The sequence below is a fragment of the Eschrichtius robustus genome, chromosome 4 (assembly GCF_028021215.1).
Source record: "Eschrichtius robustus isolate mEscRob2 chromosome 4, mEscRob2.pri, whole genome shotgun sequence".
Classification (NCBI taxonomy): Eukaryota; Metazoa; Chordata; class Mammalia; order Artiodactyla; family Eschrichtiidae; genus Eschrichtius; species Eschrichtius robustus.
In genome coordinates this window covers 146754482-146898660 of record NC_090827.1, presented here as the reverse complement: position 1 = coordinate 146898660, position 144179 = coordinate 146754482, and the positions used below count along the sequence as shown (strand labels likewise).

Genomic DNA, 144179 nt, shown 5'->3' with positions numbered 1-144179 from the left:
ATTTTATACAGGACAATGGAACCAGTGTTAAGGTATGGGGATTGTAGGAATAAGACTACTTTTTAAGGCTCAGTTCAGTTCAACAAATATTTATTGAGCACCATATCATGTAAGGTCCTGGGGATATAACCAAGGTATTGTTCCTTCCTAATGGGTGCTTACAGTACACTGGGAGAATAAATAAATACATAGTTTTAAGATGATGTGATAAACACAATAATAGAGATACAAATGAATCTCTATGTACCCGCTGACTCATGGATTTATTTATATGAAAAAATTTTACAGGGATGTACATTTAAATTTTGTTATTCTTTTGCAAGTTGCCCTCTTTGAAGAGGATAAAACTACCCGTAAAGTTTTGAAAAGGATGCAGACATATATAGATCAGTCCTTATAACATTTCTCTTGACATTTCAACATTCATTTATTATTGAAGTTGATAGTTATTGCTCTTCTTACACTTGATTGAAGAAATGTCTTTTCAGATCTCTCTTGGCAAGTCTCAGAATAATTCATGTTTTAGATTATCAATAGTTATTTACAGTTTCAATTGTAAATGATTAGGTTTCCTATTCCTAGGAGTTGGTTAAACAGTGAAATGACCCCTCAGTTTTAGCATTCACACCTTATAATGGGAAGATAATTCTACACATTTGCTTTGTGTTTGGAATACTGATGTTTTCTTCTTAACATCACTAAATATTTTCAGCTACTTAAGATTATATATACTTTCTTCAAGTCTCATTAAAGTATGATTTAAGGTCAGATCTCATCACAAAGTTTTTTGTACAACAGTGATTCCATGTCAAGCAAGCGATCAAGATTTGCTCAGTCAACTTAATCAGATAATTTAACACAGACATCTCTTGTTACCTGCTGCCTTAGATCCAAACCAGAATGAATATTGTGGCTAGCAAGTTCCTTCTGCATATCTTACTTAGTATATAGGAGAAATTCATGATTCTAAAAAAGTAAAGATATTCACATGCAGCTTTCAGTACTGATATATTCTATCTGACCATTTGGGAATCAGAAAAATGGAAAATAGAGGAAAAATTGTATAAGTGTCACCACAAAGTTCTTTTTTTGAAGTAAGGTGCATTAAACTTCTGTCTTTTTCCTTTCATCATGGAAGTCCTAAATTATAGAAACTATGAAAAAGACAGAGAATTGAGATGATCTATAGTCTTACATATAGTTTCATATTTAAAATATAAATCTTAAAATGTAATGATTAATTTAAGAGCCATATTCAAATAAGAAATTTCTTTTACTTTTTGGAATTAATATATTCTCTATAATAAGTGTATAATAATGATCATTTTTGCTTTATTTATTTTTAAAATATATTTATTTATTTATTTTTGGCTGCGTTGGGTCTTCGTTGCTGTGCACAGGCTTTCTCTAGTTTCGGCGAGCAGGGGCTACTCTTTGTTGCAGTGCATGGGCTTCTCATTGCGGTGGCTTCTCTTGTTGCGGAGCATAGGCTCTAGGCTCATGGGCTTCAGTAGTTGTGGCACACAGGCTCAGTTGCTCTGCGGCATGTGGGATCTTCCTGGAACAGGGCTTGAACCTGTGTCCCCTGCCTTGGCAGGCAGATTCTTAACCACTGCACCACCAGGGAAGCCCTTTCCTTTATTTTGAAGTTTTTATATGAAGTGTGTCAAAAATATACAAAATAAAAAATATATATAGGAATTATTACAACATGAGTATGCTTGGGTAAAGCACAAAAATCAAGAAATAGAACAGTGTCGGCACTCAGAAGCCTGCCTGGTGACCCTCCAATCAGTATTCCCTTCTTCAGTACAAAAGATAGCTGCTATTCTGACTTCTGACATTTTAATAAATTTTATCTGTTTTCAAACTTTCTATTACACATATAAGTCATTACCATGTACTCTTTTGTGTTTGGCTTCCTTACCTCAATATTATGGGTATAAGATTAATCCAACCTGTTTTGGAGCAACTGGAATTCATTCACTGTATTTTTAATTTTTTTTAAAGATTTTTTTTTGATGTGGACCTTTTTTTTTAAAGTCTATTGCATTTGTTACAGTATTGCTTCTCTTTTATGCTTTGGGTTTTTTTGGCTGTGAAGCATGTGGGATCAAGATAGCTCCCCCACCAGGGATCAAACCCGCACCCCCTGCATTGGAAGGGGGAGTCTTAACCACTGGACCACCAGGGAAGTCCCTGGAATTCATTCATTGTTATTTCTTTATAGTATCTCAATGTATGATTGTAGCATTTGTAGGCTGTAGAGTACAGAATTGGAAATATATGACTGTAGCAATTCTCAGCTATTATCTCTTCAAATATTCCTTTTGTCCCATTACTTCTATGCCCTCCAATCACACATATAATAGACCATTTCACTTTTTTACCATATCTCTTATGTCGTCCATACACTCTTCTGTATATTCCATTCATTTGTCTTTCCATGCTTTAGGGTGCTTATTTTCTTTTTGCTTATCTTGTTGTTTGCTAATTCTTTATTCAATCATGTCTAATTTTCTGTTAAATCTACCCACTGACTTTTACTTTTTTGTACTCTTCAGTTAGAATTTTTATTGGTTTTCTTTTAAATAGTTTCTAGTTTTCTGCCAAAATTCTTACTTACATCCTTTAGTTTCTTGAATTTAAGCAGAATATTTATTTTGAAGTCTCTTTTGCTTATCTGGATCTCTGAAGGTCAGTTTCTGCTGTTTGTTGCTTATCTTGTTTTTGATCAAATTAACCCATCTCTTCCTGTGCTTATTTATTTGTGATTGAGTACTGGATATTAGTGTGAAAATTTGTAGCAATAATTTGAGGCTTAAGATACAATTATCTTTGTTCAGAAGATTTGTCTTGGCTTCTCTCAGGTGGATAAGAACTCTTTCTATCCTAGACTATTTTACCACATTTATCCCATTTAAGGATAAGCTTCAGCCCCTGTGAGGGCTGGTGCATTTCCTGTTTACTCTAAGTTGTAGTCTCTAGGTTTCCAGTCTAAAGCATAAGAGATTTACCAGGACCTTAGACTCTAAAACTTTTCCCCTTTGCCTCACAAGGATGTCAAAAGGTCTCAGCTTCTAGGCCTGATAGATGCTAATTCAGAAATCAGGGGATTCCCCTAGGAGAAAAGAGGGTCTAAATGCCAGGTTCACTTTTCACGTTCTACTCAACTGAATAGAATACAATGGTGTAATGATGACTAATGGCTTTTCAGAATGAGGGCAGTTCCAAATCTGTCATATAATGGTGTTCAGACTTATAAATAACTTTCTTAGCCAGTGAAGGTTTCATCCTCTCTCCAACCCCAGATATTGGTCTTGAAATTCATGACTGCTTATTTAAGATCTTTGAGATCTTTGAACAGATTTTTTTAAATGTTTACCCTAAATTTTCTAGTTGTTCTTAGCAGGAGGGTTGCCAAATTACCTGATCTGCTTTTACTAAAATCAGAACATATAAACACATTTTTGTAACAATAGTATCTTTAAATGAAATAGAATCTTTTTATTATAAACTTAGCTAACACAAAGAAGTTTTAATTCCAAGAAAAATACTCTAGTAGATTAATATTACAAGCTATTAAACATTGAACATATTTTGGGAAAGAATAATTTTCTTCTGTCTGTATGCTTATATAAGGCACTGTGGCATAATAGTGAAGAGTATAGGCTCTAGCTCTATATCTTCTGGATTTAAATCTCACTTCTGCAACTTATTGATTTTGTGACCTAAGCATGTTATCTAACCTATTTAGACCTCACTTTCTTCATCTGTAGAATGAGGATAACAAATGTCATTACTTCAAGGTTGTTGTGAGAAATAAATTAATTCATCCAAAGCACTCAGAATGGTTCCTGCTACATAATACACACAAAATATTGGCTATTATCATTTTGACAATTAAGTGATCATTTTATGATCCATTGTTTTCTTATTGATTCCTTTGTATAATTATTTTCCATTAAGGAACAAATAGTGGTTGTCAAATAGAGAAAAACTGGTCACTCAGTGGTAATTTTCAATTGAATGGAATAGAATGGTGTAATCATTTTTGAAGTTATGGTATTTTTAAAATCTTTCATATAATGCCATTCAGATTTGCAAATAACTCTCTTAGCCACTTGATTTAGTCAGGGTAGTTGGCAACTGGGTGGTTTCTATACCTGCCACATGCCAGAATTAATGTGATAATCCTGAGGAACCGGCCATCAACTTGCTTGTAAATTTATCTCCTTGCTAATAAAGAGGGTCTTCTTTGTGAGATTTAGACTTACTTTGGATTTTTGTGGGAGAAAAAAGTTCACTTTAGTTACTCATGCCTTCATACTACCATAAAAAGGGGAAACAGGTTTAGGAAGATTCAGCTAAGAGAGAATGTGACAAAAATTTTACCCAAAACTAAATATTTTTCCCATATCAAGTTGCAGATGGTATTATCCCTGCCTGTTAGTTTACCTGTCTCCCAAACTAGTAATCTATGTCTACAGTTCTTTATTTGTTTACAGGCAAACACATGGGTGCATTTGTTTGTTTCTTTTCAGGCACAACATTTCATACTGATAACAACAGAATATTCATAATATTTTAGGGAGCAATTTAGTCAGTGACACCACTGTTGCCTCAGCAAATGTCAACTCTCAAGTAAATCTCAATAATCAAATAAAAATCTATTCTCTAAATTCAAATTCTACAGAAGCATGCAATTTTAGAAATTATTTAGGAATTTTAAAGCAGAACTGTTGTGTTTTGAAAATAATTTTCAGTAAAATAGAATGTTAGACAATTTGGTACTTAAGTCAGTTTCAGGATATTTTAAGTATTGAATCAATAAATGGGAAACTAGAAGGACCATTGCAATGTACTTAATCAGTACTTTCCTTGCATTAAAAATTATTATGGTACCACAGAAGTAGAAAATGACAAATTTGAGTATATAGAAATTAAAATTTTCTACATAGCAAAAGATGCTTGCAAAACATCGAAATAAAAAGAAAAAATAAAATAAAATAAAAACAAAAGAAAACAAAAAAAAACATTGAAATATAAAAAATCATTTCTGAGAAAATATTTGCAACACATATGGTAGAATAAGTGTGAATATCCCTAAATATAAAAAGCTCTTACCAGTTAAGAAGGAAATGAAAGGTAAGACTGCTCGGTACAAAAACTGAACAAAAGACAAAAACAGGTCATCCACAGAAACAGAAAGGCAAATAGAAAAGAAATGTATGTAAAGATGCTTCATCTGAGAGACTTCCAGGTGAAAGGTCAGCAATATTCCATTTTCACCTATAAGATTGTTGAAAATTAGAAGACTGAACATGCACTTATTTAGATGATAGGAAAATGGATGTTTTCCTGCGTTCCTCTTGTGAGTTACATTGCACAACTTTTGGAATGTAATCTGATAATATCTACTAATATTACTTGTACATTCCATTTAACATAGCAGTATGATTTGGGGCATCTGTCTTAAGGATATAAACCATAAATATGTAAGGATACAGTTAAAAAGATGTGTGAATCGGCACTGTGTCCTGTGGAAGCAATCTAAAATATTCATTAATAGAGAAATGTTGAAGAAATTATGGTGTAGTTACTCTCCAAACTATAGAATATTATGTGGCCAGTGAAAATATTGACATCCATGAAATATTACTGAGAGGAAAATGAATGCGAGAAAAATACTACTTTGCATAACAAAAGATCACACTTTTGTAAAAACAACACATTCTAATACTTAGAAATACATTTCTGGTAGTTTGTATTAGCATAGAGAAAATCTAAGGAAAACATTTGTCAGGCTTTTAATATTGGTATCTTAATTGAGAAAGTGATAGAAGACAAGATTTGTCATGTTTTTCTTTACTATATTTATGTTACTCTGTGTGTTAAACAAACATTTGTTGCTTTTGTAGTTTCAAAGTAAATTCTAATAAAGCATACCAGTAATAAATTCAATATATGTGAAGGCAAAAATTCCCAAGTAATCAGAGATTTTGTAATATGTAATGAGTAATGATGGTTTTATCTTATGAGTAACACTATTCAAATTGTGAGCAGTAATAAATGTCAATCATTTATTAATAATGATTGACATTTATTATTATATAAAACAAATATAAATCAAACTATTTTTCTAAAAAGTAAGCACTTACATTTGTATCATGTGCCTAAAAGCACTGTTACTATCTTTTCAGTTTTTGAAAGTTTGCAAATATGTCAGACTAATTTAATCCTATTGCTTAAAGTCTTGAATATAAACATCATTTTAATAACGTTCCCATGAATATTTGTTAGAGTATTCTCAAATCACTCCATATGATTTATTTGTACAATTCCTACTTTTATTGTACCACTCTTTTTATGTTTAAAAAAAAAACCAAACGAGCCTCTTAATATGGATTATAAATTCTATGAGAACAGCTGGGCAGAGAAAGCTCAATAAATATTGAGTGACTGATGTGAATACTTAAATAACTAAAATGGTACAGATTAATTTTATTTTTAAATTTATAATAGGCAGTGCAGAAGTTTAAAAGAAGTAATTGTTCTGAAGAATAGAGAATGTGGTTAGTGTAAAATAACATTAAACAAGTTGTATATTCTGTGCCTACAATACTGCTTCTTTCATGCTCTTTTAGAAGCTAAATTTATTGATTTCTCTTTGGGAAAGTGTGGCATGAAATTGTTGAGAAGTTAATTTCCAAATTCAGTTATCTTTCTTAACTCGGCTTATTTAATATTGTTCGTAAACCTGAATCGTTTTATATGTACTCCTTTGTCATGCATATTAGTTTTCTGTGACTGCTGTAACAAATTACCATACTTGGTAGTTTAAAACAATACGAATTTATCATCTTACAGTCCAATTGTTTGGACTTCTGGAGGTCAGAAGTCCAAAATGGATCTCACTGGGCTAAAATCAAGATGAGGGCAGAGCTGCATTCCTCTCTGGAGGCTTTAGAAGAAAATGTGTTTTCTTGCCTTTTCCAGCTTGCCCACATTACTTGACTCTAGCCCCCTTCCATCTTTAAAGCCAGCAATGGCCATTCAAGTCCTTCTCGCATTGTGTAATTGTTGTGTAATTGTGACATTGAATATTCTGTCCCCCTCTTTCATATTTAAGGACCCTTGTGATTAATTGGGCCCATGTGGATATTCCAGGCTAATCTCACTGTTTAAATGTCAGCTGCTTAACAACTTAATCCCATCTGTACAGTAAATTCCCCTTTGCCATGTAAACTAACATTCAGGGGGCCACATTCTCTCTACAACATCATTTTGTTGCAAAAGGAACTACAGATTGAAATGGATTAGGCAGATTCAGAGAGGTGATAAACTTTTTACTAGGATCGCATTATCTAAATCAGCAGTTTGTATATATTTTCAACAACTTCACCCTCAAGGGAGAAAAATGTGTTCCTGATTGTGGAACAAAAACAATTGAAATACGAGAGCTGAGTATTTATAAAGATATTCAATATACTTTGAGATATAGGATTTTAAAAATGTGCTTGGAAATTTTGACATCCCCAAATTTTCATAATCCCAAACTCTAGAATTATTCATTTTAGTATTTATTCCTGAATTGCTGCCCCTCTTTAAACAATTTATAGTATAAAAATGTATCTGTTACGATTTATACTAAAAATGTAGACATGTTTGTCCTTGAAATAAAAGGGTCATTCAAGACTAGTATTCACTTTTTCTGAATTACATTTTGCTGGCCAAGAATTGTTATAGACCTTGGTCTCTGAGTCTCTTACTGAGTCTAAATTAGCAGTCATTGAACCTGTTATAGCTATATGTAAATCACTTGCCTTATGTTTGTTTCACTTTCCTAATTTGCGACATAGATTGATTGATGACTTGTACTTCAAGTTATCTTCCAGTTTCAAAATTTTATGATTTAAAGATCTATTTTCATGACTTAATTCTACTTAGTCTCAAGGAAGCTGACAGTTACGGTCATAGTTATCTAGATAATTCTTCTCGCTATTGACTATATGACACTTACTAATTGTCAATGGCAATGACTACCATCGTCTCAAAAACCAGTCATCCAGGAGCTGTTCTTTGCCAGTTAAGGAAATCCTGAGCATACAGTCTATCTGTTAACACCTGTTGTGAATGATGGTCTTCTTGCAGTTTCGTGGAAAGAAACAAGGGAGCTTTTGTTTGCACTGATGCTTTCCAAATGCAGGGCTTCTGGGGTGGGAAATCCCTCCTCATCAGCCTTCTTGGAGCAAGGGGAGAAGGGTGTCTCTCTACCATGGAACCAGTATCTACTTTTTACATTCATGCTGTCTTTCCCCAAGACTTTAAATTCTTTTCTGTCTGTAGATTCTAGGGATTCATTTTACTTTTCTTCCCTGTATAAAACAGCCACGACTCATTTTGTGCCTAGAGCATCCTTTCTTCACAAATCTGACTGACAGGTGAAAGGCAAACATCCTTCATAGTAATCACACATTTATTCACTTATTTCTTCACTTTCTTATTCAACTTCTAGCATGCCTCCCTAACTCCTTGGTGCCATTTGCTCTCTCACTGTGCTCCAGCCAAATGGATTTCTATTCAGTACCTCAAACATGCAAAGCTGCTTTTCACTTTGAAGCCATACCACGTGCTGTTCAGTCTGAGTTGCTCTTCCCTTTTGCTGTTTGCAGGGCTGACTCCTCATCTTAAATGCTGCTTTTTCAGAAAGGGATTCTCCAACAGTTTTATGCAGGCTAATTTATCTCTATCCCTACGAGGTAGGCCTTCTATATTATTTTTCACCTTGGAGGAGTAGTCCATTAGTTCAAGAGAAGAAGATCTACTACTTTGAGCATTCAGTCTAGAAAGCAGGGTTGGCCTGTCTGACTTACTGAGTCTCAGGCCTTTAAAGTTATCACTGAACAATGTTCCAAGGAATCATCTGTTCCACTTAAAGCCCTGCCAGGGATCTTCATGACTGATAACAATTTCTCATCTTTTCTCTCTTTCTGTCTTCAATGACTTTGACCTCCCTCTCCTCCTTTTCCCAAATTAGCTTCATTAACTTCAGGAGAACCGTAGCTTGCATCTCAATCATTTTTAACTAGGGCTCCAAAGTTTCTTCCCCCAGGACGGGTCCAGAATTCCCTGTATTTTTGTGCCTTCCTGGTTTCCCTAAAAGGCTTGAGAGCACACTTTTCTGTCCATTCTATTACATGAACCTGCTTCTCTGATGGCGTGCCCAAGCACTTTAGGGAGGGATGTCAGGTCATAAGATGTGGGCCATTCTTACACAGTATTTTTTTTCTTTCTTTAAGAAGAGGTTCAGTATAAAATAAGAATTAAATTTTTTTTTAATTAATTTATTTTATTTTTGGCTGTGTTGGGTCTTCGTTTCTGTGAGAGGGCTTTCTCTAGTTGCGGCGAGTGGGGGCCACTCTTCATCGTGGTGCGCAGGCCTCTCACTATCGCGGCCTCTCTTGTTGCGGAGCACAGGCTCCAGACGCGCAGGCTCAGTAATTGTGGCTCACGGGCCCAGTCGCTCCGCGGCATGTGGGATCTTCCCAGACCAAGCCTCGAACCCGTGTCACCTGCACTGGCAAGCAGATTCTCAACCACTGCGCCACCAGGGAAGCCCCAAGAATTAAATGTAAAAATAAATAAAAAAAGAAGAGATTCAGTCTTTTGAAAAAACTGAGTATCTGAGGTGGTGTTTAAGTATCATTTTCTAGACATCCCTTTTTCATGAGGGGTCCCCAGAGGTGGCAGAGGAATCAGCTTCCTCAGCAAGCTCTATCAAGGCTGCATCCATGCTGTTCCCATTTGAGCTTCTACCGGGGCACTTTATGTCTGCACAGGGGCTTTGCCTAAGAGGGCGGAAAGTCCTCATTTTCATCCCCATCCCAATTTACTGGTATTTCTCAAGCCTGAACTGATCTCTGAGAATCCTCATCAAAATTCTTGCATCTGTCCTCAAAGAAAGGCATGGCCACTATTCCAAAAACTCATTGCATCTATTTCTAGGGATGGTAGTTATCTGTGTGTGGATAGATATGCTCCACATTAGAATTAGTGACAATCCAGGGTTGCATTTGGATATTTTATCAAATTCTGGACATTTAATTTTCTTATTGTAGTCTTATTGAACAAATCTGAAATTGGTGGGGCACAAGAATGTGAACTTGTCTTCCTTTTTCTCCTTGTCACCTTTAATGGGACTTATGACAGACTCTAGAACTTTCCTGTTCCTTTTTCATGGAAAACAGTCCAGTCTGGTCTAGAATACTTTAGAATTCAATCTCATTTCTGATCTAAAACACTCTCTTCTCCTCCCCTTTAATGATCAGCCTTAAACTGTGTGTGTGGCGGTCCAGGTGGGGAAAATTCTAACCCTGAGACACTGTCTCCTTCCTCTTATGTTAGGTTGTCATATTTAGAAAACAAAAAATAAAGAACAAAAACAACAACAAAAAGCAAAGTCCGAGTTAAATTGGAATTTCAGATAAACAAATTATTTTTATTTTGTAAAAAATTTTTTTTAAGTTTTTTTTTTTGATGTGGACCATTTTTAAAGTCTTTATTGAATTTGTTACAATATTGCTTCTGTTTTATGTTTCTGGGTTATTTTAGCTGCGAGGTATGTGGGATCTTAGCTCCCTGACCAGGGATCAAGACCACACCCCCTGCAGTGGAAGCACGGAGTCTTAACCACTGGACCGCCAGGGAAGTCCTCCCAACAAATTATTTTTAGTATGATATATTCCAAATATTCCGTGGTGCATACTTACACTAATGTTTTTTGTTGCTGCTGTTGATCTGAAATTCAAATTTCTCTGGGCATCCTGTATTTTATCTGGTAACCCTACTCTTACATCCTTTGGATCCTCCAGGGCATTGGAGCTTGGAAAAGGGGAAAAGAAAGAGAAAAATGTTTTTTGTGTAACTGAGCACATGATACTAAGCCATTTCCTCTTGACTGATTCCAGCGTTCTGCTCTGCTGCCCTGAGTTGCAGGAGCTCCAATGGGGGGCCATCTCATGGGGCACATGCATACTCTTAGGAGGCTCTGCAGGTGACCTCCCTGTGCTCAAGTCCCTGACCTGGGAGACTGTGTTCCTGTTTGACCTCTTCTGGGTCCCCTCAGCTCCTGCCTCTAGCAGGTAGACCCCAGAGCATAGAGGGAAGATCAGCAAGTCCTCTGAATAAGCAGAAGTCTAAAGGTATTTGAAAGGCTGTTTCCCCTTTGCGTTGATATCTAACCTCTTTGAGTGGTTTTCTTGAGAACTCCCTTACATAGTTTGTGTAGATATATTTGGTTTGAGTGACAGTAAGAAATAGATACCACATTTGAAATGGGTCAAAATAAGGAGAGTTTTAAAAAAAAATTTTAAAGGGACAAAGAGACTATTTACTTCCTAGTTAAGGCTGAGTGATGTTCCAGTGTGTGTATGTACTACATTCTGTTTATCCATTCATCTGTCGATGGACATGGGTTGCTGCTATGTTTTAGCTTTGTGAACAGTGCTGTTATAAACATGGATGTCCAAAATATCTCTTTGAGTCCCTTTTTTCAATTCTTTTGCATACATATTTAGAAGTAGAATTGGTAGAGCATATAATTGCATTTTTTTTTTTTTTTAGGAACTACCATACTGTTTTCCACAGCAGTTGCACCATTTTACATTCCTACCAATAGTGCACTAGAGTTCCAATTTCTCCACATCTTCACCTGTATTGTTATCTTCTGTGTGTGTGTGTGTTTCTCCTAGTGGGTTATGATGTGGTATCTCATTGTGGTTTTGATTTGCATTGTGTTAATGATTAGTGATGTTGAGCATCTTTTCATGTGCTTATTGGCCATCTGTATATCTTATTTGGAGAAATGTCTATTCAAGGCTTTTGCCATTTAAAAAAAATCAGATTGTGTTTTTGTTGGTGAGTTTTAGTAGTTCTCCATATATTGTGGATATTAATCCCTTATCAGATATATGATTTATAAATACTTTCTCCCATTCTGTGGGTTGTCTTTTTAGAGGCAGAAAGTGGAATAGTGTTTGCCAGGGACTGGGGGGAGAGAAGAATAGGGAGTTACTGTTTAATGGGTACAGAGTTTTAAGTTTGCAAGATAGACAGTTCTGGAGATGGACGGTGGTGACTGTTGTGCAACAGGATGAATATACTTCATACCACTGAACTGTACACTTAGAAGTAGTTCATATAGTCAATGTCAGTACATTTTCCCAGAAAAAAATTGGGAGGAAAAACTCACCTGGAAAAGCTTATGGGTGAGAAATTGAAAATCTAACTTGTGATAAAGTGATCAAAGTAAAACAATAAATTTTTTTATGCATTAAAAAATGACTATTTTAAAAGGTGTGGGAGAGATATAGGAATGACAAAAGGAGCATTCAATACACTTGACCTCTTGCAGCCACTACCCCTAAGACTGAAATACTAGGAAGAGGATGGTTACTGAAGCTGGAGACAGAGCTGTGTGGAGAGAAGGTCACTCAGCAGGAGTTGTGTTCTTCACCCAGTAGGTACAGCCAACTCTTGTTAACGCTACAGCTCTCCTTTCTCGCCACCATCTCCTACCCATTCTCCCCAAGAGTGGCACCCAAGAACAGCCAGAGAGCATGAGAATCCATTGATGCAGCCCCGACAGGCTGCCTTTCAGGGCAGGGGTATATGGAGAAGGCTTGGAAGGCAGACCTGCAGGGGAGGAGAAGGGCATGTAACTTTCTCTCCCTAGACTAATGACTCTCGATTCTTATGCATTCTCTTTGAATATTGTAGTCTGCTTTTATGTAAGGCTAGAAGGCTGGGGTAGGGTGTGTGATGTTTAGGGTAGCAGCTAGAACCCTTGGTAGGTCCTGTGGAGATGTGTCGGTTGGCCTTCAAGAGTGTGTGTGATATTTAGCACCGATAGTCCTCAGCTTTGGGATTTTATAGCAATCTCAAACTATTGGTAGAGTCCTTTTAGCATCCTGATTCAGATATAATAAATGAGGGAAAATTATTATTAATGCCCCACTTAGGGAAAGATATAGGTCTCGTTGAGCCTGGTACTTACACGATTTTGTAGAAACTCTTTAAGAAAAGGATACAATAGTATGAGTACAAATTTAGGTATGAAAGAGACTATTGATACAGAATTAGAAAACCACAACACATTTTAAAAAGTTGACTAATGCTGAGGACATCAAAAAATCCCCACACCACTAAAATACTTTCCTCCTCCACTTTTGGGCTAAATACTCTTTGAACACCTTTTCATAGAAGAAAGATTTTATAACATTTTCTATAAAGTATAGAATGATAATTCCACCCTTCCTCTGAGATGGTTGATTAAAATTTGTTTTTATTGATGTTTTCACCACTTCCTATTAATGCCATCATGTCCATTTTGGGGGATTGTAAAATTTAAGAAAATCGTTATAGTGTGTTTGTAATTGTATACATTTATTTATCAGGTGTATTTTTGACAGGAGTCAATTCCTTTTGAGTAGATGTCAATGTGAATCAAATTCTCTGCTTACAATTTTAACTTATCTAATAATTGGAACACTTTTCCACAGTCTAGCTTCTGGCTCTCTACATCTCACATCTCATGTTCCTCCCCACATGCTCTGGTCCCAGGTGCTATAGGATTTGCTCCCATTGTGATATAATCTCTGGATCTGCCTGTTTGTGTCATGAAACTGGGTGTGTTTATGAGGTAGCATGTTCATGGAAGCCTCACCTAGCTGGCAGTAACCTAACCACACACATACATGACTGAGAACCACAGGAATATATCTCATTAAACTCAATATAAATGTATCCCCAACTCACCTTCTACTTTACTGGATCCCAAACATGCTTTTGCAACCATTCCAACTGGAGCAGAGGTTGGGATGGAGAGAGTTAGTACTCTTTAGTGGTTGAGGTTAAGACATCTTATGTTTGCTGAATTTCCAAAACTTCATGACCATTTGAACACTTCTTTAAACTCTCTTAAGCACACTGAGAGTCTTCGAAACTTAAACTTCATTTGCTGCCTGGAGCACACAAAGGGCTTTCCCGTGTCATTGAATGTGGATGGGTTCTCCTCTGATGCTCAGGTTCTCCTATGAAATCCATCATCCTGTGCCGTCTCCTTGAGCCTTTGTAAGATATGCTCTCTCAGGGTATAAGCATCTGTGAATATGGATCCTTTTGCTTGCCCTCTCCCAGTCCCAGAGGCTTTAGTAGATACTTAGAAAGACAAAGTTGTAAGTTTCATTTTTTTCCTCTGGGAGATATTTCAGCTCTCAGGCAAACCAACAGGTACAGCTTGATAGTTGGGGTAAGGTCACCTATATATTACAAATTTTGAGTCCCTACTTTCTGTTGGCTAGGAAACCCAGACACATGATTAAGTGTGAGAAACCTGAGGATGATGGGGACCAGGATGCCTGGGACAGTCTCTTCGTTCACTTGACAACCAACCATCAGTAATACCCTTAGAATAATATTGGCCAATATTGTTTATATACTGAACATCTTTACATTCATTTCGTTTTTAGTCATCCAGGTGAAGAATTAAATCTTGAAATCACTTTTGCACTGTTGATGATTTTTTTGTCTAGTTATTTAAAACAGCTGATAATGCTTATAATTTTAAATAAGGCCAGCATCTGAGGAATCTCAGATGAAAATTCTTTTTTCGTCTCTCTGCCAAGTTATGGGTAGAATACCAAAGTCAAGAAGTCATCTTTCCAAGCCTGGGAATAAAATATTCTTCATCACATTGAATTCTGCTACTGCCCATTTTGCACTTTTGTTACCAAGTGCAAGTTCATGTGCCTGATGAACTTGGCCTCAGTGAGGCCAAACTAAAAGGTCAGAATTTGGAGCAGAGAAAAGTTTATTGTAGGGCCATGCAAGGAGACAGGGGCTCATGCCCCCCAAATCTCGAACTCCCCAAAGGGTTTCAGCAAAGCACTTTTAAAGGCAAGGTGAGGGAGAGGCGTGGTTAGTTGTTGCAAACTTCTTGGTGTCAGAATCCTTCGTTCTTAAAGCTGTCTGCCTAAGTCAAGTCACAATGTTCCTACAAACCTCCAACAAAACAAATGTTATTCTCTGTTCTGGAACTTTTTATCTCTATGTGAATGGATGCTTAAAGGTCAGAGTCTTGAGAATAAGCTATCCTGTATATTTCAGGCTATAGGCAACATTCTTTTACAAAAGGTGTAGAGCCAGCATGACTAAGCACAGGCAACAAAGCACAAAGATTAAAGCAGAAGGAACAGATCTAATATGGAGTCAGATTTGTTCTTCCCTATTACACTTTTGAATTTGTAACTTAAATAGTGATCGTATATATATATAGTATATTGTGTAAATATATATATAAATACAGATGTTTGTGGCACATATAATATGTACATAAAGTAGTCTCACTTTTTAAAGCATTTTAACAAAAACAATAGGTCCCTACCAACAGTGAATAGTCTTCCCCTACAACTGAAGATACCAGTGTTCAGATATTTACATAGGGACCAAAGTTAGATAGCTAATATTTCGATTAGGATTTAGGAAACAGATGCATAGAAAATGAATTATGACTTCCCTACCAGGTTAAGCTCATGTTCTTTCTTTTGTTGTCATGGAAAAGAATAAAAGAGGCTGCTGGTTGAAAGCAGGGAGAGAAATTGGTACAGCAAATGCTCAGGGTGTATAAAAATGACTGATTGACCTATGATATAGGGGTGTGACAACTAAATAAGGTGAAGTACATTAAAACATTTTGGAAAATGTAAAATGCTGTAGCCAAGCATAATTATGTTTGTGTCTTACAAATATATTTCTTTTTAAAAATAAATATTGACCCAATGGTCTGTGCATAACAGGAGTTCTTATTTTAAAAATTCACAGAGGTTTAACTAGTTTTCTAAAATTCTCTTGGAAGCCTTGTGGTTCTAATTGTTCCCATTAAACTGAATGTAGTTTTCTAAAAATAGTTTGCTTTGGAGCAATGCAGATTTTAGCAAATCATATGTTGGGAGTTTTTACTGGGAAAAAATTAAGAAGGCCAATAAAGACATAATCCTGGGTAGCCTTGAGTGAATCCAGTGGAATGTGATACAAGATAAAGATTTATCTCAACACAGCGTTAGTTTATGTTTTACCTTTCTTCTCCTTATTCTTACCTGCCTGTTTGTTATATCGACAATGATATTTTCCCACAAATATCTATTAAAACATTTTTCCCCATGCAGTGGAGAAAATGATCACAGATGTACTTCCTGGTTCCTTTTTCTCTCCAAACATTACTCTGATATTCTAAAGGGATTCCACAGAATTCATACCAGAAAAAAGGAGAAAAAGTTTCTCCATTTCTGATTATTGTAAATGTCTGTTTGTGGTTTTCAAGTCTGCAGGTTGTCAAACTTTGTGTTTAGTTTACAGACTTTGAATAAAAATTAAAAATTACATTCAATGTATTAATTTTTGGTTGTGTGACTTACAATTAATGTACATTATGTGGGTGAATATATACATAAACAATAAATATATACATACATATTTTTAAACATTGGACCATAAAAGACCAGACTTCTCTTTTACTATTTTATGATGTTATATCCCAGTGAAAACAATACTTTGTCTATAAACAAAGTATTTTTTTTATTAGATTATGTGAGTTGTGAAAAACTAACATTTTGCTTAAAAGAATTGTTGTCTCACACCTGTAAATACTTTTTAAACCATAAAAAACATAACACCCAAAGTTGCTCTGGCAGCTGAAGATCAAGGGTACATATCAAACTAAAAAACAGACCTAACATCTGAATTTTCATTCTAGCAAGACATAGCCCATATTTCAGTTTACACTTCTTCTAATTTATTCAGCAGGCCTGACACTGAACAGCAAGTAATACCATCAGTTTGATGAGGTGTGACCTATCCCGAGGTCACTGGGAAACTATTAAAAGATTTGCACTGAGTCCTAAGTCCAGGGCTTTAAAGTTGGACAGTATTACTCGCAAATATATTCAAAAATAAAGTTTCCAGTTGCTATGCACTTTTAAGGTTTACTTTGTTGAAAAGAATGTTCTTTGGAATAAATAGCAACGTTAGGGACAGAATCAAGGAGCATTCATAATAGGAAATATTGAATTATTATGGTGCAGAAATAATTTTTGCATTTCATTAATAAAAGTTACTTGAGAATGGGGAGGTGAGTTAGATAATTGTATTGTTTTTTCCTAGCTCTGAACATCTAAATAAACAATAAAGATCAATACCTTAAAAAGAAAAGCAGTAGAGCCAAATGGAGGTTTTCTTTTGATACTCTGTAACTTGGATCTTTTTTTCTGGCTTTCCCTTTCAAATGATGTTTTTGTTTTTGCTTTTCAATATAATAAGTATTCTAAAAAGGAATCATCCGTCTTACATCCAGCAAAAACTTAGTGATGAGATAAACCAGGACAAATCCAGAAAGGTAGCTGATGTGTTTATAGTCATACCATCCCTGTTCATTTTATTTTGAAAATGGAGTTGTGTGATGCTAGCAAATTCCTTAGTAAAACAACCTCTGAATCCGTTTTAAAGTGGTTAGAAGGGAAGAGCAAAAAGTAATTTGATTTCCACTCTCCCTGATGTTTTCCCTTCCATTACAAAAGTCCACTTGAAAAAAACAATATGTTTCAAAGCTCTTGTTTCTGACAGCCACTGCAGAGGCATATACCATGTTTGCATTCTTGCACAGTTATCAGACATCAGAACCCAGGAACCCAGGAACATCTAGTTGAATACATCTCTGGTATTATCCAAAATGAGTTATTTGTAATAAGTCATTATCCCCTGCCTCCGCCACCTTCCCCCCCCCCCCACCACCCCCCGGCATCCTGGTCTTCGGTGTTGAATGTGTCTCCTGTCTGAATATATTTTCAAAGGTCATGGACAAGCAGAGCTGATGTGGGCAGAGATCATTAGAAAGACACATACCCTTCATAAAAACTGCACCAATGTCCATGCTTGGAAAATGGGTGTGATTTACAGTGATACATTTGTGTTTGCTTTCTGATGTGTTTGCTAGCTCACACAGCATTTTTAACTTGAGAGTAAAAAAGGAGGCCCAGAGGCAAAGGGGAGAGAGAGAGAATTTAGGAGGAAAATTTGCATCCTAATAATAGAAAGAAACATTCCTGCCCCTCTGAAATATATTTAAATTTTGTAATTACTTTAAAAAGACAGTGAATTTTTCAAAAGCACCCAATTGAAAAGTTACGTGCAACATTTGTATATTATCAATGTTCTCCCTAAAACTTTCTTAATATAGATATTATTTTTCTATAAAGATCAAGGAAACATTTATTACAGAGACATTCTAAGTAGGATAAATTACAAAACTGCTTAAAGTAGCCTAGAATATGATTTAATTTTGTCAGAAGTGTGGCACTGTAGCATTAATGTTCAATTATGAAGTAGGAACACCATACATATTAAATGTAGACATGGTGACTAAATTAAATCATTCTTATGAATAATATGTTATCAATTTTTTGAAAATTATACGGCATATTTAGAGATTTTTTGATAGAATTTAGAAACAAGTCTGTGTTAACCCACCCATTTTGTAAATGAAAAAATTGCAATGGGAGATAAGGCGAATCATTTGCCTGGCATCCCGTTAGTACTCTGTGTAGAATGGGCTACAAGGGCTATTGTTGATCTATCACACTCACTCTGCAGTATAGAGATCCTTCTAGGTTGCAAGGCTGTCATAGTAATGTGTATCAGTTGTGAATCTAGTATCAGGAAAATTTTACATAACTTCATATTGAAAATCTGTGTAATATTTCACAGTCACTCTGATGTACCATAAATAAAACACCTTACGATTCTAATAAAGGTTTTGATTCATGGCACAATATTTTCTAAATACCAAGGTGATTTATTATTTGAGCACTGTGCACTCCTTGTGTAATTGCACACTCTACTTCATTTATTAGACAAAGCATACAATTTATTAATGATAGAGGTTGTGCTGTTGATTTTACATTTCAGACCCGTTAAATGGAGGAAAAAGAAGTAGATTGAATCTTGGACTATGCTTCACAATTGGGCCATATTTGGTATACTTAGGAATTTGAATATTGTAATCAACATTTTAAAATAATTTTGATAAGTATCATTTTTTTGGAGCGTGTCAGCCAAAGGTGCAGCTTCTTGATACAGGCACCCTTAGAAGCTTACAATTTTAATAAATTGGGCTTTTGTAGAAAACAACCAAGCCTTCAGACAACGTTGCTACTTCCTAAGAATCCAATAGGGGGAATGAAAAATGTGTTTCTAAGCATACCCCTCAATATAAAGAAAAAAATGAAGAATATTGAGAGGTCAGGGATTATGAGGTGGGTTAGAGATTGAAAAGAGATGGAGTAAACCCTAGAATGCTTCAGAAAATAGAGACCTTGAAACAAACAATTAGACATAAGATACAATATTCTTTCCTGGAATTTGTTTCAGAAATAAGACATTGCCTGTTTAGGGGCTCAAAGTTCACTCTGTAACAACATACTGCCAGAGAGGGCATGAAATGGAGGTTAGTGAGAAATGAGATCAAGGGAGTAGAATCGTATGGCAAGAGAATCTGACTCCAAAGACAGGTGTGTCCTTTCTTCTGCATATGATTTCTAATTTCATGCATTTCATACTGAACACAGAATTGTGGACAAGGGCATGGCTACAAACTTAAGGGTTCTCTCTAATTGTAAAATGTAGATAATAATTTTATTTACTAAATGGTTAGCACTTTTGGAATTCTTATAGGAACCAGGAACTAAACACTTTGCATATATCAACTCATTAGACCTTAGGATAACCCATTGAAACAAATTCTCATGCTCTTGTTATGAGGACTAAATGGACAAATAAATGCCCAGCACTTAAATGAACATAGCAAAATCTCTAAAAAGTTAGCAATTAGGATCACCTTAATGCGATGGTCCTTAAATTAGAATGAATGTAAGTTTATTTATTTATTTTTATTAAAGTATAGTTGATTTACAATGTTGTGTTCATTTCTGCTGTACAGCAAAGTGATTCAGTTATACATATATATATACATACGTGTGTGTGTATATATGTGTGTATATATATATATATATATGTATATATATATATATATACACATTCTTTTTAAATAGTCTTTTCCGGTATGGTTTATCACAGGATATTGAATATATTTCCCTGTGCTATACAGTAGGATCTTGTTGTTTATCCATTCTCTGTTTAATAGTTTGCAGCTGCTAATCCCAAACTCCCACTCCATCCCTCTGCCCTTGGCAACCACAAGTCTGTTCTCTATGTCTGTGAGTCTGTTTCTGTTTCATAGGTAAGTTCATTTGTGTCATATTTTAGATTCCACATATAAGTGATATCATATGGTATTTGTCTTTCCCCTTCTGAATTATTTCTCTTAATATGATAATCTCTAATTCCACCCACGTTGCTGCAAATGGCATTACTTCTTTCTTTTTTTGTGGCTGAGTAGTATTCCATAGCATATATGTGCCACATCTTCTTTATCCATTCATCTGTCGATGGACATTTAGGTTGTTTCCATGTCTTGGCTATTGTGATTAGTGCTGCTGTGAGCATAGCGGTATGTGTAATTCTTTTTGAATTATAGTTTTGTCTGGGTATATGTCCAGGAGTGGGATTGCTGGATCATATGGCAAGTCTAGTTTTAGTTTTCTGAGGAACCTCCATGCTGTTCTCCATAGTGTCTGCACCAACTTACATTCCCACCAACAGTGTAGGAGGGTTCCCTTTTCTCCACACCCTCTCCAGCATTTGTTACTTGTAGACCTTTTATGATGGCCATTCTGACCAGTGTGAGGTGGCACCTCACTGTAGTTTTGATTAGCATTTCTCTGATAATTAGTGATTTTGAGCATCTTTTCATGTGCCTGTTGGCCATCAGTATGTCTTTTTTGGAGAAATGTCTATTTAGGTCTTCTGCCCACTTTTCTATTGGGTTTGTTTGTTGTTGAGTTGTATGAGCTGTTTGTATATTTTGGAAATTAAGCCCTTGTTGGTTGTATCATTTGCAAATATTTTCTCCCATTCTGTAGGTTGTCTTTTTGTTTTGTTTATGGATTCCTTTGCTGTGCAAAAGCTTGTAAGTTTGATTAGGTCCCATTTGTTTATTTTTGCTTTTATTTCTGTTGCCTTGAGAGACTGACCTAAGAAAACATTGGTACAATTTATGTCAGAGCATATTTTGCCTATGAAAATGAAGGTAAGTTTAATCAAGATCTAGTTAAGTCATTGTTGGTAGTGACATCACCAATGTCAAGAGAGTAAATGAACAGTTGCAGCTGGAAGTATTTGTGAATCTGAGACACATTATAGTATCTGAAGATCAGAATAAATCATCCTGCCAATGTTGTGATGCTTTACATTTGTAGGTCAACTATTTTTATTTGTTCCTTGTCTTTCGGGAGGTGCCTATGTTTACTGCACACAGATATGCCTTGAGAATGGGGTCCTAATAAAGACATTTTTTGTGTTTGGCCACCCAATTCTGCTCAAAATATAAGAATATCCATTGGGTGTAGTAAAATTTCAGATTCTGGTTGAATTTAATTGATCCTTTAAGAATTTTCGTCCCTCGTCCACTGTAGTTTTGAATGTCGTTTCTCACTGTGCCAAGGGCCACCAAAAATCTTATCTTTTACGACAGAGCTTTGCAGAAATAGTTGGAAGCAAGGTTCTCTAACAAGCTGGAACAAGCACTGTTTCTAAGGGTCTAGAAGTTAATGACTTTTGCTAAAGCTAAAACTTGCTTTCCCATCTCCCTGATCTGTGACATGGAGCAATGTGAGTTAAGTAAGATTGGGATACTGATTCTCTATAACAAGCATAAACTGGTGCCTGTATCAATCATACATGAAGAAAAGAGCAAAAAGTCAATGCCTTTGAATATTAACCCTAGATAATGAGGAAATAGAAGCGTCTTTCATAGTAGATTTTGGGGTTTTGAATAAAGTGACCTTAAAATATCTAGCTTTTCCTAGTTTTCAAATATTATATTTGTACATTGCAATTTAGTCAATTAAAACAGTTATTAATCAACAAGTGCAGTAATGAAATACACAATAAAGTGATTTGCCAGTTAGGCACAAGATTACTTTCATCAAGCAAATGATAATTGGACAAATATTAGGGGTATATTTTAGATGTAATTTTTTTAAATAGGAGAATGATTCAACTCTCCAGCTAAAAATTATCCTCGGAGATTGTTGGAAGTAATTTATGCAAGACATTCAACTCAAAACGATAGTATTTTTCTGTTATGATTAGGCTGCAACATTTTAGACATAATTGTTAAAGGTAATATGCTAAACTGAAGAGTGTATCGTAAAAGTGAAGAAGCTGAGCTCTGATACTTTTCAGAAAGCCAAAAGAGAAAGAGGTGGGAATAGATTTTGAAAAATATTTGTGAGGCTAAAATAACAGTCTCAATAAAATGCAGGAATAAAATACAGGCTGTGCTCCAATAAACTGGTAATCTCCCTGGTAGGGCTCCAAGTAATCCTTTTTCAGATTGAGCATTTTTTCTTTAGGAAGATGCAATATGCACATTGATTTGTCGGGAAAATGAGCCCCTCTAGAATCCATTGACGGCAATTCAACGTTAACTCTGTGAGCATTATATGCTACCTGATATTACTCATGCAGAAGAATTTTTTACACATGTGGGATGTTTTCTCCCCCTTTATTTTAATTTCTTTCATAGTACAGAGAATCTTTGTTGACCCAAGTGGTTTTTTTTCCCTTCCTTTTTTTGTTTTTAGTTTTGTCTAGATTCTTTTGAAAGTGGGTCGCTTCCAGTGGTTTGCTCTATTGCTTAGTCAACTTTATAAATGAGTTTCTACTTGGATCCAACTTAAATCTTAAATGGATATCCTGATTATTCTTATGCCATCCCTTTATCAGCAGAAGTGATGACTGCCTTCCACAAGGATACAGAGGAGGTTTTGCTGAAAAGCTATATTTGGCATTTCACATATTATCAGAAACATAAAAGGAAAGCATTTATCTTTATTGGAAATTGTACAGAGTAGAAATACTTGCGCATGAACTTTAAATACTAATTTGTCTCTAAGGGTACAAGAAAAGAATGTGGTTTTAGACTTCAAGACTCTTTGAAAATGATGTCAGATCTTCCACAGTTGAAGAGGCAGTATAGCAAAGTGCCAAGAACAGAGACTTTGGAGAAAGACGTCTCTAAGTTGAAATCACTCCTCATGAGACCTACTAACCTTGTGTCAGGTTTCTTAAGCTCTCTGAGGCTCTGTTCCCTCATCTCTAAAATAGGGATTGTAGTATATACCCCATAGAGTTATTGTGAGCATTAAGTGGGATAATATATGATTAGCAGGGTAAAGCATCAGTAGGAGGAGATGGCTGTTACAAGGGAGAGAAACATTTCATTAAATTATAATAGGAAGTTTGGAGCTTTTCCCATTATAGAAGATACTTCAGTCCTATTTGGTTTTGCTCTGTGAGAATTAAGAGGTAAAATATATAAGCTAGGTATGCGTAAAAATTATTGTAAGGGAAGCCCCATAAACTGTGTCTGACAATTGAGAATAATAGAGCGGAACATGCTGTTCAGATGATGTTAGAAGTGTGCAATGAATGACAGAACCCTGGTCTGGCTCTCCCTTGATGGAAAAAAAAAGTGAAGGCATCAATTTAAGTAAGGGCACCAGAATACCTTACACCTCTGTGGCATTGTTCTAGGCAAAGGGAATGGAGCAATGAAAAAATGACACAAAATTTCCTGATGTCTTAGAGTCTATAGGTGGAAAGGAAAGACAAATAATAGGTAAGATAAATAGGTAATTTATGACATATAACAGAAAGGGAGTAAGTGCTTTGGAGAAATATCAAGCAGAAAATGATTGGGAGCGCTGTGTGGGAAAAAGAGCTATTACATCCAGCGTGGTCAGGAATGGCCTCCCTGCTCAAGACTGGAAAGAAGGAGGGAGCTGGCAGATTCATGGGGCTCAAATGTTCCAGACAGAGTAGAGAGCAAGGGTAAATGCCCGGAGGCAGGGAGGAGCTGGCATTCCCCAAGACTGGCAGGAAAGGCGATACAGGAATGGACTGAGGGGAGGAGAAATAAATGCTGTCAGAGAGGACTGAGGGAACTTCCAGGCCGTCATAAGGACGACTGCTTTCACAGACCATCAGTTAAAAACCAAGGGAGCGGGCTTCCCTGGTGGCACAGTGGTTGAGAGTCTGCCTGCCAATGCAGGGCACACGGGTTCGAGCCCTGGTCTGGGAAGATCCCACACGCCGCGGAGCGACTAGGCCCGTGAGCCACAACTACTGAGCCTGCGCGTCTGGAGCCTGTGCTCCGCAACAAGAGAGGCCACGATAGTGAGAGGCCCGTGCACCGCAATGAAGAGTGGCCCCCGCTTGCCACAACTAGAGAAAGCCCTCGCACGAAACGAAGACCCAACACTGCCAAAAATAAATAAATAAATAAAAAAAAAAAAAAAAAAAAAAAGATGCTCAATATCACTAATCATCAGAGGATGTGAAGAAAAGAGAACGCTTGCCCACTGTTGGTGAGAGTGTAAACTGGTGTGGCCACTATGGAAAAGAGTGGAGGGTCTTCAAAAAAAAAAAAAACAAACCAAGGGAGCGACCGGATGGGACTCAACATTTTAGAACAACAATCACTCTGTGGTTCACGTTCTCAGTGATCTGTGAGGTAGAGAACATGATTTTCTTTAAAATCTTAAAATGTGAAATGGAAAAGTAAATGAAAAGAGGAGTAGCATGTATTTACTGAAAGCTTTGCCCAATGGATAAGCCCTGGATAGAGTTAACATTACATAACCTCATCTAATCCGCACAACTAATCTAAGAGGTAGTCCATCACTTATCCCCATTTTATAGGTAGGAAAATGCGTTTACAGAGTTTAAGCAACTTTAAGCTCATAGGGCTAGTGAGTCTCATTGAGAAGAGCTGATTCCAGAGTCCAGATTCTAATATGTCTTCCTTCCTAGGATATTAGGTGAGATTTAAACATTTTATATGTGTGTATGTGTTTAAAATTTTTTTCTTTCTTTTCTTTATACTATGAAGGCTAATTATTAGTTTTTAATAAAATGCATTGCCTTTTGTATTAATGACCATGAGTGAATGAAAATTTCTTCACATTTCCACCTACTGTACTTTGTAGCAGGGCCAAAGGGCAGCAAACAGTTTTCTGTAAATCATACCAGAAATTACTTAAATTAACATATCAATGCTCAGCATTGGCAGGCCATTTAAAACATTGATTCATAAATGTGTTCTCTTCACATCTTGACTCATTCTATGAGGCCACCATCACCCTGATACCAAAACCAGACAAAGATACCACAGAAAAAGAAAACTACAGGCCAGTATCACTGATGAACATAGACGCAAAAATCCTCAACAAAATACTAGCAAACTGAATCCAACAACACCATTAAAAGGATCATACACCACGATCAAGTGGGATTTATCCCAGGGATGCAAGAACTTTTCAGTATCCTCAGATCAATCAGTGCGATACACCACATTAACAAACTGAAGAATAAAAACCATATGTTCATCTCAGTAGATGCAGAAAAAGCTTTTGATAAAATTCAACATCCATGTATGATAAAAAGTCTCCAGAAAGTGGGCACAGAGGGAACCTACCTCAACATAATAAAGGCTGTATATGACAAACACACAGCTAACATCATACTTCACAGTGAAAAGTTGATGTACAGTATATATCTTCCTTTTTTTTTTTTCATTTTGATGTACAATTTGGCATCCTCCTAAGTCTCTCTAGTGAAATAGCAGATTTTGAAACAGATTGAAATGAATAGATATTTGCCTTAAATCTAAACCTTCTTTCTCATCTTTGAAACGTTTTCTGTTCAGGTTCCAGGGACACAGTTAAAACCCAGAGGGCAGTGATTGTTTTAAAACAATTGACAGGCCCGAGGAACTTGTTTAAAGTGCCAGTAGAATTGCAAAAATAATGACCCATCACAGCTTTACCTAAGTGAAGGTGTTTCTCACTTTGCATTTCATAAGAAAGGCTAGTCTTGCTAGGTTTGCTTCCTGACTAATATCCCCTCAAAGACATCCATATCCTAATCTCTGAAACTTGTGATGGCGTCATCTTATATTGCAAAAAAAATTTTGAAGATGTGTTTAGGGATCTTAAAATGGGAAGATTATACTGGATTATCTAGGTGAGCCCAGTGTAATCACAAGGGTCTTCTGATAGGGGCAGGAGATCAGAGAGAAGAATAGGAGAAAAGAACTCGGACTGAGGAGGAGCCACGAATCATGGAAAGCAGGGAGCCTCTAGAAGCGGAATAAGGCAAGGAAAGGGGTTGTCCGCTAGAGCCTCCGGGAGGAACCAGCCCTGCTGCCACCTTGACTTTAGCCCAGTGAGGCTGATCTTGAACTTCTCACCTCTAGAAGTGTAAGATGATAAATTTCCGCTGCTTTGAGCCGCTAAGTCTGTGGTAATTTACTACGGCGGCAATAGGAAACTAACACACTCTGTATTTCCCTCCGATTTCTGCTCCAATGTCATGTTACAGGTGGGTCTGTCCCTGAACTCCTGATGTAAAACCACAATGCTCTTCCTCCCAACCTGCCCCCTCTATTCTAGTCCCTTCATTTTACATTCTGCTCTCAAGAGGCTCTCCATCCCGGAAGGCAGCTTCATTTGGTTAATTTCAGGAGTCCAGTGGGTCCGAATCCTCCAGCACAGACACATCTTTCTGTGGTCCCTTGGCGCTCACCTATGAACTGGAGCAGCAAAGCCCACCTCCTGCAGTTCTTTTTTTTTTTTTTTTGGCTACGCCACATGGCATGCAGAACTTCCCCGACCAGGGATTGAACCCGTGCCCTCTGCAGTGGAAGTGCGGAGTGTAAACCACTGGACCACCAGGGAAGTCCCCACCTGCAGTTTCCATGCTGCTTACAGCCGGCCCTACTCAGCTTTTCAGTGAGTACCTCTTGGCAATATTTGGCTTCTCCAGCTGTCAGGGCCCTTTACCTTTCCATTACTTTCTCCTTAACAGTTGCTGATACTCTGCTTCTTTCTGCTTTGGATGGCTTGTGGCCACTGACATATTTGGGGGTTGTAAGGAGATTCTGTCACTTAATTTTGTTGTAGATATTATCTGTGGGTTTTGGGTCTTTGATTGCTGCTTATATGGGGGATTCAGGGAGATCCCAAAGTATGCCTTCACTGTCATATCTTCCCAGAATCTTTTAATATCAATGTAAATATTCACAACGCTCAGAATGGAGCTTTTTCTTCTTTGTTTTTGTTTTCTTCAAGAAATTTTGGAGGAGCCCCAAAAAGACAAAAATACCTTATTCAGGGATTTAAAATCAAAATTTTTAATTGACACTTACTAAATAAACCATGGGCCCGGTACAAATGTATACTTAGTGTTTTCCTATGACTTCTTGTCTTTAGAAAGGAAATCAAAGGCATTTTACATAATCTGTTAGACACTGTTCTGAGTCATTTGTGTCCATAAGGTCACTTGTTCCTCATGGCCTTATGAGGATATGTTAGCTCCATATGGCAGGTAACAACTCGGGCTGAGTGTGTTGGTTTGCTGGAGGTGGTAGGTGGGATGTTTACCGAGCTCTGGCTCCCGAGAGGGATGGAAAGTCAAAGGCTCACAGAGAGATGCAGTCAGGGTAGGGGTCTAGTTACAGCTGAAGAGCATATGTGGAGAAACTGAGGCAGAAAATCATTCACATGATCTGGGCTCGCATGTTGTGGGTTTGGAACAGTAGGAGCAGTCTGGGCTGGTGGATGACCGGGGTGATCTCATTCTTGACTGTGGGGGAAATGGTGACAAGACTTGCTCGTCATAACTCCCAGTGACGGAGGCTGAAATTTCACTACTGATGCCGAAAGCTCAGCTTCTCTGTACACCCGTGCCAAATCGAATCTCGGAGACAGAGTTTTGGGTGAAGTAGAAAACGAGAGCTTTATTACTTTGCCAGGCAAAAGGGGACACAGCGGGCTCCTGCCTCGAAAAACTATGTGTCCCAACTTGGAGGAGATAGTAAGAAGTTTTATAGTAATGGTTCAAAGAGGGCGTGATCAGCTCACGGACATTATTCTGATGGGTTGGCGGTGAGGTAAGCAGAAGTCGGCATCATCAACCTTCAGGTTCCGACTGGTCTGGGGTCTACGTGCTTGTGGGCAGCGTACCATCGTTATTAACTTCTCCCACCTGGAGGGGGTTTCAGTACCTGCAGAACAGCTCAAAGATATTGTTGTGTGTATCTGTTGATGGGGAACCAGGACCTTGCCCCAAGGCTGCACTATTGTTTCTCTTGACTGTTTGTTTCTCCCTGGTCTGGCGTCCCCTCCCTTCCCTAATTAACAACTGCTTGAATCTGCCAGTTGGAACTCAGGGAAGGTCATGAAGGCTGAATGAAGGCTATTTCCTGTAATCAAAGAAACGGGGGACACAGAAAGGTTTTGCACCCTGGAGCCCCATAGGGCCCTGCTCGGTATCAATACCTGTCTTCAGTAGCACCTGGGTTGAGTAATAGGGGAGGAGTACCGTGAAATCAGGAAGATGCCACTATGCTACAAACAGAAGGGTAGGTTGTCAGTTTTTTGCAAGGGCCAGCAACCAATAGAAAAATCTATTGAATTATTGTGTAATTATTTTGAAAACACATGGAATAAAAGTCTACTCTGTCAGAGTGAGTGCTTTGAATGCTTCCATGCCAAGCAAATAAAGAAAAACACCGAAACAAACAAACAAACCTTCCTATCTGTACCATCGATTGATTTTAATTAGAAAATTCCCCTTTGAGGATTGGGCTTATATCAGCCGTTCCCACTTAATATGAATTTCTCCAATAGAATTGCTTTTTTATTGTTATATGTATAAGAAAAGGCATTTTCATTGAAGAAAGGATTATTTTGTGTTATGGGGCACTTTAGTGAAAAGTGGATTTAGTTGGAGGATTTCAATAGACCAAAAACACAACAAATATATTCAGCTGAAAGGAGGGAAAAGGATGATTGAAGGAGAGCAGCAATAAATTTATCCTGATTTACCATTTTCCTAAGTGTGCCACCAAACATGTTCTCCTTGAAAGACTTTGCACGCCATAGATTGCCTGACCTTCATCTTTTAAAACAGCAAAAATATTTTGATTCTCTCAAACCCATAAAAATGGCTGACTTCAATTTCTTTCTCTCATATTTAAAATGTGTCAGAGAAACATGAGCTATTGTAATTGGATGCTTTTCTCATATGGCATTCTCAATTAAGATGACCATAAAACACCTAGCCACGTACATATATTTAAAAGATGACTTCCTCTCTCCCTCATCCCTCCCTCCTTCCTTCCTTTCCTTCCTTTTCTTAAAATGCAAACCAGTGTTGACTCAGTTTGCTAGGAAATGATACCTGACACTAATAGGTACAGTTCGAACCCTTACTTCATTGGCATATTGAATACCCAAACTTCAAAGCTATAATTGGTCCAATTTCCTACCATTCCTGTCAAGAAATCGAAGCCACAATAATGTGGTCAAATACCTAGTTATGACAAGGGCACTGAATGTTGCAGCTGGCTATTTAACTGAAATGGCTGCATTCTGACTTGACGTTCACGGAAGGAAAAGCCTGCTTTGTCAAATTAAAACTCACTTCCAACTTAGAGCTTTGCAAAGTTAAGTTATTGTCAATCATGCTGTATTGGAGTCTGTCATCCCCAAGCAAAGCATAACTACCTGCATTACTTCAAAATATTCAGCACACTCTCTCTGCATCAGTTTCACTTACCATCTTCCGCATCGTTTTCAGCTTTGTCATGAACACCTGTCAAGTCTTGATACTTTCTTCCTTTACTTTTTTTTTTTTTTTTGACGTGTTCGTTCCAGATTCATTGACACTTTCCCAGGATGTGATATGTGTTTTTGGTTAGCTCTAGCCTGGCTTTCCTCTTTGGTTCTTTCACAAGTGTGGTGTTTGATCATCACAGGCTTGGATGGGACAGACTGCTAAGCTGCAGTTTGCTCATTAACTTGGCAGATTGATCAACTCAGAGTTTCATGGGAAGGCAGAACAAATGGACCATCTGGATATGTGGTGTATGGTTGTCATTTGAGTGGCTGCTTTAGCAGTTCTCACGTTTCCCAACCCACCTTTTCAACCAACACCATACACACACACACATACACACACTGATTTGCACAACCTATTTGACTTTCGGAGTCATAATGTAATAGGAAAGAACAAATCTTGACACCGTATTGAATCTGTTTCTTTCACTTTAACCTTTGTATTCTATTGCTTTGGCTACAAGTTAATCGCTAAAGGGTTGCTGCTTATAGTTTAAAGTATACATAATGGCCCATCTCCGGGAACCCTGCCCCCCATGCCTGAGTGCTAAGCTAAAATACCTTTTGTTTAGCTCACAGGAAACACCCTGACCAAGCCAACTTGTGAATGGCTGTAGGAAAGAAGATATTAACAGATTCCCTCTGCACTCTCGCTGGAATGAGGAAATATTTACAATAACTTATCACCTTTTTACTTTACTTCCTCACCCCCTCTTCTTTGTTCTATAAAAGAAACTAGCATCCAAATCCTGGCAAGATGGTTCTTTGGAACGCTCGTCCACCATCTTCTCAGTCTGCTGGCTTTCTGAATAAATTCGCTATTTCTTGCCCCAAAAACTCATCTCTCAATTGATTGGCCTGTCTTGCAGCAAATAGTGCAAGCTTGGACTCGGTAACAATATCTGTGCCTATATTCCTGAGGTTTCTGCTACTGCTTGACTGTTCACCGAAGTCTTAATTCTTTTCTTCTTTGTCCTCACAGTGTGGTATGCCACATAGTAGACTGTTTCTTACTATCTTAGAGACTTTTGGATACATAGACACACACACACATATGTATACAAACTGAACAAAACTTGTATTTGTTGGAGAGAATTCTATTATAATTGCTTCCGTGAAGTACTGTTTCTATAAGGTACTAGCCAGAATTTTTAGACATACTTACGACAGCTTATTTTACCTTTCAATATTATTCCTTTGAGACTGATTTGTTCTGTTTGCTTTTGCTTTATTTTTTATTTTAATTCACAATTATGCTTTCAAAATTATAGGCAGGAAGAAAAAAGAACCTGTTAGTTTAAAAAATAGGAAAGAATTCCTCTTTGGTGAAGCAAACACCTTCTTGAGACAAGTGTTATGATGGGCCATTTGGTTTGTGGAATGATGTCTCTTGGTGTAAGAACAAGCTGGGCTAGGAGTGAGGCAAAGGCAAACCAATTGCTCTGGTGGCAAAATAAGAAGTTTGAGGTTCTCCAGGCAGCCTGAGAATGAGAGAGAAGATGAAAGTAGCTAAGGGATAACTAGCTACTAGATAACTTTCCAATGGTTGGCATTCTCTCTGGAAGGAAGATGACCAAGCAAAACTCTCCAATGTCAGAAAGGTGACCTCAATACTATGCAGCCCTCATATCCAGGGACTGACTTTTGCATTGCAATGTCATCTGCATGTAGGAAGGAACTGTGGCTATATTAATCGCATGATGTAGGTTATGTAATTTGTGCATTTGTGTGTATTGCTGGCCAAAGGAGATAAAAAGGAACATAAGGAGAAAGGTGAAAGAAAGAAGAGGAAGAAGGAAAAAGGGAGGGAGGAAAAAGGCATGTCAGAGTTCTCCTATGCTTTCAAAATTGATCATGAACTTTCTGCTGCTGCCCTTCTCTCCTCCTCCTTTCCTTCTTCTCTTCCAGTTTTTCTTTCTGTTATTTTTTTCTCTTCTTTTATTCCTTCCTCCTTCCTGCCCTCTTGCTCTCATTTTCTTCCTTGCAAGGAAAGAGAATGGATTGCGAATTAGGAGTGATGTAAGAACTTGGGGAAAAGGTAGCTTTGAATCAGCAATTCCTGAATTCTCTTTGGGTTTGCTTATTTGATGCAGGGAAATAACTGCACATGTGTGCTCATGTGAGTCTTTGCATATTCAGTGGGATGAAGGATATTTGCCTAAATATGGAGATGGAGGCCAAGTATGAGCTTATTATCAAGGGCAAGTCAGGACATGGGGAAGAGAAAGGGGAAGCGGTAGGAAGAGGCTGAGTGAGGTCCATGGGGTGCAGCATTGGTGTTCAGAGAAAAGCAGTATTGGACAAGTGGGGCAAGACAAGGAGGTGTGGTGTGCTTTCTGTTCCTGTGCTTTCTCACAAATATCATCCTTGACTTTCAGACCATCTCCCTGTCATTTAGATTCCCGTAGGATTCCTTCTAATTGTTTATTATAATTGAAAGAGATTCACTAGCTGCTTCTTCCCTACTAGACTGTAAACTTCATGAAGGAAGGGATTGTAAAGTGGTTATTCAGTTCCAAGTACATAACACACATTATTATTACTATTATTATTATTAACCACTAAATATTCCCACCTTGTATAATGTAATGCCTGTCCCCTAGTAAATATTCATTAAATGTTTGCTAAAGGAAGGAGTAAATGGACAGATGCACAGGGGAGAAGCATAGATTAAAGAGGTCAATGAATTGGGTTGGTTCTTCCAAAGTGGATGTTCTCGTCTAAGGGCTACATACAGTCAGGTATATGACTTCATATCTCATTTTTATGCTTTCACAGGACGTTCAAGTGGAAAGAGAATTTGCTTAGCAAAATTAATTCAAATAATAAACAGATTTGAAAAGAATCCAATTTCAGCAAAATAATTTTATATTATTATTTTTTGATTTTACAATTTATTTATCATTCTTTATGACACCTGTGAGAGTGAGTTAGCCATTTTATAGAAATTATTTTGGTGAATTCTGGCCCTGAATTTCACAGTGAGATTTTCATATAACTCATGACTAAATTAACTAGGGTTCAATTCACAGTTTTTAACTTACTTTGTTTAATAGATAAAATGTGTGAATTGGTTTATGTTAGAGACAAAGATTCCACCCTCCCTTCCATTCAGCAATTATTTCGTTTGTAACTATCTTTTGGAAAATTCCTTTAATAAGCTCATTCCTGGTACAAGGTATGAAGTACAGAACCTCTAACAAATTATACTACTGAATGTTGACATAAATCGTATTGTAGGTGTGCTGTCAGTAGTGGTGATGGGTGTATCCTTTTCAGAGTTTATAAGATTTCCTGCTTCTTAAAAACACGAAGAGTAGAAATCCAAGTTGAGACTTGCCTGTACTTATATTGTGATGACTCTATGCTACGATTGAAATTAAAGCACATGATTCATTTATAGCTTGAGTTTTTGAAATGGAAATACCATAAGAATCATGATATTTCAGTTGTACATATTTATATTTATAACTTATACTTATAATTTTCCTTCATTGCTTCTGAATATTTCCTCTGGAGTTCACACCTTTTCCAAAAAAATCACAGTACAAAAAATTAAAGCTCTTAATTACTCTAGGTGTTTTGAAATTGCTCATTTACGAATGATTTTAGTTTGTTTAGGTTTAATATAACCTCAATCATCTGTTACAAAAGAGTACTTTCAGGCATTCCCTGATGGCTGATAAAAATGTATGTTACAGAAGGCTAAGTACTCTTCCCCAAATCTCTTTCAAGTCACAATTTAGGCTTAGTTAAGTAAAATAATTACAAGCAAGAGTAGACACATCCTACCATTCCAAAGATTCCAGTGATTCCCTTACTGGTGTGTACTATGAATCCTTCCTGGAGGTGACGGTGCTCACCGGGACTTCAGGTAAAGTTTGAAATGTCAGATTATTTTGTCATATACTTCAATCAAACTTTATTGATGAAATCATTCAAACATACAGAAAAATTAGAAAATAATATAACAAACGCAGCGTGCACAATTTGGACTTAACAGACGTTATTTAACAGATGTGGTGTTTCCTGGAGATCACAGTTTATTTCAAAAAAATACAACATTAAAGATCCCAACAAAGCTTCATTCCTGTAACCCTTCCCTCTCTTTCCTCTTCAAGGGTAACCACTCTTCTGGAGTTGGTTATATCCCTTTGTGTTTTTTGTTCTTTTATTACATATGGAATGGATTCATAAACGCTATGCAAAAGCGTACTGTGTGCTTTTAAACTTTACGTAAGTGGAATCATACGGTGTGTATCCTGCTGCAACTTGCTTTTTTTCACTGAGATGTTGATACATGCAAATTTGGTTCATACATTTTACCAGTTGTATCGCATTTTATAGGAATAAGCCAGTTTATCCATTCCTCTATGACGAATAGTTAGGTCGTTTCCACATTTTTGATGTTATAAACATTGCTGCAATGAGAGATCTTGTGCATGTCTCCTTTGAACACTTGTATGGGAATTTCTTTACGGTAGATTTCTGGAAGTGAAATTCATAACTCATAGGGCAAGTGCAACTTTACATTTTCTAGATATTTCTAAATTGCTCTCTAAAGTTGTTGTGTAAATTTACACTCTCAGATCAATATTTAGGTTTCTTTTTCCCCATATCCTCACCAAATGTGGATGTTACCCATCTTAAATATTTGTCAACCTGAGAGGGGTAAAATGTTAGTTTTTCTTTCATTTCCCTGTGTAAATTAGCTGGTTAAGGTTTGTTACTAGGAGACCAGAAGGTACAACTACTTCTTTTATTTCCTTTAGGATCTCAAGCATTACGTTCATTATATTCCTAGGTTCAAGATGCAAAACCATGTTAGACCATGCATGGCCATATTGTTATTTACCTGTTTGTTTGTTTATAAATAATGTCATGGACACATACGAACTCTCAAATCCTCTCCCTTTGCATCCCATAACCCTGAATTTTAAAGTGTTTATCATTTCCTTGCCATTTAGGAATTGTGTGTGTGTGTGTGTGTGTGTGTGTTTGCTTTTGTTTGTTTTTAAACTTCATGAAAAGAGTATCCTATTGAAGGGTTTGGAGACTTTATTTTACTTAACATTATGTAAGATTCAGCTGTGTTGTTATATGCAGCTATGTCGTTTTTTTTTTCACACTCCATTGTGTGGATAAAACATAATTTAAAAATTCTGCAGTCGAAGGGAATTTGGGTTGTTTGTAATTTTTGCTTTCTAGTTGTTCTTGTGGACCTCTCACAGTGTACGTGTCAGCCTTTCTCTTAGTTAAATTGCTATGGGGAGAATCGGTGGGTTGTAGGGTGAGTAAGTTTCCAACTGTACTAATCTTGGAAGTTTTGGTAAGATTCACCTGTAAAACCATCTGTGTTGATCTGTTAACATATTACAGCTCTTCAATTTCTTTAATAAAAATTATATTGCCGTTCAGGTGTTCTCTGTCTTCACAGGTTAGTTTTGTTAGGTTACCTTTCTATTAAAGATTTTTCCATTTCACCTAGGTTTTCAATTAAACTTGAATAAAGTTGCTGATAATGTTTACTTACTATCTTTTTAAAGTTCACTTGCATCATTAGCATTATGTCTCCATTATGACTCATAAAATTATGTGTGCATTCTCCCTTTTCATCCATCTGGGTTACCAGAGGCTAGCTTTTATTTTGTCACTTGTCAAAGATCCAACTTAGAGTTTATTGACTTCTTTATTTCATCTTCATCTTCCATTTCATACTTTTAATTATTTCCTTTCTTTACTTTCTTTGGGCTTATTGTTTGTTTCTAATTTCTTATGTTGGACATTTACTCTTTAATTTTTAATCTTTCTTCTCTTCTAATGTGAGTAGTTAAGGCTATACATTCCCCTCTTCGAAAGGCCTTAACTATTCTCCACAAATCTAGGTAGAGTACTCTCATTTTTATTAATCTCTAAGGATTTTTAAATTGCTTACCATTTATTTTTTGACCAATAATTTTTTTTTTCATGTGGATTTTAATTTTCTTATTTCCACCTTCTAACTTGATTGTGTTGTGGTCAGAAAACATAATCTGTATGATATCTTTTCTCAGAAAAGTTGTGAGATTTGTATTATGACCTAGTGTATGGTCAACTGTGATAACTGTTCCATGTGTATTTGAGAAGAATGTGTTTTTTTCTTCTGATTCTGTCTTGGATTAGACTATGTTGACCCCAGGAAGGCTTATGAGGCTGGGTGAGAAGGTTTGTTCATGTCTAGGAATAAAACGTAGGGTAAGTTGTAATCAAACTGTAGATTGTACACTTCTGAGATTCATGAGGTAAACCTGGCCCAGATAAGGTGATCCTGGCACTTACTCAGATTGGTTTACATGCAGAATTGCTCCAGGATTATGTCAGGCTAGATCTGGAGAGTAGATATCATGCTAACAGAAAGCCAGGGGGACCTCACTCATCTCATTCATATCTTATGGTCTACAACTGGTGAACTTGAACTTCTGTCTGTGCTGAAGAATGTAGCTGAGAACTTTGAGGTATATCTTGAGTGCATTTGCTTCCTTCTCTGTGCTTTAGGTATATAAACCTCATTTGATTTTCCTAAGTGGTGCTGGTCTTCCAGTCAAATTTATTACCACCATTTGTCAATAAAGTGATTGTGTACCTAGGGAGGTACACATTTTTATGTTTTCTGCCAAATGGGTTTTCTTCTCTGGAATAGTTTGATTAAATCCTTTCTGTGTTGGATTATCTTTTCTCATAGATTTGCAAATTTATATATTCTAGACTTTAAGTATTTCTCTTATTGGAAATATTAATATTAACTTTCAGATATGGCCTATTTCTATGTTTATGGTGATTTTTAATGTACAGAAAAATGTCAACTTAATGTGATAAATTTATAAATACTTAAATTCTTTTGGTATTTTTATAATTCTACATATGTTATCAAGGGAATTCTATGTGCTATGTACTAGGTCTTGGGAAACTCCCTATCTCAGCAGTGACGAAAAATAAATTGTTATGATGCAAAATAAAACAGGGTAACTACTGTATATTACTGAGATAGCCTGATGATAATTATGAATTATTAAATACATTGGGAGTATAGTTAAAGAGTTGGGAGTTTTTTCTCTTTTACTACTTTGGGTGACAGTTTGCTTAAGACATGAATTATGTGTTCTTTGAATATTTACAGATCTTTCCTATAATACTACCAGTATGCTTTTTGTCCATTTGTTACACATGATTTTTAAAATGCTGATTAATTTCTAACTATTGAAGCATTCAAAATTTCTGTTTATCCGTGAATCATTTTACATGCATTAGTGGTGATTCTTTACAGAACTTTCCCTTTCTTCTCCTTTTCCTTCTCCCTGCCTTTCCTAAGTAAACCATACACACCCTTACGAAAGTATGCTATAATCCATTGCAATCATTATCTTTCCTGATGCTCAAATTACCAAATTTGGACTATAAGAGCTGCTTCAAGAAAGAGTCTCTTTCAACCAGCTCTATTCATTATTGAGCACACTCTTGATTTATGGAATTGCATTTCTCTCAACATGAGTAAGGTTGAAAATCTGGTCATATTTATGGAAGTCATTTGTATTTCCTTTTCTGTGAAGAATTTATTCATATGCTTTGCTCATTTTCTGTTGGATTGTCTTTTTTCTTATTTACTTGTATAAAACTATTAAATTTAAAGAGGCTAGATCTTTGATTGTAATATTAAATATATCATTCCCATTTTATTTTTTGAGTTTTGGGGGGGTTTTATTGCTACATGGATTTTAAAATTTGTATCCTCTTAACATTATCATTTTGTTTAATGACTTCTGGAATTTGTGTCAGTTAGATAAACCTTCTGCACTCCTAGATTCTAAAGGAATTCTATAACATGTTTTGTTATAGGACTTTCATGATTCTATTTTTACATTTATACCTCTGACCTATTAGGATTTTATTCCTCTTATATGGTGTGTAGAACTGGTGTGTAAAACATAAAATTTTATGTTTTTCTAAATGGTTATCCAGCTTCCCCCACATCATTATTGAATAGTCCATATTTTCCTCTGTAGTTTGAGATGACACTTTTATCATAAAGTCCTGAATGTATTTAGGTCAATACTGGGCTTTGTATTTTCTTCTGTTACTCGGTTTTTAATGTACTGATGCCACAAATTTTAACTAATGAATAACTGTAGAATATTTTGATAACCTAGTATTCCCTTAATGCTCTTATTTTTCAGAATTAAAAACAGTATTCTTGTATAAGTGCAGAATCACTTAAAAACCAACAAACAAACTCTTGGCATTTTCCTCTGGATCATGTTCTATTTATAAATTAATTTAAGAAATTGACAGCTTTATGATATTAGTCTTCCTATCCAAGAACATGACATAGCTTTCCATGTGGTGAAGCTGATCTTTTTAAAATATAGGTTTTACAAATCTCTTATTAAGTTCATTCTTTGATTTTAAATTTATCATTGTTATTATAAATGGCATAACTGATTTCATTATTTCATTTAACTTGTTTGTAGATATATATATTTATTATCTACTGATTTTCTGTATTTATTTGTTTTTATTAATTACCTTATAAATTCTTTGATTCTGGTAGGAATTTTTTATTGTTATTGTTGAATGTTCTGTTTTTTACAGGTAATTAATCATAAAATAGTCAGCATTTTTGCCTCTTCTTTTTTATTTTTAAATACTTAAGTTCTTTTTCTTGTCTAATTGCAGTGGCTAGTACCTCATAGATAATATTAAATAATGGTAACAAAAATTTTCTTTGAGTTATTCTTGACATTAAGAGGAATGCTTCTCGTGTTCTCAGATACCAAAGAAGTTGCACAAGGCAGTGCATCCCTTTCCAGCTGTGTTTTTTTCCAGTTCACCTCAGGTGAAAGTCTTAGTAATTGCAATACAACAGCCTGAAAGGGGCTATGACTGCTCTACTTGCTGTTAGTTATGGGGTCCTTACTGCCATTTGACAGATGAGTGAGTAAACTACACTATCACTTTCTTAGAGTTTACATTCTAGACTATATTCAGTATCAGCCATCTTAGTTCAGATTCTCTAGAAAAAGATCATGAGATGAGGAATCATATGCAAGTGATTTTCTAAAGAAATGCTTTCATGAAAACTTGTAAGGGAATACAGAAAGCAGGGCAAGGAGGGGGAAGAAGACAAGCAAACATACAACTTTCGTTATACAACTTTTCAGGTAACATTCCAGCCTGATTCTGCAGTAAGAACTTCTTGAGGGTAAACTATACCTTAGAGTTTTCCTCAACTCAAGGCAAGGATATTGGACTTTCATATAATCAGATCAGTGGGTCATTGGCTGACATCTCGTAAGGGATGTAAACTCCCAGGTACTTCCTGTTCTATGAACCTGGGAAATGACTCCATTAGTCCGTGGGCAGTCCTCTGAGAAGAGTCACAGCTATGGCTTTATAAAGTAAAATCACAAGCCAGGAAATGGGTACACAGAAACAAAAATAGTGACATGAGGAAATTTGGATAGAACATCAATAATTGGCTACAATGGATAAAACTGTCTTATTCATTCAACAAATGTTAAAATAAGAGTGTTGGGCTTCCCTGGTGGTGCAGTGGTTGAGAATCCACCTCTCAATGCAGAGGACATGGGTTCAAGCCCTGGTCTGGGAAGATCTCACATGCCGTGGAGCAGCTAAGCCCGTGCACTACAACTACTGAGGCTGTGCTCTAGAGCCCGCGAGCCACAGCTACTGAGCCTGCGTGCCACAGCTGCTGAAGCCCGCGTGCCTGGAGCCTGTGCTCCACAGCGGGAGAGGCCGCTGCAGTGGGAGGCCCGCATGCTGCAGTGGGGAGTGGCCCCCGCCCGCTGTAACTGGAGAGGGCCTGCGCGCAGCAATGAAGACCCAATGCAGCCATAAATAAATAAATAAAAAAAATTAAAATAAAATAAGAGTGTTGATGTTGCCAACAATTGTGTATCGAATTTTCCTTGTAATTCTATCAAATTTGCTTCACTTATTTTGTGTCTATATTTCAGGTGCATAAATATGTTTTATTTGCACAGTGGCTTCCTCCATAATAATTTTTTATCTTAAAGTTGTTTTGTTTTAACTTCATGTGCTCTTTGTAAATAGAACCTAACTGAATGTTTATTTTTTTATAATTCAATCTAAATCTTTGTCTTTTAACTGGTGCTTTTACTCCATTTAAATTTATAGATATTATTCATATATTTGGATATATTTTATCATCTAATTTTGTGTGTTTTGTTTAGCTTGCCCTTACTTCGCCCTTTTTTCCCTCTTTCCTGATTGCAATCTGGAATAACTGAGGTTTTTCTATTTTCTTTTTCCTTTCTTTGGATTTGGGAGTCATGAATCACTTCTTTTTTTCTTTTCTCTTTTTTTTCCTTCCCTCATTTATTCCTTCCTTTCTTTCTTCCCTTTTTATAATTACTCTTAAATTATTCACATGAATACACAACTTTATATAATCTAATTGATTAATACCTCTACCTTCCTATGCTCAAATGAAAAGGCCTTAGTAATCTTACTTTAACCACTTCCCATTTTTATGTTATCTTATCCAAATCTAGCTATATTTTGTTAAATTTTATTTTATTTTTTGGTTTTATTTTTATCAAAGATAAGAAGACAGTTTGAAAATTCAAGTTATTCTATAAGGCTTATAACACGATCAGTGCTCCTGTTTTTATATCCCTTTCCATCCTTCCCTTACCCTTCTTGGTGCTCCCCAGACACAACACATTCCCCCAGAACCTGATTTTTCTCCTATTCTTTGTGTCCATATCTCTAAATAATATGTGTGTCCTGTTAGGTTACAGTTATTGTTTTGTATGTTATATATCAACTTTCTGCTATGAAAGATGATGATTTGGCTCTTTGGCTATTCCTCTCTCCCCTTAATCCACCCCTTTTTTTCCCCAGTAGAGCTATAGAATAATATTGTTTATGTTTCTGGGAGTTAATAATTATCAAATACATATCCAGTACTTACTAGTCTGTAACACATTACAGGGTAGGCATTTCAAGATGCAGAAGTAAAAATTCAGTCCAAGATGAGAGCACTCACAATCTAACGAGGTAGAGAGAAAATTAATAAAACTAACTGAAAAAGAAATGATTATTTGTGATAGAAGTTAGTACAGCAGGTGAGAATGAAACATGTAGATATTAAGGAAATCAAATTTCAGGCAGAGGGAATAGCAATTGCAAGTACCCTAAGGCTGTAGCATGTCTATCTTGTAGGACTAGCAAGCTCTGAATGTTCAAGAAGAGTTACTAGCAAGAGACAAAAAAAAAAAAAAAAAAAAAATGGGTTGGCAGTTCCTGTGTGTTCTCTTAGGCCAGGGTCAGCACACTTTCTGTAAAGAGCTGATGGTAAGCATTTTCCAATGTGTGGTCCATTCAGTCTCTGTTGCAATTACTCATGTCTGCTGTTGTAGTGTGAAAGTAGCCAAACACAATATACAAATAAGTGGGCATGTCTGTGCTTTAATAAAAAATTATTTACAAAGTCATCTGTCAAAGCTAGTGCAGTGATTTTGCATGACCTTATCCTATTTGCAGTCAAGGTATTACTAGACCAAGGGTTGGCAAACTACACAAGAGCTAGGAATAATTTTTACATTTTTAAAGTGTTGTAAAACACAAATGCATACACATGCACTCACTCACACACACACACACACACACACACACACACACACAAAGAACACTGGACAGAGACTATGTGTGGCCTTGAAGCCTAAATATGTACTACCTGGCTTTTTACAGAAAAGTTTGCCAACTCCTACACTAGACTCACAAAAATGAGTTGGATAATGTTTCTTCCTTTTCCATTCTCTTAAATAACTTTTCTAAGAAAGATTATTTAGTTCATAAAAATTTGGTAGGCCTTATCTGTAAATCAAATGAAACTTAGTTTTGTTTTGTTTTGTTTTTTTGAGTCAAGGATATCCTTGATTACCACCTTAAATGGTTATTCAATTTTTTCTATTTGTTTAATTTTTCTATTTTTCAGTGCCATTTCAGTATCTATTTGTTTTCCAAAAAGATGTCCATTTACTGTAGATTTTCACATCAAATGTATTTATCAAGTGTATGTTCAAATTTCTTGCCCATTTTCTACCGGGTTATCTGTCTTTTTCCTATTGATCTGTAGAAATGTATTATTTATTCTGGATATGGGATCTTTGCCAGGTGCTAATACCTTCTTCCACCTTATGGTTCATTTTTGATTATGTATTTTGATCATGTATTTTGTATCATGAATCTCTTGATCGTGTATTTCGATGAACTGAAATTCTTAATATTAATATATTCCAATGTACCTTTCTTTTATGGTTAGTACTTCGTGTGTCCCTTTTAAGAAATCCCCGCTTATACCAAGTTGGGAAATACAGTCTATGTTTTCTTGTAGATCAGCACTGTTCATTAGAAACAATGTGAACCACAAATTTGGACCACACATATAATTTAAATTTTTACGTAGCCACATTAAAAATATAATGAAGCTGGAGAAATTAATAGGGATAACAAAATTATTAAGGAGATATTTTTTGTTCTGTAAAAAAATTAAGATTTCAAATTCTAGTGGATATTTTACACTTACAGTACATCCCCATTTGGGATAGGCACATTTCAAGGGCTGATATCCATATGTGCCTAAGGGCTATCATATGTGGCTCTCAATATGCCATATTAACCTAGTTTAGAAGTTTTAATGATATGCCATTTACATCTAACTCTACCACCCAAATGCAATTGTTTTCTCATGTGTAGCGTGAGGTAGCATACTTAACCAGGAAACTAAGTAGCTTATAGAATTGAAGGAAGACCTTCAGGATCCAGGGCCAATCTGGGTTCCTTAGGAATGAAAACAGGGCTTGATGATGTTGGGACTTTCTAAGTATCTCTCTTCTCTGCTTATTCTCTTTTACTTTGCAAGGATTTTCTCAATATGGCAGGGGACATGGCCTCCAGTTGTTCTAGGGTCACATCTTTACAACTTCTGACAGATGAAAAAAAAATAAATCTAATTCTGTTTAGAAATATCCCAGCTCAGGCCACATTCCTATACCCTGCAGCTGGGGAGATGATTATATTTGGCCAGGTCATTCACTATATGCCCATAGTTATAATCATGGGACAGAAATTATTACCAGAAAAGGGAAGCTACCATGATATATCACATCTATTTCTTCCATGAAATGCTTTTAGGGAGCAGGGGCTATTTCTTGTGCACTAAATTAATATTTGTAAATAGCACTCGAATAGTTTCCCAATTTGACAGGAATGCTTAAAACAAGGCCTAAAGCAGGACGGAGGATATAAATGCATTTGCTTGGAACTAATTTTTATGGTACACACATATTTGAAGACCATACAATTTTTTAATTTATAAGTTTAGGACTGTTGATTTATAAGGTAACCCAGAAGGTAACTCAACATTTTCTTTATAAACTACATTTTCTGTAAATTTCTGAGTGACTGGATGAGGTATACTGGTGTCTTCGGTAACTGTTTTGCAGTTTTGCAGAGGTTTTGAATGTGACTCTGTTTAATATAGATAGTACAATCCTTTTGACCATTGTTCTAACTTCAGTAACTTTTCTTCGTAAATAGTTTTTAAAAATACTCCAAAGCAGGAGAATGTCATTTGATATTAAAAGAATATTTTTCCTCCTTTAGAATGTAACTAACTTCTGTCTGAATGCATTCTTACTCTCAATTGATGAGTTTAGTTATTTAGCACAAAATTTAAAATTGAACTGTGGCTCTGCGTTAGTTTGCATTCTACTTTTTTTTTTTTTTTTTAATTTTTTTTTTTTTAATTTTTGGCTGCATCGGGTCTTAGTTGCGGCATGCGGGCTCTTCCTTGCGGTGCGTGGGCTTCCTTCTAGTTGTGGTGCGCGGGTTCCAGAGCACGTGGGCTCTCTAATTGAGGTGCATGAGCTCAGTAGCTGTGGCGTGTGGGCTTAGTTGCCCCGTGGCATGTGGGATCTTAGTTCCCTGACTAGGGATTGAACCCGCGTCTCTTGCATTGTAAGGCGGATTCTTTTCCACTGGACCAACAGGGAAGTCCCTACTTTTAACTCATATTTCTTCAGAGCTAATCTGTTCCCCTTTTTGGGAAACAAAGGCCTCTCCTCTCTTCATTATGTGCATTAATCAAGAGAATTGTGTGATTGAAGGACCCGTAGGAGGAGAAAGAGAAATAGAAGAATCTTCCTTTAGCTTTTTTTTTTTTTTTGGCATTTCAACAAGGTTGAATGAGGAAAACTACCCATCTTTATTTTTTGAAAGACACGCAGCTGGGAAAAGTATTTATTTTGGCTTGATAAAAACCCTAACTTGGTATACTCAAAGCAAATTACGTAGGGTTTAGCTACATAATACAAACAAGAAATGACGTAGCCTCAGTTACCTGGATGATAGGGCACTGATGTATCATTTCCTCAGGTGCCAACATAACAGACAACAGTCTAACCTTCTCCATGCTACTTTCTAGTGGCTGTTTCGTTCTTGTGTCATCCTGACCCCCTCTCCATCCCCACCTCCACCTTGCACACACAAGTTTTCTGTCTGTTGTCTTTGCTCAGATGTTCAGAAGCATATTTAATCGCGTTTGCAAATGTAGCTTCAGGATAATGATAACATCTAATTCTTCTCACTGAATCCAAAACCACCTGTGACCACAGCCAAAAGTGATACCTAGGATTTCTTTTCTTTCGGTATTTGTTTTATGGACACTTGGTTAAGAAAGTCAATAGGGTTTTAAAATGTTTGCCTTTCTTACTGTTTCAAACTAAACATTTAAAAAAAATTTTTATTGGAGTATAGTTGATTTACAATGTTGTGTTAGTTTCAGGTGTACAGCAAAGTGAATCAGGTATACATATACATATATCCACTTCTTTCATATTCTTTTCCCATATAGGCCATTACACAGTATTGAGTAGAGTTCCCTGTGCTATACAGTAGGTCCTTATTAGCAAACTAAACATTTTAATCTTAGCTTATATTTCTAATTAATTCTAAGTTTATAATCATAATATAACAATAGTTGCTATACTTTAGAAAAAATTCCTACGTAATCTTAACACTTTCCTCGATTTTATTCTGTGTATCCCTTTTCAAGCCTTTGTTATATGCATGTTTTTATATCATTGTAAATTTTGCTTAATTTTGAAATTAGATTTTTTCGTGTGTGTAATTTGTTGGAACAACATGCAAATGAAGAGTGTATCTTTTACTTAGTTTAGGAGATCACCTAGCACTTATGAGAATCAGAAAATGACTCTTTTCTGGAGTCACTGTAATTTTTGAAGTAGTCACACTCAGATGGCAATTTTAAGTACTGGTGTTATTATGGGTAGTAAGAAATCATTTTTATCTTTTAATGTTAAGTAAAACTGACGGCAGCTATACAGAATCATTCTAGGTTTGTAAATATTAGATTTCACCGTGTTGCTAGGAAACCCAAAAATAAAAAGAAATTTAAATAAGCAGGAAGCATCACGAAATCTAAATTCTGTTGTTATAAACAGTGCAGCTTTGAGATCTGTTCTGTGATCAAAAGGTTGGTATAAACTATTTTATTTGTACGTTCAAGAAAAGAAACTCCTTTCAACACAGTGATCATTTCCTGTTTCATTTTTCATTTTCTTTTCGAGTGAAGAGCTTTTGTCCCTCACTAGGAGTTGCTTGAAATCTCTGGGAAGGTCTGTTCCGAATTTACTACTTCTGGATTGGTTAAGATCCCTGTTAAGAGTGTGCTTTGTTCTCTGAAAGCTTTGGTCAGTTGAGCAACTTGCTGCTCGTGGTAAAAAAAAAAAAAAAAAAAAGAGCTGAGTAATGCTGGAGCCTTCTCATGCGGCTGATGCAAACCTGGAGAATTTGCATCATCATGTAGCTGGAGTAAGTCGGTGTGACAGGCAGAAGCTTAAATACCAGCCCCTGAGGAAGTTGAGCTGGGCTGTAATGATAGGGCGGCAGCCACAGCCGCAGCAGCAGAGGTAGTCGGGGAGGTGGAGGAACCAGAACACCATGAACAAACACACAGGTGTTCCTGTGAGTAATTAGATTGCGGAAGGCGAGAATACACCTTAAGAGTTTTTACCTGGGAGCACACTAGCGCTGAGAAAGAATCTGAACGCAAAGAGGAAGAGATCAGATCGGTCAGTCACCCCAAGAGACACCAAAGTTGAAAGTTTGGAGGTTTTATTCTTTTAATTTTTTTTTTTTTTTTCTTTTGCTCTGTCTCCTTTTTTCCCCTGCGGGTCACTACCATGGTCAGAAAGCCTGTGGCATCCACCATCTCCAATGGGGGTTACCTGCAGGGCAGTGTTAACGCGAGGCTGTCTTCCCCGGGCGGCAAGGAGCCACCTGGGCAGGAGAAAGTTGTGCTGAAGAGGAAAATCAGTCTGTTAAGAGGGGTCTCCATCATCATCGGCACCATCATCGGAGCAGGAATCTTCATCTCTCCTAAGGGCGTGCTCCAGAACACGGGCAGCGTGGGCTTGTCCCTGGTGGTCTGGACGGTCTGCGGGGTCCTGTCACTGTTTGGTGAGTGTTGCTTCTTCTCTGGGGGTGTGTCTGTGGGGCTGGGTGCCGTGCTCTCTGGGAGGACAGAGGGTGATTTCTAAGGAGGGAATGAATGGCCAAGGCTCCCCCAGATTTTCTGATCTGGGGGGAGGTATGCGAACTCTCCACGCACGCTCTCCACTGTTGGCAGAATCCTGAATTCCCTGAAATTGCGACCTGTAGGCTGTGCTCGCTTTTTCCTGACTAAGGTAGATTATTTTCTGATTTTTCCCTGTGGCAATGAACGTCAAGGATCGCTTTGATGACCCAGTAAAATACAGGCAAGCTTTCTGTACCAGGCATTCGTGCTCAGTTACCTGTGTTTGGGGCATCTTGGCAGCTGGAGCACTGAATGAAACACCTGTGAAGTGAAACCCGGTGTGGCCTGTTTAGACACAGAACTGAGTGTCAGCAGAAGTTTTACTGACTTTTTATTGGCAAAACAAATGGGTGGCAGTCTTTTCCTTTTTAATGTTTTAACTTCATGCGTTTGTCAGTTCCCAGTATTCTTTCAAAAGTCCTTATTGTGGAAAGAAGTGTGATGGCATATAACTCAATTCCTTTTGTAAATGAGACTGTTGCAAGGGTCTGAGCATATTTCACATTTTTTTCGACTTTTCATCTCTCCCCAGTACCCATAAACCTTTGCAATATAAATTGTAAAATCGGAATTGAGTGTTAGTTTGCTGTGTTTGCCCAGCTCTGTTTTCTTCATTTCTAGTTCACTTGGTCTTCAGAGACACAGGTCATTGGTCCACCTGTCTGCTGAGTTAGTCTAAACAGAACTGGTAGAAGAAGTATGATTATTAATTTTTCTTCAAAATCTAGATCTCTTGAATTGACTTGATAATTAATAGTAAAGAGGTAATAAATGTCCCCTCATGAGGTGGGCACATTACTAGAAAGCTACCTGGGTTAGTTGTGAAGGTGACAAAAACTGATGAATGGTCAAGAAAATTAAATTTTATTTATGTTATGGGAAAAATGTCTAAGACATATTTGCTCTTCTCTGGCAAACAGTGTATTCTGATTTCAAAAGATACTGTTCTTTGTCCAAACTCTAGGACCAAGTACTAACTCTTGGTCCTACACGGACCAATCTATTTATTCTTAAGGCCTTGCAGTGTTTTCAGCGTTGGTTTGAGCATTCATCTAGAGAACTCAAACTTCCGTTATTAGGAAGAAGGTATTTCAAATAAAACTTGTTAAAACAAAAGCTGTATAGAAAGACCTACAGAGGAATTCTTTTTGGGTTATTTTAGCTTACAAAGAGTTCGTGGTATTCATATGGTGTGGCATGTACGTTTATAGATGAACAAAGGGAAACTTAGCTGTTGATCTTTCTAAATGACTGTGCCTCCTCAGCCTCTAATCTTCTCCAACACATGGTATATTCAGAACAAATCAGTGTCTGATAGGAGAAACCATAACCAGTTTCCTGGATTTTGCAGACTGTGTGCATGCAGCTTGCACTATGTGATTCCATTTTCGTATGCAATAAAAGGTTATTCAGATATAATAAAATGGATGGCTCTGAGCATTAACTAGTTAAAGTGATGAAAGTCATGTTGACCTGTACTAAGAAAATATGCTTCTGCATAAGTATATCATCTCAAGAAGTTCAGGGGAAAAAAAAAAAAAAAAAAAGCTAAAGGGACTAGCTAAGTTTATACTTGAGTTGGTATTCTTTGATTACTAACTGCAGGGAGAGTACCCCTGTACTAACCTACTTATCTATATTTGCATTGCATTTATCACTTAAGTTACTAGGAACTTTTGATAGGAGTGCCTTCTTAACAGGAAGCAAAGCAAAATATCAGGAAAAAAATCCTTTGTCTTAGAACTCTAGAACTCTGGGACTAAGAGTAAAGAATCTGTATATTGGATTTACAGTTTTTTTTTAAAGCCAGGGTCAATACATGGATTCTTACAACCTATTTTGAACTTTTTTCATCTGGGTAAAATGGTTATGGAGCTTGAGACCTTTAAATGAAAATTTCATTTCTCCAGAACTCAATTTAAACCTGGGGCAACTATCCTGGAGTTTCAGCAAAGCATACAAAGGTCTAGGTATTGATTCTTGGGGGATAAATTCTGAGGTACTTAAGACACTTGCCAATAACATTTTATATTGGCTGCTTTTTTGTACAGCCTACCAACATGGTGACTGGTTTCCAACAGAGAGTGAATTGCAACTAGTTACAATTAGTTATAAACAGACAGGCTGCATCAGTGATCCCCAAATATCAATCTGTAGACTAGTTACTTCAAAATTAATCTGTGTGAATTTTAAAATAATAGATTTTCTTGGATGCCTCTATTGGAGAGTCTGGCTTCTCTTGGTTAGAGAGTAGGTCTGGGGTATAGCCTTAGCATTTGTTTTTTGTTTGTTTTTAAATAAAAAATTCTCCCCAGGTGACTCTGATAGAGTACTAGGTTCAGGAATACAATAAGTGATACAGAAATACAATAACTGACACTAAGATTTTGCTGAATATCCAAATTACATTCATGTTGGACAGTTCTACCTGAAGCTTTACTCATTAGTAATAATTTCCCACACTTTGAGTCCCCAGAGCAGGCCAGGCAGAAATTATGTCTTACATTTGAGTACTTAGCAGTATGGATAGAACTTTTCACATAATGTCAAAGTATATTTTTCATTTTCTTGGAAATTAATTGCTCACATTAGTAGGTATAGCTGTATTTCATGAGGTGCTTTCTGTGTGTCAGGCCCAGTGCTGTCCTTGGCACCCATTTTATATTTAAACACACAAACTCCTTGTGATGTGAGAATTAAGATCTTTATTTTACAGAGGATGAAACTGAGGTTTGGGGAGGTTATATAACTTGCTCAACTCTGTGTGAAGTTTATTGCTAAATGTTAAAATTCGGTCTATAGTTAATTTTACCTAATGTATGTAAATATGTCATAGCACCTCTTTTTTAAAAGTATGTGTTATTTCAGCCATACATAGTGTGTACTTCGAAGACATGCAAGAAAAACTTCCCTAAAAACAGAATATCTGTGTCAAAATTCATTTTGTTGACAAACAAAACATATCCTACAAATTAAATGAAGCCTTCCAAAGCCTTGAGTCCATACTTCTCTGGAGAACAGATGAATCTTACTTATTTTGATATGCCACAGAAATATCATTTATTTAAAGGATTCTCAATATAATAAGGTCAATTTGTGATAATTCCTTGTCTTGATGTGAAGTTCTTTGAAAAATAGGTTAGTAATATTGGCATCCATCTACTCTTTTTCTCTTGTTGTCAGGTTTGAGATTCAAAATTCTTAATAATATGATATTGTTTTAGAAGTTTGTCCTTACTATTTCAAGTAAAATTACATTGTTTGAATAGAATGAACTAGATCTCAAATGTGAGGAAGTTACAAGAGGAATCTGGAGGCTCTTAGGAATTCGATGACTGTTATTAATTTTGAAAAAGGATGTCATTCAGATCAAAGGATGTAGTAACATCTCACACAACAGAAACATTGTTGTATCCATTCTACTGCTGGATGACTTAGTAATATTTTAACTTTTCACCTTTTTATTATAAATATTTCACAGGAGCCTTGTCCTATGCTGAACTGGGAACAACTATAAGGAAATCTGGTGGTCATTACACATACATTCTGGAAGTCTTTGGCCCATTACCAGCTTTTGTGCGAGTCTGGGTAGAACTGCTCATCATACGGTAAGAACCTACATACAAAAAAATTAAGGAAAAATAAACCTATTCATTATACCATTTTTTAATCACCTTGATTATTTTTAAGTAGTTAGAAATATACATGTCATGTGATTATGTGGTAAACATGTCTACTTCAGGACATAAAATCTGTGATGGAATACCTTTCTCAATTAATGTGTTTAATGCAATTTTGCCACTGGCGGTAGTTTGCCAACCCTGCCAAACTTTTAAAGCATCTGCTTTTTGATAATATTCAATTATTCTCCATGACATTTTCAGGACAGATGCTGACTTGAAAAGGATATGAAGCATCAAAATCTACCTTGATAAATCAGACCTTTTGTTTGATTGTAAATCATAATTAGACAAAATTAAATGTTATGTTATAGGAACTTGTGTTTTTCTTCTTGTAGATTACACCATTAAGCCATCTTAGTTTACTCAGTTTTTGTGACTAGGAAACTTCTGTTCCTAACAATTTAGTATGTCACCAAGTTTGTTTTTTTTTTTTTTTGGCTTCATTGGGTCTTCATTGCTGCACGCAGGCTTTCTCTAGTTGTGGCGAGCGGGGACTACTCATCATTACGGTGCGTGGGCTGCTCATTGCAGTGGCTTCTCTTGTTGTGGAGCACAAGATCTAGGCATGCGGGCTTCAGTAGTTGTGGTACGTGGGCTCAGTAGTTGTGGCATGCGGGCTCTAGAGCGCAGGCTCAGTAGTTATGGCGCACGGGCTTAGTTGCTCCGCAGCATGTAGGATCTTCCTGGACCAGGGCTTGAACCCATGTCCCCTGCATTGGCAGGCGGATTCTTAACCACTGCACCACCAGGGAAGCCCGTTACCAAGTTTTATACTCTATAAAAGAACAAAACTTCACTGTCACAGATGACTCATGTCCTCATCTTAAACAAATCAGTGAACTACAGTTGCGAAAAGCTTTTTTGAGTTTATTGTTGTAAGAATACGTTCCTCTTCCTGATTGCCCTGGTTTAAAATCAAACCAAATAATGCTAAGTCACTCTGAACAGCAAATTTCCTCCAACTTTGTGGGAAACTTATGATGTCACCTGAGAAGTTTAAAAGTATCCTGAAGGCAAACGGCATCCATGAAACGTGACTAGCACATTCTGATTGCAGAGTTTAACATAAATCAGTAGAGAAACTTGCCCTTACTGTAAACTTATCAAACTTACACAGCTGAGAGCTCCTGTGAGCTTTTATCCTGTCATGTGGGGCTAAGTGGCAAATGCAGAGCTAATAAGTATTGACTTAACACTAATCTTGGTGTTTATAGTTCTAGGAGTCTCTTTTTTATCAAAGAGCTTAGAGTAGTATTTACTTCTTTGTTAAATCTGTTCTCATTTTAGACAATTCTGCATTATTTAAAATTTATTATAATGAAATAATGATAAAGAGGTATTTTGTTCCCTTTCTAAACTCTGGGATTTGCCCGGGATGTGCCTTCCACTCTTTTCTGATAATCTGAATATTACTCTTCAAAGGTCAACTTAAATTCTATCATTTCCACAGTTAATTTCCTGTTCACCCTAGTTTATAGTATGTCTTTCCTCTCTTAATTCTTCTGAAAAAAATGCAGTCTCTTCTTCTCATTTGACATTGAGTCATATAACCTTACTTAATATTTTAGGAATCCATGCTCTGTTTCCCTGTTAAAACTGCAAATATTTCAAGCATATAAGACCAGGTCTCTCACCTTTTCGTAACCCTTATACTACTTACTTCAGTGCCCTGATTATCAGATATTAAATTCTTTTTGAACAAGTAACTGAAAGATTAAGGTTATAATATTTTGAATACAACATACTCAGCATTCAGATGACTACACTACTTATTTAGAGTGCTGGCCTGTCAGGACAGTAAGTAGGCTTTTGGAGCCTGATGTAGCTGGACTTGAGTCCCACTTTAGTCATGTATTGGCTGATTGTATTGGCAGTATGATGAGCATGATTATTCCATTTGCAGTAGTAGCACAAATACAGTGCTTATGCATTCACTTATTCATTCCACAAACTGCTACTGAACGGTGAATGGCAAGTTAAAGAGACCTGAAGTGGCGTGAGCCATGGTTCCTATTCTCAAGCAGCTCATAATCAAATGTTACTTTAATCACAGGAGAGCTACTTCGTGGGGTGTGTGTGTGTGTGTGTGTGTGTGTGTTTACAGAAGAAATTACCTAGATATATTCTAGAAGCTTTTTTAATGGTTCATATATTTCTTTGTAATAATGGACTCACGTTACTCAACTGGTTTCTCAGATAGGCAGAGTAATGAATGGCTTGAGGGGTGACAAGATACCTAGGTACTTTAACATTTCTCTTCCATTGAAAACACCCATGGTACCTAAAAACTTACTATTAAAATTGTACATCAGATTAAGTCACTCTTGTCAGAATTAGTCTGTAAAAACAAATCTTAAGGAAAAAGAATCACACATCAGGGGTCATTTGATTGAATTCACACATTCACTATATATTCAATATTCATTGGGTTTCTACTGTATGACAGACACTATACTATACACTGAAGATGAAATAATGATTAAGATGGACACAGCCTTGTACTCATGGATCTCAGGGTCAAATGAGGGAAATAGTTATGAATCAAGACATCACATAAGAGAATATAAAGTTACTACTGTGATACACACTGTGAAAGAGAAGCCATGAGGTTCCAGAAGAGAATATACTCCGGAAGATCTAACCCAATCAGAGGACTGGAGAAGCTTCCTTGGGCAAAAGACTGAACTAAGACCTGAGGTATACGAAACCATCAGTGAGTTGCAGGGGCCTCAGGCAAAGGGTATTCATATCCTTGTGTGGGAAGAAGCACACTGAAGAGGAAGGAAAAGCTTAGAGCAGATAGAGCCTTGAATTGAAGAGTTTTTGCATATCCTGAGCATGTTTTGAAAGCACTAAGATGTCATGATCAGATTTTAATTTATATGTCAAAAATTTATAAATGATGGCGACCGAGAAAAATAATCTTGTTGGGGTGAGGAGGAGGTTCTCTGGGAAAAGAAAAAAAATCAAGAAATCTGTCGTGCTAGTACTGGCAGGTCAAGGTTGGAACACATAATGGTGGTTGGTTTTCTGACAGTTAGGAGTTGGACATGGGTGTTGTATAACCATGAGAAGGAAGATAAGCTGAAAGGGAAGACAGGCAGGACAAAGTAGGTAATATCATGGACTTGCCTGTGTATCTAACAGATACGCATTCATATATAGATATATTTAAACTGAAAAGGCATCTGTAATTTTTGCATAGACATAGTTGAAAAATTAAGATAGAATGATTTGTTACCTATTTCACTATATACCTGAAGTTATTGCATTTTCTTATTTCATGCATGTTTTCTCCATTTGTAAAATTACAAGAGTACTTTTATTTTTCAACGTATACTTTGCATCTAAATATTTCTGTGGAATTAAGAATAATCACTTGGCTCTTCAAGTTTTGGTCGTATGGAAAACCAAGACTAATACGATATCAAGCACGTAAGCATATATTTGCAATGAACACTTATTAGTACTAATTTTTTTAAGGTGAGTTTTGTGCTCCTTTTCTGACCATGCCCCAACCCATTAGACCTGCACTGTTAATGCATTCATACTGTGCTGGAGTTTAATTGTTGACTTACTGAGAAAGAAGATTGCTTCTTGTGAGGCCCACCTCTGTCAGGATCTCAAGTAATAAACTAAATTTTTAAGAAAAAGTCAAATATGGGAAGGCAGGGGCAAAACTGACAGTACCCAGCCTTGTACCCAAGGAGATGTGAAGTTTAAAAAGTAACCACCAAAACTGTAGACAATATTTCATTTGGAATGTCTATGACAACCTAATCAAATATGGAGTTCTGAAAATCACAGACTTCCCTATTTAATATGTTCCATATGCTGAATAATATCACCTCAAGGTAGAAAAAGTTTAGTGAAGATGCTATTTTTTTTTCTGTAGTTAACCTAAATATGTTTTTTTTTTTCTAGCCCTGCAGCCACTGCTGTGATATCTCTGGCCTTTGGACGGTACCTTCTGGAACCATTTTTCATTCAGTGTGAAATTCCTGAACTTGCAGTCAAGCTCATTACAGCTGTGGGCATAAGTGAGTATCACAGGTGTAAATATGAAAAATCCCTACAAAAGTCATTGGAGACAAAGTTTCTTGAGACTTTTTATGTGGTGGGACTGCTCCCCACATAGTGTTCTTCTTGCTTACAGTTCATTGCCGAGTTTGTGTTGGAAAACAAAGAAAAGAATAAGGAGTTGGAGTGATGCCTGATATGACATTACATGCCCGTTTTGCATTGGGTCAGTAGCTATGACGGCTAAGTTTTTAAAATAGGCAAACAAAACCACTTTGTTAGTAAAATAGTAACTGGATTGTACCTAAAAAGACACTTTTACAAATGAAAACCCAATTTTTAAATGGATTCTGTATTAGAAAATATCCTTCCTCACCGATAACATGTTGAATTTTAACGCACTTAGCCTCATGGAATGGTGTTTGTGTGTTGGGTGTGTGTAGTGTTCATGCATTTTCTAGTGTTAGCAGCTGTCACTCTCAGTGTTAGGATTTTAGCTGTCCATCGATGGTCACAAGAGTCTTCTTCCAGTATTTGATTATTAGTAGTGTTTCTCAACTAGGAGTCTTCTTTATTGTCTCTAAATTAGGAAGTTGTTCATTTTCACCAATGGGCACAGATATTAGAACTTTTTTTAAAAAAGGAAATTAAAAAAGAGGAACATGGCCAACATGATATAAGTGATATGAAGCCCAATATGACTCTAACTTCCTGTTATAAGAGTCGACGTTCCAAACTCTTAAATATGATCGGAGATGATCACTTACTTGTAGATACTAACTGAATCACTGTTTTCAGAATCAATATGATCCCACTTGATTAAGTTTGACCTACTTGGAGATAGAGAGCTCCCCAGGAATAATTGAACTACATACCCATGAAAGAATTTGTAGTTATACATGGCTGAAGTATTTCAATAGAACAATGAAGAGAGAGATGAACATCTGACAGTAGAGGGGTGAGTGGTTAGTTAGCAGGAAAGAGTTAGGAATTGCACATAGAATATCTCTAGTGCTGGGTACATGTATTTCTGAACTTAAGTAGGTTCATCCTGGATTCTCCCCCTTAATTCATGGAACATACACAAATAATTGTTCGGTGAAATCTTTGAAGGGAGACAAAGAAAGATACTCAAATTAGGCATTTCTGAGTTCTGGAAAGGTAATGGTGTTCTTGATTCATCTTGCCCTTGATACATACTACAGATGTGAGACTTGGGGACACATCACTTCAACTTTCTGCACCTCAGTGTTCTTACCTTTAAATCGTGCCCAGTCTCATCAGGTGTCTTGTGAAGATTAAACGATAGTAAAAGAGACAATGTATATAAAGTGTTTTGGAGAATGCCAGAAATTTTTTAAGAATGAGGTTACAAATGGTAGCTGTTTATACTCTTGTGGGAAAACATCTCCTCAAATTCCATGAGACCAGGGGCTTACTCACTGCTGGGTTTCCAGCCCTTCCCATAGCACCTAGCATGTTGTTTGTGCTCAGTAAATATTTATTGACAACTGATTTTTACGAGAAGAGGTCTAAGAATTTTTCTCTAGTAGAGAAGCCAATGGAATGCCTGTGTGTTAACCTTGGAGGATTACACATCTTCAGGTCTCTCAGGCAGCAGGAAGATGGAGGTAAATAGTTTGCTCCGATCTAACACCATTAATTTTTGAATTTTTGAATTTTTGAACCATCTTAGCATAGTGGTGATAACTCAGGCTCTGGAGGCAAACTGCCTGGAATTGAAAGTTAGTGTCATAATTTCTTAGTTATGTGATTTAGGGCTAAATATTAAACCTCTTTAAGCATCGGTTTTATTTATTGGTAAAATACCTGTGAAAAGATAATTTATCTTGAATGGCTGTGGAAGGATGAAATTAGTCACATTTTTAAGACTTAGCAGAGTGCCTTAACCAACCACTTGAGAAATGAGAGTGGGGTGGTAGGGGGGCATTACTAAATACTAATTCACCCCCTCCCCTTTTAAAAGTACTTTACTTCGTTTCTGTCAAATTAATAAAAATGAAAAGTTTTGGCTTACCCCAAATCTTGTCCATTCTGGTAAATGTATCAGGCACATGGAAGTTGAACGGGGAAATCTTATATATTCATATTTGTCTTCTCTCCTCTAGCCCAATACTGACATTACTCCCTTTAACGTCTATGGAACTCCATGAATTTTCACTCTCCTTGTAGCTTCAATAAACATTGAAGTATGTTCAATATTTGAAATGATATTTAGTTTTTTGGTTCTGCTCTCCTGAAACTAGACCCTGTTTAAGTATACACTTGAATGGCAGAATATTATAATAAAAATACTTTCCTTAAAATGTGGGATCTAGTCCCAGATGCATCCCTAACAACCTCTCTCTCCGTCTCAGTTTTCTTACTAGTTTAGTTTACGTAGGTGAGTAAAGAGCCCTACCTTCTTCCCATAACCTGTGGGAATAATTGGGGGAAGCAAACAAAGTAACACTAATGATTGCGATGTGAGAAAAAGAAATAGCCATTTCTACAAATGCAGTACTGTACTTTCTTTTCTAAAACTGTACTTTCCTGGCATCATTAAATTACATGAAAGAAACTCTAGGCCCAGTTCTGTGCTAGCTTCTCAAACATTGTAGATGGAGTGGCTCTTTATAAATCTGAAATTGGGCTATCCCTACTCCTTTTCTACCGTAGCTAGATACCATGACAACCAATTCTTAGGTAAATACATGTCGTATTGAAATATATAAGGACTGCAGAACAGCAACTATACCCTTCAGGAGGATGAGAAATAAAATGTGAAATCAAAGTGTCCTGAAATCCCAGCCAAGATAAACATGAACCTTAGCAGAAAGGAAGAGTTACCGGGAGTTTGGAAGAGCTAGGTATATTAGTGAGATCGTATGTGTCTTTTGAGCTACTTCCTCATTGTTATCTGTGAACGACTGGTAAAAGTGTGGACTCTGGAGTCAGCTTACTTGGCTTCAATCCTATCTTTACACCTTACCTTCGTGAACACGGGCAAGTTAAGTAATACCTGGATTCTCAGCTGCTCATCAGAAAAATAACACCAGTGATGGTAACCACGTCATAGAGATAGGATTAAATAACATTATCCATGTAAGGTCCTTGCACAATGTCTGTCATATAACGACAGTATATATTTATTTAAGGCTTACCATTTTTATTCCCAATAGTGAGATCCTAGATATAGTCTCTCTGCTTTATAAAGGTTGTTTATTGCTAAAAACCTATCCGAAATTAATGTATCCAGGAAACGAATGCAAACAAAGAGATAGAGGCGACCCGGGCAGCTGCTACAAAGAACAGTGGAACAATTCACTTTAGCTCACCATGTCGCATTCATATGGTGTCCGTATATTTTACCAGTTTAGCACAGAGCAGTCAGAAGCCAGAAGCCAGGGAGAACCTGAACCTGGGAGATAACCCAATATATCCAGGCTCAGTAATCTCACTCTGCAAAACAAAAGACAGACTTGAATTACGGAAGTGCAGAAAGAAATATTTGCCAGTCCTTAAATCATGGTACCAGTTTTTAACACTCCTCGTTGCTGTTGCTGCATTTCAGTTCTTAGGAAACGGCATCATTAATAAATAAATAAATACTATATGTCCCTCTGTTTCCATTTTGGTAACATTTAAGGTAAGCAATAATAATAATAATAATAATAATAATAATAAGCCCAAATTGATACAAGTAATTCTTAATGCATGAAATTAGCAATCATTATTCAAAGGAAGTAAAGCTAGGCTGAAAGCTTGCTCAGATTTCTTTCATGATTACAATGTGGATAGATAGTGTATAAAAACCAAAATACTGTAGATGTTGTTTCAGAAACTCTGAAAACTTGCGTTTAGTGAATCCCAAATCCCTTTTCAGTATTGTTGGATAAGCAATATACGTAGACTTAAATTCCTCTGTAAAGACACATGATGAAACAGCAGTTCTAGCCACTGGAGGACCTTCACAGTGCCTCTGTACTGGCTACCTTGTTACTTGTTAAGCTGTATCCCTTCAGGGTCATAGAGGTACATCTCAGCTGGAATTTGGGGTAGGGAATAATGAGGGCAATGTCTGGATGCTCAGATAAAGCAGGGTTTTGAGAAACCTTTGAGAGAAATCAGGCTTAACCAGAATTTTTATTTCAGCTGTCTGAGAGGAAAGCAAGGTGAGATTATCCAGTCATAATATTTGTTTGATTTTGTCTTCCATTTTTCTAAGAAAACTTTACAAAATATAAAATTCCCAAAACTCATTTTTTTTCTATTTCAATAGACATTGAATGTAATGCCTACGCTCTTTATGAACGTAACAAACCTTCTTTCCTCTTCCCAAATATATAGAGGTTCTAAATATGAGAATGCCTCTCTCTTTTCCCTCCCCCTTCCTCCCTCCCTCCCTTTCTTCTTTTTCTTCCTTCCTATCCTCCCTCCCTCTATTCCTTTTTCTCCTTCCTTGTCTTTCTCCCCTCCTCTCCTTACAACAGCTCTTTCCTATTGTGGAGTACTCTCAAAAATAGTGTTTGGGGTTTTAGGAGCTCTAGTTAAAAGAAAACAGTGCTCTTTTGTTGTTGGTGGGAACATGCACCCAATTATTTTCAGATCAGTGCTGAATCTCCTTAACTAAAAAAATAATCCCTTTCTTATCACGACTCATTTATCACAGAGTAATTTACATAGAAAAAGGAAAAGAATCACTGGATGATGAAGATGAGCACAGAGTTGCATTAAATTATTCTCAATATATAAGTGCTTTGTATAGGGGAGAGGAAAATAATTATCTTTTATCTTTTCACTGATAAAATAATGCACTTGGTGATTAGCAATCGACCTGTCTATTTCTTCATGTTTCCAGCTTCAAACATAGATAAAATATTTCTCTTAGCTTCCCATGTAGCTTATTCAGGGCTCAAGCCTTTCTAATCATTCTCATTATTATTTCTTTGAAACATTTCTTCATTAATAACCTCCTATCTAACTTTTCATGGTCCCTTATTCTTCCCATCTTTGAGTTGTTTTCAAAAACGAAAATTGCTTTTATTGATTTTTTTACTTAATACTTCATTATAAAAATTATTTTAAATCATGTAGAAAAATAAAATTTTAAACTTGAAAATTATTCAGTATTCTATCGTCTATAGATACCTTCTGTCAATGTTTTGGTAAACACTCATTCAGAATGTTTCCGTTCCTTTCTCTCTGCCTTTGTGTCTTTATCTATCTTCCTATCTACCTATCAATTTATCATCTACCCATCTCTCTGTAACTTGCTGTATTGGTCAGTAAAACGTCATGAACAATCTTTCGTGTAATAAATATTTAACTGCATCATGATTTTAAATGGCTGCATAATAAACCCTTAAAAAGGTATACTTTAATTAACCTTCCTTTAGGGGGCTAGGTTATTTTTTAAATTTTGCTATTATACATTGTGTTGATACATTTGCTCCAATTCTTAAATTCTGAAATGAGCTAATGATTGTATCAGGCAATTGGAACTATGAAGATCACTCATTATTGTACGTATGGAAAGCTTCCTATTGCAACCTGAACTGTAAGAATTCTGTGTTTGGTTTTATCCTCCAAGAAGTATTTTCATACATTTTTGTTATTTGTTTAGGGAGAATACACCTTTTTAAAAATAAAGCTTATAGATAATAACTACAAATGTCAGGTATGAAGTAGCTTTTTGGGCAGTGGAGGAGGGAGCAAGTAGCACTAAGCATAAGGTTTTAGAAAGAGCGTAAAGTTGAAATCCACTGTCTAGAATAAGTTACCCCAGCAGAGTATAGGAGGCACGGTTTGAGAATATCGCCATTCATTTCATTCCTCTTGGCCGAAGGTGGTTTTTTAAAACTGAGGATCCAGCTCATTCATTGATTCAACAAAACCATGTTGATGATCTTCCTGGGCCAAGGATGAAGCTGGATACTAGCAAGACAGAGATGAATAATGCTTGTTCTGCCCTCAAGGTTCTCATGGTCCACAGTGCGGGGAGAGTAAATAGTTGAATACTACTCAGGACACTGTGGACGGTATCACCAAGAAAGGGAAATTCTGCTGGCTTCAGACCCAATGTGCATCTGGGAACTCTTTTGGATTCATCCCTTGTAACATTTTTTCCAAGTTCCAAAACATATCTGGGAAGCCTATACATTTAGGGTAGGTTGAAAGTCACTCCTGACTGTGCTGATTGGAAAATGGAAAGGAAATGCAAAAAGTGCTGTCTGCAGCTAGTCCTGAAGGTGAAGAATCACGTCCCAGCTCACACATTGCCCCTTCTTGAGTGTGATGCCGAGCTGGCAGGTAACTATGCACAAGATCAATCATTGAGCGAGGAAAGAGTTGCCTGATGTATCAAGCTGAAGAGTCACATTCAACGGTCTCATTGCATGTGATGACTTCGGGATTTGCTTAGAAGGTATTTTTATATGATTATTAGGGTGCTACAGTATTTGTCCACTCTTATTAAAATATACAAAGAACAAGAGAGAACTTCTTACTGTTCACAGGTTTCATCCAAGCCTCTGAAACTTCAGTGTGCATAAAAATCACCTAGAGATCTTGCTGAGATACAGATTTGTAGTCCTTAGGTCTGGTGTGGTGCCTGAGATTCTGCATTTCTCAACTGCTTCCAGGTAATGGCAACACTGCTGGTTCATGGATGGCACTTTGAAGAGCCACAACCTAAGGCGTCTTCATACCAATGATGATTCACCTTTTCTAACTTCATCTATTTGTTTGCAGCTATGGTGATGGTCCTAAATAGCATGAGTGTCAGCTGGAGCGCCCGGATCCAGATTTTCCTAACCTTTTGCAAGCTCACAGCAATTCTGATCATTATAGTCCCTGGAGTGATGCAGCTAATTAAAGGTAGGGACTGAAAAGTATAATGCTTTTTAAAATACGTTTCTGCTTTTGGTCTCTTCTAACACTAGCTTTCGCTTGTACTAGCAGAATCCCTTAATTAGTCTCTCTGTTCATGGAATTTAGACTCTGTACTGTCATCTAATTGATTTGAAAGCCTGCAGCATTGGGGGTTGAGTTGGTATTTACAGCTGAATGGCAACAAGAGGATTAAGACTGGGCCAAGCAACAAAATAAGGCATCAGTGAATTTTCTCTTGGTCTAAACTATTTGTAGTGAAAACACAAAGGGGGAAAGAAAAATAAGCCATTGGTTTTAACTACAGATAAATATGTCTTCTTATTTTTACTTAAAGTAGTTCAACCACAGTATTAAAGGTTAGAGAGAAAAAGATATCTGGAAAATAATGAAAAATGATGAATAATTATTTTACGGTTATTATTCCTTTTACCTTGAGAATGGATTCTTGACAGAAGGAGAGTCAGATATGGGAATAGCATTCGCAAAAAGACAAATATTATCTGACAATAAAGATAGCTGTAAAAATGTAAGTTTTATTGTTACATTATTTTTATGTAAAATCTGCATTTCTGTGGAAATGTAACACCATTTTCTGGGAGTATTTGCCTTATAGACTTGCCTATTAAATAAGAAAAGATGAGATGGTTGAGGGTGATGTCATTTAGAGTTTCAGTTCTAGGTAAGAAGGCACAGGCAATTGCTTGGATTCAGGGGAAGTTGTTGGATGAGAAGGAGGTCCAGGTGAGTTATTTAACTAACAGTGGGCACAATGGTAGGAAATAAGTAGGAAAGTGAGATGAAATTGTAAAGGAGTGACATATAACTTGGACATGTTAAGTATTTAATGTTGACATTGATATTGTCTGTTCCAAGAAAGGGAATTTATAGAGAAATTTAATGAAGTGGCAAGAGAAGAATTACACAAGACAAAAGGAAATGCCAAAATTAAGCAAAAAAAAATCATTGCTGATGGTAGAGGCATTAAACAGTAATAAAAGTGGAACAATTCGTCATTCTGTAGCTGGGGAAAGGGAGCTGCTGCTGTCCATTTAATAAGCCTTGTGGGAGAGCTTAGAGCTCTCCTGGCTAAATGTTTGCATCAAATCCAGCAACCTCAGCCAACGTAAACACAGTGAAGATGTTTAACACTATAGCTTACACTGAAGGGAAGACGTGGGCTCACTCTTCTAATTCACCTTGGCCTCCACAGAGCTGACCTGCCCATATTTTATCTGACCCATCAGAAACGTAGGGAAAATAATCTGTTTTGCTGCTGCTTTCCTTTTCTGAGCTAACTCTTTAGACTTCTGTAAGGAATTTCTTCCATTTTTGGAAAGTGCAGAAACTCTGGGTCATGGACCCTTCTTTTGTTCTAGTTTAGGTTCCAAAAGATGATATACTATCCTTTAGAACAAAGATTTTTTTCTTTTCTTTTTTCTTTTTGATGTAATGTTAGACTGTAGTCAGTTTTTACCACTTATTTATATATGTGTGTGAGGTGAGGTGAGGTTGCCCAAATGGTAGTGTATTGCAAATTCCTTGAGAGCAAAAGTCATGATAGATTGTTTAGATTTGTTTTTTCACATTACAATAGAATGATCCTTTAATACTTAACGATATCGTTACTGAACCAAACTTAGGTCTGCTTGCCCGATGCACAGCAAAGCCAATCTACTGACACCGAGTTGTGGTGAAGGAAAGTACAGTGTTTATTGCAGGGCCAAGCAAGGAGAATGGGCAGCTCATACTCAAAAGACCTGAACCTCCGGATGGCTTTCAGGAAAGGCTTTTTAAAGACAGTGTGAGGGAGAGGGTCACAGGGTGCATGATCAGCTCATGCACCATTCTCTGATTGGTTGATGAGGAGGTAACAGGTAAGGTCACAGAGGTCAGCATTATCGATCTTCAGGTTGCAGCCAGTTTGGGGGCCACAAGATTGTGGTGATCATGAAGTTAGCTTCTTCCACCTGGTGGGGGTTTTAGTATCTGGAAAACAACTCAAGGGTATGACTCAGGATGTTATCTGTAGCCCTTGAGGAGTAACTAAAAGACCTTGAGTTTGTTTTACGGCTAAACTATTACTACTTTGTTTTGTCTTGTTTGACTGCTTTCCTTTGTTTCTGCATTTTCTCACTTCTCTGATTAAAATTGTTCTTTGGAACTCAGGGAAGGCCTAGAAGGTTAAAGCTTTTCTACAAATAAGAGGCAGGGGACATGGGGAGTGGTCTGTCCCCAGGAAGGCCCCACAGGGTACTGCTCAGTTTCAATATCAGTGCTTAATGTGACCATGTTTCCTTATATCTCACTTAACAGAGAAGTGACCTGAGAATTTTACTACATTTAAAGTAAATTAAATATTTTGGAGAGTATTCTCAGCAGGTTTATTTACTCTACTACTATAAAACAGTGATTCTCTTTGTCTCTAACTTATCACATATTTCTCACATTAATATGAAACTTCAAGAAGAGAAAAATTTTACTTACACAGATTGTACATTTATTCTAATCTAATGAGATCCAGAAACTAGCTGTATGTTCTGTATTCTCTTATGAGGATTTGTTAAACTTTCCTTTGAATATAATAACTTTCATCTTCGTGAGACTTCTGTTATGCAGCCAAAATATTCCTGAAACTTAGAAACACCTCTCTTTTGTAATACTCTCAAAATGGCCCTTTTCAGGATCTGTGCTTGGGATTCAGTCTTTACAAAATTTGATATCTTTTATTGATTATTCAGTGCTGCACTCTTAGGAATATTGTCCCTTAAGGCCAAGTAGACCACAGATCATGGTAAAGCAATATGCAACAGATGTTTTTACAGGGTTTCCAGTATTTATATTTTCCTTCTATGAGGACATAGAGATGTTTTTGTAAAATAGGTATTTCTGAATTGACAGTATCATTTTTAAAAATGAACTGTGTTTGGGAATTGGATGCTTTGAGGGGAAAGTCATTTAGTGGCTAAGTCAATATTCTCCATTTTGGGTCTCAAAACTTGCACGTTATATTGATACATGTGTTGTTGTCTGGACAATGCAGGCGAAAACTGAGATTTGAGTGAAGAGAGAAAGGGTCTTATGTATATCACCTACCTCCCATCCGCCTTTTATTTTCTTACGGGAAGGCCAGTTTTGAAACAAGTCACATTTCCCATTTAGATCATTTCATTTGCTATTTTCTTTGGGAAATAGAGACTTTTCATGCATAACTTTGAATATTGATTGACTAAAGTAAATCTGAATTTCTATTTTTTAATTATCCAAAAGATATACAGGAAAAGTCCCATTATGATTTACAAGGTAGAGAAAACGGTTATGCATAAAAGTGCTCAGTCCAGGGCTTCCCTGGTGGCGCAGTGGTTAAGAATCTGCCTGCCAATGCAGGGCACATGGGTTCGAGCCTTGCTTCGGGAAGATCCCATATGCCGTGGAGCACCTAAGCCCGTGCGCCACAACTACTGAGCCCGCGTGCCACAACTACTGAAGACCGTGTGCCTAGAGTCCATGCTCCGCAACAAGAGAAGCCACCGCAGTGAGAAGCCCATGCACCGCAATGAAGAGTAGCCCCTGCTGGCCGCAACTAGAGAAAGCCCGTGTGCAGCAGTGAAGACCCAATGCAGCCAAAAATAAATAAATAAATTTATAAAAAATAAAAATAAAAGTGCTCAGTTCACATGTTGATGCAAAAATTTGTTTAAACCTATTTATTTTAGAGTTCAGTATAGTTTCTTTTGTGTTTCTAGAAGGAAACCATGCCATTCTCTAGGAAAGGGTCTGCAGACTTTCTCTGTAAATGGGTGGATAGTAAATGTTTTCAACTTTGTGTGCCATGTGGTCTCTGCCACAACTATCAGCTCTGCTGGAGAGTAAAATTAGCCATAGACTGATAGTATCAGTCATAGGTAAATAAGTGGACCTAGCTGTGCTCCGATAAATCTTTCTTTACAAAAGAAGCTTGGGGGTGCGGGGCAGATTTGTTCCACAGGGTTTTCCAACCCCTGTTGGTATCTAATGAACTATAGGGAGAAAGCAGAAAGTAAGTTAAATGATGTGAGAAGGTGGTTCTTGGGTTTCATGCCTCCTCATTGAAGACAGACCCTCGAATACTTCTTCCCAAGCATTATATTATCATCATTTTTAAGAATTATATCACACTCCTAAAAACTACAGTTTACAGACGATCCTTTAGTCTTCTTTCATGGTCAAACTCTGTTACGAGTAGAGGCATGCTTAAAAAAGAGATTGTTTTTGAAATGCCATTTTCCTCTTTGCCATGATTTTATGAAAATAAATGTGAGGTAGTGTTAGTGGCAACCAGTATACTTTTGGGACTCCTTCTCTAGAATGGATACAGCATTAATAAAGTTGGGAATGAGCAGAGAGTAAGAAATCTAGACCTGAAACTGTATAGTTCATTCCCAACCCCCCTCCTCCCCCCCATTCATGTTTATGGTTAAAGAATGAATAATAACCAATTCTTTGAAAAGTCCTAAATCTTTCTATTCTTATTGTAGGGCAAACACAACACTTTAAAGATGCCTTTTCCGGAAGAGATGCAAGTATTATGGGATTGCCACTGGCTTTTTATTATGGAATGTATGCATACGCTGGCTGGTAAGTTGATATCGCTATCAACTGGTGATTTGGATGCTTCATTAATCCCTTCAAGTACTTTAAGTGCCAAGCAAGGTGCTAGGCAAATGTGAACAGGCATAATCCAGTGTGACATGCTTTACTTGAAGTGAGAAAGATGATGTGGCTCCCTTCACCAGGCCAATTACCGTGCACACAACTTAACACAAACATCACTGAGGTTTCCAGTCAAGGCAACTACCAGATTTAACCTGATAATGTAAAAAAGAAACAAATGCTGGGTCTTGAGAACCAGTACAAATCACTTATAAGTATGGATCAGTAAGGGCATAAGAGCGCCCTAAGAAATTAAAGATTAGTATTGATACTTTGTCAGAAAGCCTCCCAGCAGAAGCTACAGAGGTGTACCCAATAGTGATTAATTGATTTACTCCACCTTCCAATGAGAAGGAAATAATTCAGATACAGAAATAAGTAAGATGTTCCCAGGAGGTAAAATGGTACTCTAAAGGCAGGGAGGAGAAAACAGGATAGTGAAATCAGGTGTACTAGATAATCTGTTACATTTTAAAGGACCTTACAAATTCCTTAAAATTTCCTCAACACTTGAAAACAAAAAAATGCAGGAAGGATGAATAAAATCACTGTGCCACAAGTATATTTCCTTAAATCCCTGTCCAACAGTGATGCCATTCTGGTTGAAGCATTAAAGCTTTGTATTCATGTCTTGCTTTGTTCAGGAACTTGAATAACAATAATCATGACCAGGAGTGGGATTTTTTTCCTAATTACATTTTACTGATCTAATAAGATTTAGTTGAAGCGACTGCTGCAAGAAATCCCATTAGGTAGAAAAATACTGCTTAAACATCAAAATAATTGTAATGCAATTAAATTTCATTGTTTGGGAATAATTACTAGCAATATTTCTTCTTTATTATTTATAGAGCTAATAGTTGTACAGTTGCTGTGAGAATGTTCTATGAGTCTAAAAATAACGAACTACACTAGCTCAAAAATTATGTAAATGCATTTCAAATACAAATACAATTTCCTTTTGTTTCTTTTGTTTTTAGGATCTTACCTTCCAGCTAATGCATGGAATATAAAAATATTTTTTACCCTGTTAATCTCACTGAATTATGGAAATAGAGCACTAGAGGAGAATTAGGAGAGTACAGGAACTAAAAATTTTAATATGGTATTTGAAGCAAAATGTTTGAAGTTCTTAGAAGACTGTAGCTCTAAAAAGTCTAGTGTAAAATATTTGTGTATTCTCGAAATATTTTGATAGCCATTGCGTGTAAGCATTACTCTTAGTATTTTTGAAGACTTTTTATTTTTGTCCAAAGCACAACGTGGTGCTGAACAAAAAAATAGAACGGAATTGTGCTCCCAGGGTTAGCAGCAGAATCATCTATTCTATGGCTATTCAGCCTGATCACAGCTCTGGCACCCTGGGGCACCAGCCAAGCCCTGGGAGGGTCACCAAGAGACACCAGAGCAAGTGGGGAGGTGACAAAAGCTTTCAGCTAGAGCCAAGTGTTGGGGGCTTGGCGGTATTCAATCAGGAATGCGGAATGTGGAGATCGTCATGAGGGAGATTTGATTAATTCTATTGAATGAAGTTTCTTTTGCCTGAGTACCATGCATCTGTTCCCACGGAATCTTAACAATATTCTTCTATCCAACGCACTCCCCTACTCTAAGTGCTGACTATTCAGGTTACCTGCTTTATGTAGAGCAAATCTTCTCCACTTCTGTAAGCTTTTGAGGGCTGATAGATTTCTCCAAGTATAAAGACTCTTTTCATTTTGAATGATCTTATTATCTTAACCTTTAGTTTTGTTGATGCTGAACCCCAAATGTTACTCTCGTTAAAATGATTAAAAAATGACAATTTAGGTGATAATAAATGAGTCCAAAGAACTGCAAAATGGGGTGGAGGACAGGAAGTTTTTATAGGATGAAGAGTAAGGAGCAAAGAAAAGAAAAATAGAAAATGAGTATGAAACAAGGAAATAATTATAGAGCCCAGAGGTGGCTTGGTGTTTGGAGGTTAAGTGGCTCCATCTTGGACCTAGAAATATATTTCAATACTCTGTTTACAGTGTAAACGGGGTTTACATGAACCTTTGGTCATACTTTTACCCGTGGAATCCTCATGTCCACATCCTAGTTTAAAGAACAGGAAACTGTTGGTTTTCTTGTATTCTAGAGGGTTCAATCATAGTGTAGGAAATTAAGGCCGGGATTTTAAATGGACTGTTATGCGTTACCAATGGTTAATGTAGGGGGCAGATAAGTAACTGTTATGTCTCCAACAGGCTGTTCTGCTACCTGAATGCTGCTTTGTGGATAGGTAGAAATCATCTGCTTGTTAATCTGTGGCCATCAGTCTTAGAAAAAGGGAGCTGTGTGTAGAAGAACTAGTCTGTATGTTTGGAGTGCCAGAGGAAAAAGTTAATATCTGGATATAAATGGAACAAGATGGAGACTAAAAGAGTTCCCAAAGCAGGGGGTGTTTAGGCACTTTCCAAATGTGATCCTGACTCTCTGACCTTTTTTTGTCTTTCATGATGGAATTACAAGACTGGGTTGTGGAATTATAAATTGGGCGCCATAATGAGCCTCCACTCCCTGTGCTGCCCGGCCCTGACAATCTTTGATGCAAAAAAAGGGGGGGAAAAAAAAAGGGTGTAGGACGCATTGCAAATAAGGAGACAGAAGCAGCTGTTGTCCTCAGAAGTTAACCACCCAGGGTGTAAGTAAACGCAGCAAGACCCTTGTTGTCTGGGAGGCCTTGATCCATTAGTAAGTCATCCCCTATGTGTTGAATAGGAACAAGACACAGCCAAACCTTGGATCTGAATAGAGCAGGCTGTTGGTTTGAGGAGTGCTGGACCTTTTTAGAATGATGAAAACTCCTTCACAGAAACATGATTAGGGGGAAAGAAATCATTAACCCAGCCAGGTCACAGAGTTGGGTCAGAACAACTTTTATATTATTGCCAACGTCTGCATTCAGAGAAATATGTCCGCCAGTCTCCCTTGTGGTCCGGGGGAACTCAATCAATTTCAGTCCCATATCCTGATCCAAAGCTAAATATTGCTTGGTGGGATTTTTTTTTTTTTTTTGAATTGTGTGATAGAAAATAGTTTTTTGGTCTGTCTTTTTTCTCCCTTTTAAATCCTATCCTCAGTGGATTTAGTCTATCTAAAGCACCTGCTGGGATTATTTTGTAGCATTGTGTCAAATCGAATCTAAAGAATAAGCTTCTTTTCAAAATAATGCACATAGTTGGGTATCAGAATGCATTGCCAGCTTTGCAGTGCCTTTTATACACAATCATGGAAAAGCTGGAACAATAGATCTTATGAACATTCTCTAGAGAACTTGAGGAGATGGGCTATGGACGCATGGCTGGAGACTTAGAGAGCGTAAAGGTGTATTTCCCACAGGAGTGAATGTCTGGACCAAAATCAGAAGCTTTCTCCTTCCCACCTCCCACCCTGTCCCAAGCCCTTTCCTTTTCTCTACGGCAAAATATTTGAAATTGCGTTCTTTTTTTCATAAATATTTCCTTTCTCGCCTTAACACTGTTGGAAAAAGACCAGTTCTAAAATAACTGTTTAGAAGGAACTGGCTATTTTTGAAGTGAGAAGCCTGGAAATATTTCTAAGTGTGTGTGTGGTTTTTGCGTGGGTTTTTTTTTTTTTTTTGGGGGGGGGGGTTTGTTTTGTTCATTTTCTTCCTGTACTTCCCACTGCCTTGGGCTTATAACAAACACATCAGATCCCTCAGAGTGCATATACCAGATATAAGTATTGATTGTTGCTTGCATTCCTGGTGTAACTACAACCTCTATTTTTAGCAACTTACTTTCTAGTCATTAAAAAATATCCTTGGCTGCTGACTTTTTAGATCACCTTTGGTGCTACTGTTTTCTCTCAGATAGTCAAATGTTTCTACTTAGAACATGGTCCTTACAGTATTAGACACCGGAACTTTATTAAAAGATAAACTGAGGCACATTAAAATGTTAAGAGTTTCAGCAAAAATCGATATGAATTGACACCATCCTGTCTTGCAGACAGAAAGGAGCTCCAGGGAGCTGCACAGAAGAGAAGGCGTTTATAGGCAGAAGGCGGTGGGAACAAGGAAGTTATACTAAGCAATAAAACAGCTTGGTTATTACAAAGTTATTTTCATTTAGGGGATGGCAGGGGTCTGTCAGGCAGAATGCTTTAATAATGCAATTCCTAATAGACTGGTTTCAGATTCCATTTCTGGGAGATCTGAAACTTTAAGTGAATTACAGTTTGGTTTGGTGACACGAGGCTTAGCATAAGCGACTCCATTTTGGGCCTGTCGTCTTGTGCTTTGTTTTGTTTTACAACCATGAACATCGACTGCCTATTTGTGAATAAAGGTGGAATAAGACAGGTTTTCTCATCTTTGTTTTAAGGTGTGAGATACCTTAATTATATTAAAGGCTGATGGGCTAATATTCCAGCCTCTTGGTTTTAGATGATAGAGAATTTGTCCCTATAGAACCATGCTTCTGTGGACCTATTTAATAGCTATTTTATCTTCTAAGGAATAATAAGAGCATAGAGGAATACAATGAAAATGTGACTTTTTTACTTTGCGGAAGGTTTCTAAGCCTCTGAAATGGAGAAGTAGAAAGGTCTTTGTATGTCTAGTTCTCTTCATTATGATCCCTTAGTTCTCCCATCTTCACGATCCAGTTATCTCTGTGTGCTTGTTTGAGGAGTCTGCCTCAATTTTACATCTTGGAACCTTGAAAGAGAACTTTAAGGGCTTTAAATGGTCTCCAGAAGTCACTTTAGATTAGAAAAAGAAGTCAAGGATGCAAGACAATTGACATGCCTGGATGGGGTAAGTAACGTCATAAAGTGAGGGAAAGGAATCTGAATTTCTCTAGGGCCATAAATTTAGGGTAATATGTGTAATCCTATGGGACTTGAAAGTGAAATATTGTGTGCCTCCAATGCTTCTTGTCATGTAAGAGATGACAAGTGTTCAGGATCTGGGCAAATATTCAAAGTGTTCTGCCCTTTTGTTATCAACTTACTAGTGTAATGACTAACAATGGGCCTAAAATTAGCTGCCTAAATACACACACACACACACACACATACACAAAGCAACTTCACCATTGCTATTATGCATAAGGCATAGTTGCCTTATGACTTGAGGTTATTTGGGTGGGATGCATATTGGAAAACAGTGAATTGAAAGGAAAAAGTGCAAATTGAGAATTTATTATCCGTTATCCCATTTTTATTTCCTATGTGCCTTCTGTGTTCATATCCAGAAGCCAATTCCCTAAAACTAAGAAATGCTATTATCATGCTTCTATTGTCCTGCAGGTTTTTATCACCCCTACTAAAAGCTGGATTCCCAGAAGCCAAAGGCCATCTTGTACTTGCATTCTGTTCTCACTCCCAGGGCACGCTTTGTGCTGCAGAGTACTAAGCTGTCGCTCACACCCCTGTGCATATAGCGCTTTCCCACACCCCCGTGCTCATGTGCTGTACTCTGCCTGGAATGTCCTCACGCCACTTGACCAGGGCTAAACATCAAGCATTTTTGAAGACTCAGCTTGGGTGATGCCTTCTCTCAAAAACCTTCCAAGACCTGCCAGTCTGGTTTAGACCTCACCCCTGGCTTCCATGGTAACCTGGGCATGCTCTAACATTGCCTTCTGTGCTGTATCACACCACTCTATGGACCCTTCTATGAACTATGAGCTCCTTGACGAGAAAGATTATAGATTTTCTACTTTTATTTCCCCAGTGACTGACATGTGATAATCTCATACATTGCTGGTAGGAATGCAAAAATGGTGGAAAATAGTTTGACTATAAACATGTATCTACTCTGTGACCCAGTGATCGTATTCTTGAGTATATGCCCAAAAGAAATGATTGCATGGTCCCCAAAAGAACATATACAAGCATATTTATGGTATCTATAGTCATAATAGCTGTAAATTGGAAATGATTCAAATGTCCATCAGTGGTAGGGTGTATAGTGTTACATTCATACAATGAACAAACAACATGGATGAGACCCACAGACATAAAGTCCAGCAAAAAAGCCAGACACAAAAGAATAAGTATTGTACAATAGTTATACAAGCAAATATTATTAGTCTATTGTAATGAAACGATCAAAGCTAATCTATATTGGTAGAAAACAGAATAGTGGTTGCCTTTACAGGAAGGTGGAGATGATAATGATTGCAAAGGGCCTTGAGGGGACCTCCTAGGGTGCTAGAAATGTTGTGCCTTTCGATCCTTTTGTCAGTTACATAGGTGTATACATATGTAAAAATTTATCATTGTATACTAAGATTTGTTCACTTTACTGTTTGTGTGCTATACCTCTATGAAAAAGTTAAGAAATAAAAAAGAGCTCCATAAATACTGCTTAATAGAAAAATGAATTGTGGGAGCTTTGGGTGCTGGAGATTTTCATCTTAGGTTATTTGTTTGTAAAGTTTTTATGATTCTGAGTTTGATTTTAAATATTTAAAATTTGAAACTTTGGGTGATGATCATAAAATATATTAATGGTTTATAATTCATGTGTGTCTTTTTAGGTTTTATCTCAACTTTGTTACTGAAGAAGTGGAAAATCCTGAAAAGTAAGTAGCCATAACTACTCTGAAATATTTATAAGGAATAAAATGTAAGGTTGTATGGTTTAAAAAGTGGACCTAAAGAAGGAATTCAGTGAGGGCTAATTACCTTTCTCACCATCATCATTCTCTTGGGCAGTAAAACTTACTTGATTTGATCATAAATTAGATGTAAATAACTTTATTGTATATTCTACATCCAATATAAAATTGTCTGATAACATGAAAGCATAAAAGAATAGAGTTATATTTTAGGTAACTCATTTCATAAAAACATACATACAACTTAAAATGGACTCTTGGCTGTTCACAGACGTGCTATGAGATGTGAACTCCGAAAGTTGATTATTTCTAGTAATTCATGTGAGTCTTTTCAGAGCTATCCAATTAAAGAGAATAATGTGATTAATGAACAAGTAGTTATGAAAGCCTATAAATAACTGCAGAATATCCTAGGAACTTGTAAATTTGGGGAGCTGGATGACTGCTTTTACTTTTTGTTATTGGTAAAAATCATCCTTTTGATGATTAGGTGATTTGATGATGATTTATATAATGTTTCAGAATGAATTATTTTTAACCTAGAACTTAGAAAAATGAATTATTTGTATGATTTGTCTAAAAACTTGACTTTTTACAGGAAAATCACATAATCTATAGCCAGAAAAGGGAAATTTTAAGTAGTACGGTGTAAGATAAAGACAGAATTTTAGAGTTATTTAATTCATCTGACTTTTATGAAATATCTATACCATGTTCCAACTATTGTGCGTCATCTGACATGATGAATAAGACGTATTCAAGATTCCACTGTCTAGTCATTGAGTCAAATGTGTAAACAAATAACTAACATGGTGTGATTGGTACCATAGTAGATTATTTTCCCCATTTGACAGAGACGAAAGGGGGAAATATTTATCTAGGGAGTTGTTGCTTATAGAGACTCAAATGATGAGTAGGTGTTCCTTAGGTAATTATAAAAGAGAGAGAGAGAGAGAGAGGGAGGGAGAGGGAGAGGGAGAGAGAGGGAGAGAGAAGAGAGGGGAAGGGACAAACTTCCAAGAAAGGGAAACAAGTACAAAGGTGAGTCAGTAAGAAGTAGCCTGGACTTCAGAGAACATGCCTAAGGTTTGACAATTCAAATTAAGGTAGACTAAAATTCGGGTAGCAAGTATATTGGTAGCCGATTAGATCTGGCCAAGTACCAGAGTTGTCAGAATTTTGAATAATACGCAAACCAGTAATTGAGGTTCAAATGGTGTTTCATACTATCTGATTTAATCATTATGCAAATCACTGTGTAATTTAAACATGTGAAATGGTTATTTTATTGAGAAATATGATACATTTCTAGCAATGTTTTCATATTTATACCTGGAATTGTGGTAGAGAACATACATTTACCAGGAACTAGTTCTTTCTAGCATTGCTCTGAAATGATAAACTACATTATGACTCTAAATCCGCTGATTACAGAGATAAATGGGTTGCCCTGCCTTTTTATTTTTGTGAATAATTAGTGTGTAAGTGGCAACGAGGAGGAAAGACTCCTCTTACTAGATTTTATGTAAAGTATTTATTGAGTCTCCATTGTGTGAAAGAGATTACTATGGTTTATGACTGTCTTTTTTAAGTCTACAAACATTTTAAAGAGACCAATTACTAAAATCCAATATCAGAGAATATTTCTTATGAAAAGAATGGCAAACTGTAGGTCTGTGGATGTGACCTATAATGTAACAGTTATTACATGGTACATCAGTGGCATGGAGATAGTTCATATTCTCATTTAATGCTATTTAATAATTTAAGCATAGATTTTGTTTTCAATATGTACAATTATACTATTGTGCATATTAAGCATATTCAAACTATGCTATTATTAGCTTGATCTGAATTTCTGATGCATTCTGCCAGAGAGGTATGCCAGTCAAGGATTCTCTCTCTCCCTCTTTCTTCTTCTTAATTTAAGAGGCTTAGTTTCACACATTGATAATGTTCATGATCAAGATATACAAATAGTAAAGAACAGTGATGTATTGATTCGGGGTTTGTTGTCCACTGTTGCAAAGAAATTTCCTCATCTCAAAAAGTGAGAATAATAATACCTACTTCATTGGGTTGTGGTAATGAGTACGTAGATTAGTGACTGTTACTTTTTAATCTCACATAATTGGTTGTTGCTACTATTATTACATCCTTATTTTAGGAGCAGGGTAAAATGTTACTCCCATAAGAGTGTTTCCTAAGTTTCAGTATCCTAAGCAATTCTCTTTCTTCAGTGTTTGTGAAAGAAATGCAAAAAAAATTTTCACACCATATTGAAGCCTGTTGTATAAGACTAAGATTGTTATCACTGGTTACACTGGATGAAATATTGTCATTTTCTGGAAATCATGATTCTGCAAATTTCATTAAATATTCCTAGAATACTTTTAATTTAAAATTATATTTTAAGCTCTTAAACTTAGGAACTTTTCAGGAGAGAGTACAAATCTCTAGATTTTTAGGTCAAGATAATGAGTAACTGCCAAGACAACTTGAAGAAAGAAACCTCTGATACCTTTTGGTTCTTTTATGTTAGGTACTCAGATATTCAATGTTTGCATGGAGAAGTCTGTGTAAAACTCAGGCAACACATTCATTTTCTCAAAATCAGAATATGAGAAATCTCCAAAATCCCCTTAATGGCAAGTACAGGTTAAATTTGTACTATGTATTTATCAACCAAAGAAATTCAGGGTTTTGAGCAATTTATTCAATGTCTTAATTTTAAAAATAGCATTTCCCTGAAATGTTGACAATTTTTCCAGGTCTTTTAAAACTAAATCTTATTTTTTAAACACAGAGAATGCTTTGGGAAATATTGATGATCGAATGTAGAGAACAGACGGTAAAATTATGTGGACCTCGTCCGGATGTGTAATTTGTATTATTTTGTAGGGAGACACGGCTCCAAAATACCTTTAGATACAAGGGAGAATAATTATAATTCCATCTCCTTTGTGACGTGCCAAGATAAATGTGTTTGCCCATCAGTCACGGGTGCATGTGTCCAGGTGTGCTGTAACGGGCAGCATTCAGCAGCTGGTGAAATGAATCATCAGCTGGAGATACAACCCTTTTTACTGTCCTCCTCCACCTAGGCAATAAAATTTCCCTAAAATTGTGACCTGATAGAAAAAGGGATCATTAATTTAGATCAGTGAAAATAGCAATGTGAGTTAAAATATACAGGATGTGGAATAAGGTTTCATGATCACAATTGGCTACCCTTTACATATAATTTAATTTCAGTGGAAATCTTTCAAATTAGCTAACATTACCTTGTGGAATAATTTCTGAAGTGCTATTATGAGTATGACTTACAGAACAGTTCCTTAATGTCGTAACAAGTGGGAGATAAACTGGGAGATGAATGCAATCCAAATAACTAGCTCGTGGCTTCTTTCTATTCTTAAGTTTCATCTATTCTTTAAAGCTTGTAAAGCACTAATCCTAAAAATTTGGGCAAAATTCTGTTCTGTGATTACATTTGTAATGTTAAAAAATGTTCCCATGGTCGGTCTTATAATTGGTGTTTTCTTCTCTAAGAGTAGCTTTGGATCTATGGGAGTAGTTACCCTTTAGGAGGTATTTAACATTTTTATGTGAAAACACAGTGATTATCATTGAAATTTTACAGGAATATAAAAGTATTTCATTTAATAATTATTTATAGCATGGTAACTGGCTCCACAAACAATAAACATTAGAGTAAGAATAGTATTTTGAGGAGCACAGATATCCAAAGTTTGGACCATGAAGGTGATAGAATCCCAAGGAATATATGAATTTTAAAATGTTATTTTCCCCCCCAAATGAAGTGTGTAGCGGTAATAATTTCTAATGTGTACATTTGTTCTTAAAAATCAAAGTGTTTTTATTTGCAAATATAATGAGTTTTGCTTTATGACATCAAGTTTGTGGCAACTGTGCCATCTATCACTGTTCAAAAATTTACACGGTGCGAAGAACATATCATTGAGATGTATAATGTTTGTAATCCTGGTCTCAGATGGATAAATCATGTCTCGTGTTGATGAAAGCCAAGAAATGAATTGCTTTACTTTGACCTTGGGGGTCTGAGATTATTCAGTCTGTCTATCAGACTTGTTCCAGTGTTCTTCTCACTTCATTTATTCCTTCTGTTCTGAATAGTTGGAAACACTAGACTTGAAGGGAGTCAGTAAACCTTGATATCATCCGTCATTGTTGAAGAGCAGGCTATCAACACTCTGTGAATAATCAACTTTAATAGAAGGTTTAAATAATCAGAGTGTCATGTTTAATTAATACTTTGCCTGCTTTCAGTTTATATTAATTGATGCCTGAAAGTCATCACACCTTGCACCAATGATAATTTAGAAGAAGAGAAATTTGGTTTGGGAAAAATGCCCAAAGACCTTTAAGGTCTGTGATCACTCAGAGGGGTTCATAAATGGTCCACTATCACATTATTTACATTCAGTTCAGGTGGCGCAGTCTTAAATTCATAGCATATATGTTTTAATCCTCACTGACTTATATTAAGCCAGAGTAAAGGCATTTATTAATAATATTTTACTGTTTTATAAGGCCTATTGCTTATAGGACATATAAAACTGTTAACATGATTAAAAACACAGCAAAACAAAGCAATTTAAAAATCTTGCCCAAATGTGCCATAGCAAAGTTGCATGACAGAATATTAAAAGTTGACTTGAAGACTTTTATCTTGCATACTGGCATTTTAAGGATGCAGTTTTCTATGAGAGGCAAATTTTCCTCTTTATACGCTTTCTAGCTTTCTAATGCAGCAGTTGCTAGAAAATAGCATATAATGTATACATGTGCAGTTTACAGTAATACTATGTTTTGTGATCTTTTTATTAAAAAGTAATGTTATCTACTACATTCTTAGAATATTTTCAAAGTGTCTTTTACAAATACTCAAGGGATATATGTTCTTAAGGTATGCAAACTAATTTTCACAGTTATCTCACTGTAGATAAATGTAGATAGAAAAAAATAGGGGTTATTAAGCAGAATTAATTTGCAAAAAGAATTTGCCAAATGAACTTCTTAGAAATGACGTCTCCTAACCAGGTTAATTTGTAAAATTGAATTTATACCAAAATTTACAAAGATTTCTTTGGCAAAATGAGGCATCTCTTTATTAATGGCAACAAGGCATTGCTAGGATTATCTTAATATGTGACAGTGTTTCTCTTCAGTTGTTGAAATAATTGAAACCTAAATTAAGATCACTCTATTTTATGCATTTCTTCTGGAAATATATATATATATGAAAAGTTTGGCAAATCCATTTTTAAATATAGTGGTTGAGCCACTGAGGCAGACAAAAGATCAGTATTTGTCCAGATGACACAGAAGAAATGATTCTATGTTCAGACAACAAGGTCACCAAGTTACTCTGCCTTTGTGCAGTTTAAAAATTTCTCACTGATGGAACATGAGGTTGATGTACTCTGGGATCAAAATTCTTGCATTTCTCAGCTTCACATATGCATAAAAAATACGTTTGGCTCAAACACAGTTTGTTCCTGTAAGGCTGAAATGTCAAATAAGTGATGCAGAAATTACAGGATTATGTTATAGTATTTTATCAGGCAGTAATCAAAGAAGACAGATATTAATCCTTCAAGTGCTTTGTGGAAGACATTTAGATATTTTTTTAAAAGGTTTAAGGATTCTAACCCCATTATGAGGCAAAAATTTGAAGGTCAGTGCTTTTGACTGCTTTGCGTCCTTTCACATTAGTTGTTTCTAAATTTGAATTTTAGCTTTATTGAAGTTTATGTTTTGAGTCTAGACTCATAAACTCGTGTTTTAGGAGCAATAATAGTGGCTGATTTAATTCTACCCTGTGTTTCTGATCCCATTAATTATCCATAAAATAAGAGACCACAAGTGAGTAGAATTAAAGAACTTCAGAACTAGAGGAGGACCTTGGACACTGTATAATCTAGCTTTTCACCAAATGCATGAATCTCCTCCATAATATCTTTAAACAGATATAATTCATGTAAAATACAATGAGAAACTTACTATAACCTCTTTCACTGGGCTACCAATATTTTTTACCTGCATATGTTGATTATCAACCTGCTAATTTCTTTTTCTTGCCACATCTTTATTGGAGTGTAAAATGCTTTACAATATTGTGTTAGTTTCTGCTGTATAACAAAGTGAATCAGCTATATGTATACATATATCCCCATATCCTCTCCCTCTTGAGCCTCCCTCCCACCCTCCCTATCCCACCCCTCTAGGTCATCACAAAGCACCAAGCTGATCGCCCTGTGCTATGCGGCTGCTTCCCACTAGCTATCTATTTTACACATGGTAGTGTATATATGTCAATGCTACGCTCTCACTTCATCCCAGCTTCCCCTTTCCCTCCATGCTCTCAAGTCCATTCTCTACGTCTACATCTTTATTCCTGCCCTGCCACTAGGTTCATCAGTGCCACTTTTTAAAATTCCATATATGTGTGTCAGCATACAGTGTTTGTTTCTCTCTTCCTAATGTACTTCACTCTGTATGACACATACTAGGACAATCCACCTCACTACAAGTAACGCAATTTCATTCCTTTTTTTGGCTGAGTAATATTCCATTGTATACATGTGCCACATCTTCTTTATCCATTCATCTGTTGATGGACATTTAGGTTGCTTCCATGTCCTGGCTATTGTAGATAGTGCTGCAATGAACATTGGGGTACATGTGTCTTTTTGAATTATGGTTTTCTCTGGGTATATGCCCAGTAGTGGGATTGTTGGATCATATGGTAATTCTATTTTTAGTTTTTTAAGGAACCTCCATACTGTTCTCCATAGTGGCTGTATCAATTTACATTCCCACCAACAGTGCAAGAGGATTCCCTTTTCTCCACACCCTCTCCAGCATTTATTGTTTGTAGATTTTTTGATGATGGCCATTCTGACTGGTGAGGTGAAACCTCATTGTAGTTTTGATTTGCATTTTTATAATGATTAGTGATGTTGAGCATCTTTTCATGTGTCTGTTGGCAATCTGTATATCTTCTTTGGAGAAATGTCTATTTAGGTCTTCTGCCCATTTTTGGATTGGGTTGTTTGTTTTTTTGATACTGAGCTGCATGAGCTGCTTATAAATTTTAGAGATTAATCCTTTGTCAGGTACTTCATTTGCAAATATTTTCTCCCATCCTGAGGGTTGTCTTTTCGTCTTGTTTATGGTTTCCTTTGCTGTGCAAAAGCTTTTAAGTTTCATTAGGTCCCATTTGTTTATTTTTGTTTTTATTTCCACTTCTCTAGAAGGTGGGTCAAAAAGGATCTTGCTGTGATTTATGTCATAGGGTGTTCTGCCTATGTTTTCCTCTAAGAGTTTTATAGTGACTGGCCTTACATTTAGGTCTTTAATCCATTTTGAGTTTATTTTTGTGTATAGTCTTAAGGAGTGTTCTAATTTCATTCTTTTACATGTAGGTGTCCAGTTTTCCCATTACCAGTTATTGAAGAGGCTGTCTTTTCTCCACTGTATATGCTTGCCTCCTTTGTCAAAGATAAGGTGACCATATGTGTGTGGGTTTATCTCTGGGCTTTCTATCCTGTTCTATTGATCTATATTTCTGGTTTTGTGCCAGTACCATACTATTTTGATTACTGTAGCTTTGCAGTATAGTCTGAAGTCCGGGAGCCTGATTCCTCCAGCTCCGTTTTTCTTTCTCAAGATTGCTTTGGCTATTCGAAGTCTATTGTGTTTCCATACAAATTGTAAAATTTCTTGTTCTAGTTCTGTGAAAAATGCCATTGGTAATATGATAGAGATTGCATTGAACCTGTAGATTGCTTTGGCTAGTATAGTTGTTTTCACAATATTGATTTTTCCAACCCAGGAGCATGGTATATCTCTCCATCTGTTTATGTTATCTTTGATTTCTTTCATCAGTGTTTTATAGTTTTCTGAGTACAGGTCTTTTGCCTCCTTAGGTAGGTTTATTCCTAGGTATTTTATTCTTTTTGTTGTGATGGTAAGTGAGATTGTTTCCTTAATTTTTCTTTCTGATCTTTCGTTGTTAGTGTATAGGAATGCAAGAGATTTCTGTGCATTAATTTTGTATCCTGCAACCTTACCAAATTAATTAGTTCTAGTAGTTTTCTGGTGGCATCTTTAGGATTCTCTATGTATAGTATCATGTCATCAGCAAACTGTGACAGTTTTACTTCTTTTTTTACATTTTGTATTCATTTAATTTCTCTTTCTTCTCTGATTGCTGTGGCTAGGACTTCCAATACTATGTTGAATAAGAGTGGCGAGAGTGGACATCCTTGTCTTGTTCCTGATCTTAGAGGAAATGCTTTCAGTTTTTCACCATTGAGAATGATGTTTGCTGTGGGTTTGTCATATATGGCCTTTATTATGTTGAGGTAGGTTCCCTCTATGCCCACTTTCTGGAGAGTTTTTATCATAAATGGGTGTTGAATTTTGTCAAAAGCTTTTTCTGCATCTATTGAGATGATCATATGGTTTTTATTCTTTAATTTGTTAATATGGTGTATCACATTGATTGTTTTGCATATATTGAAGAATCCCTGCATCCCTGGGATGAATCCCACTTGATCACGGTGTATGATCCTTTTAATGTGTTGTTGGATTCTGTTTGTTAGTATTTTGTTGAGGACTTTTCCGTCTATGTTCATCAGTGATATTGGTCTGTAATTTTCTTTTTTTGTGATATCTTTGTCTGGTTTTGGTATCAGGGTGATGGTGGCCTCATAGAATGAGTTTGGAAGTGTTCCTCCCTCTGCAATTTTTTGGAAGCATTTGAGAAGGATAGGTGTTAGCTCTTCTCTAAATGTTTGATAGAATTCACCTGTGAAGTCATGTGGTCCTAGACTTTTGTTTGTTGGAAGTTTTTTAATTACAGTTTCAATTTTATCACCTGTGATTGGTCTGTTTATATTTTCTAGTTCCTCCTGTTTCGATCTTGGAAGGTTGTACTTTTCCAAGAATTTGTTCATTTCTTCCAGGTTGTGTGTTTTATTGGCTTATAGTTGCTTGAAGTAGTGTCTTATCATCTTTTGTATTTCTGCGGTGTCAGTTGTAATATCTCCTTTTTCATTTCTAATTTTATTGATTTGAGTCCTGTCCCTTTTTTTCTTGATGAATGTGGCTAAAGGTTTATCAATTTTGTTTATCTTCTCAAAGAACCAGCTTTTAGTTTTATTGATCTTTGCTATTGTCTTCTTTGTTTTTATTTCATTTATTTCTGCTCTGATCTTTATGATTTCTTTCCTTCTACTAACTTTGGGTTTTCTTTGTTCTTTTTTTTTTAGTTGCTTTAGGTATAAGGTTAGGTTGTTTATTTGAGATGTTTCTTGTTTCCTGAGGTGAGCTTGAATTGCTATGAACTTCCCTCTTAAAACTGCTTTTGCTGTATCCTATAGGTTTTGGATCATCGTGTTTTTGTTGTCATTTGTTTCTAGGTATTTTTTGATTTCCTCAGTGATCTCTTGGTTATTTAGCAGTGCACTGTTTAGCCTCCATGTATTTGTGTTTTTTACTCTTTTTTTTCCTGTAGTTGATTTCTAATCTCGTAGTGTTGTGTTTGGAAAAGACGTTTGATACGATTTCAGTTTTCTTAAATTTTCCAAGGCTTGATTTGTGACCCCAGATGTGATCTGTCCTGGACAATGTTCTGTGTGCACTTGAGAAGAAAGTGTATTCTTAACCTTTGGGTGAAATGTCCTGAAAATGTCAATTAAGTCTATCTAATCTATTGTGTCATTTAAAGCTTGTGTTTATTTATTTTCTGTCTGGATGATCTGTCTCTTGGTGTTAGTGGGGTATTAAAATCCTCCACTATTATAATGTTACTGTCAATTTCTCCTCTTATGGCTGTTAGCATTTGCCTTATGTATTGAGGTTGCTCCTATTGTTGGGTGCATAAATATATATAATTGTTATGGTTTCTTCTTGCATTTGTTCCTTGATCATTATGTAATGTCCTTCCTTATCTCTTTATTTTAAAGTCTATTTTATCTGATATGAGTATTGCTACTCCAGCTTTCTTGTGACCTCCATTTGCATAGAATATCTTTCCATCCCCTCACTTTCAGTCTGTATGTGTCCCTAGGTCTGAAGTGGGTCTCTTGTAGACAACATATATAAGGGTCTTGTTTTTTATCCATTCAGCCAGTCTGTGTCTTTTGGTTGGAGCATTTAATACATTTACATTCAACGTGATTATCGATATGTATGTTTCTATTACCGTTTTCTTAATTGATTTGGGTTTGTTTTTGTGGGTCTTCTACTTCCCTTGTGTTTCCCGCTTAGAGAAGTTCCTTTAGCATTTGTTGTAAAGCTGGTTTGGTGGTGCTGAATTCTCATAGCTTTTGCTTGTCTGTAAAGCTTTTGATTTCTCCATTGAATCTGAATGAGATCCTTGTCGGCTAGAGTAATATTGGTTGTAGGTTTTTCCCTTTCATCACTTTAAATATGTGCTGCCACTCCCTTCTGACTTGTAGAGTTTCTGCTGAAAGATCATCTGTTAACCTTATGGGGATTCCCTTGTATGTTATTTGTTGCTTTTCCCTTGCTGCTTTTAATATTTTTTCTTTGTATTTAATTTTTGATAGTTTGATTAATATGTATCTCAGCATGTTCCTCTTTGGGTTTATCCTGTATGGGACTCTCTGTGCTTCCTGACTTGATTGACTATTTCCTTTCCCATGTTAGGGAAGTTTTCCACTATAATCTCTTCAAATATTTTCTCAGACCCTTTCTTTTTTCTCTTCTTCTGGGACCCCTATAATTAGAATGTTAGTGTGTTTACTGTTGTCCCAGAGGTCTCTGAGACTGTCCTCAATTCTTTTCATTCTTTTTTCTTTATTCTGCTCCCCAGCAGTTACTTCCACCATTTTATCTTCCAGCTCACTTATCTGTTCTTCTGCCTCAGTTATTCTGCTACTGATTCCTTCTAGAGTATTTTTAATTTCAGTTACTGTGTTGTTCATCATTGTTTGTTTGCTCTTTAGTTCTTCTAGATCCTTGTTAAATGTTTCTTATATTTTCTCCATTCTGTTTCCAAGATTTTGGATCACCTTTACTATCATTACTCGAATTCTTTTTCAAGTAGGTTGCCTATTTCGTCTTCATTTATTTGGTCTTGTAGGTTTTTACCTTGCTCTTTAGTCTGTAACATTTTTTTTGTCGTTTCTTTTTTTTTTTTGGTGGGTAGGGTTGTATTCCTGTCTTACTGGTTGTTTGGCCTGAGGCGTCCAGCGCTGGAGTTTGCAGGCAGTTGGATAGATCCAGTTCTTGGTTCTGAGATGAGGACCTCCGGGAGGCCTCAGTCCAATTAATATTCCCAGGGGCCTGAGGTTCTCTGTTAGTCCAGTGGTTTGGACTCAGAGCTCCTACCACAGGAGCTCGAGCCCGACCTCCAGCCCGGGAACCAAGATCCCGCAAGCCACATGACATGGCAAAAAGGAAAAGAAAAAAGAAAGTAAAGAGCAGTACAATAACAAAGAATAAAAAACAAAATAAAATTAGAAAGATAAAAAATATATTAGGAAAAATAAAAATATAATTGAAACAACTGCAACAAGGTCAAACAAAACCACACAGAAAAAAGAAAAAAAGAAAATAGAAAAAGGGGAACAGGCCAAAAAGAGCAGAACAATAACAAAGTATAAAGAATGAAATAAAATTAGAAAAATAAAAGATTTATTAGAAAAAGTAAAAATATAAATGAATCAACAACAATGAATCAATAGCAAGGTAAAACCGAACCCCAATCTAAAAGAGGAAAAAAGAAAAAAAAAAAATCCTTGGCTGTGGGGGGTGGAGTTTAGGCAGGGGTGGAAGTTAGGCAGGGGTGGGGTTTCGGGTGGGACAGGATCTAGGCGGTGGGGGGGTGTATTCTGAGGACCCACGTAGCTGGAAAAGGCCCTGGGGGGGTGGGGCCTAGGAGGGGCGACGTTCAAGCGTGGGGCAGGGCCCCCTGCTTAGGACCTGCCCGGAAGCGGAGAGGCAGCACGTCCAAAGGGGTACCTCTGGAGTGTGGAGTTCCAGAGTTTGGAGGTAAGGCCCTGGGTGAGGCTGTGTGGGTGGGGTTTAGGCCCAGTGCATTGGAGGGGGTCTCAGGGGAGGGTCTCCAAGTGTAGAGGTGGGGCCCTGGGTCGGGGTGTAGGGGCGGGGCTTGGGCTCTCAGTAGAAGGGAGGCTCCGAGGGCAGAGGATTAGGCCCTGGAGCCCAACAGTCTCCCCTGTGCCTAAGTGGGCAGGGAAAGTGCTGGCCGCGTTCCCCTCTGTTCCTCCATGCCCCCTCACCCCCAGTTCTCCCCCAGGGTCTCCCCGTCCCCTCTGGACCCCTAACCGTGCATGGGTCCCGCTGAGTGTAGGAACTCCTCCCCTCCCCCAGCCGCCCCTCAGGGGTGTGGGTCCTGGAGGTCTGGCCTTTACTTTTGCTCCCCCTTCCCCCCCTCCCACTCCCTCAGTACCTGCACGGCTGGAGGGGGCCTCGGTGGGCAGAGGATCAGGCCTGGGATCTCCACAGATTCCTGGGGGTCCAAGTGGGCAGGGGAAACCAGGCCACACTCCCTTTTGATCCTCTGACCTCCCAGTGGTTCCCCAATTTACCCCTTCGGGCGTGGGATCCCTTCCCCTCCCCCAGCCGCCCCCAGGGGCGCCAGTCCCATCCCGCCTCCACTTCTCCTCCCCCTTCACTCCCCCCATGCCCCACGTCCTACCCAGTCGCTGGGGGTTCCTCCCATCCCCTTAGGTGTCTGTGGTCCTCCACCGGTGCCTGGTGGGTGCCCTAGTTGTGAGGAGACGCGAATTCCGTGTCCTCCTAGTACGCCATCTTGACTCCGCCCCCCAACCTGCTAATTTCTATGACCATTTCAAACTTTGATAAATTGTTGGCTGCCTGGCATAAACAGGGTGGGCCAAATGTCTTGACTAAATAGGTACAACCCAAATGCCATTTAATTTCTCCTACACCAGAGGTTGCAGAGTTAGAATCCTCTTATCTGAACGGAAGTACCTCCTGCAATTAGAAGTAATAAGTCAGTCATTAGATTGTCTCTTGCTTCTGAGTTCACACTTTAGTAGGTCCCCTCCTCCATACTCTGCTTTATGCAAATAAGCTACCCTTCTCTATTTCTGGATTGGAAAGTTAATGATTGTACCCAACAGGTGGCTCATAACTAAATTTTACATTCCGGGTTATAATTGGTGGAAAACTTCTTAGACCCCCTAATATCTAGTTCGTGGACTGCTGCATGGTATTCATTCATTCATGAAACAATGTTGTTTAAGATTCTCACAAAAATAGAATAATATCCCACATTGTTCTTTATGGGCTCTGGAGACAAGATGCGTCTAGGCCATTATCTATGTGCTCGCCATGCACTGAAGTAATTTTGATAATTTAGTTCTATTCTTATTCAAACACTGACTCAGTTTACCGACCACCTCAGGAAAATGAGCCACTTTGGAATTCGTATAGGTGCAAGCTAAAGCTGTATTACCAATAATGTAAACATCTAAAATGAACCCAGTAAAGTTGAGACTTTCCAGTAAAGCAACATTTTCCTTCACTTTTGTGAACTATAAAAATACTGAGTCTTTGAAAATAACACTTGTTCAGAAAATAAACATTCTAATGCTGTCTCCTCTTAACTAGATGTTTGACCTTGGGAAGACCTCTAAATTGCTTCTGAATCTTTGTTTACCCCTTTTAAATACAGGGTAATAATCCCTATATTGCAGTTCTCATGGGGTTGTGAGGATAAAATATGTGAAAATCAAAAATGTTAATGAGCCTGACATGTAATATACAAACCCATCTGCAACCCAAACCTATGTTCTTCAAAGATTAGAATATTTCATAATCTTTGGACATAATGGGAGAATTAGCATAATTGTTTTATGAACGGGGGTGCCTTTTCAACACACATGACTTATTAATCAATTTGAAAAGTTGTTCTGCACCATCAGCAAAGTACCCAATTATCGGTAGTTAAAAGGTTCAGAAGATGATGAGAACTGCTTTTTATTTAATAGTCTCTAACCTCCCTCAGGTGGTAATATGCTCACGCATCATAATCAGAATGAATTTCTTGGCAGGTTTTTTTTCCTTCTGAACCAATATTTGCATACCCACACCCATACTGCCCTCGTCACACTGTTGGCCAATGGTGCTGCTATAATGGATGGACTATTTGTATTTCCACTTCAGTCACCAATTTTTAGGCTCACTATCTTACCAAGAAACTCCTTTATGAAATCTGACAAACAAGGTCTTGACCTGAGTGGCTGGTATCATGTATTGAAATTTTTATTTTTATTTCCAGAAAAGAAGCTACAGAGTTGGTACAAAACAGGAGGATACAAGTGTTAGTTTAGGCCCAAATGATTTTTTTAATGAATTTCTGTCTAATTTAAAAATGCATTATTAAAAATATAAATGATACTTGTTATCTGAGTAAGAGATGGATGACAGGGTAGCACTTCATTATTTTTGAAAATATGATGTGTTTTATTCCCATTCTTCAGTTGAGGAAGTGCATAGAAGTGAATTCACTTCTCACGGCCATGTAATTAGTACGTGAGGAGATTAGGATTATAATCCATGTTAGACATAACGCATGGACTGTTTGGCTCCAGAATTTTGCTTTTCTTTTTCTTTTTTTAATTAAAGTATAACCGATTTACAATGTTGTGTTAGTTTCTGGTATACAACAAAGTGATTCACTTATACATATGTATGTGTATATATGTATGTGTGTGTGTATATATACATTCTTTTTCATATTCTTTTCCATTATGGTTTATTATAGGATATTGAATGTAGTTCCCTGTGCTATACAGTAGGACCTTGATGTTTATCCATTCTGTATATCACAGTTTGCATCTGCTAATCCCAAATTCCCACTCCATCCCTCCAATCGCCACCCACCCCCACTGCCCTGGCAACCACAAAGTCTGTTCTCTAAATCTGTGAATCTGTTTCTGTTTCGTAGAGAAGTTCGTTTGTGTCATATTTTAGATTCCAAGTATAAGTGATATCATATGGTACTTTTCTCTTTCGGACTTACTTTGCTTGATACGATCACCTCTAGATCCATCCATCAGAGCTCTTTTCAAATGCCAGTTGTTCTCTTTGGGAGGCAGAGCAGAAATGATCCATGGGTATGCAAGGTGGTGTAATGGCTGACTAAGGAAGTAACTTGGCTGTGGAAGAGGAAGTTGGGAGAAGGGCAGAACCTAGAAAGGTAGACTAGAGAAGTGAAGGCATCTCAGATAGGGGATGGGCATGCACAAAGCCGTGGAGCTGTTCAGTGGTTTCAGGGAAACCTGTGTAGACTGCTGTAGCTAAAGCAAAGGATTGTGAAGAGGAATAGAAGACACGGGGTAGTTAAGATGTGGGTGCTGGCATGGGGTGAGCCTTAGCTTCCATTACAAGAGTTTAGGACCTGATCCAGGAGCCCGTGGGATGGGATGGGTGCGGGTATGTTGCATGTTTTTGGTGTATGTGAAGCAGTGCTTGGGGAAGATGACCCCAATGGCACAATCAGTGGATTTTCTTTTTGTGACGTATGTACAGTTTAAAGAGAGTTACAGTGCAAGAAGCCACATTTCAATCTTTTATAAGTTTATTTTTAATTAAAGCAAATATCTTGGAAAACGTAATTGTTTCCTGGACTTGAACCATTGCTAGAGTCAGACACGGTGACAAATTACGTGGCAGAAAATTCTAGGAAATAGAATAATAGAATTATAATAGAATAATAATAGAATAATCGAATCTTAAGATTCTCTTAGAATTTCTTAAGTTAGGAATAACTGTCCTAGCTTAAAGATATGGACTAAACAAACTGCTTAGAGAAAAGGAGTAAGTCAACATAGCCTTCACATAACTCTCCAAAAATATAGAGAGTTGTCTTTTTTCGAATGAATGAATGAAGAAGGTGGTATCATTTATTCTCCATGCCAGTAAAAGAGCAAGTGAGATTAAATGAGAAGAGAGCTCATTTTAGAATAAAATTTATATTCAAATGTGTTGACATAAGAGAATTTGGTTAAGCATTGGAATTCTCAAAATAGAGATAGAAGGGGTTATAATTTAGCCACAGTTCTTTAGATATTCAGGTTGAAAAGGGAGAGACCGTTGCCTAAGTTTGCTTCTAGTTCTGTAATATAAAGTTTCTCTTTTTAGGTTAGTGAATATATAGGAATCAATGTGGGGAAGCATATACTACATCATAGGTCTATATTGTTGGGGAGGGTATCACATACTAGGAAGATAAAGGAAATCCAAAAATCCTTAGTTAGATTTTTAAGGTCAAATAGAAATCCTATGTCAGAGTTTCGAAATATTTTAAATAAGATGTGTTAAAAAAGCTGACCTTCAAACATTTGATATTCCAGGGGAAGGGGGCATAAGGAGGTGAGGAAAATAGCTATGCCAGTACAGGACAAGAGTTGTGCTGGGAGGTAATTGGCACTGCCAGCCACAGTGAGATTCACACTGGTACTGTAGAAACAGCTCTGAACTTGGAGTAAGTGAGTAAGGTTCTAGTTCCGCTTCTGAAAATATTTAATTTTGTGACCTTAGCTACATCCTTTATCCCCTCTGAGCTGCTGATTTTTCATCTGCAGAAAAGGAATGGTAGAGTAGCAAATTCTGAGTTTTCTGTCAACTCTAGTACGTTCTATGATTCTTGTAGATGACACACAAGTACCTAGTTTGACAAGTAGAAGATATTTTGGGAGCATGGCGAAGGGATTAAACTTATAAGATCTATCTCCGGAAGAAAAAGTGTCAAGTACACAGACACAGAGAAAGGGATTCTGTGACCAGTTTCTAGATTTCATGATGATTTGGAGATTAGACAGGACTAAAGTTTTTCGAGTTATTTCAGAAAATGATAAGAAATTTGGATGGACAAATGGGGGGGCAGGGATAAAGCCAGATTGGCACCTCTCTATGTGGAAACTTAATTATTAGATCTGAAGATCAAGGGTTAGTCCAAGCTGTGGAATCTGATGCAGTGGGGTCACCTTAAGTACAGGATCTTATGATATGTGGCGTGTACCAGGAGGAGTATAGATGCTAATACACTTGTTAGGATGATCAGTAATCTCTGATGATGAATCCTAGATCCTGTTTACTATTTTTATCATATATGCCTACAGAAGGTATAAAATGGTCTATAAAGTGGTACAGGGTGTTCCTAGTAACCTTTTACTGTGTTTATTTTTCTCAAGAGTCTAAGCATATATTATGAGGGAATTACTTATGCAGGAAGGTATCTTCTCTGATAGGTCTACTACTTTAAGCATAAGACATTTCCAATAATCCAATTAGAATTATTGATTTATTTATAATTTTATACTGCCTACCTAAAGAATGAGAGAGAGAGAGAGAGAGAGAGAGAGAAGGAGAGGGAGAGAGAGAGTTAGAAAGAAAGAGAGAGAGATTTTGGTAATAACTTTCAAGAGTGTATATGCATTCCTTTACCCAACTGTTAAGTGGGTATTCTAATGCTTATCTTGCAGAGTTTTGGTGAGAATTAGAAATAATATACTGACGTGTCTGACATTATTTTGCTCATAGTAGATGCTTATTTAATGGTAGTCAACTTACTTTTTATTGTTGTCATCAAACATCATGTCATTAGCTCATTTGTAATCCCATAGGGATTATCAGATCAGGATTTGTAAACTTGGGCAAAGTATTTCTCCTCTGTCCTGCCTAAGTGTTGGGTTTTCGATCCATTATCACAAGGTTAAAGACACACTTTCTGAAACACTTCGCCATGAGAGGCAGAAATTATCTCAGTCTCAGAGTTAGGCAATTCTAATCTTTGAATTTGGAGGTTGTTTTTCAAAAACATATAGTATTTCATTCATTTTCTAAGGAGACCAGCTCATAGCTTTTAAAAATCAAATGATTTTCCCAACTGACTGTTCACTACTGTGCCGTCTTCTAATTTTCCTCCTTTCTTGTATTCTCTCTCTCTCTTTCTTAAAATTTTAAATATGGAACAAATAGAACTGCCAAAAGCTTAATAATAATCAATACCAATGCAAATTAGTTGAGAATGCAGTGATGAAATACAAAGGCCACTGTTTTACATGGTGAGTTATACAATATTATATGGAAGATAGTTTATGAAATTAAGTCTATAGCATAGCACTCAAATATTTCATAATATGTGAAAAAGTAAGGCTTATAATATGTAGTCATATATCATAAAATGAGAAAGAGACTAAAGATTATAATTCATGGCTTTATAAACAGTCATTTCTAGAACCTGGTAGGTTACCCATCACACAGTGCTTTTTATAGGCGTCTCACGTCCCACCTCATCCAAAGTGTCTCACCTGTTGGCCTTTCATGATGCCATTTTTTCTTCCTCCCCAACATTCTACCATCATGGTCATTCTCTCAAGGATAGATCGCCAAGGATGTAATAATGTTTCTAAAGGTCTAAATTGTTTCAATTTTCATGTTACCTCTGTGTACAAATAGTTCTCCACCCATTTACCTTCTTCCATTCACACATTGGCATTGGGGTGGCCTAGTTTATTAGACTGTCACAGTTAACAACACAATGAACTTGACCTTGAGAAAATAAATCACAAAGGCCTGGGGCGTTAGAATTGGAAGGGAAGTGGCCATCAAATTTTACAACCCTTTCTTTGTAAAGATAAAAGAATCAAAGTCATAGAGATAGATTAATTTGTCTATATTTACGAGTTAAAATCCTGAACCCTTTCCAGTACTATTTCTAAATACTTAATGTTGTTTGAATACACATCTGAGAGAGATGGCTAGGGCGAGATCGTAGCCTTGAAATTAGCTGGGAGGAGAATGTAATCATTAGGAGTGACCTGTACGTCATTGGAGAAGAGAACAAAACTGCTTTTAAAAACGTGTAAAAGCATTAACATTTGCCTGCATTCGACTTTCTAAAACTGTTATTCACACACATAATGAAAGAGGTCCCAGGCTAACTTGAATTAAGTATTCTATTCCAGGTCATTTATTGAAGGTCTTTTAGTTACAAGATTAAAACAGAAATTTGATGATTAGGAAATGCTAAAATGTTAGGCTCTTCTCAAGAAATAGTTGCTTTTTATTTTCTCTAACATCTTTACAGAGAGACTGCTTCTTAAAATAGTTCTGCTATCTCTGGGGCAGGGTGGGGGGTCGCAATATTTAATTTCCCTGTCTTGATATTGTCAAACAATCAAAATCTCCCTTCCTATATTCTGGCCTGAGGCAGGCAAAAGAGAAATTGAGATAGAAGATGCAATTAATTTTTTTTTTAGCCAGAAAATGACAAAAGAAATGAATGAGATAGATAGCAAGAGGAGGTCATGCTTCTAAAAGACTGTTTTGTAGCTGCTCAGGGTCTGATGGAGGAAAGGTTAAATGTGTTTTAAATGTATGTGTTTAGCTATTTGATCCTCATAAGGCCGTGTACTCTTGCCGAGGAGGGAGGAGTGGAGCAAGTAGCAAAGGTGGGGGGAAAGCAGCTGCAAATTGAACTCAGTGATGTCTCTGTCTGGGCCACGAAGCTGTTTGTCTTGTTGCCAAGCCACAGCCTGAACTCTGAACGGCAGCGAGCGAGAGAGCTTCCGCTTGGATATGTAGGTGCTTTCAAACCGTCAAGTTTATGATGCAAGTCAGTAACTAACCAGGGCGGCAGTTTCCTGTTCTCCAAAAGGTAGTGTTAGTTCTGTTCCTGCTGTTGCCATTTCTGTAGCAACTCCTCCCAAAAGTCCCTCACCTCTCAGCCTGGCCTCACAACTCCACGTGGCTGATGCAGGGGCACCTAGGAGCACAAGATATCCTGGTTATCTCATTCTCATATTTCTCCTAACAGACACACCTTGCTTATTCCGTTTTTTAAATGGCTAGGACACAATTCTCCATCTCTAGTTGTAGTCAAATGATTTAGTCGAGAGATAGAAAGGAAAATTACTTTCTATGGCTTCTGTACCCAACCAGGAAAAGTCAAAGGAAAACGTTATGATTTTCAGTATTTTCAATAACAATGTGTAGCTTTTCCCCCTTTCTCTTAATAATACTAGATGATCAAAGTTTAGAATATTCAAAAATATGTAGAAGAAAATTAAAGTCACCTATCTTCTCATAATCAGATCAAATGAAAGTACTCATTGTTATTGATCATTTTTTTCACATTTGTGTGTATATGTGTGTATTTGTGCCATGCATGTGTGTATTGCATTATATTACTTGAGATGACATGCATTTTTCTTCATAACCTTGGCATTATATTTAGCATGTATTTACTTGTTTGCTTACTTATTGTCAGTTTCTCCTGTGTCATTCATTGCTGCATCCCCAGCAGTTTGAAGGTACCCTAAAGTTTGCTCTGCCATCTAGATTTGCTGTATCTCGAGCTTAGCTCTAGCTCTTTCTATTAATCTAGATCTATCCTTTTTTCATTTCATGTCATTTCATTAGGTTTTCCTAGATCTTTAAAATCTAAGTAAACACCATTTTTAATGGTGGTATAATATTTCATCGGGTAGATGCACCATTATTTACTTGTTTTCCTGGTAGGCATTGAAAATGTTTCCAATTTTTCTTAGTCTAATAATGCTGTGTTACTCATTTGATATAAAAATCTTTGTACATATTCAATGATTTTCTTAGAAAGATAGATGAAAGAGAATTACTATGTCAAAGGCAATGAACTTTTAAAAAGTCTCTTTTTGTATTACCAAGTTGCTTTACAAAATGGGTATATCAGTTTCCTCTGCTAATAGTGATAATTAAGAATATTTAATCAGTCTGTGTCATTATTAACAAGAATCTTTGTTAACTGAAAGCAAAAATTGTACCTCATTTGCAGTTTTTGATCACACATGAGGCTTAATACTCTTCCCATGTCTAGTAGCTGTGTGTGGATGCCATTTGGGGCATAAATATTCACGATTCAGCAGAATTCTTTGTATATTATGGGCACTTATTCTTTATATCCTGTATTTTTTTGTAAACATTTCATCAGTTTTTCATGTAACTAAATTTTTCTTTATGATTCAGCTTATAGAACTTTGAATTTAAATATAGTAATTAATAAGTAAGATATTTAAATTTAACTACTACATTTAAATGTAACCATTTTAAAATTTTTCTATATATTGCTTTTATACCATAAATCTTTCTACATCCCTAGATCATTTAAATCTCACTCATATTTTATTTGTTTGTTTTCCCCTGATTTCTTTTCCCATTAAACTTTTAATCTTATCCGGAATGGATTTCTTTGAGTGTGATGCATCCAGTGTAAGCTCTTGATTTTCCCCCTAAATTTCCCAATATCCCATCATTTATTGAACAGTCATAATACCACTTAGCTTATGGTATTTACTTAGTTTATAATACTTACTACACTTATCATATTATATATTAAGTTTTTATGTCATATACTAGATTTTATTTCAAGATAATCTATTCTGCTCCACTTATCTTTCTATTGATATATCAGCCAATTACTATACAATTTTTATTATTAAAAGTTTTAATTACCCTTTTTAATCTGGAGGGAAAGGTGGCCTTAAGTATTATTCTTTTTCTCTAAATAAATCAACGTTGAGTATAACATATTTGTATGAAGGCAGTTTTTACTCTCAGCTTTTCATGCATAGGAAGAGAATCTATACAGTGCTTTGAAATGTAAAGCTCATAGTTTTTCAAATTATCTTGGTAGTATTATCTCATAATATAATCTGTACCGTATAAAGATATATTCTGCATATATGACTAAATCCTTTGTAGTCCAGAAATTTCTTTTGCTGTGTACTATGGTTAATTGTTGACTTCTGTATATTGGTTATATTATGGTTAATTGGTTTCTTCTTTTACTTCTATCAGATTTTTAAAATACTAACTAATTAAAGTAACCTACAAGGTATCTTCCGATAATATTAGTCTTACTTTTTTCCCCTTTCAGCCTTTCTTTTTTAACCTCTGAGCTCTACTAATGAAGCACCTTTTATAATGATTTTCTATTTTCCAGAATATTTCTAAACAAAATGCCAAATGCCAAAATATTAGTGGAAATATCAATGGAAACATGCAAAAAATTATTTCTTTATGATCCTTGTAATTGTTGAAACTGCCCCGTAAGGGATTAAACATGAATGAATTTAATTATCATGTATGTATCCAAATAGTTGAGTTTATATTCCTGAGAAATAATCCTTTGCCACGTAGATTGTTAACATGGTAATAAACACAATTCCTAAGCAACATACATTAGACGGAATAAGTTTTTTCCTTGATATCCTTCTTATGATTGAACCAAACATCTGTTGGAAAATATTTGAATCATGTTTTATGCATCTCTTAGACATTTGCTACTTTTCTTACAAAATGAGAATGGCAGTATTGGATTATGTCATTTCTAGCATTTGTTTTCTCATGCTGGTTCCAATTCATCTGGTATATTCCAAATGTATGCACAGAAATCAAGTCAAGACACAATTGTGTTGCTGTCTCAATCTAATAGTCAATCAAGAACCTCAGTGCTTTGACCAAGAGTGAGTCAGCTGCTATTGTGTATTTAGAAATGAGTCTCCCTTGTGCCCTTTTCCTTCCTCAATGACATCATTTTACTCTGTGTTCCATTTCCATTGGCTTCTCCCCCCAGGTTGGGAAGCCTGATCCCTTCCATGGTTCCGACACCCTGTTTGTTTGTACTGTTGATTCCCTGCCGCTGGCTGCCAGCTGACTGTGCCGTGCTGTGTTTGTTCGTGTTTTATGGGGAGATGTTCATGTATGGCTGCTGTGTTTGATATTAAATCTGAGATGAACTTCAGGAGGTTTCCTGCTTTTTATTAAAAATGATTTTGGCTAGGGGCCGTGTTATCCTGTTCATAAATCAGGTGTTCGCAGAGATTTAATAATTTAGAATTCACATGAGGTTTTGGTGGAATAAACATTCCTTTTCTCTGTTAAAGCTGCCTCTTAACCTTTTATTTCCTTTTTCCTCTTCACTGCTTCCATTTATTTATTTTTTTAAAGTCTTCTTTTGGGAGGTTTGTGCAGATTTATCTCAAAGCTGTGAAAATAATGTAAAAGGAAGAGTCAAAACGATAGCTTAGTTTGGTTGAAGTAATTTAAATTTGGTAAGTTTTGTGAGTCTTTTCACCACTATTATAAACACACTTCTATTTTAATTATTTTAATCCCAAGTTATATTTTCCAAAGTAGTTATCTTCTTTCCCTGTTTTAATGAACGATTTCTTTTAGAACATGTCCTACAAATAAAACATGTCCTACAAATAAAAGGTTGATAAAAAAGCAAAAAATAAATACATAAATAAATAACAGAGGCCGAAGAGGTCAGGAACTCTTTCCATGTGTGATTACAAGCTAATAAAAAGCAGAAATTATCCTTAAGGGTGGCAAACTGTCCTGACAACTCCCCTCAAAAATATTTGCCCTAGAGATTTAGAGGAAATACTTTCAGGCCACATTACGTGCTCAGTTGAATAGCCTTAATTTCTCCATAGAATTTGGTGAGTATGAAAATGTAATGATATTTGAGAAGACTGTTGAAGTTAGAAAATGTTTGGTTTTGTTTTCCTCACATTAAAAATAGTAGAGAATGAGGAGTACAGGGGTCGTGGTGCATACTTAGAGAAGGAGGGGAGATTTCTCTGAGGAGGGGACTTTTGATTTGAGCCTAAGTGACAGGAATGAGATGATCACGTGAAGAAACAGAGCAGAGAGCTCCGTGTCTTATCCTGTTTGAATTTTAGATTCCACGAGAGAGTGAGTTTTTGATTGCAGTTGATGTCTTTATCACTTTACTTATAATAATGTCTAGCATAAAGAAGATATTTGATAAACAGTGGTGAAGTGAACTTTTTATAAAGGACTCTGATAAAGGACAATATCCTTAATAATATTACTACAGATGTCCTCCTAAAATTCATATGATTTTTTAAAATATATTTGTAATACAGTTTTGATAAAAACTAAAGGCATAAAATATGAGTGTCTGTGATAATATGGTCCATGTAATATGGCATCCGGAGGTCTGACCTGATCTACAGACATTGTTTTAGAATCTGGAAGGATGGACAGATCACTTGTCCTTTATTTTTTAATTTTTTTTTAAACATCTTTATTGGAGTATAATTGCTTTACAATCGTGGGTTAGTTTCTGCTTTATAACAAAGTGAATCAGCTATACATACACATGTATCCCCATATCTCCTCCCTCTTGCATCTCCCTCCCTCCCACCCTCCCTATCCCACCCCTCTAGGTGGTCACAAATCACCGAGCTGATCTCCCTGTGCTATGCGGCTGCTTCCCACTAGCTAGCTATTTTACCTTTGGTAATGTATCTATGTCCATGCCACTCTCTCACTTCGTCCCAGCTTACCTTTCCCCCTCCCCATGTCCTCAAGTCCATTCTCTACATCTGCATCTTCATTCCTGTCCTGCCCCTAGGTTCTTCAGAACCATTTTTTTTTTACATTCCATATATATGTGTTAGCACACAGTACTTGTTTTTCTCTTTCTGACTTACTTCACTCTGTATGACAGACTCTAGGTCCATCCACCTCACTACAGATAACTCAATTTCGTTTCTTTTTATGGCCGAGTAATATTCCATTGTATATATGTGCCACATCTTCTTTATCCATTCATCCGATGATGGACACTTAGGTTGCTTCCATGTCCTGGCTATTGTAAATAGAGTTGCAATGAACATTGTGGTACATGACTCTTTTTGAATTATGGTTTTCTCAGGGTATATGCCCAGTAGTGGGATTGCTGGGTCGTATGGTAGTTCTGTTTTTAGTTTTTTAAGAAACCTCCATACTGTTCTCCAGAGTGGCTGTATCAATTTACATTCCCACCAACAGTGCAAGAGGGTTCCCTTTTCTCCACACCCTCTCCAGCATTTATTGTTTGTAGATTTTTTGATGATGGCCATGTGGACCAGTGTGAGCTGATACCTCATTGTGGTTTTGATTTGCATTTCTCTAATGATTAGTGATGTTGAGCATCTTTTCATGTATTTGTTGGGCATCTGTATGTCTTCTTTGGAGAAATGTCTAGTTAGGTCTTCCACTCATTTTTGGATTGGGTTGTTTGTTTTTGTGATATTGAGCTGCATGAGCTGCTTATATATTTTGGAGATTAATCCCTTGACAATTGCTTCATTTACAAATATTTTCTCCCATTCTGAGGGTTGTCTTTTCATCTTGTTTATGGTTTCCTTTGCTGCTGTGCAAAAGCTTTTAAGTTTCATTAGGTCCCATTTGTTTATTTTTGTTTTTATTTCCATTTCTGTAGGAGGTGGGTCAAAAAGGATCTTGCTGCGATTTATGTCATAGAGTGTTCTGCCTGTTTTCCTCTAAGAGTTTTATAGTGTCTGGCCTTACATTTAGGTCTTTATTCCATTTTGAGTTTATTTTTGTGTACGGTGTTAGGGAGTGTTCTAATTTCATTCTTTTACATGTAGCTGTCCAGTTTTCCCAGCACCACTTATTGAAGAGGCTGTCTTTTCTCCATTGTATATCCCTGCCTCCTTTATCAAAAATAAAGTGACCATATGTGCATGGGTTTATTCTGGGCTTTCTATCCTGTTCCATTGATCTATATTTCTGTTCTTAAGCCAGTACCATACTGTCTTGATTACTGTAGTATAGTCTGAAGTTCAGGAGCCTGATTCCTCCAGCTCCGTTTTTCTTTCTCAAAACTGCTTTGGCTATTTGGTGTCTTTTGTGTTTCCATACAAATTGTGAAATTTTTTGTTCTAGTTCTGTGAAAAATGCCATTGGTAGTTTGATAGGGATGGCATTGAATCTGTAGATTGCTTTGGGTAGTATATAGTCATTTTCACAATGTTGATTCTTCCAATCCAAGAACATGGTATATCTCTCCATCTGTTTGTATCATCTTTAATTTCTTTCATCAGTGTCTTATAGATTTCTGCATACAGGTCTTTTGTCTCCTTAGGTAGGTTTATTCCTAGGTATTTTATTCTTTTTGTTGCAGTGGTAAATGGGAGTGTTTCCTTAATTTCTCTTTCAGATTTTTCATCATTAGTGTATAGGAATGCAAGAGATTTCTGTGTATTAATTTTGTATCCTGCTACTTTACCAAATTCATTGATTGGCTCTAGTAGTTTTCTGGTAGCATCTTTAGGATTCTCTGTGTATAGTATCGTGTCATCTGCAAACAGTGACAGTTTTACTTCTTCTTTTTTAGTTTGGATTCCTTTTATTGCTTTTTCTTCTCTGAGTGCTGTGGCTAAAACTTCCAAAACTATGTTGAATAATAGTGGTGAGAGTGGACAACCTTGTCTTGTTCCTGATCCTAGAGGAAATGGTTTCAGTTTTTCACCATTGAGAATTATGTTGGCTGTGGGTTTGTCATATATGGCCTTTATTATGTTGAGGTAAGTTCCCTCTGTGCCTACTTTCTGGAGGTTTTTACCATAAATGGTGTTGAATTTTGTCAAAAGCTTTTTCTGCATCTATTGAGATGATCATATGGTTTTTCTCCTTCAATTTGTTAATATGGTGTATCACATTGATTGATTTGCGTATGTTGAAGAATCCCTGCATCCCTGGGATAAACCCCACTTGATCATGGTGTATGATCCTTTTAATGTGCTGTTGGATTCTGTTTGCTAGTATTTTGCTGAGGATATTTGCATCTATGTTCATCAGTGATATTGGCCTGTAGTTTTCTTTCTTTGTGACATCTTTGTCTGATTTTGGTATCAGGGTGATGGTGGCCTCGTAGAATGAGTTTGGGAGTGTTCCTCCCTCTGCTATCTTTTGGAAGAGTCTGAGAAGGATAGGTGTTAGCTCTTCTCTAAATGTTTGATAGAATTCACCTGTGAAGCCATCTGGTCCTGGGCTTTTGTTTGTTGGAAGATTTTTAATCACAGTCTCATTTTCAGTGCTTGTGATTGGTCTGTTTATATTTTCTATTTCTTCCTGGTTCAGTCTCGGACGGTTATGCTTTTCTAAGAACTTGTCCACTTCTTCCAGGTTGTCCATTTTATTGGCATATAGTTGCTTGTAGTAATCTCTCAGGATCCTCTGTATTTCTGTAGTGTCAGTTGGTACTTCTCCTTTTTCGTTTCCAATTCTATTGATGTGAGTCTTCTCCCTTTCTTTCTTGATGAGTCTGGCTAATGGTTTATCAATTTTCTTTATCTTCTCAAAGAACCAGCTTTTAGTTTTATTGATCTTTGTTATTGTTTCCTTCATTTCTTTTTCATTTATTTCTGATCTGATCTTTATGATTTCTTTTCTTCTGCTAACTTTGGGGTTCTTTTGTTCTTCTTTCTCTAATTGCTTTAGTTGTAAGGTTAGGTTGTTTATTTGAGATGTTTCTTGTTTCTTGAGTTAGGATTGTATTGCTATAAACTTCCCTCTTAGAACTGCTTTTGCTGCATCCCATAGGTTTTGGGTCGTTCTGTTTTCATTGTCATTTGTTTCTAGGTGTTTTTTGATTTCCTCTTTGATTTCTTCAGTGATTTCTTGGTTATTAAGTAGTGTATTGTTTAGCCTCCATGTGTTTCTATTTTTTACAGATTTTTTCCTGTAATTGTTATCTACTCTCATAGCGTTGTGGTCGGAAAAGATACTTGATACGATGTCAATTTTCTTTAATTTACCAAGGCTTGATTTGTGACCCAAGATATGATCTATCCTGGAGAATGTTCCATGAGCGCTTGAGAAGAAAGTGTATTCTTTTGTGTTTGGATGGAATGTCCTATAAATATCAATTAAGTCCATCTTGTTTAATGTATCATTTAAAGCTTGTGTTTCCTTATTTATTTTTCATTTTGGATGATCTGTCCATTGGTGAAAGTGGGGTGTTAAAGTCTCCTACTATGACTGTGTTACTCTGGATTTCCCCTTTTATGGCTGTCAGCATTTGTCTTATGTATTGAGGTGCTCCTATGTTGGGTGCATAAATAGTTGCAATGTTATATCTTCTTGGATTGATCCCTTGATCATTAAGTAGTGTCCTTCCTTGTCTCTTGTAACATTCTTTATTTTAAAGTCTATTTTATCTGATATGAGAATTGCTACTCCAGCTTTCTTTTGATTTCCATTTGCATGGAATATCTTTTTCCATCCCCTCACTTTCAGTCTGTATGTGTCCCTAGGCCTGAAGTGGGTCTCTTGTAGACAGCATATATACGGGTCTTGTTTTTGTATCCATTCAGCCAGTCTGTGTCTTTTGGTTGGAACATTTAATCCATTTACATTTAAGGTAGTTATCGATATGTATGCTCCTATTACCATTTTCTTAATTGTTTGGGTTTTGTTATTGTAGGTCTTTTCCTTCTCTTGTGTTTCCTGCCTAGAGAAGTTCTTTTAGCGTTTGTTGTAAAGCTGGTTTGGTGGTGTTGAATTCTCTTAGCTTTTGCTTGTCTGTAAAGGTTTTAATTTCTCCATCGAATATGAATGAGATCCTTTCTGGGTAGAGTAATCTTGGTTGTAGGTTTTTCCCTTTCATCACTTTAAATATGTCCTGCCACTCCCTTCTGACTTGTAGAGTTTCTGCTGAAAGATCAGCTGTTAACCTTATGGGGATTCCCTTGTATGTTATTTGTTGTTTTTCCCTTGCTGCTTTTAATATTTTTTCTTTGTATTTAATTTTTGATACCTTGATTAATATGTGTCTTTGCATGTTTCTCCTTGGATTGATCCTGTATGGCACTCTTTGCTCTTCCTGGACTTGATTGACTGTTTCCTTTCCCATATTAGGGAAGTTTTCAACTATAATCTCTTCAAATATTTTCTCAGTCCCTTTCTTTTCTCTTCTTCTTCTGGGACCCCTATAATTTGAATGTTGGTGTGTTTAATGTTGTCCCGGAGGTCTCTGAGACTGTACTCAATTCTTTTCATTCTTTTTTCTTTATTCTGCTCCCCGACAGTTATTTCCACCATTTTATCTTCCAGGTCACTTATCCGTTCTTCTGCCTCAGTTATTCTGCTATTGATTCCTTCTAGAGAATTTTTAATTTCATTTATTGTGTTGTTCATCATTGTTGGTTTGCTCTTTAGTTCTTCTAGGTCCTTGTTAAACGTTTCTTGTATTTTCTCATTCTATTTCCAAGATTTTGGATCATCTTTACTATCATTACTCTGAATTCTTTTTCAGGTAGACTGCCTATTTCCTCTTCATTTGTTTGGTTTGGTGGGTTTTTACCTTGCTCCTTCATCTGCTATGTGTTTTTCTTCTTCTCCTTTTGCTTATCTTACTGTGTTTGGGGTCTCCTTTTCAAAGGCTGCAGGTTCGTAGTTCCTGTTGTTTTTGGTGTCTGCCCCCAGTGGTAAGGTTGGTTCAGTGGGTTGTGTAGGCTTCCTGGTGGAGGGGAATAGTGCCTGTGTCTGGTGGATGAGGCTGGATCTTATCTTTCTGGTGGGCAGGACTGCGTCCCGTGGTGTGGCTTGGGGTGTCTGTGACCTTATTATGATTTTAGGCAGCGTCTCTGCTAATGGTTGGGGCTGTGTTCCTGTCTTGCTAGTTGTTTGGCATAGGGTGTCCAGCACTGTAGCTTGCTGGTCGTTGAGTGGAGCTGGGTCTTAGCGTTGAGATGGAGAGCTCTGGGAGAGCTTTCACCGTTTGATATTACATGGAGCCAGGAGGTCTCTGGTGTACCAGTGTCCTCAGCTCGGCTCTCCCACCTCCGAGGCACAGGTCTGACACCTGGCCAGAGCACCAAGACCCTGTCAGCCACATGGCCAGGTACGTGGGGAATTTCTTGCCTTTTGAGAAGTCTGAAGTCTTCTGCCAGCGTTCAGTAGGTGTTCTGTACGAGTTGTTCCACATGTAGATGTATTTCCGATGTATTTGTGGGGAGGAAGCTGATCTGCACGTCTTACTCCTCTGCCTTTTTGAAGGTCTCTCACCTCTTGTCCTTTAAATGCTCTTCTGTAATGATCACTGTTTTCAGCCAGGCTGATACTATGAAGGTACTGTGATGTACTGGTATTCCTGATTGAGGATAGGATCATAACCTCAAGACCCAGGAGAAGAGTTGGTAAAATCTGTGTTCTATTTTTTTCCTCTGAGCGACAGAACAAGACAGAGGCAGGCACTTCCTTAGGATGCTCTGTTACATGAGTAAGGACTTAATTAAGTTTTCAAAGTGTTCTGTTAAACAGTCTTTAAAGATCAGCTTTATTTGCTACAGTGATTGAATAATGAACTTCCAAGAGAAATGGACGTTAGATTTCATTAATTCAGCACCTTCTTTAACTAAGGAGGAAGTTTATGCCTAGAGAGGTCTAGTGATCTCCTGGGTTCCTGCCAGTGACTGGAACATTACTGGACCCAGCTTTCAGATTGGAGTCCGGAGAATGTTCATAATTCTATGAAATGAAAACAAACACTGAAGGCAAAACGTCGGAGACAAGATGTTGCATAAAGAAAACTTACACTTGGGATGGTACATATACATTTTTTTCTTGGTTATAGGAATTTGGGGATGGGGCTGAGGGAAAATATGAAAGAGAAGGGAAATTACAGGGTGGGTGAATGCGGGGATCACTTCTCTTTCTGGGACAGGTAGTCACTCAACCATTGCATGTTGTGTTTGACTTTGCAAAAGTATCCTTAGGGAGAAATTTGCCTATGAATCCTTGTAGTCTAAGAAAAGGCATTAGCAAATATAAAATAAAGCACAAAAGCTTATTTTTTGAAAGGTTTAACTTTTGAGCTGAAAGATAAAAGATAATGAAATTTCCATTTCTGCTGGGAATATGAATCTTTGTAAATGGACAGCCTGAGGAGAGGAGAGGGGAGCTTACAGGAAGTTCTGCCGTTCTGGGGCCTCTGTGACCTTTGCAGGGAGCTGTCAACTGTTGCAAGCAGGAGTCACCATCATCACTTTCTTGACAATGACATATCATCTCTCTCAACTGGAAAGGTATTTAACCCATCAGTTCAATTTCTTCTCATCTTCACCTTTCTCTGCAGCTCCATTAAGCTCCTGTGTCATGTTCTCTGGGGCCCAGCCATGTGGATTTACCACTTTGATTAAAGCCAGGCCATAGCTGTTGGCTCCCCTATCAACCTTATACCTTTCCTACTATGAATGTTTCCCTCAATTACCTATAAATAGGATTTGTTGCAGTGAAAAATTATTTTCAACTTTGTAGGATCAAATATATATATACATACATACATACCTGTATAATCGTTCATAGATAGGCATTTTATGAAACCAGTTCATAGAGTTTGAAAACCATACTTTAGGAAGCCAGCACTGAGTCCAGAAAAAGTATTTAAAGACATAATTTGACTTGTAGCATCTAGAGGAGTGATGTTAAAACTGTTTGAAAGCACTGGATCCCTTCAGTTGTATATCAATACATAAAACAAGGAAAAGAGGACTGATCTGGTGCAAGTGAGTGAGAATAGGTGAGCCGCTAATCTTATCAATTGTCCACCTTCTATTCTGATTGCCATATTACCCTGGTGTCTCCTTGACTACCAGATTTCAAAGTAAAATGATTACTAATAATTAGACTTGTCATTGTTGGTCACAAATATTGAAGGCAGTTTTCAGTGGTAGAAGCAGTAGTTCATTTGTCAGGGTTGAATGTCTCCATGTGTGCCTGTTCCATTTCTTACCGTGCAGCTGGTCAGAAATGTGACTGGTTTTGATTTATGGGTTTATAGTAGGAGAAGTGTTATCAGTTCCTTCTAAGACACGTGTTTATGGCCTGAGGGAATTTTGACTCTAATTCCCACTTATTATACCAAAGTGGGTATATTTATTTTACCTTGCCTTGTTCTTAGCATAAGAGTATATTTATTTAACATTGCATTGTTTTATTATGTGTCTTTGGCCAAAACAAGAGACGATTATACTTTGATCTTTGTTGGATCGGAGGCAATTGTCAAATGTGCAGGAGATTTTATATTTCAAAATAGTGAACAATGGGGTCTATGTTTGCTCTGTTTCTGGGAAGTTTGAATAATAGAATTTTCACTGTTCTAACTTTAGCAAATGTAAGTGTTTCAATTTGATCTCATTTGGGACATTATTTTAAAGACTTTATATCATATACTGGTCTCTTACGAAACAAAAAAAATATGAGATAAAAATTAATGAGGACCCGTTTTGCCTCATGTAAACTAATACACTGAGATCTACAAAAAGTCTTGATATAATGAGGCCCTTCATTCTTTTATTAGTTAGGGTAATGCCAGCTGCTCCAAGCAAACCACAAATTTTCAATGGCTATAAACAATCGGAAGTTTAGTTTTTAGGTCATGTTGTAGTCCACTGTTGGTGTCCCTGGCTGAGTGGTGGACTTTCTTCCTCATGTGGATTCTGTGACCCAGATTCCTTCCACATTGTGGCTCTGCCTCTCTATAGATCCTCTATACAACTAGGGAAAGGGTTGGGGGCAGACAAGGCAACCCACTTCTTAACCCCCTTGGTCTGAAACTGCCACATCAGTTGACACATAAGAATGAGTCACACTCCCACCTAGATACCAGAGAGTCTGGAAAAATGTGGTCTATCTGGGTAGCTTCTTCTCAGAAATGACTGATACTTTGGAAAGAGGAACACAAAACTGTGGTGAGTACTTCATTCTCTCAGCCATGCATATCTGAATCTCAGGAACTCTGTTATAAAAAAAAAAAGAAAAAAAAGGTTCACTGAGATGTTGCATCACCTTAGAGTACTTTAGACAAAATCCTGAGGGAAATGATAGCATTTTAAAAAGTATACTGTAAAAACAATATAACAAAAATAAGAGCTGAACATTAGTGTGAAATGTAATTTATTGTTATTAAAATATTTTGTTTTCTTAGTTATTTACTTGCTAACATTTTATCAAAAACCAATTTTGTTTCTATTTTTGTGCACTCATAGTTGCCTACTAATTTCTTTACGTTCATCCATGATAAATATGGATAACTGTAATATATCTGGAAGACACACTCTAAATCTTGAGAAAATGAGAACAAATGAGATGCAGACAATGCAGATTTTTTATTGGTATGAAATTCAAGCAAATGAAAATTTACCCCCAAGCTACATTTTGCTGAATAATTTTATTTAGGCAGGAATTTATTCTGCTAGTTGGATGAAAAAATGAAGTATCATTAGGGCTGAAAACGCTTAGACTCATGCTTCTGATTGCTTATGACCCTATGTTTCTGAATTATAAGTTTCCATTTCAGTTCATTTTTCTACGTGGTTTTGCTGCACTTTTCTATCTCCTTCATGCAACTGTGTACGTTTTTTCCATGAGCCTCCTTCAGGCTGCACTCTTTTAATCTGTGTCTGTTCATTTCTTACATCTCCCTACAGGTCCCTCTGTCTTCTCTTTTTGTTTATGGAGTTCTTCATCTGTGGACAATGGAGAATGGTGAGATTTAGATTAGACATCAGTGGTATTGAAATTTAAAACGTCTCAGTGAAAACACCCGTAGTCTTGCCATGGTATAGTAAGAAGCGGAGGGCAGGTGTTTAGTGCTTGAAATCAGTGGGATCACTGTGTACCTTTATGTGACAATCTGCTTGTCACATCACTGTGTTCAGCCTTGGCCCAGAAATTGTCATTAAGTTAGAACATGAACCATGGACCTTTAAGAATGTTTCTGAATAGGTTTATTGAATGTACTCTTCCTCTTGCTACATTTTCTTCTTTCAGTGACAACCCACACCTTCCCCCCCAATTTGCCATGTCTCCTCAAGTGCATTTCTCTTATAGTGTTATTAACAGTCCAGTTCCCACTCAGGATGTACAACTAGAGATACAGTGATAGCACTAAATGACAAGGGGACAAAATCACCGAAAACATACAAGGCAGTTCATAGGGTTCCAGTCATCTGTAATCTAATTGTTTCAAGTCCGGAAAACAATCAAGAACCCTTATTTGTAATTCAATCCCTGCTAGAAATATCAGAAATCACATAGCCAGATAGTACAGTTTCATGCCTGCCCGGGGGCAGGGGGGTGTCTCTGGAAAGTTTGAGATGAGCAAGAATCAGGGAAATTATGTAAAAATGTATGGAAGAAAAAAATCACGTGACTGAAAAATATAGATAGATTTTCTTTGAGATATACTAGTATTTATCTTTTGGTTTGTAACACATGACTGAAGTTTGAGGAGTACAATAAAATTAACAGCAGTGGTAATAAAGTAAACTGGATAGTCCTGCAAAAATAAATTGGTAGATCAAAAAGAGAGAAGTGAGAGATACTTGAGTCACTTCTGGGTCAGATCTAGAGAAAAGCTTTCAAGGTCTCCTCTACAGGGTCATTATAAAGAAAATGTGAAATAGGTATGATTCTAAAATAAATACTCAGAATCAAGAAATACTCATTTATAATTTTAAATACTTTATGTTGAGATGAATCATGGCTTTGTTTCAATTATATATAAACAGTTTACTAAAAAATTTAAAAGTTTTTTGAAAAACCCTGTTTTCCTTTTTATTTGCATCTCACATATTGATAAGTTTGTCATTTTCTTGACCTTCTTAATTCCTCTTTTCTCCCCTCCCTCTTTTTTCCTGAATGCAAAATACATGTGTTAAAACATTAATGATTTTTAAAAAGAAAATGTGAAGTATCAAGCACTTCTCTTAGAAGATTCCAGAACACACAAGAGAAGGTTTTAGCAGAACTGGCATCACGCCCAGTCCCATGGCTCAAAGACAATTTTGGATGCCCCAGGATCAATGATTTCTGTGGTCTCCAGTGGATGTATCCACACCGGGGAATGTATGAAACTTATTTTGATTCACATAAATCTCAGAAGACTTTGCGCCAGTTACAAAACAATTTTAGGAATGTCCTAAATACAAGTGACTACAGAATTACTCGGATGGCCTGAATATCAGAAATCCTTGTGACCTTCATGTGTCCTCAACTCTCTGAAGCTAGGTTTACTCATTCTGTTTTCATGGCAGGAGTCTTTTTAGCCAACATAAAGCACTGGAAACAATGATCATTGCCAATGCTCTACCATATAGTTGCAAAGTATATTAAAAATGCATCCCATACTCCATCATTTGCAAGATTATTTGTGATGACTATTAAGTGCATAGTAAAATGTACTTGGCTTAAAATGTGTCACATTGTAACAATCAGCCTTCTGATATTTGTATCATATGTATAAAATAGAGTACATGTTTGTCAGCATGAAAGAATCCTAGGAACTTTGTACCTAGAGTTAAAGTAGGCACAAAACAGCCATGATATCACGGACAAGATATTTCAGGAATGTGGGACTTAATGGAGGATCTGAATTCAAGACCCAGCTCTCTCACTTAACTACTTTTGTGACCTTGGCCAGTCACTTAACCTCTCTGGGCCTTGGTTCCATTGTTTGAAAATGGTGGTATTACCTCCTATTTCAGTGGGTTGTTGTGGATTTTGTCCTTTGTTCATATTCTATCTTATTCCACAAAGGATTTGAAATGAAATGTGTATACTTGGAGATAAAATGCGTTTGCCAGTGCTTTGTAGATTATACAAATATAAGCTACCTGCCATTACTGTTGGGACCATTTAAATTCCTGGGGAGCTCTATCCTTAGAATGAGAGTGCTTCTAAGCAGATGTTCCAGAGACTTCCACTTAATAATTTCCAATAAAACAAATATTTATCCATGTGTTGCATAGACTGCTTACAGATGCCAATTTAAAATAAACCTAGAAGGAAAGAAGACTATCCAAGACCTTTTGATTGAAGACCATTTGCAATTAATAAAAATATCAGATTCTCACTTACTTAATGCTTATTTCTCATCAATACATAATTGAAAAGACTATGTATAATGACAAAAAGCTCTTAAGGATTAAGTAACTTTTCCCAATACATTGGTATCTTGTTAATCATAAAAAAAAGTATACACAACATTTGAGAAAGATTACAACTCCTAGGTGTGAGTCATTTTTATTCAGCTTAAAGACAATGCTTTTGTCGCCCTTAGAATTGGTGGATACCTCGCAATTACACAGGGGCTTTGAAATGTCAGTGGCCTACCAGTTCCCGTAATTCCTTTTATTATCATGTGCCATTTGCCTTAATCTTGGATTACTAACCGTGTTTATCTGCCCTGTGCATCTAAAGCCTCCGGAAAGATTGCTCTGGCATGCCCTAATAGCTCTTATCAGCTCACCCAGTGGCTCTTAAGCTTTGCTGCTCGAAATCCAGGAGTTACCCACACAGTGCCAAGCCCTTCTGAACAAGTCAACTGATTTCCTCGGTAAATGATTGCTGTTTATGCCAAGGCAGCCACAAACCCTTCTCCTTCCCTTTGTTAAAGTGAAATGGAACCTTAAGGACAGAAGCTACTCTACTGGCCATCTGGCCACATCCTCTTCAATTCCCATGGCTTAATTTTACCTAGAGAGGAATTACTGGGCTTGCTGTGAATTGCAAGGTTAGACCCCCTTTTCTCTTTTATCCTATATTTTAAGCTCCTTTGATTTTTTTTTTTTTCCTCTAGTATCTATATAGTATACTTGGCTGATAGTAAAACTGTTAATAATCTGTTTCATATTGTCTGATAAGTATGCTTACCTTTCCTCCTTTTCTATAACAGTTGTCTAGGGAAGTTTATTCAGTGTGCCTCTGTGGTTTTGTAAATTCAAAATAAACTAGTATTTTCAAAATATTGAAATTTTGAAAGCATTCACTTGACATGATAGTTCATATCACACAGAAAAATTATGAAAATCATGGAATACGTCTTTCCCCCTCCTTCATACTACACAAAACTGTGTTTTCAGTGAATACATGAGGAATACAGCCTTGCTAAGAGCTTTCCAATAAAGATTCTATTCAATAATTATAATTTCTCTGAAAATGAATAGTTAAGAGTTTGAGGACCCACATGCATGAGAGAGAATACACTTCAGTGGTGTAAATGCTTTGACTTCAGGGTAGGCTAGATCCGCAGCTGAATTCTGGGTTTCCACTTACCAGCTGTGTATCCTTGAACAGTTGTTTGAACTAAGACTTCATTTCCTCATCTATAAAATGGTGATTGTGCTGCAAACTCACAGGATTTTCCAAGGATAAAATGAGGCAAATATGTAAAGCAGCTAATAAAAGGGTGGGTACATAGCAGCATCTGCTGCTGCTGTTTTTTGTTATCGACAAGCTGAGGAAGAACAAAAGGAAAACTAACCTGGAAGTTTCAAATTTTGTAAAGGTCCCTTCTGCTAAAGTCAGTTTAGAAATCCTCCCTCAGAGAGACCATAATCTCCGGGCAGGAAACACAGGCTGCCTTGAAAGAGCTGGGCTGGGAGGCTAGATTCTCTGCTGGCAGGGCCACAGTCAAATTTCAGAGTGACTTCTCTGTGCTCTTTGACAGTATCATGTGACGTGACAGTACTCCCTGTCCTGGACAGGTTAGGTGACTTCACTGCACTGAACGATAAATCGACTCACTTTTTATTAGCAGAGCCTTTGCATTTCTTAATCCTACTCTTGCGAGGAGATCTCTAGAGAGTGTCTTTCTCTCTCTCTTTCTCTCTGCTTCTCTCCTCCATAGAAAGAACTCAAAACCCCATTTGGCATGTTATTAGAGCTAAAGGATTCAAGTTTAAAATATTGATAATACAGTGAGCGGTTGAAAAGCTGCCTATATACTTTTGTGCTCCCCTTCTTACCCCTTTGCACTGATCTATCACCTCTCTTTCAAAGAAACAGAATTCATCAATTCATCTTTCATATGCCTTATGCCACTTACCCCTCTGTACTTAATTGGCCCAGTGATTTCCTTTGCTTACGTTTAGCATTTATCAATCACAAGGAGCAATGCGTGGTACGGTGTGAACAGAAAATTCCACAGGACCCTCTTCACACTGGGGAAGGGGAACATCTGCTCCTTTTCTAGTAGGATGCCAGGATTTTAGAGGTCAATGTGTTTCCCCATCAAGGCTTAAGGCTTTGGGGACCAGGGGAAGTGTCAGGCTCCAAGCAGCATAATGAATGGCAGTTGCTGACTGGCTGGGTTTGCCTGTTCTCAACAGGGGATAGAGAATTCAACGTAATGAGCTGGTGCTCAACACACCCAGCTTGGGGAGTGAGGCAGGCTGTGCCTTTTTTTTTTTTTTTTTTTCCTGGTTCGGACCTGCATTTTCATCTGGGAAGAAATTATATGGAGATCTTCATTAGTGGCATCCAGCAGGGTTAAGGCTCCATGAAGGCTGATAAGCTCTATGGCTAAAAAAAAAAAAAAAAAAAACACAAAACCCATCAGCCTTTGTGCAGGGAGCCGAAGGTTTAAGTTGCTTGAACTGGAAACAGTCTGAAGAAGTGATTATGTTAAGCAAGTAATGTGTATCGGTAACATGGAATCAAATTATGCGGGTCAGTATCTTCCCGGCTTTCCCAGTGCATTAAATGAAGAAACAACATTGTATTTGTGCCGGGTACTTCTTGATGCCACATAGTGTCGGCACTGTCCAGTCATATGTACTTCCCAGCATGTCACCTCTAATTTCATGGGATTATCTGTGCTGTTGCTTTAATAGATACTCATGATCTTGAGCTTCCTTTGAACTCACAGCAGGGCAGTGCAAAGGCATTATTGGGAGCACTTCTGGGCTTTTTGTGTTATGTACAAAATTATTATTACGGTCATTTAGAAAGGTAGATATGTGTTGCTGTCATGCTTCCAAAAGTGTACACGTATTTGAAGGCAAGGGGAATTACTGAAGGGGAAAACACTGAATGCGAAAGATCTTTTGGGAAACTAGTATTAGAAAGGTGTCAAGGCAAGTGAATTCGTATTTGAAAGGCATATATATATAGGACAGTGGATCTCAAAGTGTGGTCCCCTGGCCAGCAGCATCAGAATCACCCAGGAACTTGCTGAAGATGCAAATCCTCCTGAATCAGAAACTCCTGAGGTGGGCTCAGCAATCTGTGTTTTAACAAGCCTTCCGGGTGATGCATGCTCAAGTTTGTGAAACCCTGCTCTAGGACTTATAGAGCACAAGAATCGGACAGACCCATATGTTCTGGGGTAGAGCAGTAGACAAGACAAATGTAGTACCTCCCCTTATGGACTTTATTAAATTACAAAGGAATATGTGGTACTTCACCCTGATGAAATGTTTATACATAACCAGCAGAGCCTGTAGTTATCCATACCATTTTGTTCTTTGTTTGAATGAAGCTGTTATCTTCTTTGCTTGCAGAGAAATGACTAACAAAAGATGACTGATAAGCGATTCCTTTGTGCATTTCAGAACCATCCCCCTTGCCATATGTATATCCATGGCGGTCGTCACAGTTGGCTATGTGCTAACAAATGTGGCCTACTTTACAACCATTAGTGCCCAGGAGCTGTTGCTTTCAAAGGCAGTGGCAGTGGTAAGTCTGAGTTGGGAAAATGCCAGTTTGAATTTAGGTTAATGAAATGATGCAATTTTATAGTAGTTCCCTCCAGCAGAAAGTGTTTCGAAATCCAGTAATTTTTTTTTTAACTGAATGATAATGAATATTTTAAAAATTTAGAACATACCTTAGCATATTCCATTTAACTGATAGAGCTACACTCCTATATGATTTCTCTGTACTGTTAATTTCATGTAAAACATTTCCACATATGCCTGCTTGAAAACATATTTCCACACATACATGTTGAATAGAAGTCATTATTCTTCCAACATGTCTTTAAAGGCAGGTGGGCAGTTACTGAGTTTAAATGAATGCATTTTGGGGTATGCAAATTGCAATTTATTCTGTACTCCTCCCTGTTTAGACGCTTTTCAAATGCTAACTTAAAATCTTTTTCCCAAAGTACCACTTTAGAATTTCCAAATGGACCACATAACATTTTTTTTTCTAGTATGTATATCATTTTGAATACAAGTTCTAGGATATTATTAATTTGAGGAAATACTGAGTTATTCAAAGTTAAACAGATGTCATTGCTATAGTACTTCTCAGAATATTAGAGAAGCTAATGTGCATTTTAACTCCCTAAGACGTGGATACTCATAATTTTACAGCATTTTCCAAAATTTATTTGACTTCAGGACCATCTTTTGCTTTCAAAGGTCATGTTATGGGACTGCTATTCTGTGACACAGACTTTTTGGTATAAAAACTTAGCTAGTAAGAGAGCACTCATTCATGACCTTATAACAATGAAGGGTGAAAAAAAAAAGAACTTCCCATCACTAGATGTCAGTTCCTTCTAAAATAGTCACTATTACCTCATATCAGCAACGTCCACAGGGAACAAATTATCTCATTTCATGTGAACCTATGTACGAGTTCACTGTATTAAAAAAGACTCTGCCCACTGCTGTAACTTCTACCAGACAACCAAATGCACAGAGCTTCCTGATGTCAGGCCGTCATCTCATCTTACTAGACAAAGGGCAGCACTTAGTCTTTGAGCGTAATGTGGTCCATTAATTACATAGCACCGGCTGCATCAAGGACAAGTAAAGAATCCCACATATTTTTTTTTTTTTTTGAAAATATATCCTTCATGAAAATTTGCAATGTTGCACATGCCATGGAACAAAAGGAAATGTCAGAAGTTTTGTTTAACTTTTATATTTTCTGTAGCTTGATTTCCTTGGACTTGTGTTGGTGTTCTAGCCTTTTAATAGGAAACTACAGAACGAATTGGCAGATACCTGAGAGGGCGGGATTGACTTCGTAAACAGAGATTCAGCTGATGTGATTATTCTGGGCAAAAGGTTTTCAGAACTGTTCGTATCCATAATATACACGATTAAGTCCTCAGTTATTTTTTGCCACGCTTTTAAGTCATAACAGTGGGATTGGTATATGAAACAGGTATCTGCAACACTTCTCAGTGTACCTTGGTACTTTGCTCTAAAAATGTGGCTTTCCAGACGAAAGAGAAGGTATTATACAGAAGGATTTCTGTCTCCAAAAGGAGAACTTCTGTACTGAGTTTTTTTAATTTACCAGAGTCAGAGACAGTAGATATCATAGTTGATAAAGATTTGATCAATGGATCTTTGCTCTTTGGAAGTAGAGGGAAGGTGCTTGTTTAGACCATTGCCCATAGTTCTGCAACAAGCAAGGACATGGTACCTGCCTTTGATTATTGTTCTAAGAGGTTAGTCTGACCCTAACCCAAAAAAAGGATTATAAAACACACACATATCACCAGGTGAACAGAAAGTCGTAGAGCGAGTTTGGCCTAAATTGTTTCATTTTATTCCACTTTCTGGCAAAGCATTAATTTGCTTCCTTCTGTCTTTCACTAGACTTTTTCTGAGCGGCTCCTGGGAAATTTCTCAGTAGCAGTTCCAGTCTTTGTTGCCCTCTCCTGCTTTGGTTCCATGAATGGTGGTGTGTTTGCTGTCTCCAGGTGAGTGAGTTCAGGCATTTCTAAAAACGCATTTCTGTGTTTGAGGTGGGATGTGATAAGGATAAGTTTAAAAGGAAAAGAAATAGTGCCTCTAAACCTGCTGTTTTGCCTCTAAACCTGGGTTTTTTTTTAACATCTTTATTGGAGTATAATTGCTTTACAATGGTGTGTTAGTTTCTGCTTTATAACAAAGTGAATCAGCTATACATATACATATGTCCCCATATTTCTTCCCTCTTGCGTCTCCCTCCCTCCCACCCTCCCTATCCCACCACCCCTCTAGGTGGTCACAAAGCACGGAGCTGATCTCCCTGTGCTATGCGGTTGCTAAACCTGCTGTTTTTAAAGGGAAACGCAAGATTGAAATCTTCCTCCAAGTATCAACAGCATGTCCTATTCTGTCCATTAGAGGGCACTGCTTGTCTACTCATAGCCTACTCTGAAGCCAGGGATGAAGGGGTATTTTGTTGTTGTTTTAACACATGTCTACAGAGTTTAACAACAGCATTTTATTTCTGGCAATAAAATTTTTGTTTCTCTAAAGGTGACAAGCAAAAAAGTAAAGCAAGAGACACCAGACATCACCATCCCACCATCTATCTGTATCCCTTTTGTTTGATGCAGAAGTCCCTTTTGTTTTAATTTGATGAAAACCCAATCAGATAAATGTGAATGTTGTGTGTGTGTTGAGTTGGACTGGATTGATAACACGCGTGCAGTATTAGAAATCTAGAACTGAATTCACCACCAGCTGTTTACATGTGGGGTGGGCTATGCTGAGTCAGATGTTGCTATTGCTTCTCCTCAAAGGAACGTTAACATTTTGGCAGATTTTATAAAATTGGAAGTAATCGCCTAAGAAATGGCAAACCATTTGGTATGAAGAAGATGCAAGCTTTCTCTTCGATTTCTGGATTTTTCTCCCTTGGAAATGATTAATTCTACGTTTTTCTCCTGTCAGGTTATTCTACGTTGCATCTCGGGAGGGTCACCTTCCGGAAATCCTCTCCATGATTCACATCCGCAAGCACACTCCTGTACCAGCTGTTATTGTTTTGGTAATGCCTAGTAACATGTGTATCTAGATGTAACCTCAAAGAACAGCTTAGCAAAGGGGATTTCAGACTTGACTTTAGCTCGTGCTTTCTGTTCTCATTCATAGCTAAATTGGCTCTATGTGTATCCTGGTGGATTTTCAGAGACAGGATATTTTTCCATCGCTTCCCTTCCTCCAGTATATCTGATGCATATTTGAGGCTTTGGAGCAATAACACATCACTTCTTTTTCATCTTTGTAGAAATTTGTGAGATCAAAGGGAAATGATTGCCTGGGCTCCTATCACTGACAAGAGAGCCTCGCAGAAAAGGAGGTCGAGTAATAAGTCCCAATTCTACTTATTGAAAGTGGAGCTAAAAGCTACAGTCCCCAAACGCCCAGATGTCTCATCAGAGGCCCCTTATAATGAAATGCATACAAAATTATAGAAAAAGTCGACAGAATCCTAGACAGTGCAGGGATTCTGTGCTTGAAAGTGAGAATTTTGAGAGCAACCCTAAATGGGAGAAATAAAAGCACCAAAACTTAAGTTTGAGCTGTACGATTCTTTATGCAGAGCAAAGTATTTCTGAAACGAGGGATATGAAAGACTGTGTAAGGTGTAAAAGTCCTCAGATCCCCGTTGGCAATGTTATATTCCCTTTTACCTACTATTTTGTAACTTTTTTTTCCAATCTCCTGCTGTCAGGAGCACCACAGAATGCACTGAACACTTTTGTTCCCCCATCCCCACCCCATCTCCACCCCGCCATGGGTTTCATTTGTTTCAAAATGTTTCCTTGAAATTTCTTTGTAAAGTCCGGTGGGCGGGAGGGGTACTCTGTGTGGAATCTGGAAATTTACTTCACTTGTGGGAACAGAATGTATTATTTTGTGGGAACAGAATGTATTATTGGTGAAGAGGGCTTTCATTTTAAGCCTGCGCTATCAGTCATGCTGTCCTTGGTCTGTGCAGCTGTAGAGACTTGCTATGCTGATCTCCGCGCTTCATTCTTTTCTGCGGTCTTGAGGGTCACATGTGGCAAGCACCCAGGGAGAGGAAGTGTGGAGGAAGGAAAGGTCAACGTTTTGCACTCAGGAGAGGACACAGTCTCTAGAGGTGGCTGTCTTTCCTGTGTGTGCATGGCCAGGGGCTCATCAGACACCATTCGCAGAGCTTTCTGCAAATGTGTGTATTGGATGCGCTTTTGACTTTTACTGTTAGTTATTTACCGACCATCTCAGTCTCTGGGTCTGTAAATTTTGAGTCATTGAGTGTCCTGTGTTTTGCTCTTTGAAAGCACGTTCTCTTCACTCAAATGCAAAACAGCTAAAAATAATGCATCCATATGTGTGTGTGAAGAGGGAGTCGCAAAGCTAGATATATAGCTAGGAGGTTAGTTTGAGTATAGGTGTTAATCGCAATGGTCGTTTATCAGTAGAAAGAATTGTTTGGAAAAGATAATAATAATGTGCAGTGATGGTATTGCTTGTTATCACGTGTGTTCTCTTTTAACTCACTGTGCATGATTTTTCTCTCCTTTCCCCACCCCCCCACCAGCACCCTTTGACAATGATAATGCTCTTCTCTGGGGACCTCTACAGTCTCTTGAATTTCCTCAGTTTTGCCAGGTGGCTTTTTATCGGGCTGGCGGTTGCTGGGCTGATTTATCTTCGATACAAACACCCAGATATGCATCGTCCTTTCAAGGTAACCTCAGCAGTCTTGATGGGTTTACATAAATCTTCCTCCTAATACCTGGTCCTCCCTTTGTCATAAGTTGAGGAGGAGGAGCTTGGGCAGAGGGCAGAATCCTCTGGAATAAAATGTTTAACTCTTGCAGGTCATGCCTTCATATGGGATTTATTTTACTTTGGAAAAATAGTTCATCAGCTTGTTTGTGATGTACTGCACTTTGTAGGTCACATTGTTGAAAAGTGGGGCTATTAATGTACAATGTTTGTTATATTGATTTTTCATGAATGTGTCTAATGACCTGATACGTTCAAAATACAGACTGCTTCTTTTTTTTTAATGGTGAACCGTTGTGGACAACCATACTGAGAAAGGGTGAGGCAGATATGTATGAAATCGTCACTAATTAAAACTTTAAAAAGGATGCTACTTTACAAAAAGGCATTTTAAGTGTTCTTAAATGTTATGACTTGTTATATTGCCCCTTTTCTGCATTGTACACTCCAGAAGGAGTAGAAATGTGAAATGCATAGCGAAAGCGAAGATGTGTGAATATACCACTTAATAGAAGGTCCATTTACCATAGCTAAGTGTTTCCTTTTGGGAGGGCTGACGCATATGCTTCTCATTGCCTCTAGCCTTGAAAGTTCATGGACTGATTTGTCCGTACTATGTATTTGCTTTTAAGAAATAACACAGATAATGTTGCCCGTCATGTTGTCAGAATTTGTTTCTAATTATATTCATTGCCTAATGCCGGCAACATCTTTATTAGTGGTTGAATAGGAGTTGGCCTGTTTTATCCCTGTCAGTTCTTATTGTGAATCTCCAACAGAAAATCAATATGCACGGAAGAGCTTTAACATGTAACAAGCAGCCCGTGCTCTTGGCTCTACATTCAAGTGGATTCTAATCATAATTATCAAAGAACCAATCTTTTACAATCAAAACCATAAATCGTAAAACATAGTGCTTACTAGTAAAATAATTCAAACAGAACATCTCTAATGAAACACACTTATTTATCCTTAGATTTTGTTCTACCCAAAGTTTTTTGTTTTTTGTTTTTTTAATTTAAAGGAGTGTGTTTAATATAGTCTCTGTGCCCTATGCAAGAGATTTTGGTACGAAGGTATGGTAGGATGGTGCCTGTCACTTGGTCACGTGATCAAGGTGTTATCACCTGATCACAGGACTGATGTGCTCATCTTGAATCCACCTGCTGTCTCTTGAACCACCTTTGAAGTGATTTTCTTCTGTGCTGTGTTCCAGGTGCCGCTCTTCATCCCAGCTTTGTTTTCCTTCACGTGTCTCTTCATGGTCGCCCTTTCCCTTTATTCAGACCCATTTAGTACAGGGATTGGCTTCACCATCACTCTGACCGGGGTCCCTGCCTACTATCTCTTTATTATATGGGACAAGAAGCCCAGGTGGTTTAGAAGAATGTCAGGTAAGACTTTTAAGCAGTTTCGGGACCTTTTGAGAGACCATGTTGTAAAAAACCCATCTGTGTGTACATATGTAACATGCATACCTTAAAGTTTGAAAATATAAGTGGGGAAATTGCTAGCTTGAATACATTACTGTATTCTAATGAGAAATGGTAGAAGAAAAGGCGGGAAGGATGTTTAGGGTAGAGCCACTGAATCCTTTCAGGATATTGAGTTTCAGTTGCTTTAATCACTTCTTAGGAGAACAAATTTTTCGATAGAATTTTATCAGCAGTTCTGTAAACGACCTAATTGTTCTTCCGAATCCCTTACTAACTTAATTGTTTTTATCCTGGGTTGAGCATAGTTTACTGATTCTGTATGATAACATACTACTTAATGAGTGATATGAGATTTGGTGGGGAGTTAGGTAGAGCCTGCAAAGGGCTTAAATATCATTATTATAACACCACCCTATTGGTGAATCATGGAGGGTCATAAGAACAGCAAGAATGATCAAGAGGGGCCTTCCCCGGTGGTCCAGTGGTTAAGACTCCGCGTTCCCAATGCAGGGGGCCCAGGTTAGATCCCTGGTCAGGCAACTAAGATCCCGCATGCCGCAACTAAGACCCGGTGCAGCCAAATAAATAAATAAATAAATATTTAAAAAAAAAAAAAAAAGAGTCAAGAGAAGAAACTTGATAATTACTGAGTGAGTTCTATGTGTTAGCACATATATAACCTTGTTTAATTCTTAAAACAACTTTGTGAGGCAGGAAAAATTATCCCCATTTTACAGATTTTGAGTTATGGTATGGGAGAATCCCATGTTCCAAGTCATGCAGATATTAAGTAGAAGACCTAGAATTCCAAATCAGGCGGTTTTGTACTTTATAAAAGTACATCCTGGTGGGGGGCTGCGGGCAGTGAGGATGGATTAGAGAGCGTGAGGCTGAAGACATTCTCAAAAATAGAGGTTGGTGGTTATCGCAGTAATCCTGACAGAACGGAGGAGGGTCTGAGCGCAGGTGATGTTGGCAGGGTCCAAGAGGAAGTGAAAGATATTAAAGGAGAAAAACCAACAGAGCTTGGTGACCAGGTGAGTTGGGGGAGAGGAAGATACAGTAAAATCAGTAGGTAGGAAGGGTGCTTAGGAACAGCCTCTGTCAGGGGCTCTGCCAGTGAAGCTCTTTTCCTCGCATCATCTCATTCAATCGTCCACAAGATCCACGTGTGAACTGGTTGATTTCTATACCCAGATGGGAAAACCAGGGTGCAGGGAGATGGAGAATTGAGGTGTATAGATTTCAAACCATTGAGCTGGGATTTGAACCCACATATGCTGGACTTCAAATTCATGCTCTTTTTAGATTGGGTGCCTGTGGGAAGAGAGGGAGGGAGAACTTTATCCAGAGGAGCAGATAGGTTCTTGCTGGTGAGGTTGGTGAGATTAGAAATCGACTTTTTTTCTTCTCATTCATTTTAATTTACTTACTTTACCATCATTAATTTTTTAAAGCCCAGTAAAAAGTTCAGGGAGATTGCTGGTAAAATTATTAATAAATAATGTCAGTGTTACTAAAAATAAAAAACAAACAACTTTGTGTACATATTGCATCTCTAGTGTGCTACACAAACTCATTTAGAAGCTAGTCATTTAAAATAGACTTCTGCTACTACTCTCTATTAGCTTTTAATTGGTGTTTGACATCTTTAGACCTTATACTACTATTTATACCTGCATTTTGTTTCCTAGCTGGCAACACTATTCCCAGAAGAAGTGTTACTATAAAAGTTAGGTTCTTCAAGGCTTACACAGGCACACGGATTGCCTAGCAGGGTATTTAATCTCTGTGTCTTGTTAGATCACACTGGTTTTCGGTAGAATATTTTTAGTTACGTTTTCTCTGTTGTAGGCAATACATAGAGAGCCTTTGCTGAAAAACAAATCCAAGTCTTGTTAAACAGTATTTACCATTAGGATTGCTCGTTACCAATGTTAAGGGTAGATTAGTACTCACCACTGGTTGGGGGGGGGGGGTCTGTGTCCATCTCAGATCCTGGCTAGAAACAATTAAAACCCCTGAATGCATGGAAAACCATGAGAATTTAGGAAGAAAGAGTGGGTAGCCCTAGAGCCGGAAGACAGTGTGAGAGACCATGATGAAAGAATACATTCCTTGTTCTTTCCCACTTAGTAGGCATTTTGTCCTTCCTGTTTGCAGTCAGCCAACTCTAAAAATGCTTTCCTTCTGCTAACATGTGCATATTTCCTTCCATTTCTTTGCCGATACTTATCAACTACTGGGTTTCATGCTTGCTCCTTCTTTGATGTTTTTCCATGCTCATGTAGTTTTGAAGTTTTCTGTTATTCTTCTGTCTCCAATGGCGTTTTGAACAACTCCAAGGACTCTGAATGTAGTGTTAGCCATTCGTGAAAGTAGCAGCAAGTAGCAGTCCCATAATGGTTATTTGGTTCTCAACAACGCCATTGAGTCTTACCAGGCAGCGTGGCAATTCTGCCTTTAAACCGCGATCATTGTAACCCTTTATCTTTACAGCTGCCTTTCGAGGGAGTTTGCGAAAAGCAACAATCCTCTGTAATTTTGTTTGATTTTCCTCTTAGGCAGCATTCTTATAGTAAAATAGAGAAAATTCATAATATTTATTGCGGCCGTAGCAAGTATTTTCCTAGCCTTTGGCCAAAACAAAGCACTCACACACAGACACACAACACAGCAGGGTCCTGAGCCATCACCTCACCTCTTCTCCCAGTTGCCTCCTTGTTGTTAGGGAGAAACTCTGTAAACTTGGAGCCAGAGAGCCCCTGCATGGAGCAGTGCCTAGAGTTAACATCCAATTGTTCTGCTGGGGAACGTTCTTTAGCCTTGGTCTGATCGCTTATTTTCACCCGATTATACCTGAACAGATCATCCCTGTGAAATGATAGTTGATCAAAATACATCTTATCAGGGGGGCATCCATTAAAAAAGGTCACCGAACAGCGTTCAGAAAACGGAGACAGGCTGCTGAGTTTAGATAGCCAGAGAATGTTCAGAACCCGAGGAGCTGAGAGTTTCAGAGATTTGATGAATTTCTCTGGCCACAGGATGCCAGTATTGAACCACGCTTCATTTGATGGCATTCCTGGGATGAAAAGAAAATGTGCTCTTAAAGGAATAGTCGGATGTGCAGAGAGCTTTTTTCCCTCATCTGTGATGGAGTGCTTAATTCGTCTGGATCTATTTATTTATAGAAACACAAGCTTCTCACCCAAGGAAGAGGGGACCGATACCCCACTGACATACTCAAATTCATGGGGATGTTGGAGCCGGCAAACCCCAGCCAGGGCTCCCCGCAGCCGTTTTCCTCGGCTGCCTCTCTTTATCCGTCCAACCCCATCACAGCTGGGAGTGAGTGGGTGTCTGGAAGTTGGTCCCTCTGGCTCCGGGCGAGATGTGGAGGACAGCTGTATTTAAACAAAATCTTTAGTTCTAAAGAATCATACCGGGCAGCACCAGCAAAATGACTGTTGTCCGTTGTGGTGGACACGGATTTTGCAAAACCAGAATTCTAAAAGCATGTTCTGCATACAGTGTGCTGTGATCAGTTTGTTTATGATGCTTCACTAAAAGCTGCCGCATGCATTTGGCAGACTCTTCACGAAGACTGAGGTGCGACGTTTTACATGAGTTAAGCTTGCCTGCGTTTCTTACCAAACCATCTTCACTGTAAGGGTAAAATGGAGCCATGCATGTGAAGAGGTTTCGAAGGCTTTTCAAAAAAAAAAAAAGGAAAAGCATAGATACTGTTATTATGATTTCTGGGGAAGCTTGGTTTTGTGCTAATGTTTCATAGGCTTATTCCATTTTGGCTGTAGTTCCCACGCTTGTACCAGGTATGATTGGGTAAATCAGATTTTGCAAGGGCAGTAGTTGTTTCAACAGATTTCAAAAACAACTACTGAACATGGAAGACAAAGCTAAAAATATTTCAATTGCTCTTTGGTCTTATAGCATACATAACTAAAAACACCAAATGCAGGCTCAATGGCTCAACTTTATTTAAAGAAATATTGTCAGGGGGTGATTATCCCCAAAGCCAAAGGCCCTATATGGGTAGGGATGTAGTTGGAGACCACATGCTCTGCAGCTTTTTTGGGCAAGCAGGAAGCTTCCTCAGAGGCTTACTTGGGTCCGCTGAGTACCGCTCTGTGACCCCCATGGCTGTAGATGACCTGGTGGGAAAAGTTGGTAGGACTCCAAAAGCCACTCAGAGCCCAAATCAGTCACTCTGCTCAAACCTCCATCACGATGAAAATTATTTAAATCTCGAGATCCCAAGAGAGAGCATAAGAAAGCCACACGAGGGATGGTCAACAGGGCTGACTGAGCGTGGAGGTTCTACTGGGTGTGTAGAACCGGGAGAGAGGTTCTTTGGCCCCAAAAGTGCTACTGAATAGAAGATCCAAATGGAGCTTTCAGGAAGGAGAATGTCACACGAGCAAAGCAACAGAATCTCTTAAGTTGCTCTCTCTTTGTCTGGAACCCATGCAGTGTTGTGACATGGGTCAGTAAGATGTCTAAGAAAGCCGAGGGCTGGGGGCTCCAGAATACAGAGACACACTTTTGGAAAACGCTTTCGTTTGGGGCATGGAGGAGAAGATGCTGCATTAAAAAAAAAAAGTTAAAAAAAAAAATCTCAGTAGACAAATGCATAAATAGTCACACACATGTGTGCGCACGCACACACACTCAAGAACTTCCGTCGTTATAGAGACTAGTTTGAGTAGCGACTGCAGGACTTCTCCAGAGAGGAAGGGCTGCAGAGCATGTCCCCTTAACCCCACTGCTTTGCATTTGACCATGGCAGAACTCTTGTTATTTAAAGCTATCAGTTAGTCCTAGCTCCATCTCTGCCTGCAGAAGCCACATCGCCCTTACTATTGACTGATATCTACTTTTCCACAGTCTATTTTTCTAGGATAATTCTATCATTTCCTTTTTCTGTAGACATGAACTTCAGTTGCTCTTGAGCGCTCCCTTGTGCTCCATGTACCTCTCAATGTCAAGAGTGGGCTGTGACAAAATAGAATTCGTTCGAGAAACGTTTACGTAGAGTTTACCATTTGCCAGAATGATGCTGGACCCTTTGTAATGAATGTATATTATAAAAATCAGTGTGCTGAGGAAAACAACTTTGGGGAACACTGTTAGAAAATAAAGGATGAAAAAACGTACCTTTTTTAGTGGCATTAAATATTGCTTGGAAGGGACTCTTACAGGTGACAAGTCATAAAAGAGGAGAAAGATGGCCTGTCTGGGTGAGAGATGACGTGGCTCTGAAAACCATCAAGACAATAGGCACCAGGGGCTTCAGGACCAGTAGCAGTTTGAAGAGGTTTTGTGGAGACCAATTACAGAGATAAGAGGTAGACAAGAACTAATATCTCAGGAAAGTGGAGTCACAGAGTTCTAAGACTGTCAAGATAAAATGACCGTAGAAATCACCTAGCCCAGTGACCCCTGCACTTTAGCGTCTATCAGAATCACAGATTTATGGGCCCTACCTTCAGTTTCTGATTCAGTAGGTCTAGGATGAGGCTTCAAAAGTTGTATTTCTAATATCTCAGGTGATTCTAATGTTGCTGGTCTGGGGATTACACTTTGAGAACCACTGATCTAGTCCAAGACCCTCATTCTTCTTTATTTATTAATTAATTTTTAAATTAAGATAAAATTGACCTATAACATTGTGTTAGTTTAAGGTGTAGGAAGTGTTGATTTTGATATATTTATATATTGCAGTAGATAAAACAGTAGCATTAGCTAGCACCTTTACAATGTCTTTATCATGGTAAACATCTTTATCGTTTGTTGTTGTTGAGAACAGTTAAGATTTAGTCTCTTAGCAACTTTTATAATGCAGTATTGTTGACTATAATCTCCAGAACTTATATATTTACTAGTTGTACGTTTGTACCCTTAAACAACATCTCTTTAATTTCCCCACCCTCCAGCCCATGGTAAGCACTCTCTGCTTTCACAAGTTCAGTTTTTTTAGATTCCACATATACGTGATATCATACAGTATTGCCTTTATCTGTCTGACTTATGTCACCTAGCATATGTCTTCCAAGTCCACCCATGTTGTTGCAAATGCAGGATTTCCTTTTTTCTTATGGCTGAATAATATTCCAGATGTGATATATATACCACATCTTCTCTATCCATTCATCTGTTGATGGACACAAGTTATTTCCTTATCTTGGCTACTGTGAATAATGCTGCAGTGAACATGGGTGTACAGACATCCCTTTGAGATACTGGTTTGAATTCCTTTGAGTACATACGCAGGAGCGGAATTGCTGGATCATACCGTAGTTCAATTTTCAATTTTTTGAGGAACCGCCATACTGTTTTGCACACTGGCTATACTGATTTACATTCCCGTTAAAAGTGTATAAGGGTTCCTTTTCCTCCACATCCTCACCATTTGTTATCGCTTGTCTTTTTTATAAAAGCCATCCTTTTGCTAAGGTGAAGGTGATATCGTGATTTTGATGTTCATTTCCATGATGATTAGTGATGTTGAACACCTCTGCATATACCTCTTGGCCATTTGTATACCTTCTTTGGAAAAATATCTATTCAGGTCCTTTGCCAATTTTTTAATTAGATTATTTTCTTTTTTGCTATTGAGTGTGAGTTCTTTTTATATTTTGGAGAGTAGTCCCTTATCAGATGTATAGTTTGCAAATGTTTTCTCCCATTCTGTAGGTTGTCTTTTCAGTTTATTGATTGTCACCTTTGCTGTGCAGAAGCTCTTTAGTTTAATGCAATTACACTTATTTATTTTAGTTTCTGTTGCCTGTGCTTTTGGTGGCTTATCCAAGAAATCATTGCCTAGACCAATATCAAGGATCTTTTCCCCTATGTTTTCTTCTAGGAGTTTTATAGTTTCAGATCTTACATTTAAATCTTTGATCCATTTCAAGTTAATTTTTGTGATTGGCATGAGGTAGGGGTTCAGTTTCATTCTTTTGCAGATGGATATCTAGTCGTCCCAAATACCATTTATTGAAGAAACTGTCATTTCTCTATGGTGTGTTCTTGGCACCCTTGTCAAAAATTAGTTGACTATATATGTGGGATTTACCTCTGTGCTCTCCATTCTGTTCCACTGATCTATGTGCCTGTTTTTATGATAATACCATACTGGTTTTTTTTTTTTAAGATTTATTTATTATTTATTTATTTATTTTTGGCTGCATCGGGTATTAGTTGCGGCACGCAGGCTCTTCACTGTTGTGCACAGGCTTCTCTCTAGTTGTGGCGTACGGGTTTTCTCTTCTCTAGTTGTGGCACGCAGACTTCAGAGCGCGTGGGCTCTGTAGTTTGCAGCACTCGGGCTCTCTCCTTGAGGTGCGCGAGCTCAGTAGTTGGGGGTGCGTGGGCTTAGTTGCCCCACTGCATGTGGGATCTTAGTTCCCTGACCAGGGATCGAACCCGCGTACCCTGCATCGTAAGGTGGATTCTTTACCACTGGACCACCAGGGAAGTCCCCATAATGTTTTGATCGCTATAACTTTATAATATAGCTTGAAATCAGGTATTATAGTGCCTCCAGCTCTGTCCTTCTCTCTTAGGATTACTTTGTGGCTCTAAATAAATTTTAGGATAGTTTTTTTCTATTTCTGTGAAAAATGTCAGTGGAATTGTGATCAGGATTGCATTGAATCTGTAGATCACTTTGGGTCATATGAACATTTTCACAATATTACTTCTTTCAGTCTAGGAACATGGGGTATCCTTCCATTGGTTTATGTCTTCTTCAGTTTCTTTCCTTAAAGTCTTATAGTTTTTAGTATACAGGTCTTTCACCTCCTTGGTTAAATTTATTCCTAGGTATTTTAATTTTTTTGATGCTATTGTCAATGAGATTGCTTTCTAATTTCTTTTTCAGATAATTCATTGTTAATGTATAGTAATACAACTGATTTTGCGTGTCAGTTTTGTATCCTGCAATTTTACTGAATTTATTTATTATTTTTAACAGTTTTTTAGGGGTCTTTGGGATTTTCTATATAAGATCATGTCGTCTGTGAACAGAGATCATTTTACTTCTTCCTTTTTGATATGGGTACCTTTTATTTATTTTTCTGCCTAATTGCTCTGGCTTAGTACTATGTTGAATGCATCCTTGCATTCCAGAGATAAAACCCACTTGATCATGGTGAATGATCCGTTTAATGTGTTGTTGAATGTGGGTCCCTAAAATTTTGTTGAGAATTTTTGCATCTGTATTCCTCAGGGGTATTGGTCAGTAATATTCTTTTCTTATAGTGTCTTTGTCTGGACTTAGTATCAGCGTAATGCTGGCCTCATAAAATGAGTTTGGAAGTGTTCCCTCTTCTTCATACTTTCATATATTTTCATGCTACTAATTAGCATATTTTTGTTTCAGCTTAAAGAACTCCATTTAGCATTTCTTGTAGGGCAGGTCTAATGATTACAAATTCCTTTAGCTTTTGTCGACCTGGGAAAGTCTTTCTCTCCTTCATTTCTATATGACAGCTTTTCTGGGTGAAGTATTCTTGGTGGTAGTTTTTTTTTCTTTGAGTGTTTTGAATATATCATCCCATTCTCTCCTGGTCTGTAAGATTTCTGCTGAGACATTTGCTGATAGCCTTATCAAGATTCCCTCATATGTGATGATTCTTTTCTCTCTTGCTGCTTTCAAGATTCCCTTTTTGTCTTTGATTTTTGAGAGCTTGATTATAATGTGTCTCAGTGAAGACCTCTTTGGGTTGAATCTGTTTGGGGATCTTTGAGCTTCTTGTAACTTGATGGCTGTATCTCTCCCCAGATTTGAAAGTTTTCAGCCATTATATTTTTAAATAAGTTTTATGTATCTTTCTCCTTCTCTTCTCCTTCTGGGACTCCCATAATATGGATAATTTGTCTTTTGATCATGTTCCACAGTTCATGCAGCCTTTCTTCTTTTTTATTCTAGTTTCTTTATTCTCCTCTGAGTGGATAATATCAAGAGGTCTGTCTTGAAGCTCCAAGATTCTTTCTTTTGCCTGATTGAGCCTACTTGTCAAAGCTATTACATTTTTCATTTCATTCATTGTATTCTTCTCCAAAATTTCTGATTTTTTTTTTAATGAGTTCTATTTCTTTTTTGAATTTCTCATTTTGTTCATATACTATTCCAGAGTCCATTGATCTGTCTGTGTTCTCTCACATATCACTCAGCTTCCTTCAAATCATTGTTTTGAATTCTTTTTCAGATCAGTCACAGATGTTTATTTCCTTAGGGGCAGTTAATGGAGTAGTATTGCATTCCTTTGGTGGTGTCATGTTTCCTTGCTTTTTCATGTGTCTGATGGGTTTGTGTTGATATCTGTGCATTTGAGGATGAAGTCACCTCTTCCGGTCTTTTCAGACTGGCTTCAGTAGGGAAAGACTTTCCCCTGGAGGTGGCTGTTAGAGCTCCTGCTGACCGAGATGCAGTGTCTTTGGTTCCCGAGAAGGCACAGTGATGTAGTCTCCATGCCACTCCACTGGCTGAGGCTGAAATTGGCCAGGCTGTGGGGTTCTTATATGGCTAAGGCTGCAGAGGACCTATAGGTGGCAGGTAGGGCTATTGGTATCTTCAGAGGCTAAGGCTGCTGACATCTTCCTGCTCTCCTCTACTTTTTTGCTCTTGGGAGAAGCCTCTAGTTGAGGAGACCCCTCTTGGTGCCTGGTCTGATGTGCTGACACTCAGAGTTCTCAGAGCAGGATTGGAACTGAGGTCCGGGGACCAGGCACACATGGAGCTACCACAGTGCCAGGGTCCTGGAGCATAGGCACACTTGCTGTGGCTGTGACACAGGTGTCTAGGGCATGGACATGTGCAGATACCCTGTGGAACTGGTACTTGGGTCTCAAGGGCTCACTACTGTGACTTGTGCTGGTGAGAGGGAATACGGCAGTGACGAGGGCCCTGGGGTGACAAGGTGCAGTGGTGGCTTGGGCAGAAAAGGCAGAGTGCAGTAGTAGCACAGCCTGGGAATGGTAGGTCAAAGACTGACCTCTGCCCCCACCCCTCCCCCCGCCTGCTGGGAGCGCTCCCAGGATAGCAATAGTACAACTCCGGTAGTTGTTTGTTAAAGCTGTGTGTTGGGACTCAGGGAACTGGGTACAGGGTAGTGGCAGCAAGGCCCTGGCAATGACAGTTCAGAGCCGCAACCTGGGATGGGGGGTGAAGTTCAGGGCAGTGGTAGCCTGGTCCCAGCCTCCATGGGTCAGAGTCCTGACCTGAAATCTGAGAGGCGGGGCTCAGGGCAGTGGTAGCACCCCTGGCAAAGATGGTTCAAGAGCCTCAATCTGGGATAGAGGTGGAGCTCAGGGTAGAGGCAGCCCAGCCCCAGCAATGAAGGGTCTCAGCCTTGACCAGACCTGCCATGGGGGTGAGACTCAGGATAGTGGCATTGCCCTTAGCAATGATGAGTCAGAGCCAGAACCTGGAACCTGGGAGGCAGTAAGAACTCATCTCAGCAATGACAGTTCAGAGTCTTGACCTGGGATGGGGCAGGGGGGTGAGGCCCAGGGCAACAGCCAATTCGGGCAGCCAAAGCATGACTTGGGACCCAGGAGGCACGGCTCAGGTCAGGGCGATTGCCTTGGTAATGGTGGAGCAAGGCCCCAACCTGGGGCTGGGGTGGGCAAAGAGCAATGGCCGCTCTGGTGTCCTATATGGAGATGTGCTGTGGTACCCAGTGTGTGAGAGTGGGGCACAGCAACAGCTGGGACCCCTGAGGGCAGGTCTCACCTCAGCAACGTCTCCAGCCTCTGGGAGTAGATCCAGAAGAGGGGGCACTACAGGCTGCTCCATCAGCCAGGGTCAACATCATTGAAGACCGAGAGACTCTTGCACCAAAAGCTGCAGACATCCACAGTGGCGAGGCTTGCTGTGGCCCTTCTGCTCTCCTCCCCACGTGGTGACCTTCCTGAGACGATTCCTCCTGGTGCCCAGCAGCTCCCGACTGGGGGATGGCGTGATGGGGGCAAAATGCTTCCTTTGCTTTTGTATGTGGCCATCCTTGATGTTTGAGCTCTGCCAGCTTTTTTGCTGCTGCTTCTTCGTTGTCTAGAGCTTTCCCTGAGCTGTTTTCTTCCATTTGTAACTGTTTATTGTTCTTGGTTTTCTTTTTTGTTTGCTTGTTTTGGGGGGGGTGGGAGACCTCCCGGCCCTCCGTCCTGCTGACATCACTCCCATGTCCCCCATTCTATAGAGGAGACAAGTGAGGCCCTAGGAGATAAAATGTTTTGCTCAATAATACACTACAAGTTTGAGACTGGAAATTATATTCTGATTCTTCTGATTTTGCTGAGGAGTTGGATGTACTCTCATAGGTGCAAAAACAACAAACCAATTTTAGACTCAATATGAAGTGTATTTTTGAACATTTATTTATATCTTGGTCCTATTGTCTCAAAATATTTTCAGCCTCCTGGTTCAGGAATAAAAGTCCTTATTTGAACGCAAAATATTAATGTATTATTTTTTTTTTAATAAATTTTATTTATTTATTTATTTTTATTTTTGGCTGTATTGGGTCTTCGTTGTTGCACTCAGGCTTTCTCTAGTTGTGGCGAGTGGGGGCTACCCTTCATTGCGGTGCGCGGGCTTCTCATTGCTGTGGCTTCTCTTGTTGCGGAGCGCGGGCTCTAGGCACGCAGGCTTTAGTAGTTGCAGTACGTGGGCTCAGTAGTTGTGGCTCACGGGCTCTAGAGGGCAGGCTCAGTAGTTGTGGTGCACAGGCTTAGTTGCTTCGCAGCATGTGGGATCTTCCCGGACCAGGGCTCAAACCCGTGTCCCCTGCGTTGGCAGGCGGATTCTTAACCACTGCGCCACCAGGGAAGCCCCGGTATTAATGTATTCTTGCTGAGAAGCCATCATGGGAAGTTACAGAGGTGACTAAGAAATTAATTGAGCATGATAGGATTCTAATGAAATAAATAATTCTTGAAAGTGCTCTATGAGATAGGCGGTTGTGAGTTTTCAATATTCAATCCCAAAGAATTTGCATTTTGCTGTTTTTATGCATTTCTGATTTCTGTGCATTTTAAATTTCTCTTCTTTATTTCTTTGTAGACATTACAACCAGAACATTACAAATAATACTGGAAGTTGTACCAGAAGAAGATTGTCATAAATTATAAATTAATGCATTTGAAGTCTTGGCAATCTATCCTTGGCTTTGTTTCTGCCCAAAGGGCTGAAACAAAAAATGGATCTTAACTCCTTTTATAAAAATCCAGAGGATTGCAACTTTGGAGATGGACTAAAGGAATCGGTTATTTCTGTTTAGTCTTCCAGTGTATTCAAACTGGTTTCTAAGAAATTTAGTTACTACTCCATGTAGTTGTAGAACGCTGATACACAATTATACCGTAAGTTCACATGATCATTGAGTCCCTGATACCTACCTGTTGAGGTTAGGGGAAAAGACTACAGAACGGGAATTACTTTAGTGGTCTTTTTCTATAACATATCTTATGGCTAAGAACCTTCAGACTGAAAACTGAGATGTTTTCTTTAATATGGGTTTTGTAAAAACAATTTTTATATACTATAGATAACTGTACTGTGAAAATTGTTTTCTACCCTTCTGGGGGAAAAAAAAGTGTATGTCATCATTATGGACAGAGGAAAGAAAGAAATTTATTTTACATTGGCATTGCATTGCTTCCCACAGATATCAACTTAGATATCATTCATGTTTTAATGGATTATACCCAGAGCATTTTGAAAAAGAAAAAAAAATTAGGGGTATGCCTAATTTTGATGAATACATTAAAGAAGAGTTTCTAGGGGCTATTGTTTATGAGGCAAATCCAGGAGTTATGTTTAAGTAAAAAAAATGGTTGAGAATTTATTATGTTAGGATTTTTTTCACTCATTATCAGGAAGCTCCGTAGTTACGTGCCATTTGTTTTCATGGCAGCCTAATTGATCAGGAAAGGGTGTAACGCCTTTCTTAGAGCAAAGCAATAGTCAGTTTGGTATTAAATCCTCTTAAGCATGATCATGTGTTTCACTAATAATTTACTCTTTGATAAATACATCTAAATATGTGCATTTTTAAATCTTCAAGTTACAATATCAACAGAAGACGGAAATCACCAAGAAAGAAAATGCCCAAAATATTATGCCCAACTCTATAGTTCTACATACATTGTTAGTGTTTCTGAACATTTTTTTAAAATCTCATAGCTGTTTTTACATGGTGATGAATTTTGACAGTTTTACGTTTTCTTTATACATTTTATATTGTTAAAATATCTCTTTGGACAGAACTGTCCAGATCAATTAGGAAAAGACATATATTTACATAAAAATTAAGGAAGAAATATCACTGCTAAATAAGATTTACAACTCATGTTTCTAAGAATGTTTCCATTTCTCTCTCTAGGCTTTATCAGTAATTTCCTGACAAAGTAAAAGAGATAACTGATAACAAATTCACTGAAAGAAACTGTACATGAAATGTATATATTCAGACAGGTATTACTATGCTGGGTTTAGAAAATACTGTGGAATTTTCAAAGAATAATATAATGATGAAATTTGTTAACCATTATTTACTTAAGTCTCAGAGTAAATAGTCATGGCCAGAATTTTTTCATTCTGTAATTTTTGTCCATTTGAAAAGAAGAATTTTTGGAAGAATTACACTGATTAAAATCATTAAGAGCAGAAATATAGAGTTCATAGACAGTTGATCAAAGTAGAAATGATGATAATTTGAGTCAATTTCAATTAATTAATTTTCAATTCATTAATTTCAATTTCAAAATTTAATTCAGTTAATTAAATTTCAATTTAATATATATCTGAGACTGAAATTTTTTGAGCCAAACGTAGTGTCTGGGTCTTTAAGTGAATTTATAAAAATTCCTTCCTTTTTCTCTTACCATGGATTTTCAGAATTTGATCTGTAGTCTGTACATCTTATATCCATTTGTCTACATCTGTCCCCACTAAATTGTTGCTATAGGTGAAAACAGATTTCCTTTATACTCTTTTTTACAGTCTAGGCCCATGTAATCTAAACCAGCAAACTCTCCTGGAATTGTTTTTTTCCCCTAATGAAAAAAAAAAAATGGTAAAGTTTCATGGAGAAGTTTGTATAGTTACTGATTATTCCTGAGGTTAATGTGCTTATATCAAAAGTGGAAGATAGGTCTCCTCATTTTAGTTATTTTAGTTTTGGTTCTAATTTCTCTTTAAATATGTCATTATACAAGCTAACTAGATTACATATTCATTGTTATTTTCATCATTTTAAAAAATGATTTTTGCATTGTTAAATTTCTAATGCCATTGTAATACCATTTTAACCAGATGGAAAGTCAGTCAGTAATTTTTTTTTTTTTAAAGCGATGATGATTAAGTTGTATTTCTACTTATCCTTAGGATACATCATGACAAGATACAGGGCTTCTGTAATCATCCATTCAATAGTTGTAACATTTATTTGGAATGATATTATGTCAAGCAGATTCTAGTTTGAAAACTCTCCTAAACACTTTTATATGTATATATATTTTTATGCTAAGTAATTTTTTCTCATATATTTAGGAAAATTTTTTCTCATATATATTTTTCTCATATATCGAACTATTAGATGTGATACATTTGTACCAGTGTGCATATTCAAATGTTTAAATACATTTTATCAGTTTATTATAACACAAAAAGGTCAAAGTAGCCAATATAGTTTACGATGGCTAATATACTATTTTCAAATGTTCTGCTCTTTTGGTACATAGATTCTCAAGTATTTAAATATGAATTTAGTAGATCTAGTAAAGACGTCCAAAGCTAAAACAATTTGCTAGGAGAAATGGAATGATTCTCCTTACACAATTATGAATATTTCAGTAAACGTTTTTGACCCCTTTTAAAACATATTAGACTAGTTTTCTGAGATTTTTCTAAGATTGAATGAAGAAAACTGACTATTATAACTGGTGTCTTGGTCAGCTAGGAGTAGACCCTCTTCTTATCTTTCTTTAGGAGATTAAAGATTTGCCCTAGAAAAGATGGCTGACTCCAGTGCCAAACATAAACGTTAGATGTCTGTATGCACACATTTGCGTACGTGCTTATACCGTATCTCCCCTGCCTCTGCTGGCACAAAATTAGGACAGATTATTAAATTACATTTCCAATTCATGGCAGTTTCTCTAACACTAAGATATGCAAGTTGAAACAAGTTTCTACATTGTTTTATGTGTCTGGTACAGTTGTTTCCCCAATTGCTGTTTGATATATCAACAGATGGTTAACATGAGTATAATTACATAACTCAATAGAATTCTATGTTGAACTGAATCAGTCTTCAGGAAACTTATTATCTCTATTTGAGATGAATGTAATGCTAACTGAGAAAGGGAGCATCTTTGACCTATAGCTGATTTCTTATAATTGAGGAGTGGGTTATGAAAAGATAGAAGACTAAAGGTCAGAGTAGCAGGAAATGAAAGGTAGTATGTGATTGGAGGGAACGATATTTTGGTCTAACTTATTATGCAATATAATCAGAGAACTATTAAAAATTAACTGTCTGCTGTACACAGGGACTTCGGTTATGCCCTTGTGAATCCCCTAAAAGCTAATGAAATGTAAGCTTCAGTGCCCCTTACTTAGACATGCCCTTTCCTAGGTCCTGTACCTAATTTTGCATTAGGAATTTTGTATTATGTTTCTTGAAGAAGGTTAGCAAAATTATATATACTTCTGGCCCTAAAAAAATCTGCATCTGTCCCTGTGAGAAAGGTCAATGTACTCCCATTACTTTATCTATTAGAAATAGGCATGGGGTATTTGTAGGATATATTTTTAAGTAATAAAGTTGTGAGTTAATTGAAATATCTCTATATAACTAAGTGGCTTTCTCATAGTACATATTATATGTGATATATAAGGAGAGACTTTCGCTTTGGACATATTTTATGTGTCAATTCTGAATGATAGAAAAATAATGAATGGGATTTTAATTGTAGCTCCTTTTCTTAGTTTGGAAAGAAATATGTAGAGATTTGAAATTTGAATGCAGAGAAGTCAAGAAATTTGATTTTAGTTAAATAAAACCTTGTTTCATTTCACCCTATGTGATATACTGTATGTTGGTGCTGATAATGTTTACAGAGCTACATTTACTTTCGTAACCATTCAAAGTCAGGAATTAAAGCATGGCATTGTGTGACTGACAAGAAGATCATGGTGGATATAAATTAGAGTAGATAGAGTCATCTTGGCAGCTTCTGTTTACATTATTTATATATAGGTAAAAGAATTATTACCTATAAATGTATTTTAGGTTAATTTTCCCATAAACAGTATTTTTAATTTATCTCAATATATATAATACCTGAAAGTGTAACCTCTAGGTATTATTAGTACTGTACTTAAAAAGATATTTTAATAGCCAATTTTGGGAGATAATCCTTCTTTGTGTCGCATTTTCAAATTAGTTGGAGTCTCAAAATAAATGCTTGGTCTATTTTTAGGTCTGATACAAATTCACAGAGGTGTACGTCATGGTCTCAGAGAAAGTTTACCAGTTTTCCGTATGTTGTGAGATAATTGCCCTTCCCTACGATCGCGTCAGGATAATAACTTGATCTTTTTGAACCAGTTCTCTGTTTCCTCTGAGTTAATCAAATGGTTCCCTTTATGTTTTATTTTTTTGACATGATATTTTCAAGACAGGAGTGAGTCTTAATTTTATACAATTACTTGATATTCTTAGCCTGAAACTACCACTTCGGTTATGCCCTTGTGCGTCCCTGCTCCCTTCTCTCTGTTACCGTTGGCTTTAAAATATCAGTGGAGGATGGTTACGATCTCCAAATAGTTATCTGTTACATGTGTGTATTTTGGCTACTTGGATCAAGGGTACATTTATAGTATCAATAAGTGCCTTAACAGTTTTATAGATAATCTCTCAAGAAACTGTGGAGCATTAGGTATCTAGGAGCCATACAGATGGATGCACTGTTTTGAAAGTGAGCATACTTTTTTTCCCTCAACATATACACTACTGATTTTATTTTTAAAAGTATGACTTTCAAATGAATTAATTTCTTGGTTGAAAGACTTGCCTCCTGAATCCTTATTACCTCTTGTTGAAGCCTCTAAAGGCCATGTTGAAAACTGGAGAGGAAAAAAAAAAAAAAAAAAGACATGCACGGTTAATCTCTTTTGCAGCAGTGACTGTATTTTGAGTACTTTGTGCAACAGGGTATTTTGTACAGCATCTTGTGGGAAAACAGATTAGGCCTTTGGATGTTACAGCTGTATAACTGGTTGGGTTGTGATGGGCCTGACTGAAACGAGGATTGTGAAGTTAGAGCCCGCTTATTCCTACTGATTAACATTCTCCTGCGCATGCTCTGAAGCACATTCATAGCGCACCAGGAGGCGATGCAATGTGGTTCCCTGCTCCGAGGTTTGAGCTGTCTTATTTTAAAGCATGTCTGAATTATTGTTTTCCCTAGCATTTCTCCTTCATTCCAAACTTTCGCTTACTGACTAATGGAATATAAAGTAAAAATACTTTGGAGAAGTAAAACACAGATTGTTTCAAATGAGTGTATGCTTATAACAGAATAGAAATGATCTACGTTAAACTACTGTGTATGCTAATTACTTCAGACACTACCACATAGCACTTTTAAATTGCTCTGGAAGCAAAAACAGTATATATAACTATGGTTAGCACACAAACCACAAGACCCCTGCAAAGATTTTAACTAGTCTGGGATTCTTTTTTTTTTTTTTTTTCTTTTTTTTAAGTCTGGGATTATTTTGATCCTCTTTTTGGAGAAATTTTTTACTTTATGGTTTTTCCTTGTGAATGTTGTTACTACTGCTTTAAATCTAGAACGTAACTATTGACACTTATTATCTTGAAAACAGGGTTCATCTTTTGACGGTATCCATCTGTGTTCAGAGAGTGGCATATCACCTTACTCTTGCTTACTGTGGACACAGACATTTGCCCCAAATTTCTGTCTTTTTGTAGATGGACTGCAGCACAATAGTAATGAATTTTCAGTGGTACCTTTCAGCATTTGGGAAACTTTGCGAACATAAGCATCAGATGTGTTGTTAAAAAAACAAACAAAAATTGCTTATTACCATGTAATGCAGTGTCTTCTCTTTACGCCAAACTGGTGAACAAACATGTATTGATAGAATTCTTTCACTGATGCTAAATGTTGACTACCTGCAGTTTTATAATAAGTGCAAGTCACAAAGAGGCAAGACAAATGGCCTCTTGTACTGAATGCTTCGAGAACTTAATTTGTCCTAATTTTCTGACAAAGATCTGACTCTGGGTTTCAAAGAGCTTGGTTTTTACTTATCATAGAGCAGATTAGATGGTAGTGATGTACTGGTAGAGATGGTTTTTAGTTATTGACTCAGAATTCATCTCATGATGAATCTTTCATGTTGTTTTATTGTCTGTATATCTGTATTGACTCTATTAACATGGGTTTAGTGAGCTTTGTGTTAAAATTTGACCTGGTAGCAATAATTTCTTTTTCAACTATCAAGGGGCAGAAAAATCCATATGTATTGTAATGTTCATTAACATATTACTAGGTACTATATACGAACGTATTTCAATGCTTTTCATAGCCTATGGTAAGCATCAATAATATGCGCCAACGCAATCAATTTAGCCCAGTGGGAAAGTAGTCCGGTTATACTGAAGGGCTGTGCTGGCAGCTGTCTCTTTGATCTGTGCTTAGATTGTAATTTATAGACCAGGTATATCCATTAACTTGGATCTGGAATGGGTTCATCATGACCTTGGACCATTCATTGTGAGTAGGGCGAGGTGCGTTTGGGCTGGTGCTCTAAAATACAGGAACAAGAAGTTCAGCTGAGGGAGAGGGAGGCCCGACATCCTACATGGTCCTCATCTGTGGTGGGGTTTCTTCATCTTAGCATTGTGATAATGAAACTCAGTAAATGGGATTGTGCTATTTTATACAAATTTTGCACAATATCTTATATTGATAAATTCTTAAAGAGCAAAATTTCTTTTCTGTATCTGCATTCCAACCATATTAGAAGTACTAAGATATTTAACTATGAAAATATAAATGGTGCAAAGGGACTTTCATCTGTGGATTGTGCTGTTTCTTAGGGTTCTGTGACACTGATGCTTATACCAGCATGTGATATGTGAAATAAAATGGATTTTTCTACAGCTTAATGATTTCCCTCCGGGGAGAGTTCTGGTACAGCAATCACACTGCCAGATGGTGTTTACAGGCTATTTGTGTAAGTGGTAGGATACTATGAAATAAGTGTGATTTCATCGGATGGAAACTCTTGATGCATGTGTTTTTGTATGGAATAGGTTTTGGTGCAATATGATGTCACTCAATGTTGCATTGAATTTAATTTCAATTGTATTTATGTATATGTATACCTGTCATGCTTCTAGTTGCTTCAACCTTTGTATATATATTTTTGTACATATTTTTAGTAGAAAACATTTGAAATGGAAGTTAAATAAACATTTGATAGTTTACCTAGTAAAAATCATGCTGTGTTTTTTGTTGTTGTTTTTTGTTTGTTTTGTGTGTTTTTTTTTAGCAGTGTCCGTTCCATTAAACTGAAGGCTTTGGTTTTAATGATTGGATTTATCTGTCACTCATTATGTGAATTTGTTGGAGTATCCCACTTCACAACAATTTCCTATACTAAAAACTGAAAGTGGTGGCGGATTCAGCAAACACTGTAGACATTCTTCTTCCTCATGGCCTACATCCATCTGTCCTCTGCTCTGAAATATCTAGCAACTTCTCTTTTCTCTTTTCACCTGTCCTAATTCGGTCTTCTTATTTCCCGCCTCTTAACAAAAGTCTCATTTCTTGTCTCTCTATAGTTCAGCTTTCACATGTTTCCCCAGAATGTTCTTTCTGAAACACAAATATGGTAAAAACCCTCTATGGAGACTTCCCTGGTGGCACAGTGGTTAAGAATCTGCCTGCCAATGCAGGGGACACGGGTTCGAGCCCTGGTCCGGGAAGATCCCACATGCCGCGGAGCAACTAAGCCTGTGCACCACAACTACTGAGCCTGTGCTCTAGAGCCCGTGAGCCACAACTACTGAGCCCGCGCACCTAGAGCCTGTGCTCCGCAACAAGAGAAGCCACCGCAATGAGAAGCCCGCGCACCGCAATGAAGAGCAGCCCCCACTCTCCGCAACTAAAGAAAACCCACGCAGCAACGAAGATGCAATGCAGCCAAAAATAAGTAAGTAAAATAAATAAATAAATAAAATAAATTTATTAAAAAAAAGATTTGTACATGTTTAAAAAAAACCCTCTATGATTTCACATCTAGTAATTATTAATATTTTTTTCTGGGTGGGTAAAATCCATACTTCTGTATAGCATACTGGGCTTTCCATAATCTGCCATGTTTCTTTCTCCAGGTACAAGTGACCACTTCCATGTTCTCTGCCACAACATTAAATGTCTTTTTAGTAGTCTAACAAAGAAAATATGCCATCATTTCATTTGACATACTGCGGATTCCTACAGGAATTATATTTTCTTCTACCATTCCTATCTCCTATACCCAGCATAGCATACTTCTACCCAACATTCAAGTTTGAGATTCAAAAGTCACTTTTTCCAAAAACTTTCCCCAAGCTGGTTCAGGACCTGAGCCCTGACCATCTTCATCTTCTGGGATGCACTTCTTTTGTAGAACTCACTGTACACCATTGTAATCGAGATGCTTGATTCCTTTCTCTGCCTGGATTTGCAAATTTTAGTTGTCTTTTACTGACTAAAGCATAATAGGTGCTCAGTGGTTTAGGTTCATACATTCACTAAATGAACAAATGACTTTTTATTCATTAGGTTTCATGATAAACTTTTTTTCGAAGTAGTTTACAGTACCTTTAAATTTAAGCAATCCATTAGCTTCTGTGAAATTCTGTGAAATGTCTTACTTTCAGAATATAAGAAAACTGGAGAGTTTCAGACTCTCTTCTCTCCTGTTCGTTCTCTCTTTCTCCCCACTTCTACATCCCCAGTTCATGTTGGTAGGTGGGTCTTGAATAGAGGAAATGAGCAAATGACCTACTATGATCTCTTCCCATGAAAATGTATTTGGGCTCCTATGTTATTGATAAGGTATCTTTTTTCATAATACTAACTTGAAAACAAATAATGGTCTGAAATGGAGAGCAGAAGAAAATCTATATTTCTGATGACCAAACTTCTCTTTGAAGTAGACACAGGAGATTAAGTAGCACTTTTTCCTGATGACATATTTTGGGAGAACAATAAAAAAGGAAACGTAACTTTTGCACCTGTTAAATTTAAACGCTTTTGAAAAGAAATACAAACCATGTGAGATGTAGGTATACTGATTTTAAAATTAATGGATATGAATGGAAATGTAACAAAAATGTGTAGGAAAAATTAGATAATATGTATGGCTAATAATTTTTTTAAACTTTCATTAGGCTCTTAAACATGCTGGTTTAGGTTCACAATGACTTTTGCAGCTGAACTACATCTAATAATTTTCTACTGGAATTTTTAGGCTGTGTCTAATTTATAAAAATTTGAGATGATGATGTTTCCTGGGATAGGTGGGCAGGTCATGGATAACTGTACTGTTGCTTTTGCCTCCACATGCCCTAAAAATTATATGTGCAGACTTTCTAGGAATCTGACTTAGAAGGTCAGGTCTTCACAGCGATTTTACTGTTTTTATAGTATTAAGCCTAAGAACACCTGGTCACCAGCAGACATTGACTAAAAACTATGCTCTTAAAATGTTTCGTGTTTGAAAGAATTTAGAAATAAAAATATAATTAGGATTCAGTACCCTTTAAGTTTTTAGCTTTGAAGATTTATTAATCTCTGAAAAAAAGATATGAAACAGGATTTCAAAGGTGTTAATTCAGGTTAAATTACTATAAAAATTGAAATCCCCTCTAGCTGTAATAAACTAAATTAATAAGTATAAATGAGTATAACCCTAAGAAATGTATGAGCAAGCCAGTTGTTTTCCTCTTATTCTAACTTCTCTTAAAAATAAGAGAAACTAATCTTACTTTTCTCATAGTAATTAACATTGTAATTATATAACAATATGTCATTATTATCTTCATGTATTCCATTTCCTAAAATCTAAATATCCTGTAAAATTTTTTTTCATGTTCTGAATTCCACCTTAAACTTATGTTTACTTCTCACTCCCACATTGCCATGTTCCTTTAAGAATTTGTTACTCAAGGCATTAAAGTCAAAGTTTATTTGTTTATTGATTCAAGAAAAATTCCACAAGAACCTCCCCATGCCAAGCAAAGAGATGGGTGCTAGAAATACAGTACTTAACATTTGGTATTGCCTGTGCTTCACGAAGTTGAAGACATAGATACTTTTTCTTGATCGCTCAAATGTCTTGTTAAGAATTAGGGTAAATCTCAAGCGCTAGAAGGCAGTATACCCCAATGTGATCTGGTCTAGGGGGTTGGGGAAGGCATTCCTAAGGATGTGATATGAATTGATATTGAAGGATGGGTGCTCATTAACCAGGTAAAGGGAAAGTTGGATGAGGAGTGTTATAGGCAAAGCGGACTGTGTGATAAAGACCCTGAACCACAGAAAGCAAGGCTTGTTAAAGGAAATAAATGCAAGACCAGTGCAACTAGAGCACAGGACAAAGTTTATAATGCACTTTAAAAGAGGAGCAATTGTAGAGGACTTATTAGGCAATGTTCAAAGTTTTGGTCTTCACCCAGTATAATGGAGAGGTCACAGACAAAAGAAATTCACACACAACATGAACATTGAACTTTATCAAAATTTCAAATCTTACCCTCTCCTAAAATTCTAGATAGAATTTTTCAGTAGTAAAAGATAATTTGTTTTACCACTTTCTTATTATTCCTATATTTTATCTAATTAGTTCACACTGCCAAAGGTATTTGTAAACTGCAGTAGGCTCAGCATCTAATATTGAAAGAGAAAGTAATTACAGGACTATGTAATCAACATACGAGGGAAATCTTTCTTCTGGGAATTTTATTGTTGTCTCTCCTTAGCGTGTTTTCCCCTCTCTCTTCCAAGTTAGATTAACATCTGATCTACAATGTTGAACATTCATCAACTATCATCTCTAGGATGGTTTGTAATTTTTTTTTGAGAGAGATATTCCTCTGGTGCTATAATTTTTAAATCTATTCTTCTAAATTTATTTTTTGCCCAAATGAAAACATTAAACAAAAATCTACCTTGCATGACCTATTATTAACAGAGTTATTGTCTTATGAATGAAGGTATCATTCATCCGGCTCTAGTGGGTCAATGTGAAAAATGTCAATACTATAAATATTTGAAATTTTTTCTGGTTCTGTAGAAACACAGAGAAGAATTTTTAGTTTTTTTTTTTTTTTTCCACTCTTCATAATTCACAATGGTTGAAAAGTGACTTTTCTAGCAAGAGAATAAGAATTTCATTTAAGGAAATAAGGAAATAAAGTCAGAAAAATTATTTGGGATTATTTAAAGAACACTTCCATGGAAAACGGGGAATTCTCTGATACAGTTTTCCCCCCAGCTTTATTAAGATGTAACTGACAAGTAATATTGTTTAAGTTTAGTACAATGGGATGACTTGATACATGTACATATTGTGAAATGATTACCACATTAAGGTTAGTTAACACATCCATCACCTCACACAGTGACTACTTTTTTTTCTGTAGTGGCAACATTTCGGATCTATTCTCTTAGCAAATTTCAAGTATCCAGTACAGTATTGTTAACTACAGTCACCGTGTTGTACATTACATGTGCAGAATGTATTCATTTTATAACAGAAAATGTGTACCCTTTGACCATCTCCCCATCACCCCCACCCTTTAGCCCCTGGTAGCCACCAATCACCTTCCTATGAGTTCAACTTTTTAGATTCTACATATAAGTGAGATCAAAGAGTATTTGTCTAAGAGTTTTTTGGTGGCAAATTTAGAGTTCGCTAAATATATGATCATGTCATCAGTAAACGAAGACAATGTTACTTCTTCCTTTCTGATTTGGACTCCTGTTATTTCTCTTTCTTGCCTAACTGCTCTGGCTGGGACTTCCAGTACTATGTTGAATAGGAGTGGTAAGAGTGGGCATCTTTGTCTTCTTCCTCATCTTGAAGGAAAAGCGTCCAACCTTTCCCCGTATGATGTCAGCTGTGGGTTTGCTGTGTATGACCTTTATTATGTTGAGGTATATTCCTTCTATACCCAATCTGCTGAGAGTTTTTATCATGAAAGGATGTTCTGTTTTGTCAAATGCTTTTCCTGCATCCATTGAGGAATTTAATTACGATTAAATTTAATTACGATTACGATTTTAACCTTTCATTCTATTAATGTGATGAATCGCATTTATTGATTTGCAGATATTGTGCCGTCTTTACATCCCCAGAATAAATCCCACTTGGTCATTGTGTGCAATCCTTTAAACGTTGGTTTGCTAGTATTTTGTTGAGAATTTTCGAATCTATGTTCATCAGGCTGTGATCCCAGCCGGATGATGCCACTGGATGGACTCTTTTGAGGCTGGGCTGCAGCCTGTGATCGGACCGTCCGCTGCTTGAGCTCCGCTCTTAGGCGGCGTCTCTGGCTGGGATCCCTGGTGGAGCAGGGCCTCCAGCTTTACCTTGCAGTGGGTGGGGCTGGAGGCTGTGATGCCTGGTCAGTAGGGGCTGCCGTCCAAGCCTCCTAGGCAGGTGAGACTGTGTTCCATGACTGGGCAGGGCTGCTGGCTTGGGCTCCCTGCCTGTAGGAGGAGGCTTGCTGTGCTTGGCCAGCAAGTCCTGCGGGCTCGGCTGGAGGCTGCCCAGGGTCGTGGTTTGGGCTCCCTTGCAGACGGGGCCGGAAGTTATGCTCTGCAGTCTGGGCGGGGCTGCCAGCTTGCTTCTCTGCCTCAGCTGGGCTCCGGGATGAGCTTCACAGCTGCCCAAGGTCTCCGGCTGGGCTTGCTGGTCAGGCAGGGCTGGAGGCTATGTCTAGCCGTTGAATGGAGCCGCTCACCGGCTTCACTGTCTTGGCGGGTTTAGAGGAGGGGCTCTGCCACTGGGACAGCCCGCTGGCTGTGGACCCAAACTGGGCAGAACTTCTACTAAGCTCTCTGGCCAGACAGGCCACCGGCTTGGGTCTGCAGATGGGCAGAGCTGCTGGCTGAGATCTAAGATCAGGCATCACTGCCAGCAGAAATTTGTCTGCCGAGATCTACACGCTCGTTTCTGTGAGGCTGCTCTTCTCCATCTCTAGCGGTTCCCCCAGTTATTCCCACGAGGAGATACCTAAGTGGGTTTCCTGGGAAGCTTCCTGGATGCTGGGGAAGCTGGGTGTCTGCCTTGGGCTCTCCTTTTCCCCCTGGAGAAATTGTAGGCCAGGGGAGAACTGCTGGGTGTGATGGCATACTGACCTGAGGGAGGGGAGACTCGGTCAAAGTGAAACCATTGCTCTCACCCTTCTAATGTGTCTTTTCTTGATTTCTGTGGTCCAGGGGGGTGCTTCAGCCTCACCTCCACGTTCTGGGATCTTCACAAAGGCGTCTTGTCTATGGGCAGGGCTATTTGCTCTTTCTGTGAGGGGGAATGAAGTCAGGAGCCATCCATTTTGCCATTTTGCTCTGAAGCAGTTTTTCATACCCAGGTCTCCCTAATCTGAAGTTCCATTACCAGGTGTTTCTCTATGCACTTATAGTGATACATTGATTTCCTTAAAAGAATAATTTGATACCATCCAGGCGTGCCTAATGATAACAAAAGGTTAATGTAGAAAGTCTATGATTATTAGTAAAACGCTTTCTCAAATTAAAGCTCTCAGATTTCAGTGAGAGAATATTGAATCAAAGGACTGAAAGGGCAGAAGAAATTGAACAATGGTTCAATTCTGTAATAGATGTTATTTATCATTTTTATTAAACTTTGTATTAGCCATGTGCTTTGCATTGACTGGGATACTCCTCACCACTCTCTATGAATAAGAGAGATGACAAGTCTTACTTCCATTTTTGGAT

General features: G+C 37.4%; 1 protein-coding gene across 1 annotated transcript; it reads left to right on the top strand.

The window, feature by feature from the left end:
• Positions 1–45856: 45856 nt before the first annotated feature.
• On the top strand, positions 45857–137626 carry SLC7A11 (solute carrier family 7 member 11). The gene is made up of 12 exons (XM_068543450.1): positions 45857–46478; positions 50078–50204; positions 54204–54319; positions 61053–61178; positions 65708–65807; positions 72419–72463; positions 111772–111895; positions 113779–113882; positions 114844–114940; positions 116480–116629; positions 117887–118064; positions 130192–137626. The coding sequence occupies exons 1-12, from the start codon at positions 46202–46204 to the stop codon at positions 130257–130259; spliced, it is 1512 nt and encodes a 503-aa protein (XP_068399551.1). The 5' UTR covers positions 45857–46201; the 3' UTR covers positions 130260–137626.
• The last annotated feature ends 6553 nt before the right edge of the window (positions 137627–144179 follow it).

What these genes read in the sequence shown, in the direction of transcription:
- SLC7A11 (XM_068543450.1), top strand. Translation starts at nt 46,202, where the DNA reads ATGGTCAGAAAGCCTGTGGCATCCACCATCTCCAATGGGGGTTACCTG. An exon ending in CATTACAGCTGTGGGCATAA is followed by an intron (nt 54,320 to 61,052) that starts GTGAGTATCACA and finishes ATTTGTTTGCAG; the next exon opens with CTATGGTGATGGTCCTAAAT. An exon ending in ATATGCATCGTCCTTTCAAG is followed by an intron (nt 116,630 to 117,886) that starts GTAACCTCAGCA and finishes GCTGTGTTCCAG; the next exon opens with GTGCCGCTCTTCATCCCAGC.